This window comes from Taudactylus pleione, unplaced genomic scaffold (assembly GCF_031769625.1).
Source record: "Taudactylus pleione unplaced genomic scaffold, aTauple2 ptg000377l, whole genome shotgun sequence".
Classification (NCBI taxonomy): domain Eukaryota; kingdom Metazoa; phylum Chordata; class Amphibia; order Anura; family Myobatrachidae; genus Taudactylus; species Taudactylus pleione.
Genome location: NW_028284778.1, coordinates 2259410 through 2403588, shown reverse-complemented (window position 1 = coordinate 2403588; position 144179 = coordinate 2259410). Strand labels below are relative to the sequence as shown.

The 144179-nt window shown below is 42.8% G+C and overlaps 2 protein-coding genes and 1 long non-coding RNA gene across 5 annotated transcripts; 1 reads left to right on the top strand and 2 right to left on the bottom strand.

The window, feature by feature from the left end:
* Nucleotides 1-24934: 24934 nt before the first annotated feature.
* Nucleotides 24935-106921, top strand: LOC148508013 (uncharacterized). 3 transcript variants are annotated; one of them, XM_088445151.1, is made up of 8 exons: nt 24935-24987; nt 26992-27093; nt 35625-35738; nt 40797-40878; nt 44967-45069; nt 48955-49093; nt 55038-55206; nt 59890-67193. In XM_088445151.1, the coding sequence occupies exons 7-8, from the start codon at nt 55059-55061 to the stop codon at nt 63450-63452; spliced, it is 3711 nt and encodes a 1236-aa protein (XP_088301277.1). In that variant the 5' UTR covers nt 24935-24987; nt 26992-27093; nt 35625-35738; nt 40797-40878; nt 44967-45069; nt 48955-49093; nt 55038-55058; the 3' UTR covers nt 63453-67193. The 3 variants fall into 3 exon arrangements, 1 of the variants encoding a protein (XP_088301277.1); XR_015869626.1 differs by lacking the exons at nt 24935-24987; nt 26992-27093; nt 35625-35738; ... (2 more) ...; nt 48955-49093; nt 59890-67193 and adding exons at nt 101493-102435; nt 102516-102881; nt 102967-103263; nt 103407-103519; nt 104719-106921 and having other exon boundaries at nt 55140-55206; XR_015869627.1 differs by lacking the exons at nt 24935-24987; nt 26992-27093; nt 35625-35738; ... (2 more) ...; nt 48955-49093; nt 59890-67193 and adding exons at nt 101493-102435; nt 102516-102881; nt 102967-103263; nt 103407-103530; nt 104719-106921 and having other exon boundaries at nt 55140-55206.
* On the bottom strand, nt 103623-122424 carry LOC148508011 (uncharacterized). The gene is made up of 5 exons (XM_088445152.1): nt 122394-122424; nt 107075-107114; nt 106453-106560; nt 105678-106369; nt 103623-103787 (listed from the first exon to the last, which is right to left on the bottom strand). The coding sequence occupies exons 3-4, from the start codon at nt 106523-106525 to the stop codon at nt 106107-106109; spliced, it is 336 nt and encodes a 111-aa protein (XP_088301278.1). The 5' UTR covers nt 106526-106560; nt 107075-107114; nt 122394-122424; the 3' UTR covers nt 103623-103787; nt 105678-106106.
* Nucleotides 113668-117445, bottom strand: LOC148508012 (uncharacterized). The gene is made up of 2 exons (XR_015869628.1): nt 117219-117445; nt 113668-114631 (listed from the first exon to the last, which is right to left on the bottom strand). It is a non-coding gene; the product is annotated as an uncharacterized LOC148508012 (long non-coding RNA).
* Nucleotides 122425-144179: the final 21755 nt, after the last annotated feature.

The window sequence follows — 144179 nt, the reverse complement described above, 5'->3', positions numbered from 1 at the left end:
TGAGTTTGGGTATGCATTAAAGACCTTTGCCGAATTCTAGTGTATTGACTATATAGTTTTTGAGAAGAGGACCAACAGATTGTCCCTTAGTCTCTTCTCTCTTTTTTGTCCGCATGTACCTCTGAGACATCAAGGGAAGGAAGGACAAGGAGAAAGAAGGGGACATATATTTGAATCTATATGATTTAGTGATAAACTGGATGTCATAATATGTTAGCGTTGTGAGGACTCCCATTTTTTTCTTTTTTACTGCATGTATTTAGTGTTGGGTGGACACTAGGAGTCTTTGTGTGAATTTGGCAGCTATAAGGCTGCGCTTTTAAGTGGGTCATCTTGTATTTTGTGCATCTAACCCTAATACTTTCTGTCAGGATGTCAGTGGCTGAGGTCCTGGAGGCGGGATTCTGACCGTTGTTCGGATTCCAGCACCGGCAATCTGAGCATCTGCATCCTGAGTGTTGAGATGCCAGCTACATCCCATAGAACATAATAATCAGTAATACATTGTTTAAAATGTGCCCTACTGTGCTCTTAGCTCTTAATATATTATACTTTGTAGAACTCTATGCAATTGATAGGTTTTCTTCTGTTCTGTACCATTTGCATCAATATTGTCTACACTGTACATTTCAATATGTATGTACGATGTCTTCGCTTCAATAAAAATATATATATTTAAAAACACAATAGTAAATGTGTACAAAAAATATGTCATATAGTAAAATACCTCTAGGTGGCAGCAAAATCAAACTAGTAGTGAGAAAGACTCAGCTAATATTATAGACTAGAAAATATAAAACCAATATGAAAGTACTAGGAAATGGATCTGTATACGCCCTGGTTCAATGCTATTATAAACAACAATATAAGTAGGAATAAGCAATAAAAAACAATGCAATGTTATAACTGTCAGCATATAAGTGATAACACAGTAATTTATATTAAAATAACAGTAGGAATAGATAACATTAACAGACAATGTTGATACTGTAAACAAACAATGTAATATAGAAAAGATATTTTAATGGTTGGTGCAGGTAAATGGCTCTACCTGTGTATCTAGGGTACCAATCAGTGACGGTTCCCAACTTTACCCTCTGGGGGTGCTGCCTGGGATGAACTGCAGTCAGCAATCAGTTCAACTTGCCTCCCTATTCATTGTACATGCACTTGTTAAAGATGCTGCAATACTAATTTGCAATTGTACTCACTGTGGGGAAGAGGGGAGGGTTGGGGGCAGTGGGCATCAACAGATTTTACTGAGGGCAGCTGCATCCACTTGTGCTGATCATTAGCCCCAGGTGTAGGTTACTGGATCAGTGTACCTCCCGCTTCACTCACAGCAAAGTAACACAGGTGTTCAGCTACAGGGAGAGGAGTAGCAGACAAGCCCAGATACGGTATATACAGAATCACATGTTGGAAGTCAGGTGAAGAGGGGACCAGAGGTGGGATAGGCACAGGGAGGAGCAGTAGGGGAGCTGATGTCAGGACAGATCAGACAAGGGGGGACCTGACCTCCAACACCCTGTTTAGGGTAATAGGCCCAGGATAGGAGCCAGATGATTCCACTAAGTGTCAGTGTAACAACCCTAGGGCATGATGGTTACTCACAGTGTTATATTGTTGGAGGTGATGAACTGCGGACAAACTCTGCTCTCTTCCCTCCCAAACTTTATAGTGGGGCATTTTGTAGTGTTGTCTTACATAATTGGGGTCCAAAATTCGCCTACTGAGCTTGGTGATGTCAAAACATATTAAACTATAACATCTACTAGCACAGATATTACTACTATTAGCTATTAAGTAGGGAATCAGTATGATATACCACCGGATGTTAGCCCGGCGGATGTTATACCGACATCAGAAAGCAGAAGAGGAGGATCCCAACTGAGGTGAGTTTCTAACTATCCCTAGCCCTCTCCCCCCTAACCCTCCCTTAGGGGTGCCTAACTACTCCTCCCATAAGTGCCTAAACCTAACCCACCCTCCCTGCTGTCTAAACCTAACCCTCAGGGGGGGTGCCTAACCCTAACTTCCCCCAGGGGTGCCTAGCCCTATCCCCCCTTCCCCTAGCCTAACCTTAACCCTCCTGGGGGGTGCGTAACCCCAGGAGCCCCTAACCTTATCCTCCCCTTCACGGCTGTCCGCACCCGGCGCCCAGCTTACCTTTGTTCGGTATGCCAGGCGTTGGGCTTCCGGCATAGGGATAATGATAGGCATCGAGATTCCGATGCCTGTCTTTGGTCCCCTGCCGGGATTTGAGAGTCGGGAAGCCTTCTTGACCGCATCCAATTTAATAGATCTGGTATATAAAATATCAGCCCAAAAACTGGAGTGGCATTAAACCGATGTTGCACATTAATCTTAGCTAGAATCCTGTTTTAAAACTATTTTTTGCCTATTATAGTCAATGCCAGGGGTGTCTATTGCAGTCTATGTTTACCGGCTGGCGTTGGGCAGTTCCTTATAACAAATTTCCAGATTCTTAGCATAGTGAAAAGAAACTTATGAAAATGAAAATTCCATATGGTAATTCCATATTTACATGTATTATGAGTAGGACACTGATAGTAGAAAGAATGGAAGTATTCGGTTTTGCCCAAGGGAGAGATATACAGCACCTGATCTTCTCTGTAGGTCTCTCAAAAAGATACTGGGTGATTTTATTTGCAATCAATATGTACTGTATAACATATACTCGTAAATATGGAATTACCATGTTGTTTTTCATTTTGATAAGTGTCTATTCACCATACTGAGAATCTGGAAATTTGTTATATAAAACAATTCTGAATGTGTCAGTATTGATGTACATATCTTTTTGTGAGTTGTTAATTACCAAAGGCGGCGATATAACAGACGGTTTCACATCAATGACATAATATGTATCCATTAGTATCTATTTTCGCTGTAAATAAGCCCTAAATTTAGAAAGACTGGTATAAATATTATTAGCATGCCACTTCTCTAATATAGTGTCTTTCCTAGTAGTTTGCCAAGAACAATTTATAATAACAAGAGATCGGATTAAGAAATGTTTAAATGACACCAAAAAGATGGCTGAGGCTAAAGCTTGTGTCTCAAAGAATGACCTATTAACAACTTCCGCGTTCCAGGAGAAGGAAATTAAGTCTGGTGTTCCAGAAGTAAACTTGCAGAATAAGATGGCCGCCGATGGAGCAGACATATGCATATGAAGAACCTGGGTACGCTAGGCATCAAGCGAACACATGAACAACACCTGACTGCTAGAAGGAAGTGATGAAGAGAAGAACTAAGACCTCACCGGAAGTGGGGCATAAGGAACAGAAACGGGTGGAAGTGAAAGGATGGGGCACATCCTTCACGAGATGGCCATAACTACTGCTTTATTAAGATTACTAATCCCACAAATGAATGAATTTAGCAATTGCAATATATTAGCTATTATTTTACAAATATGTCGGTGAAATTTAGTCAAAAAAAATATAACGAGTCTCCCAGCAGAACCGGAGATGATGTTACCGGACGTGACATCATATTTGATCTCATGTGCGGGAAATCCTCCTAATCATTATGGTATAAATAAATATAGACTCATCCCCCATGCATAACCATCCCCTTGAAGAAGTCTGTCAGTGATGAAACGCATTGGAACCCTGCACCCCATTGACATAATGATACTCTACTTCGTTCTAACATGAGAAAAGCATAAAAATATTTTTAGACTATTTATGCATTTACATATACCTCATCTAGAACCACTGTTTTTACCATTGTTTTATATACGTCTCTTTTTGTTTTTTAATAAATATATTTGTGTCTCAAATAAATGTGTATTTTTTACTTATATGTGCTCTATTTAAATTTTATCGATTATGGGGCCAAGAATTGAAAGTTGCATATTTAATCACTTATGGTTATTTGCACTGTTGGCACATGGGCACTTTAATTATACTTGTGGCACTTTAGAGTGCTCTGATCTGATTTTATTGTCTATGTTTTATTCTGTTCTAAATTGCTGACCACTCCTTATAATCTCTCAGAATGAGCTGACACCCCGTTGTTGTTGGGGGTTGCCTCTTACGATTGATATGTTGTTTTATTGAAACACTACTTGCTTGGTATACTACACTCACTGGCGCTATACAAAAATTCACTAATTACATATATATATATATATTTTATATATACTTATACACTTTCCTAGGATTATAGCTTTGTGTTAAGGGAGGACTCCTGGTGCTTCCAGCAATAGCTGGAAGGGCCGGTTCAAGGTTTCTAGGCACTCTAGGCAAAGCTTCAGCCTACTCTCGCCCACCACCAATTACCCAATTGCCAGCGAGTAAGGTGAAAGTGCGGAGGGGGCATCTTATAAGTTCCCCAGCCACCTGCCTCCATTGAGTACAACAAAGATGCCTCTCTTATAGACATCCTTAATTATGTGATGGGCAACCTCAGTGGTGCCCTCCCAGATCCTGGAACCCTCGGCTGTCTAATGGTAGCCTAATGCCTAATGGTAGAGCGGCCGTGGTCTGCTGTCTTATTACTAAATTTACTGTCGGTGTTCAATCCAGGGGCTAAAACACTATACTTTTATACAGGTGCTGTCTCTGGGTATCTGTAATGCTCTGTATTTCTTTAAATAAAGAGATTCTTTCCCTAATCAGGTATGTTGGGGAAGTTATATGAGAGCCAGTTCTTGCTGGGCTACTTTTACTGTCTTTTACCTGAGATGCACAAGGTGAACAGTTGCTAGGGGGCAAGTCTGAAATCTTATAGCAGTGTTCCTTGAGATAGCCCTCACCAGTGGCGTAAGTTCATTCCAGACGCCTGGAGGCAAGTTATAATTTGGTACCCCCCGTCACAGCCACTGACAGTGTAATGAGCAATTTGCATGCAGACAGGCTATAGATGAAGGCAGCAGCTGATGGTCTGACATGGAGCTCTCCACTAGTGTATGGTGGCTTCTCTGGTGCCTGGAAGGGGTGCCATGTATTGGGTGGCCATGACAGTACACCCCAATTACATAGTTACAGTCCTAAGTGGGGTGAATATGTTGTGGACAATGGAGGAGCTGCCCCTTCAGAGCTGGAGCCCGGTGGCAGGTGCCTCCATTCTCTCCCATAGTTCTGCCCCTGGCCCTCACAGAAGGATCACTTACTGTAGACTTTAGCCTGACCTGCCTCTCCAGCTTATCCAGTTATAGTGTTGGCAACTGTAAATGGTGCACTGTACAGCTACAGATCTGATCTCAGGTGTGGGAATGGAACCTTCTATATCTTTTGGACCCTCCTTTCAGTCCATCTCGAGCTTCCCAGTGTTCCATTGCTCAAATAGTGATCTGAAGCTGGTGAGAGAATCCACCATTTCTCCTCTCCCATCACAGGACCGGACAGCAGCGCAGCTCTGCCTGGCTCAATAGGTGCCTCACACATGCCTCAGCTCTCCAGGGTCATTACCTCAGCTCTCTCCTTACCAACTACCACTAGCCTCCAACTGTCATTGACCTTACCACCTGACACTGGTCATGTTACACAGCTCCTGACCTCATGAGCAGCTGCAGAGGCTACTAGGAATTGTTGTCTGTACATTGTCAGATGTAATACTTCGCATTGCAGGGTATTAACTCAGCTGTAAAAAGGTCCAGGTCTCAGGCTCCCTCGTCACAACTGGGATGCTGAGAGCAGAGTCTCTACTCATAAGCTTTTAGATTCATGGAGCAATACAGTAGATCCAGTTAGAAATTATGGGCTTCATTCAGAGGCGGCCGTACGGTCTACGACCACACGGCCGCCTCGATGTTTGTCCAGTGCGCATGCGCACGAGGGAGCCGGCTCCTTCGTGCGCATGCGTGAGACCCGCTACGACCGACAGCGCTGGTCGTAGTGGGTCTCTTTCCAAAGGGGGCGGGCTGTCGATGTTGATTGACAGCTCGCCCCGTTTGGAAGGCGGGCCGGGGGGGTGGCAGCCCAAACGGAGGCATTCCCATGGGAATGCCTACCATTTGGGGGAGGCCCCACTGACATCACTCCACTAGTGATGTCAGTGGAGAGCTTCTGGCTCTGACAGAGCCAGAAGCTCTCCAGGGCTTACGACAAGTGAGACCCTAGCCTAGGGTCTCGTCGTAAGCCCCGATGGTCGCGATGGTCTATGACCATCGTGACCATCACCCTAGCGGTCGTTAGAGCTGTGGGTGTAAACCCACAGCCTAATGACCGAAACAGAGGCGGCCGGTCAGGATGCAAGCGGCCGCCCAGTTTCTGAGCAACCGCTTGCATCCACCGACCGCCTCTGAATGAGGGCCAATGTGTGTGCAGGTGTTGATACTGCAGAGTTATATAGGCACACACCAGCAGATGACTCAAACTATGAACAGCCCAGTTACTTGACCAGTGGTGTTGGTTTATTGAATGATAGGACTGCACACCCTGAATATATATAATGGGAGGTGCTACCTGTTGAGACTTCTTGCAGGCACAGGAACAGACAAATCAAAGTGCACAACGCCAAATTACTGATTATATATAAATACATTATGCAATAACATTTTGTAATCAATAGAGGTTTTTAGCATAATCATGGCCAAGGTTATGGGCCTACCCACCATATCCAGGTTACCTCTTTAGGGTAGGTCCCTAACATACTAGGGTTCAAATCCAGAGAACAGGACACCCCTGAATCAATGCAGCCGAGCCACCCCAGGGCTGGGTGTTAGGAGGGTGATCCGGACAGTTGACATGAGGGATATTGCGGGAAAAAGCAGAGATGGCCAAAGATTAAAGAGCAGGCTACAGAGCTGAGTTAAAACATGGCCATCTCAGTCCATCTGTAAATAATGTGTACAGTAACAAACATTTCACTATGTATCCGGCTTATTTCTAACACAATAGTATGATACTTAATATTTATCTATTATCTTTCAACATTGAGTCTCTTAGACGTTTCTTCTCCTTGGTCTAAGGCAGGGTGGGCAATAAGTGGTAAGGGTAAGATGGCATTTAGATCTTGACACCTCCTGGGCTGGAACATTGTGTAGTTTGACAGCTCCATTATTACTTTAGCTATGTCATTGCGGAGAAATAGTCAATGGTCCCATGTCATTTCTGAGAAATACATGATTGTCCTACTATATGTCATTTCTGAGAAATAGATGATTGTCCTACTATATGTCATTTCTGAGAAATAGATGATTGTCCTACTATATGTCATTGCGGAGAAATAGTCAATGGTCCCATGTCATTTCTGAGAAATAGATGATTGTCCTACTATATGTCATTGCGGAGAAATAGTTGCTCAAAAATAACAAGAAATACCGGTTTGGGCAGTTAGTACACTGAAAAATGACATTTTATTCTATTCTCGTATCCTGAAACTTAGATAGAATAAAACCAACTTCTACAAATAACTTGCAAGAAGATTCATTATGTAATAACAGACAAAGAATTCCCCCAGCACTCTGCACACTGTGCCTGACTCAGAGATGGACAGATTAGCAGAGCAGCACACAAGCGGCTGTATAATTCCATCCATCTAATATGTAACTGTAGAAGGATGTCAGACACCTCCTTGCTGCAACTGTGTTATACCAACGCTGCGACCGAGGTTGCAATTGGTGTCCCTTTGGCCAGGTTGCAGTAGCTGAAGCTCACCGCAACCTGACTGGGTCTTGGCAGTTTGTGAGGACAGGAAGTCTGTGTCCATTGATGCAAACCCTGACCTCGTCCCTCCCAGAAAATGAAGGGTGACAGGACGCCGTTTCCGGGAACGCTGCCGATGGAACGCCCCTTTTCTGCCAGGCAATCAGGCTGTGACTGGTAGGCTCTGCAAGCGAACTCACAGATGAAGGGCTGCACATGCTCAGTACACATCCTGCACATGCACTGTCCTCCCACCATCGGAGATGTGCTCTAACCATCGGGCCCATAGGCCAGTAAAGAGATTTGCATCCTATATCATAATAGTGATTGCAGAGGTCTCAGTACATATATTTACAAACATAGGGCCTGATTCAGCACGGATCACTGTTGTGATCGCAGCTCCATAATCTCACGCAGGTCTGCTGCTGTGAAAGTATGCTAATGATTGCAATTGCAATGCCGTCACACTACCGCTATCTCACATCCATTATACTTTGCAATCCTGCGTACACATCTGGAACATTGAGCATCGTCGGCCCCTCATGCACAATAACAGCTTACCGTGCTCTGCATAACCATAGAGCGATCACAGTGCTGCTGCCGCACATGTGCACTATGATGCATACGCAGAACGCAACAGTCAGTCGACTGCGTACGCTGTTGCAGTTGCGATCCGTGCTGAGTCAGGCCCATAGAATTTAGTTTAATCTTGTAATTAAAAGTACATAAATCCTTATTATTGCACAATATATTATGGATTAATGTGTATAATAAGCACATATGGTATAAGACCTGAGCACATTACGTACAATAAAAGCACAAGCATACTAAGAATAATTATCATATACAACTATGTTTAAGCATCAAACTAAAATCATTGAAAGTTTAGAAAGCTTTATTAGTAACATGACTAACACATAATGAATTTCCTTACCAGCTGCACCCTTTTAGGGGTCTTGGAACATGTGAGAAGCCCCCCAACTTTACAACATCTGTCTTTTGGCCCGGGGCTGTATTATAACATAATCCCCCATCTTCTTCGTCATTGCCTACCCCTCTCATGGGCAGATATATGGCCTTAAGAGAGACTTCCCTAGTAGCTGTCCCTGCCTTATTCAAGCTACAGTTACACAGTGTTTAATACAACACGTCATCAGTTTCATGATCAGATATATATAGAATATTCCACAAATAATGAACAGAAGAAATTTGGTGACAGAGGGTCTGGTTCAGCAGCAGATACAATGCTAATGTTTATGCAGATCGAGCGATTGTTTGCCATTGTGCCTGTGTATAAGCCGCACTGTGCACATGTCATGATTGTACTGCGAGTACATATGAATAGAGGATCCATTTGCAAAGTGAGTGACAGGCAGTCAGCGTTTGGGGGTGGTAATGGGGGAGTGGTTAGAAAAATGCAGGTGTGTCAGATTGTTTAAACACTGTTTCCTGGGCATGCCTAATTTAGTAGTTGCAGCCTCCTATGCAGCATGAGAACCCTCTGTGTGCCAGGAGAGCTACAGTTTTTGCAGTTGGTCAGACCTGCTGCAAGGGCAAGATGGCCACTCGATGTGCATCAAAGAGTCTGATATTTATGCTGTTCTGCAACATTGGATGGATATGAAAAGGCAGTAATGGGCATCTTTATGCTGGCTGTGCTTTGGCAGGTATGCCCTGTCTATAAGTTTTATGCCTTACCAAGCTGGTCCATTACCTGCGGATCCTATTGTACCTGTGCCAGGATTATTGGTGTCTTGTCTAGATATTCATCCACATGATTGTAACAAGCACAAAGACGTGCTCCACCCCAGACTACCAGTTCCAAAACCTTTGTACCTAAGGAGCTATGGTCTACTACGGTCTACATCAGCTACTGATGGTCTTGAAGAAGCTCATGACCACAAAAAATCAGCCCACCCTGGAATTAGCAAATCTTTTCAGTTGGCGGCCTAATTGCTTTGGTGGCCAGAACTCAGCCAAGGTTTTCCAGTCTGTGCACAGATGAAGTCACCATGAAAAGCACCTCTGGATCTATGTAAATTACCACCTATCCCTGAAATTCCATGGACTCATATAGCCATGGATTTCAAAGTCGATCTCATCTTGCCCAGGGTAATTAACACTATCTGGGTGGTGGTAGATAAGTTCAGTAAAGTAGCCACTTTGTCCCTCTGGAGGCACTTAATTCAGCCAAAAATAGTTTGAGCTATTTATTTTGCATGTCTTCAGACTTCATGAGACTCTGCTAAATACAGTGTCGGATAGGGGTACACAGTTCATAGCTATCTTTTTTAGAACCTTCTATAAAGCCTTAGAAACTGAGCTTTGAGTTTTATCAGTATATTACCCACAATTGAATGGCAAGACTGATTGGGTCAATCAAGTATTGGAGCAGTACCTCTGTTGCTACATCTCCCAATTTTATAAAATTGCTATATCTGACCACATTTCATGGGTAGAGTTTGCCTGCAATAACTCCCCTTATTCAGCATCCAAGATGTCCCTTCTTTTGCACTACTGACTTTCACCCTCAAGCCTTTTAATTTTCTCCAGTTTTAGCACTTAAGGCAGATGACTTAGAAGATACTATCTCCAGACTGCAGAGAGTTTCAGAAAATGTTCAGAAAGCATTATCTAACATCCAAACCAAGGCAAAAACAGCAGCAGACTGTCATCGCATGAGTTCCAATATAAAGTAAGAGACATAGGCCCTGATTTAGAGCCGTACGCTCTGAGCAGAGCGCACGCTCTGAATCAGGGCCGTCCTCCATAACTATGGAGCGTCCCCATGGACGCTCGTATAGCTGTGGGTCACCACCCACAGCCTATACGAGCGTGCAGTTTGATGGCCGCGATGGTCTTGACCATCGCGACCATCGAAACTGCGTAGAAAAGCCTGCGGTTGAGTTTCTCAACCGCAAGGCTCGGAGTGATTTTGGCTCTATCAGAGCCAAAATCACTCCCACTGACATCACTAGTGATGTCAGTGGGCCGGCTTTTGACGGGAGGCGTTCCCTTGGGAACGCCCCCGTCAGGGAGGCACGCCCCCGGCACGCCCAGCAAAGGGGGCGTGCTGTCAGTCACCATCGACAGCACGCCCCCTTTGAAGAGACACAACAAGCGAAGGGAAATCCTTCGCTCGTCGCGTCTGGCGCATGCGCACGTCGGAGCTCCCTCCGTCGTGCGCATGCTCAGTGCATAACATCGACCCACTTGCGAGCAGACAGCCGCTCGCGAGTGGGTCTGAATCAGGCCCATAGATTGGCTTGCCATTAAAAATTTTCCACTCCGACAACCGTCCAGAAAATTCAGTTTTAGAAACATTTGCCCTAATACCATAATCAAGAAGATCAATCCAGAAGCCCATAAATTGGAATTACGTCTGTTCATGCGAATCCCCAGAGTCTTTCATATCTCATTGCTGAAACCTGAATTTTGGTCCAGGACCTTTTACAGGAGACTTATTCCTAATGCCATGTATCCACTTGCTGACAATGAAGGACTGTACGATAACGATATACAGTAGTTACTGTCCAGCCTTTTATTATACTATGCAGTGCCCACACTGAATGATATGTCATTCAGTGCAGGCACCCTCCCTCATGCCTGAACATGCACAACCTGCTGATATTGGCAGGCTGGCCTGCATGTTCAGGCAATGATAGATGTCAAAAATGACCAGCGGGAGTGCACATCGCTGGTCTTTTCCAACATTTTTGTGCATGATTTATGAACAATTAATTAGCAATTGAATGATAGCGATGTTGTTATCGTTCAATCTCTCATTTTAATCATGTAGTGGATATGCGCCTTTAAGCCTACTCCTGTTAGTGTTGATGGACATACATAATTCCCGATAAAAATATTCTGTGTTCACGTCGGCTCAGGAACCAGCTCCAAAATTTGGTAAACTGGAAGGGTTACGGCCCAGAAAAAGATCTACTAGCCAAGAGGTTAAGGAAGTTGTTCTATAAAAATAACCAACTTTAGCCCTCTTGTTGAGGGTTTGGTGACCCCTCCTTAAAGAGGGTGTAATATTATGTGTTTCTGTCTCAGAATCCATCCCAGATTCAGGAGTCCCCAATGTATGTATGCTGTGGTGCTAGTATAGAATGTTGTCACAGCAATTCCTAACATCCTTTTGGTGTTATTCGCGTCCAGCTGGAAGTGACAAAAATCTGGTCTCTTGAAGTAACGCCGCGGTGGAGCGTACATAACATGCAAACACGGCTATCTCAGGGTTACTACTTTCTACAGTCTGGAAGCCCTTATTAAAATCATGCAGTGAGCACATTACATTTCAATAATGCAGAGCTCTAACCAAATCACTTGGATATTTGTTGAAACCTTTTAAAATTGATATATAAAAATCAGATCCAATTCACTTAATGGGATCTAATAAAAGTAACCTTAATGCATCCTGCATATTTTTTGTTGGATTAGAGGAATTAGATACTGTAACATGTATGGACACTAAATATAGAATATATAGACCAATTAGTACATAAACTTGACTTAAGTTGCCTAATATAGATATAAGCGACTAGCAGGTGACAACTTTCAAAATAAATTAATAATTACCAAACCAAATAAATTGGATAGGTATAGCCTCACCTAAGAAGTTGACATGGATATAATTAATAAAGTAGATAACCAAACACATAAAAAATATTGACCACATAAAATTAATACCCTAATGCTGAATCACTGAGCCCTCCAGATGGTGGCTGAGCTGTGCCCATTGGTCCTTATTGAGAGCCGCGGTGCATGCCGATATATAGGTTGGGAGAGAGGCCAGGGAGATGCGGAGACACATGTAGATGCATCTCTTCCTGAGCCCCGGAGAGGGGACCAGCTGAGATGCTGCTGCAACCTGTGGAGTGTGGAGCTCGCTAGAGCTTGTGAGAGGCGATACGAGTCTGCAGCCAACTGCAGGCAGTGAAGGGAAGCACTTTATGAGTGGAGGCTTGGAGAGAGGTGGTCGTGTATAGGCTCCCCTTACTTTGCAAGCAGCAATGTATGAGAGAAGTGTAGAGAGAGAGAGAAGGCACAGGATGGGCCATGGGTTGCTAATTTAAAAGGGGGCAAACAAAGGAGTAAACCAAATGCTGAAACAATCATATTGTGGTGGATAAAAGAGACTCTGGAATTTGCTCTGGAAAAACATTTATTAAGGTGAGAGATAGTAAAATTCTATAATTATGTCTGCAAGTCCAGCTGAACTAATTTAAAGTAATTTAGTCTAAAATGCCCCGCAATGTGCAACTCCAATACTCTGTAGCAATGGTGGTTTAACAAAAAATATGTGGCTGACTTACCATTACCTGTATTGAAGCATATTGTATAGACATCTCTAAGCAAGTTAAAATAAAATGTAAAGAAGAAAAAAAAAGATAAAAACAGGAATACAGTTGTGAAATTTAATTGGACATTTTTTGAGTCTTGAGATGGCAACAAGGAAGCCTAAAACTCCAGCACCCCTGCAGTAATTATTTTAAAACCCACTACAGTGACACCTCCAAATAAGCAGAAATATTGATTATCTATCTCTCCACAAAATTGTACTCTAAGGGGTAAATTTACTAAAGTGACAGTTTTCAAAAGTGAGTTTTAGAAGATATGTTGCCCATAGCAACCAATCAGAATCTAGCTATTATCTTCTAGAAGGTGCTAGTTAAATGTTAAGTATAATCTGATTGGTTGCTATGGGCAACATCTCTTCTAAAACTCACTTCTAAAATTCTCACTTTAGTAAATTTACCCCTAGGAGAAATTAGTGCTTCTTTCATGGTGAATTCTCCTTTTCTCCCTGTATTAGAAGAAGCTATGGATGAACCTACAGCATTGTGCAAACTGCTCCAATTAATTAGTGACTTAAAAAAAGATATTTCAAATGAAGTTATCTCTAAAACATGTGAGCTAACAAAAGAAGTTATTGCTTTTGGGGAAAGTACTGACCAATCAGAAAATAAAATGAGACAGATGGTCACCTCCAATAATAAACTTACGTTAGCAAACTTAAAAGATAGATGACATAGAAATAATTCTAAAATCCAAAGCAGTGGCGTGAATTCATCCCACATGCACGGAGGCAAGTTATAATTTGGTGCCCACCTAAAAAAAAAAGGAAAGTAAATATAGTGCCTATCTATTTATCACAAATGCACAAAAACGCTAATATAGAATAGCCTTAAGTGGGGTGAATATATTGTGGGCAGTGGAGGAGGTGCCCCTCCATTGTCTCCCATAGTTCTGCCCCTGATCTGAGGTATCCCCAAGTCTGTTCAGTTATCTGAGCTTAATGAATTTGTGAGAGATATTTTTCAGAAACTACTCCCTGACATTCCTAAGCTGCAGTTATTAATTGATCTAATTTATTGAATACCAAAAGCAAAAGAGGCCCCTGAAAAATTTCCACGAGATGCAATTAGCTTAATTATTATCATATTAAAGATCAGATCCTGAGGGTATCCAGAGAGTTGACCACTGCAGCAACAGAATTTGCCAAAATGCAGATATTTGGAGATCTATCAGTAGCAACATTTACAAAGAGGGGCTCATTTGCCAGGATCACAAATGCACTTCGAGAAGCAAATATTTCATACAGATGGAGATTTCCGTTCATATTAATTGTTGCTTATGAAGGAACTACCAAAGTTTTGACCACTGAAGAAGAACACTTACAGCCTTTGATTATTGGAAAATCCCATACCTCCCCACAACAACTGGAGAGGTACAAAAGGTTCAACAGGAGTGGTCACAAGTAGGTTTAAAATGACTTTATGGTGAATTGAATAAATACGTGTTTAGGGTGTTAAGTGAGAGGAGACTTGCTTAGTGCCAAGGTAGACACTTGGTAATAAAAGACCTAGAAAGATGACAAATCTGTTCCTATGTTATGTTTTAACATACGAAATCACAGTAAGAAATATAAATTATTTACATCTAAAATTGTATTAAAAATTAAAAATGTATCTTAAGCTAGAATTAATATATACATCTTTAAAGCTATTGGTTTTATTTATTTGTTGTGCGAACTTTTTGATCTGAGGGTTGTGTATGTAACTTGAGGGTCTTCTCAGCAAACACAGAAAGTATATTAAGAAATTTAAATTCTATACCCATATTAATGCACTTATGTAATTAAAGATTTGGTGTTTACGTAAAATATAGCTGACATATTATAGAATGTATATAAAGATAATTAGAAGGGTGTAGTCTTGTTATATTCTATACTCATATAAATGTATTATGTTAAAGATATTTAGTCTTAGTTAAAGTTAGGTAAGGAACCTCACACAAAAAACATAGAAGTAGATAGAATGTTTTAACTTTATTAGAATTAAATTATACATTTATTTAAATGAACATTTGTATCACTAGGTTAGATGTTCTTAAAGATCTGGTATTTTAGTTACTTATAGCTATAACATTGACATAAATAGAATCTAAGTTTTCTTTTCTTTTTTTTATTTGATATTGGTATGTTTCATGAATATATCTATCTATTAAAAAGTTACATATATTATTACTGGTGATGGAAAAATAGTCCACTATCCCCATATATATTAGCCTCGGGATTTGCAGGTCATTCTTGGCCTGGCTTGGCCTGCCACCTTAGCCTGCATATTAAGCATGCCATCTGAAGCATGGAGTTAGAACCGGAGTTGATATTTAATACCATCTTTCATCTCTTTTCCAGGTAAACTAATGCCATCTTCCATATCTGATGCCTTTTATTGCAAGAATAGTCTGTATTGAAAGTTTGCTTTCTAACTGTGAGGCTGCATCTTCCCCCACCATTAATTAGCTTGTTGAACAAACTGCTCAAACATTCCCTCCCACTATACCAGCTGACCTAGCTTCTCCTGCAAAAGGGTCTCATTATAAAGCCTACACACACAGGCTTGGCCTGCCACCTTAGCCTGCATTTTAAGCATGCCATCTGAAGCATTGAGTTAGAACCGGAGTTCAAACTGGATTTGGACTTTTGACTACTTTCTAACCAAAATTTAAACCATCTCACAGACACAGCAGCACAGGCATGCTGCCACTCAACCTTCATTTACACTCCCCTGAGACTGGGTTGGGCTGCTGTCTCATGCTGCAGCCAAATCGAAACCCCACAAACTGCTGGATGTGACAAGACCACACACTTGTGTGAAGGAGACGCTATTGCTTTTTGCAGAACACTCTATCATTTATTAATTTCTGTATAAGTTTAACATAGTTTTAATTTAAAATACAGTCACCATTTATTCTTTTTTATTTTTTCTCCACCTGGACGTTATACTTCCGCTACTTGCACACCCTGCCAGAGGTAACTTACGCAGTGCGCCCCAGATGGCTGCCTCGGATGGTTCTCTCTTGGGCAGGATGAACAAACACGTGGATCTATTCATTCAGTGCATTTCATATTTCAAATGTTTCAGTCACCCGGAAAGCTCACGCCCGAACTACAGCACTATTTGCTGTATTTACTATTCCCTGTTCTGTAAAATGTACTTCCAACCCACTGTATGATATACTGGTGTTCTATACATCCACTAAAGTTCATCCTGCATGGGCAGGATGTACTTTATGTGGATCTATTCACACAGGGTATAGCATACTGCCACTCATGTGTCAGTTTTCCCATATATGCCTTGGGTTCTTGTATGGCTTATCTCCTACAGTGCAACCTTCATAGTGCGCCCACCATGGCTGCCTCACCTGGTACACTCGTGGATGGGATGAAAAATACATGGACCTGACTATTATGGTGGGACCTTACTCCTAGCGTCAGGACGCTGCAACCACACCCATTTTGTGTCTTCTAGGCGTAACTATTCCACCCAGGGAAATCCTACATAGTGCGCCCAAGATTGCTGCCTCATTTGGTCCCTTTTTGGGTGGAATATTTAACCCATAGAAGTTAATTCCCAAAATGTCTGCACCAACCCTGCAATATACTTATTGTGCTCTCTAGGTTTCGGTTGATTTTAATTATCTCGGTGTGGTTTTCTACTTTTTTTGCAACACCAAATCCTTGTACAATGTACCATGTTTTCTGATGTCTGTAAAGCGATTTTGAGTTCAATGGGAGAAAAACGCTATATAAATAAAAGTATTCTTCTTCTTATTATTATTATTATAGCTCTCGTGGTAGAGCTATATATATTAGTTTGTATGTATTTTTTTTCTCTTTCTTTTTCTCTACATTTATTTTAAGATCTAAGCATGAATAGAATTCTAAGAAATAAAATAGGACCAGCTTAAAGGTTTCATAACCTATTCAATTGAGGGAGAAAGCATGTAAACCACACATTTGTTTTATTTTTCTCTGTGGTGAAATTTGTTACATTTGCCCATAAGGAAGAACAATTATTAGTAATGTCATTATATGCAGATAAAACCTTTGAAAGGCTCCATTGGGGATATATGCAATTAGTCATTGAAAAATGTGGCATTATTTGTAGATTTTCAGATGCGATATTGGCCTTATATTGGCCTTATATGCAACGATATTGGCCTTATATGAGGCCCATGTTTTCTGTAATGGCTTTATATCATCCATATTTTCTATAAGCAATGGTACTCAACAAGGATGTCCTTGTCACCACTTATTTTTGCTTTAACTATAGAGCCCCTAGCAGAGATTATACATAAATCAGATAACAGGTCCTTCGATGAATACAAAACAACATAAGATTTGTCTATTTTCAGACAATGTCCTGTTTTTTCTCACCAAACCAGAAACCTCTCTCCCCATTGCATTAGATATTTTCGATGAATATACTGTACAAAAGTTTCCTACACTAAATTAAATAAATGTAAAACTGAATTCTTCAGATTTATAAAATTTTAAAGAAAATTTAATTTGAAAACAGGGATTTTTTTAGTTGTAAAAGAAGAAAACCATATATATTATAGCTATGGACCTTTATTACAGCAATAGACCCAATTTACAAAAGATTGAATAAATTATGAAATTCCATGGCTGGGGAGAATAGCAGCAGTTAACATGTTTCTCCTTCCTAAAATACTTTATTTATTTCACTCTATACCAAGATTTCTACCTAAATATTGGCTGTATAGATGTAATGCAGTATTAACTAGATATGTTTGCGGTAATAAGAGATCTAGATTGGCAAAAAAATCTAATGTTACCTAGAACACATTGAGGATTAAAATTTCCCAATTTAGTGCTTTATCAAACTTCTTGCCTGATAAACAAAATTAGTGATTGGTTTAAAAAAGATACTGTATACCCAAACCTTGGGTAAATCTAGAAGATGACTTGATGAGTAGCTTATATAAAAAAAAATATGGATCCCATCTAAAAATAGAATATTATCAAAATATACATAAAAAGCAGCAAAAGTAGTCCTTAAGGGGTGGGATAAATTAATGAATATTCAAGGTCAGTTCTCCACACCTTTAGGTCATCTATTAAAGCATTAAATAGATTTATCCCAAATTTGAATCTGGAATTATAGATTTGTAAATGGATACATATATTAAATGGTATATACCATAATAATGTATTAATGTCTTTTAATGAGATACAAACAAAGTTCGCAATTCCATCATTTGAATTTTATAAATAACACAATGGATCCATTCTCTCTCTATATCTACAGAAAGTTTGAGATCCGTACCAAAGTATATAATAAATTGAATGACTTCACCTTCTCGGAGAGGAGGAATTTAGTTTTGGTATTCAATCTTATTAAAAGCTAATCTAGAGAATAAAACAATGGTACAAGTTCAGTGGGAAAGGGATGTAAATATATCATCAGATGAGAAGGAATGGTCTCAATTATTTAAATCAATATATATAATGTGAAGATGTATCTCGCATATAGAGAAGTATATGAAAATGCTTTATTTTATGTATTTAACTCCAGAAAGGATGCTTAAAATATCGCCTTGTCAGATTAATATATGCTGGTGCTGTTTAGTAGAAGCTGATACAATAATAATACATATTTTTTCTCAATTTGTTAAAATTTGGCCCTAAGGCATGAGGTAGAAAGATAAATCTTTCAAATTATGGGATTAAAAATAACCCTAACCCCACCGTAAGTGCCTAAATCTAACCCCCCTGTCCCTGCAGCCTAAACCTAACCCTCCTGGGGTGGGGCTTAACCCAAACCTCCCCCGGGGTACCTAACCTTAACCTCCACTTCCCCTAGGCTAGCCCTAACGCTCCCAGGGGTGGTGCCTAACCCTAAATCCACCCTGGGAGCCCCTAACCTAACCCACCCCCTGCGGCTGTCCGTGCCTGCCGCCCAGCTTAGCTCCATTGGTATGCCTGGCTTCGAGCTCCCGGCATAGGGATAATGATAGGCATCGGGATTTTGACGCCTATCATTAGTCCCCTGTCGGAATTGCACAGTCGGGAAGCTGGCAGTAGGAATTTATTAAAACTGGTGATAAATACAGCTATATAGTGTGAGGAGTGGTCCTAGACTGCACACCCAAATAACGAAAGGTGCTATCAGCTGAGATTATGAAGTACTATTCACAGAAAAGGAAATTGCTGACGCACTATGCTATCATTACTTTTCAAATTTAAATGTATTTTGTAATTAAATATAATTTCAAAGGTAGTTGGCATATTAATGGCCAATGTGACGGCCTGCCCCACCAGCGTCCAGGTCAACTCATCGAGCAGGTCCCTAACACTCTGGGGTTCACATCTGGGGTGCAGGACACCCCAAAACCAGCCCATTAAGAGGTTTATTAACTGTAACATTACATTAGTCATTTATGAGTGCACCTGTGGTTTGAAATAAGTGGATAAGACTAAGCACCCACTTAAATTCAGAATAGAAGAATATATAAGAAACCTCAAACACAAGTTAGAAAGTCATGTATTGTCGAGAAATTTTCGTACCCATCACAATTCTGGTATTGAACAAACAGATGTGTCCTTACACACCTTTCCTTTGTTGCTTCATATGACATGATATGATTAGCATGGTTAAGACGTTCCACCACGAGTAGCAAATTACCATTTTTTTTGTGCTGCAAAACTATTTGTTTCCTACAGGATGAGGAACAGTCTGATTCTGTAGATGTTGTTAATGTGATAGCATCAGGATTGGGAGATAGTATGTGAGTTGAGGACAGGTTGGGGAAGGGGGGGCAAACAAAGCAGAGTAATAGAGAAAGTAAAAGACAGGGATAGAGTACAGACAGAGAAATATATAACAGTAGCACTTTAGCGCCAAAAGTGACAATAAAAGAAACAAACTTTTCTCTCTTGTTCCCAAGTCCCTAATCAGCGCTCCTTAAAATCACACAATAACGGACATCAGCTTCACAACACTGAATGGTAACAGGCTTTGAACACAGTGCGTTCTTACCTGCGTATGGCGCCTTCCACCCTTTGTTGAGGAACCGAGATCCGTACGCTGTCGTGCAACTTCCGGTAACATGATATCAACTGTGAGCCCCCATCTATGGATACCCCTTAATCACTAAAGTGAAATAATTGCTTTCCAATCCAATTGTGGCTCCAAAGCACAAAAAGTTATACTATGCAAGAAAAAGTAAAACATACTTTGATCTAAACAATTAGCGCAAAAAGCAAATAAAATACAAGGTACAGCCAATACATATGCTAGCGCTCTGGTTCCAGTTCTCAGTCATCAATCCTGAAGCCTGTGATCATCTAAGAAGGGAAAATTACTCCCTTATGGTGTTCAGAGCAGTAGCCAATATACCTTACAGGTCACAGATAGAACAATAGAGACAAGCTGGCATATTCCATTGGTCCTTGCTCCTGGTCATTCTGGTCATTGGTTAGTTCATACGGTAGTTTCCCACTGAGGAACTGGTTAAACTGGCTACAGACACTACATACAAAATGTTAACATGCTAACCAATAACTCTCTATAGATCGTAACTAGCGGACGCATGATGCGATCTCCTTGCTGATATAGCCAGAAATCTGCAAATGAACAGGGATTTAATATACTACCAAACATGACATGTCTACTATGTTCTAAACCATAGATCTTATTTACGTACATATTTCATCATAATTACTTGTTAAAAAGACCTTTAATAACTCTCTTTATTAACTTATTGTAAATAGGAACCATTATGAGTTCGCATATGTGCATCTGTGCATTGGTGTAGGAAGTGTTCGTATGTATGTATGTGAGGATGCACGAGGGCGTCTGTGTGTATGCATGTGGATACACGTACAAGCATCTATCTGTAAGCATATAAGTCTATGTGTGTGCGTTATGTGAATCAGTGTATGTGTGTGGTGGCCTTGGATTGCACCAACGCAAAGTAGCGTCCGATTTACTCTTTATCAGACAGCAGACGACTAGATCGTCAGATAATAATTGCAATCGATCACATCCATTTATTTGACTTCGACACCCCGTATTCAATTTCAAAGACTTTTCGCCGGTGCGAAAAGTCTTTGTTAAAAAATGGGGATAACTTTTCACCATGTTTTACATGGCGAAAAAAAGTGTAGAATTGGGGTTTAGGGGTGCTTAAAAAAAATAGCCTGCACCCCTGGGAGTGTCCTTTAAAAGATATCTGTGTCCAAAAATCCTATAGATTGTAAGCTTGCGAGCAGGGCCTTCCTACCCATATATCTGTCTGTTATTACCCAGTTTTGTTCTATTAATGTTTACAATTGTAAAGCGCAACGGAATATGCTGCGCTATATAAGAAACTGTTAATAAATAAATAATAAATAAATGTTTTATAAAAATTGTCAGGACACTCCAGAAAATTTACTTTAGTTTTGGAGGTGAAAAAAAATGTTCGGGGACAAACTTCTAAACCAGCGCAATTTATTCCTGCGGGGCCCCCATGTATGTGCCAGTTGTTTTCTTCATTGCGGGTGGTAGCGGCAGGTGCATTTTTGAAGAAGATTTAAAAATCATTTAAGGAACTTAAAAATATGCTCCCATTTTCATGTACCCCAAATTTAATGGGCATAGTTATTTGGGCCAAAAAAATAAGCTAAGTGCTATTCTTCACCACCTTCTTGAAAGCCGCATTTATACACCTGCCGTAGCTATTTAAAAACCTTGACTCCCTTCAGCGGGCAAAAACGGGTACCCATAGTGATCCCCCATGTCTGGACATCTGTAGGGGTGGTGACAGGAATATTTCCCGAAAATTCCCTGGTTTAAAAGCATGGAGTATGGTAATGTATATGCACACTGTATTGGCACAATTCTAGGTAAGTCCTACAAGTTATATACTGTAGTATTGGGGCGTGGGTCCCCTTGGATTGTGTTGGTTAATCTGTCTCAGGGCACCGCATTATAACACATTTTCCTTTATAACACATTTTAACCCTTCACTGTGTGTGTTTAATATATATGTACTTCACTTTTTTATTTTCATTCTTTATATGCAGCTGCAGCTGCTCCTAACTATCTCTTTACACTGCACTTTTCTTACTATGGTGGTGCCCTGGGGCGGCTTGGCTGGGCCAGTTTTGGGGGGTCCTGCGCTCTGGATTTGAACCCTAGTATGTTAGGGACCTACCCGATGGTGGGTAGGCCCATAACCTTGGCCATGATTAAGATAAAAACCTCTATTGATTGCAAAATTTTATTGCATGTATATATATTATTAATAATTTGGAGTTGTGCACCTGAGATTTGTCTGTTTCTGTGCCTGCAATTAGTCTCATCAGGTAGCACCTCCCATCATATATATAGTCAGGTTGTGCAGTCCAGAAATCTTTCCCATATGATCTTTAGGGGTGGTGACAGGAATATTTGCCGAAAATTCCCTGCACTTTTCCATACTTACCTTTCCGCCGGGTCGCATTTTCCCCGGATCCTAATTGAATACTGGGATAAAGCGGGCACGCATCCGATACTTTATCCCAGAAAAATCAGTGATGACAGCGAAAAATCCGACCTTGGACTTTTCGCCTCAGATTGAATACCCCCCTAAGATTCTCCTTTACCAATCAAAGTGGGCAGTCACAACACACTCCTGTCCCTTTCTCTTGTTGGCTAGGGGCATCCTGGCAGTGATATGAATGGCATCGTAGCTTCTTCATTCATTCACTAATGCTGGGTATACACTAAAAAATATGTTGTTCGGTTCTACAGATCGAAGTGACACATCGGGTACATAGTCAAGTGTGTATTCATGATATGCGTGCTCAAGTGAGTCGCTAGTGGCATTGGCAGATGGGGGATGTTGCTAATGAATCCACACTGCAGAATACAGCATGATACATCCCTTCCCCCATCGGATCCAGCATCGGTAACTGTGTATATATATATGTATAATTGCTATTATTATGTAGCATTAGGGACGCTGGTACAGTGGAGCTGTCACGATCTGGCTAGGGTCTATCTCTGCCACGGAGTTAGAAGACGTGTATTCAGTTTGAGGATGGAACAGAAGGTGGGGGGCCTGGATTAGTGTCTTCTTCCACTAGTACCGGATGTTGGCAAGACCTGACCAAAGGTGCAGAGTCTAACTTACTGGGAGGTGTTCACCAGTGACCCCTCTAAGCATGATTTGGGCTTAAACTGCACCCAGTAAGCAGGTCACAGCCTTTTGGTCAAGTATCTGGCACAAGTGGGAAAAAATGGAAGAACACTACCACAGGGAAACACAGGAGATAGATATTGGGGGTTTGAATTTAAGTAATGTACTGAGTACACACTTAATGGTTTCAGACACAGAGCTGGCACTGGAGGATGATATAATGAGATGGTAATAAGTACGCATACTGCGCCTTCAGATGCAGCACTGACACAGGAGATTGGTATTACGTGATCGTACTTGAAGAATGTACTAAGTACACACACTGTGGATTCAGCCACGGAGCTAGCATAGGAGATGACTCTAAACAGATTGTACTCAGAAGACATTCTGACAACACACACCGTGGAACACATTAGGAATAGGTCACTTGAGAGAATGGAGCTAGGAACCTGGAACGCTGCAACAGCAAGCTTACACTGGAAGTAACAACGTTGTACAGGCAACTTCCTGTTGTCCAGAGCTCGGTATATATACCCTCAGGTAGCAGTCCATTGGAGGACACTGTCAGCTGACAGCAACCAATGCTACCATTGGGTTAAGGGTTAGTCAGGTGAAAATAGACTGTCATGGCTGTGTCCGTGATGGTAACCACAGAAACCACATCATGGAGCGAGCACATGGATGTCCGAGCAGACTCCAGGTATAATCCTCAGCGCGTCACTCGCCACCACACCTGGTGTCTTTAACCTTCTAGAGATCAGGGGAAGCCAGCGCTGAGGTGAGTAACGGCCGAACTTGGGCACAGCCTGACAGGAGCCTTGACGGGTCCCAGTGCTTAACCACTTATTTGCAAATATATGCAACAAGGACCTCTGGATTTCTATTAGCATGTAGTATTCAAGCCTTATTGATGGTTTTTGTGAAGTGCGCTGGATGGAAACTTTTTTATTTTTTCTGTAACCCATAAGATTTTCTATCAACCTGCCAGGCTTCAAGTATGCCCTTAATATACATTTGTTCAACAAAGCCCACCAAATCTCCACACATGCACTCTGTCATGCACTTTCATCTCTTCCTAATTTCCACCCAATCCCCTAGACTGAAAGCTCTCACGGGCATGGTCCTCCACCCATATGATTCTCACCTTGCACTCTTCATGTCTCCAAGGTGCCCCCCACTCACTCAGCAGCACTGATCCTGTCTGGCTGCCCTCAAAGGGCACTGGGTCACAGTCTGCTATTGTTGTTATCTGTAACTCAGTTGTACACAGTAGATATTTCACGGTGGTTTTCTTTCCTACAGTACGAATGTGTGCTGTCTGCTTGAAAATATTGGAGTATTTATGTGTGTATTGTAATTTCCCTATACAGCACTACAGATGATTCATAGTGCCCTTAAACAAAGCATAGTATACATTTTACATGGTTCACTATTATTATAACATCATTTATCTAGAACCTTCTACAACATAATAGCTAGAATCTAATTGATTGCTATGGGCAACAACTCCACTTCTAAACCCCTGCACTTTAGTAAATACACCCCTAAGAATGATATTGAAGAGCGAATAACAATTTAGGATATAAGAGAGTAAAGCTGTGTACACACTATGCCATATATTGCTATACGTAGCAGCTTTCTAAGTAACTTTCTCTATTTAAGATTAAAATGTAAAATCCTGTGTTTCTATTGAAAATCTCCAGTGTAATTCAGATTGTAGTTTAGAATGAAAGTAAATAGTTGAGATTTCTGGGAAACATCTACAGAGGTGGGGCAAGAGCAAAAGTGCTACAGGGTACATTGTTCTCATTCTCTCCCTCATATCAAGTAGGGATCAGTATCAGCTGTCCTGATCTGCTGCCTGCACCTCTCTATAGTCTCTCAGGTAAGACTAATCTTAGCTCTCAGTGTATAGAATATTTAAAAAAGAACAAGAGGATAAGTAGGTATAATGGGTGCAGACTGTTTCTTTAAAACATAACATATTACATTTCATTTAAAATTAGCAGTGAATAATATTAAAACAAGTAAATTAGTAGTGAGAAGGAACAAAAATATAATTAACCTGACGAAGCAACAGTGAAATGTGCATCAGCATGTACTGTAGCTGTCACTCCGTGTCAATGTGAATGCTAGTTAGGGATTAGATATTGGGGCAACCTGAGAGGAGTCAGTACATTTAATTACCCATTTGTAATTCAGTGACCCCTTCACAAGCTACCTGGCCAGGGGACGGAGCAGGTCACTAAGCCCTGATAAGTAGCTGCACTGTATTCATAGTAGCACTTGATACTAACTCTCTCAGACAGGGCCAGGGGCAGATTGGCCTTTATATTTTGCAGACAAACTCCCGGTGGGCCATTTGGTTGTGGGGCCACTTCTCAATTGTGGCCCTGCCCCCCAATTCACATCACCTGGGTGTTTGTATTTTTTTTTAGTTGCATGACAGCCCGGCTGCCTGTCACTGACATCTACCCATCGACCGCTATAGAGCCTCTCTCATGAGAAGAGAGGCTAGCTAGCCTATTAAAACCCCAATCAGAACACATGCTGCATCACATGCCACGGCAACATCGAAGAAGAGGAAGTTTGCAGTGAAGAGCACCAGCAGGCGTGGGTCTGGGGGTTGGTGGCGGCTTGCATGAGGTAATTTGCGGGGCCAGGGACCACCCAGGTAGTCAGCATGATTGTCCCTGTTCCACTCTGTCCCCTCCCCAGGCTGTGAAGTTAAAGTTTAATGTCATAGCTGGCCGGCTCTGGCGTTAATTTCACAGCCTGGGGAGGGGGCAGAGTGGAGAGGAGACAATTGGGCTGGCTGCAGTGCCTGTTAACAGTGCTAGCCCAGAATTCAGGAAGACCTGGGCTGGTTTCTTTGAAATTCATGAGATCTCCAGCCGGGGAAGGACCATGGGGCTGATGATCTGGGAAAGGTTGGCTATTCTGTACTAATTAGAGATGATCTGTCTGTGGGGGAGGGTCGGAGGGAGCTAATTTTTGCTAAGGCGAGATGATCTGTCTGAAGGAGAGTGGGGTCTGCTGTACTAGGGGGAGATGATGATCAGTCTGAGGGGAAGAGGGGTCTGCTGCACTAGGGGGAGATGAAAATCTGTCTGGTGGGGGGTTATACTGTGCTAAGGGGAGATGATCTGTCTGAGGGAGCTATTCTGTGCTAGAGGGAGATGATGATCTGTCTGAGGGGATCTGCTGTACTAGGGGGATATGAAGATCTGTCTGTGGGGAGGGGGATATTCTGTGCTAAGGGAAGATGATCTGTGTGTGGGGGATGGGGACTATTCTGTGCTAAGGGGAGATGATGATCTGTGGAGGAGGGGGGCTATTCTGTGCAAAGGGAAGATGATCTGTAAGTGGGGGAGTGGAGATATAATGTGCTAGGGCAGGAGGATGTTACTGGGGAGACACAGGATAATGCCACTCGGGAGATGCAGGATGATGGTGCTAGGGAGACTCAGGATGATGGCACTGGTAAACATAAGATTATGGAGCTAGGGAGCTGTAGGATGATGGCATTGGGGAGCCACAGAAGGATGTGCTGAAGAGAAGCAGGGGAGTGGCGCTGGAGAGACACATAGCGGGTGGATGGGCTGGAGACACACCAAGGTGATGATTCTGGAGACAAACATAGAGGACAGTAGGACCACTGGTGCTATTAGAAGAAAAAACTGGGAGACAGTTATCATCAATAAGACAACAAGTCTAATGAAACCATATAACTGATGCAAATGGAACCAAAAGAGCACATACTGTATATTTTATTAATATACATTTGTTTGATATGGGAAACTCACATTTTGTCTTGCCCAAAAACTTTTGTTGCTATCTGGTTAAATCTATGTGGCATGATGATGACATTGGCTTTATCACGACACAGACAAGCGGCTGCCAGACCATGTGATCTCCTGCATAAAGTGAATACAGACTCAAGACACTGCCTGTCCAGAGAGGGTCAATTTCTTGCAGAGAAATCATATAGGTAAGAAAATACTCATTCACATGCTTGCTGTGCTTAATAACTGGAGAGAGGGACTGTGGTCATGGCTATCAGCTCCTGGAGCGCTGGACATGCCCCCAGCATGATGAAAACAGGGGGAGTGACTTGCGGGCATTGCATTTCACATTAGGACACACCCCCTGACACACGGCCATGCTCACTTTTTCGGCCGTACATAGAGCCGCTTTCAGAGTTTGTTCCAGGGCCACTTTAAATTCCCAATCTGCCCCTGGACATGGCACTGTGAGGAACACAGCAGTCCTCTGTTTTACTGTCCCATAATTCTATTATCTCGGAGACTGTTACATGAACTGTTGGTTTGGGGAATGGAGCTGTATACTGTATTTTCAATTGATAGAAGCAGTGAATATTACAATACGGTAATGGTTTAGTGACATATGTCACAAGTGGTGGCTCTCTCACTTTAACACAATATATAATACAATTAATGTTTAACATTAGAGAAGGATACTAAAGGCCTGGTATTTATATAAATCCTTATATCCAGAGCAGCTCTCTCAGGGCCTGACTGCTATTAGTCTGACCAGAGGGATTAACTCTCTGACCACCCATATGGGGGACGGACTGACCCAAACTAATGGCCTTTTAACTTTATTATAATTAAATATACAATCCACAGCGAGAGTCCACAGCTTATACATAAATTCAGACTCAGTGTCGCACATAATAAAACGATAATTCATGTGTGAGAGATTTATTTCTCCTAACATATTGGAAGTCTGCTTCAGATTCTGATGTTAAATAAAGGAGGGGCTGGGCTGCACATCCCAATCTTAAACACAGTGGAGTAACTAGGGGGGGTTGAGCAGGGCACATGCTGTGGGTGCCATTGTAAGCACTACAGAGGGGGGTACCGCTGGCCAGGGCATTGTACCCGCACACCCCCCCACAACCATTGTGTCCTGTGTCTGCCCTTTAACAAGTGTGCCTGCTAGCCTGGTGCTGGTTGGGCTGCCTGTAGGGGGAACTGCAGTGGAAGTGCGTGTATATGCATCAGTGTGTGTATGTATATGTGTCAGGGAGTATATGTGTCAGTGTGTGTGTATGTATATGGGTCAGTGTGTGTGTGTATATGTGTCAGTGTGTGTGTATGTATATGTGTCAGTGTGTGTGTGTGTATATGCATCAATGTGTGTATATGTGTCAGTGTGTGTATGTATATGTGTCAGGGTGTATATGTGTCGGTGTGTGTGTATGTATTAGGGGTGTGCACCGGCCACTTTCGTGTTTTGTGTTTTGGTTTTGGATCTTTCTTCGTGTTTTGGATCTGGATTGGTTTTGCCAAAACCACCCTTCCGTGTTTTGGGTTCTGGGTTTTGTGTTTTGGATCTGTATTTTTTTTTAAAAAAGCATAAAAACAGCTAAAATCACAGAATTTGTTGGTTTCTCTGCTCCTATGCTATTATTAACCTCAATAACCTTAATTTCCACTCATTTCCAGTCTATTCTGAACACCTCACAATAGTGTTTTCATGTCCAAAAGGTTGCACCGAGGTAGCTGGATGACTATGCTAAGCGACACGAGTGGGCGGCACAAACACGTGACCCATCTAGGAGTGACACTGCAGTGGCAGACAGGATGGCAGTTAGAAAAACTAGGCCCCAAACTGTACATAATGCAAAGAAAAAAAAGAAGTGCAAGATGGAATTGTCCTTGGGTCCTCCCACCCACCCTTATGTTGTATAAACAGGACATGCACACTTTAACAAATCAATCATTTCAGCGCCAGGGTCTGCCACACAACTGTGGCTGAAATGATTGGTTCGTTTGGGCCCCCACAAAACAAGCTGGCAATTAATGTGTCCCTGCACAAACTGGCTCTACGGAGGCAAGATGTCATCCTCATCCTCCGATTCCTCACCCTCTTCAGTGTGTACATCCTCATCCTCACAAAGTATTAACTCGTCCCCACTTGAATCCACCACCACAGGTCCCTCTGTACCTTCTGGAGGCTGGTCTCCCTGGAAGAGCTGATAATTCATTTTGATGAACATCATCTTCTCCACATTCTGTGGAAGCAACCTCCTACGCCTTTCGCTGACAAGGTTCCCGGCTGCACTAAACACTCTTTCGGAGTACACACTGGAGGGGGGGCAACTCAGGTAAAATAGAGCCAGCTTGTACAGGGGCCTCCAAATTGCCTCTTTTTCCTGCCAGTACAGGTATGGACTGTCTGACATGCCTACTTGGATGCTGTCACCGATGTAATCCTCCACCATTCTGTCAATGGTGACAGTATCATATGCAGTGACAGTAGACATGTCAGAAATTGTTGCCAGGTCCTTCAGTCCGGACCAGATGTCCAAACTTGGTCCTGCCTGCCCTGCATCACCGCCAGCGGGTTGCTTAGGATACCTAAGTTTTTTCCTGGCAGCCCCAGTTGCGGGAGAAAATGAAGAAGGAGCCGTTGACGTGTCACGTTCCGCTTCAGCTGACAGTGTGTTCACCAGCAGGTCTTTGCACCTCTGCAGGCTTGTGTCGGCCGGAAAGAGAGACACCACATAGGCTTTAAACCTAGGATCAAGCACGGTGGCCAAAATGTAGTGGTCTGATTTCAACAGATTGACCACCCTGGAATCCTGGCAAAGCGAATGAAGGGCTTCATCCACAAGTCCCACATGCCGAGCGGAATCGCTCCGTCTTAGCTCCTCCTTCACTTTCTCCAGCTGCTTCTGCAAAAGCCTGATGAGGGGAATGACCTGACTCAAGCTGGCTGTGTCTGAACTGACTTCACGTGTGGCAAGTTCGAAGGGCTGGAGAACCTGGCACAACACGGAAATCATTCTCCACTGCGCTTGAGTCAGGTGCATACCCCCTCCTTGCCTATGTCATAGGTGGATGTATAGGCTTGTATGGCCTTTTGCTGCTCCTCCATCCTCTGAAGCATATAGAGGGTTGAGTTCCACCGCGTCACAACCTCTTGCTTCAGGTGATGGCGGGGCAGGTTCAAGAGTGTTTGCTGGCGCTCCAGTCTTCGGCACGCAGTCGCTGAATGGCGAAAGTGGCCAGAAATTTTTCGGGCCACCCAAAGCGTCTCCTGCACGCCCCTGTCGCTTTTCAGAAAATTCTGCACCACCAAGTTTATTGTGTGAGCAAAACATGGGACGTGCTGGAATTTGCCCAGATGTAATGCCCGCACAATATTGGTGGCGTTGTCAGATATCACAAATCCCCAGGAGAGTCTAAGTGGGGTAAGCCACTGGGCGATGATTTCCCTCAGTTTCTCTAAGAGGTTGTCGGCGGTGTGCCTCTTACTGAAACCGGTGATACACAGCGTAGCCTGCCTTGTAACGAGCTGGCGTTTCTGAGATGCTGCTACTGGTGACGCTGCTGCTGTTGCTGCGTAAGGTGATACATCTACCCAGTGGGCTGTCACAGTCATATAGTCCTTAGTCTGCCCTGTTCCACTTGTCCACATGTCCGTGGTTAAGTGGACATTGTGTACAACGGCATTTTTCAGGACACTGAGGACACTTTTTCTGACGTTTCTGTACAGTCTCGGTATCGCCTGCCTAGTGAAGTGGAATCTAGACGGGATTTGGAACCGGGGACACACTACCTCCATCAATTGTCTAAATCCCACTGCACTAATGGCGGATACCGGACGCACGTCTAACACCAACATAGCAGTCAAGGCCTCAGTTATACATTTTGCTTCAGGATGACTGCTGTCGTACTTCATCCTCCTCGCTAAGGACTGTTGGAGGGTCAATTGTTTAGTAAAAGTAGTGGTGTTCCTACTTCCTCTCTGGGATGATGAACGACTCCCAGCAGCAGCAACAGCAGCAGCGGCAGCAGTAGGTGTAGCAATGCAGGATCCTCCAGAGGAATCCCGGATAGGAGAGTCAGTCATGCCAGTGACATGGCCTGCAGGACTACTTCCGATCCTAAGGAGGAAATTGACGAGGAGGGAGTTTACTGTGTGGTTTGCAGGCGCTTGGATACAACAGGACAACGGGATTTAGGTGTCCCTGGACTGCTTACGGTCTTAGCCAAAGTTTCTGAACTTGACAGTAACTTTTTATGAACGCGCTGCAGGTGCCGTATAAGGGACGATGTTCCTAGGTGGTTGACGTCCCTACCCCTACTTATTTCACCTTTACATATGGTACATATGGCAAGACAGTTGTTGTCCGGATTTGGATAGAAATATTGCCAGACCAAAGAGGTGGAATGTTTGGTCTTCTGCCCAGGCATGACCGTGATGGGCTTTTTCATCCCACGGACAACAACTGTCTCCCCCGGATCCTGATTTAAACAAACCACATCACCATCAGAATCCTCCTCGCCAACTTCCTCCTCAGCGCCAGCTACACCAGTATCCTCATCCTGTTGTACTTCAACAGTGACATCTTCAATTTGCATATCAGCAAGTGGACTGTGGGTGCTCCTTTCAGCACTTGCAGGGGGCGTGCAAATGGTGGAAAGAGCCACCTCTTCCCGTCCAGTGCTGGGAAGGTCAGGCATCGCAACCACCACCACACTTGGACTCTCCTTGGGGATTTGTGATATCTTCTTAGAAAGCACAGTTCTTCGCTGTGCTTTTGCCAGCTTAACTCTTTTGATTTTTTTAGTGGGAGGAGGGCTTCCATCGTCATGTGAAGCTGAACCACTAGTCATGAACATACTAGGGATCGACCTTAGCCGTTCCTTGCCACTCCGTGTCGTAAATGGCATATTGGCAAGTTTACGTTTCTCTTCAGCTGATTTAAATGTCTTTTTCAAGGTCATTTTCCTGAACTTTGCCATTTGGGATTGTATGTGCCCTCTACTATGACATTGGGCATCGGCCTTAGCAGACGACGTTGATGGCATGTTATCGTCTATGTCATGACTAGTGGCAGCAGCTTCAGCACTAGGAGGAAGTGGTTCTTGATCTTTCTCTATTTTATTTTTATCGGAGAAAGTTTGGTCCTCCATTTATGTTATATCGATTTGATATATACGTGCGGCTAAACACAGAAAATAATTTTTTTTTTGGTTTGGACTGGAGTGTACTTTCGGGGGTTACAGCACCCTTAACGGTCAAGCCAGCCGGCCCTTTACTTATGACACAGGCGCACGCTTGGCACTACTTTGTTGATGCACGTGCGGCTACTGCGCACACAATTCACAAACACAGAAAATAATTTTTTTTTGGTTTGGACTGGAGTGTACTTTCGGGGGTTACAGCACCCTTTAATGGTCAAGCCAGCCGGCCCTTTACTTATGACACAGGCGCACGCTTGGCACTACTTTGTTGATGCACGTGCGGCTACTGCGCACACAATTCACAAACACAGAAAATAATATTTTTTTTGGTTTGGACTGGAGTGTACTTTCGGGGGTTACAGCACCCTTAACGGTCAAGCCAGCCGGCCCTTTACTTATGACACAGGCGCACGCTTGGCACTACTTTGTTGATGCACGTGCGGCTACTGCGCACACAATTCACAAACACAGAAAATAATTTTTTTTTTGGTTTGGACTGGAGTGTACTTTCGGGGGTTACAGCACCCTTTAACGGTCAAGCCAGCCGGCCCTTTACTTATGACACAGGCGCACGCTTGGCACTACTTTGTTGATGCACGTGCGGCTACTGCGCACACAATTCACAAACACAGAAAATAATTTTTTTTTGGTTTGGACTGGAGTGTACTTTCGGGGGTTACAGCACCCTTTAACGGTCAAGCCAGCCGGCCCTTTACTTATGACACAGGCGCACGCTTGGCACTACTTTGTTGATGCACGTGCGGCTACTGCGCACACAATTCACAAACACAGAAAATATTTTTTTTTTTGGTTTGGACTGGAGTGTACTTTCGGGGGTTACAGCACCCTTAACGGTCAAGCCAGCCGGCCCTTTACTTATGACACAGGCGCACGCTTGGCACTACTTTGTTGATGCACGTGCGGCTACTGCGCACACAATTCACAAACACAGAAAATAATTTTTTTTTGGTTTGGACTGGAGTGTACTTTCGGGGGTTACAGCACCCTTTAACGGTCAAGCCAGCCGGCCCTTTACTTATGACACAGGCGCACGCTTGGCACTACTTTGTTGATGCACGTGCGGCTACTGCGCACACAATTCACAAACACAGAAAATAATTTTTTTTTTGGTTTGGACTGGAGTGTACTTTCGGGGGTTACAGCACCCTTAACGGTCAAGCCAGCCGGCCCTTTACTTATGACACAGGCGCACGCTTGGCACTACTTTGTTGATGCACGTGCGGCTACTGCGCACACAATTCACAAACACAGAAAATAATTTTTTTTTTGGTTTGGACTGGAGTGTACTTTCGGGGGTTACAGCACCCTTAACGGTCAAGCCAGCCGGCCCTTTACTTATGACACAGGCGCACGCTTGGCACTACTTTGTTGATGCACGTGCGGCTACTGCGCACACAATTCACAAACACAGAAAATATATTATTTTTTTAGCACTTGGGGGGAGCACCCCTGATGGACAGAGCACCCCCTGGACAACACTGCAGCACTCCTTTAGGACTGGGACACTGCACAGGACTTTGGCGTGGACACAGCCCCTATGGAGAACTGACTGCACAACACAGTCCAGCCAGCCCCTATGGACTTTGAAGTAGTGGACACAGCCCCTATTAACAACAGCAGCACAGCACAACACAGCCAGCCCCTATGGACTTTGAAGTAGTGGACAACAGCAGCACTACACTACACTACACAGCCCTAACTCCCACCCTCCCTCTTCACTGTCCACAGCCGAGTGAGAAAATGGCGCCGACGCGGGTACCTTATATAGGATCCAAAACCCGCGAGACTCGGAAGGCGGGATGATGACGTTTTGCCTCGATTTCAGATCCGAGTCAGGCGGGAAAAGTCGAGCCTGACTCGGATCAGACTCGGATCGGGGGGGCTCGGGGGGGTTCGGATTTCAGAAATCCGAACCCGCTCACCCCTAGTATGTATATGTGTCAGTGTGTGTATATGTGTTAGTGTGTGTATGTGTCAGTTTGTGTGTATGTATATGTGTCAGGGTGTATATGTGTCAGTGTATGTATATGTGTCAGTGTGTGTGTATATGTGTTAGTGTGTGTATGTGTCAGTTTGTGTGTGTGTATATGTGTCAGTGTGTATGAATGTATGTGTGTTAATGTGTCTGTGTATGTGTCAGTGTGTGTGAATGTATATGTGTCAGTGTGTGTATGTATATGTGTCAGTGTGTATGTATGTGTCATGGTGTGTGTGTATATGTGTCATTGTGTGTGTGTATATGTGTCAGTGTGTATGTATATGTGTCAGTGTGAATGTATATGTGTCAGTGTGTATGTATGTGTCATGGTGTGTGTGTATATGTGTCATTGTATGTGTGTATATGTGTCAGTGTGTATGTATATGTGTCAGTGTGTATGTATATGTGTCAGTGTGTGTGTATGTGTCAGTGTGTGTGTGTATATGTCTGTGTGTGTCTGTGTCAGTGTGTATCTATGTCAGTGTATGTGTATCTGTGTCAGTGTGTAACTATGTCAGTGTATGTGTATCTGTGTCAGTGTGTTGAGAGACAACGTGGGGGGAAGTGATGGTGTGTTGAGAGATGATGCACAGGGAGGTTATGGTGTGGCTGAGAGATGATGTAGGGTGAGAGGTGATGGTGCACTGAGAGACGATGCAGCAGGGAGATGATGGTGTGCTGAGAGTTGACGCAGGGGTGATGGTGTGGCTGAGAGATGATGCAGGGGGGAGCAGGGCCATCTCTTCCACTGGGCTTGTTGGGCAGTTGCCCAAGGGCCCGAAGCTTGTAGGGGCTCACCAACCCGCCCCCCTGTAGCCGCGGCCAGTTGGTAATTTTGTGATATTTTTATAAGCCGGCCGCCGGTGCACTGTATTCTGATCTATCCTCCTCCACCCCATTGACTCACCTCAGTTCCAGTTTCACTTGCTTCAGACCAGTCAGACAGAGTCTCTCTGCATGTGTGGAAGGTGTGATGGGCATGCAGGAGGGTTTCATTTTATTGACCATTTAATTTTTTTTCCTGTGAATGGGTGGGTAGGGGCCCCTGTGCATTGCTTTGTCCAGGGCCCACACTGCTGTTAAGACAACCCCAGGGGGGAGATGATGGTGTACTGAAAATTTATGCAGGGGGGGCGGTGATGGTGTGCTGAGAGATGACGCGGTGGGGAGTTGATGGTATGCTGAGAGTTGATGCAGTGGGGGCGGTGATGGTGTGCTGAGAGTTGATGCAGTGGGGGCGGTGATGGTGTGCTGAGAGTTTATGCAGTGGGGGCGGTGATGGTGTGCTGATAGATGTCATGGGGGGATGCAAGGGTGTGGTTGAGAGACGCTGCAGGGGGGAGGCGATGGTGTGGCTAAGAGATGACACAGGGAGGGAGATGATGATGTGGCTAAGAGACGATGCAGTGAGATGATGGTGTGGCTGAGAGACACAGGGGGAAGGAAGTTACACAGGGGGCACGAGTATGGTTGAACAGCTATCGAAAGATGATGACCTTGTTAATATTCCTACACAAACAGGCATCTTCTGGACGATGTGATCTACATGAATATTGAATACCGACTGAAGATGCATTCGTCCCAGGGAGGATGTATTTCTTCAGAGGTTCCACATTGTGAGAAACTACCATATAGGTAAGGTGCATATGGAATGGAAAGGAATGTTCCCAGAGTGACAAGAAATGGGTGGCGTGTCATGTTGGCACACCCCATTTTTAGTAGTCATACCCCTTCCAGTATTTGACCACACCCATTTTTTATGTGGTGGGGTCGCCAATCTTAAATTTACCCTGGGCTCAGAAGATCCTAGTTTTGCTACTGCTGTAAAGAAACATTTGCATGGGATACCCCCAAATCCATGACCAGCTCTGGACCTCTGGGATGGTATGGGGAAAATAGGGAGAAAAAAACAGCATTGAGTTCCCCCTGTTTCTCTATAATCAGCACCAGGCTGAACCAACTGGGGGATGACACCATAGCAGGGAGACACATAGCATGGGGTCCCCCTGCCGTCACATTAACTGGACAGTCAGGGACAGAATCCCTCAAAATGTTGGGACCTCAAAAATGAAATGCTGTTTCCCTTCCTGATGGACAGTCACCTGCATTCCTGGTGTTGGTGGATGCAGGGTTAATGGGTATATAAGAGTTATTGTTGGATGCAGAGGAATGATATTTTTCTTCTGCACGTGTATATGTTGCACTGCGCATGATTCTAGATAGAGTTGCAATACATACAGTACTGTACACTGCCTAACCCAAAATGAGAGGTTACACCGATCACTCCATAGGAAGTAATGGGGAAGTACTGATTGTACGGGTGGTTGATATTGTCTAAATTGTGCACTTACATCTTGGATTTGTTGGATTGTGAATTGTATTATAAGAAGATAGCAGTACTCATCCAGTTCCATTGTTCTGCAATGCTGCAAGGAGTGACATTTCTAATCTGATGCAAGTATGAACTAATCTGAGCAAGTCTGAGCTCTGGGGGTGATTGGAGTTTGCATACAACTATGAATTGTGCCCTCATTCATCAACAAAAACCCCCCACAAAAGTTTAACAGCGATCATGTCCATCAGTATCTGCTGATAGATGGCCAGCGGCAGTGTACTGGGCTATGGGCTACTGATCATCTATTTAGAGCATATTGAACTCTCAAACAGACTTCTGTTTGTTACATTGGATCTGCAGTATTTTATTCTGGCTGACGAAACCTACTACAGTATGTGATCGGATAAGCTGATTTCTACTGCTCATTTATGTCCTATGGGCCTGCTTCAGTATCGTTCATAAATGCAATTACATACGCAGATTGAGTGATAGTCAGCCATTGCGCATGCATATAACCCGAACTGCGCGTGTGCTGCAATCGCACTGCACAGAGGAATACATCGCAGAGTGAGTGACAGGCTGTGAGCATTTGGTGGTGTAACGGGGGAGTGGTCGGAAAAATGCAGATGTGCCTGCCTGTTTGAACGCTGTTGCCTGGGCATGCATAAATTAGCCACTGCAGTTGCATACGCAGCATGAGAGCCCACTGTGTGTGCAGAGACTTGCTGTCCCTACAGCTGGTCAGACCTGGTGTAAATGTTGCGTGACTGGCCGATGTGCATCAATGGTACCGATGTTTACGCAGGTAAGTGACATCGTATGCATGTGAGAAGACAGCAGTGGGCGTCTTTATGCCAGCCTTGCTTTGGAAGGCATTAGCATAGTTTTGCAGCTGAGTTCTGGGCGAAATTGCAACTGCGATCACATTAGCAATCCTTGCCGAATCAGGCCCTGTATACACATTTACTACCTTTCAACAAATAAATATTTTAAAAATGTGTAAGGCTGGGTATACACTTAGAGATATAGCGCTCGTTTTATTGATGAGCGATATATCACGAGTGCACTGGTGACTGTGTACACCTAATATGTATGTGAACAAACTGCCTGATTCAGAGTTGGACCGTATTGCACAGCAGCACACAAGAGGCAGTGTAATACCATTCAGCTAAAATGATAATGTTGCAAGAGGCATCTGAAGAGAAGAGACACCTCCTCTCATCATCTACGATACCAACCCTGTCAGCATCTGCGATGGCCGGCTCCTGGCTGCTTGCAAGCCAGGAATTCTGCGTCCATGGACACAGACCCTGGCCTCAGCACTCCAACAAAATGGGGACGAGGCAGGCCTTCCTTCCTCCCACACCGCCCCAAACGCTTTTGCCTGTCAATCAGGCAGAGGCTTGTGGGAACTCTGTGCATTCTCACAGGCCCGTTATGCACGCGTGTGCAGACTATGAAACATCGGAGATGTGCACTAACCATTGGTTTAGCGTACAACTCAGGCACAAAGTCTGGCATCACAACTTAAGGCACATATCCACTGCACGATTCACTCCATGAGTGATATTGTGTAGTGTGTCCCAGGCAGTGGTGTGCTCAATGTCCTTAACAAACCATTTTCGTGTTTTTTTGTACATGTGCAGTAAGGAAATCGCTGGTAAAATGGCTGCTGCGCCATTTTCCCAATGGCCTGCGCATGCACAGTAGACTCTGGGCATAGACTAGTGGCCAGAGTTTATCCCTGCGGCGCTGCATCCAGTGCGCAGCTGGCTGCCGGAGAGAGAGTAGGGGGCCCCAGGCGGAGACTGCTCATGGACTCCCTCCTCTGTTGATACACCCCATTAAATATATGAAAACCTAAACGAGCAGACACCGGACATCCGGTTAAACAAAAACACACACATAGTATAATATAATATATAAATACAAGTATTAGACCAGCGTACAAGGAACTTTTTAATGCACATTTTTTATATTCTTTTTGCACATTTACAGTATTCTATTTATCTTTTGTGAATTTTGACATATTTCACCTTAATCTACTAGTTTACTGAACACATTAGTTTAAAGATAAAACAAATAAAGATTTATGAAGTTTCCATAATATTTTCCAGTAATAATTACAATATTGATCTTCAATCTAAAAGGTGCACCATGATCAACACTCTTATTGCTTTCTCTGCTGTTGTTTGTACAGTACATACATTATAACCATTGTCTGCCTTTGCTGTGACACTAAATGACTTGGTTACTACTAGAGATGAGCGGGTTCGGATCTCAGAGATCCAAACCCACCCGAACTTAGAAATCCGGGCGAGAACCGAACGTGCGTTCGGTTCCCCCACTGGCCGCGGATCTCAAACAGAGGCAAAACCTCAGAGACTAAATTTCGCGTCTCACAAGCTTTCGTCTCTGCTATATAAGGAGTCCCCGCAGTGGCGCCATTTCATTCCGGCTATGGAGAGTGAACAGGGAGGGTGAGTAGCGTAGGGCTCGGCTGGTGCTGTCTGCTGTGTCCATCTGGGCTGGTGCCGTCTGCTGTGTCCATCTGGGCTGGTGCTGTCTGCTGTGTCCATCTGGGCTGGTGCCGTCTGCTGTGTCCATCTGGGCTGGTGCCGTCTGCTGTGTCCATCTGGGCTGGTGCTGTCTGCTGTGTCCATCTGGGCTGGTGCCGTCTGCTGTGTTCATCTGGGCTGGTGCTATCTGCTGGTCCATCTGGGCTGGTGCTGTCTGCTGTGTCCATCTGGGCTGGTGCTGTCTGCTGTGTCCATCTGGGCTGGTGCCATTTGCTGTGTCCATCTGGGCTGGTGCTGTCTGCTGTGTCCATCTGGGCTGGTGCCGTCTGCTGTGTCCATCTGGGCTGGTGCCGTCTGCTGTGTCCATCTGGGCTGGTGCCGTCTGCTGTGTCCATCTGGGCTGGTGCCGTCTGCTGTGTCCATCTGGGCTGGTGCCGTCTGCTGTGTCCATCTGGGCTGGTGCTGTCTGCTGTGTCCATCTGGGCTGGTGCCGTCTGCTGTGTCCATCTGGGCTGGTTCCGTCTGCTGTGTCCATCTGGGCTGGTGCTGTCTGCTGTGTCCATCTGGGCTGGTGCCGTCTGCTGTGTCCATCTGGGCTGGTGCAATCTGCTGTGCCCATCTGGGCTGGTGCTATCTGCTGTGTCCATCTTGGCTGGTGCCGTGTGCTGTGTCCATCTGGGCTGGTGCCGTCTGCTGTGTCCATCTGGGCTGGTGCTGTCTGCTGTGTCCATCTGGGCTGGTGCCGTCTGCTGTGTCCATCTGGGCTGGTGCTGTCTGCTGTGTCCATCTGGGCTGGTGCTGTCTGCTGTGTCCATCTGGGCTGGTGCTGTCTGCTGTGTCCATCTGGGCTGGTCCTGTCTGCTGTGTCCATCTGGGCTGGTGCCGTCTGCTGTGTCCATCTGGGCTGGTGCTGTCTGCTTTGTCCATCTGGGCTGGTGCCGTCTGCTGTGTCCATCTGGGCTGGTGCTATCTGCTGTGTCCATCTGGGCTGCTATGCTGTGTCCATCTGGTAGCATGCTGCCTTTGTTGTCAATCGCTGCTGCCTCTGTCAGGGCTCCGGGCCCCAAGTTCTGGACAAAAAATAAAACATAAAAAGTGGTTTTTTTTTTCTGTGTGTGCGTGTGCATTAGCCACACTTATTATCAGACAGCAGCAACCTAGTGCTGCCAGTGTCATCAATCACTGCTGCCTCGGTCAGGGCTCCGGGCCCAAAGTTCTGGACAAAAAAATATATATTTTTTTTTCTGTGTATGTTTTTCTCAATATTTTGAGCTTTGAGGTGGTCAAAATTGACTGCAAATGACTGGGAATAAATGTTATTAAGGTTAATAATACTGTAGGAATAAAAAAAATGCCCAAATTATGTGGTTTTACCTGTTTTTATTATTTTTTGGAAAAAACATCCAGATCCAAAACCAAAACCAAAACACGCAAGGGTGGTTTTGCAAAACCAGATCCAGATCCAAATCCTGAAGGAGATACAGATCCAAAACCGTAAACAAAAACAAAACACGGGGGTTGGCGCACATCCCTAGTTACTACACTATATACTGTACTGTATCACACTGCTATAAATAGTCTCCTCATAGATCTCACAACCTGACCGTGGGAGTTCTGTACATAAATAGTGTCTGTAGGTGCGGTGTTTAAATAAGCAATATCACAGGAATGAGGAAATTTGCTGGGGATTTCCTTCAGGTTAGAAGGGATGGGTCATTGGTGAGACTGCGGAGTCCAGCAATCCGGGCATTACTATCAGAGTCACACTGATATTTATACATGTGAGCTCTTATATGGTCTCCCATAGCTCTTCTCTCCATTGTTATCCCCCTTTATCAGTATATGCAGCACCCACACAGAAGAACAAGGCTGTGATCGATGGTCTAATAGGAAGAAAGAAAGGAGGCAGCCACACCTGTGGGTAAGAATTTATTTTCTCACTAATCACTCACATGCATTGTGCTCTATTATGGAATACATGGACGCTGAGAAGGGGGTGGCGGGTATAAATTACTTGGGCCCGGGCTTGCTGGAGGGGCCCGGTGGGGGCCCGGGTCCGGCACTGCCCCCCCTCCCTTCTACATCACAGCAGCCCAGCACATGCTGCTGAGGGCTGGGCTGCAGTGGGAGACTGCTCACAGCTGCTTAACAGCAGCTGGAGCAGTCTCCTATGCCTATGGGGGGAGCGAACACGCTGATTGTGCCCCCCATTGGCTGTGCGCAGGGCTGAGGGGCTCACAGCGCCCCCTCCCAACGTGCAGCACCGCTTTGCAACGCTGCTAAGATTTTTTTTTTCCTAAGGGGACGTGGGTACTCCTCCCATAATTAGGCCACGCCCCCTGTCACCCTGGCCCGGCTCTTGGCGGCTCTGATGGAATATACAAGGTGCCTCTCAAATCAAAGATGGATAAAGCAGCCCTAAAACAACTAGAGATGAGAAAATCTGAACCTACCCAAACATCAGGAGTCCAGGTCTCCCCGTCTGACTCGGATTCCACTTCGAGGCAAAACGTCATCCTTGAGGCATCGGATTCTATATAAGGCGGCCATGAACGGGAATCGGCACCAATTCCTTATTAAGCACACTTCTGTATGCTGCGCTTAATATATATATATAGGGGGTGCACGCTACTGTGCTGTACTCTGCTGTATAGGCTGTGCTACTTAGTTAATATGTATACAGGGGGGTGCATGGTGCTGTGATGTACACTGCTGTAAAGGCTGTGTCCAGACTCCATACTCACAAGGGGCTGTGCTATTTAGTCAATGTGTAGGGGGTGCATACTGCTGTGCTGTACTCTGCTGTATAGGCTGTGTCCACACTCAAAAGTCACAAGTGGTTGTGCTGCTTAGTCATTGTGTATAGGGGGTGCATGCTGCTGTATGCTGTGCTGTCCGCTGATTTATTTGTTATGTGTCCAGACTCCATTAGTAAGAAATTCACATGCATATATAAGCCTGTGACTCCACGCTGTTTGAATAGAGCTGAGCTACACCTATGACATCTAAAAATGAATTAAGTAATTGTATTGTTTGTACTGTTTTGTGCACTTTGTTTTGCTCACGTGCATATATAAGCCCGGTGGCGCCAGTCCACGCAGGAATACAGCTGCGCCATCAAGTAAATGTTTTTATTGTTTGTACTGTTTGGTGCGCTTTATTTTGGTCACGTGCATATATAAGCCACGCAGTGATCTGCAAATTGAAAAATGGATAACGTCCATTTAAAGAAGACAAGCAACCATTTACTGTCGCTGCAGCTTCTGCTACCAGTAATGATGACAACGCTAGTCCTTCAACATCATCAACTAAAGCCGATGCTCAAGGGCATAAAGGGTGTAAGTCAGGGCATCTAAAATAAAAAAAACTACATACAGTGCTAAAGAAAAAAACACATCTAATAAAGGGAAAGTGTGGTGAAGAAAAAACATAAAATTGCTAACATGCTATGTTAGTGATAGATCTGTGTCCAATATCTGCCCTTAATGCAGCGGGTTTCATACTGTTAATTGAGGTCCTATGTCCCCGGTACCAAATTCCATCTTGGTTCCATTTATTCCGAAAAGCCATTCCTCGGCTGTACAAAAAAAAACAACTAATCACGGATATGTGGACAAGGGGTAGTGGGCAAACTAAAGATTACATGACTGTGACAACTCACTGGGTGGGTGATTCAACTTTAGCAGCAGCAATATCTAACAAACAACGCCAGCTCATTCAGAGGCAGTCTACTCTGTGTATCACCGGCTTCACTGATATTGGGTACACACTAGACAATATGTTATCCAATCCAGTGGATCGGATGACATATCCTCCACATATCGTCCACATCGGGCAGTGTGTGCCCACTCCCATGCATCATCAGTGGCAGGTCCTACGGGCGATATCGTCAGTGGTGGCCATGCTGCCACCAGCAGCATGGCCCCCGCCATCGTGCCATTGCTGCCGGCATAGGCAAGTGTGTATGCCGGGTTGTGCCACTGCCATACACACTAGACATGTATACCCGGAATTAGAGGCATACCACTGACAACCTCTTAGAAAAACTAATGTATGTCATAGCAAAATGGCTTACCTCCCTTGGACTCTCCTCAGGATTTGTGACTTCCTACAATGTCACCAATATTGTGAGAGCATTACATCTGGGTGAATTGCAACTTGTTCCATGTTTTGCTCACACAATCAACTTGGTGGTACAGGTTTTGTTTTTTAAGAACAGGGGCTTGCAGTAGATGCTATCTGTGGCTTGAAAAATGTTGGGACTATTTCACCATTCAGCCACAGCATGCAGGAGATTTCAGCACCTGCAAGAACAGTTGAAATTGCCCTGCCACCATCGGAAGCAAGAGGTGGTAACCAGGTGCAATTCTACCCTTTATATGCTTCAGCGGATGGATGAACAGCGAAAAGCCATCCACAGATATACAACAAGCCATTACATTGGGAGACGAGGGGGAGTGTTCCTTAGTCCAGCACAGTGGAGAATGTGCACAGTGCTGAGGGGATTGGAGCTGTGCACAGTGCTGAGCGGGGGACTGGAGCTGTGCACAGTGCTGAGGGGGCATTGGAGCTGTGCACAGTGCTGAGGGGGGATTGGAGCTGTGCACAGTGCTGAGGGGGGGATTGGAGCTGTGCACAGTGCTGAGGGGGGGATTGGAGCTGTGCACAGTGCTGAAGGGGGGATTGGAGCTGTGCACAGTGCTGAGGAGGGATTGGAGCTGTGTACAGTGCTGGGGAGATTTATGAGCTGACTTCACAGGGGGCTGGGGAAGAAGGTTGGCGCTAACTGCACAGGGCTGGGGTGATTGGAGCTGACTGCACAGGGCTGAGGGGGGAGGGGGGATTGGAGCTTCTGCACAGTGGGCTGAGAGGTATGGTGGAGCTGACTGCACAGGGCTGTGGGGGATTGGAGCTGACTGCACAGGTAGCTGGGGGGGAAGGTTGGAGCTGTCTGCAAAGGGCTAGGGGGGTTGGAGTTAACACAAATCTGGGGTGACACCGGTTGGGGAATGACGCTGACGCATACTGTGATGCACACTGGGACTGAGAGGCACACACTGGGGTTGGGGGAATGGGGCTAGTGGAATAAGGTCACAGGTGGGCCTGAGGATGGAGAGACGGAGGTTGTCCTGTGGATGGAGAGGCCCAGGGGGTCCTGGGGATGAAGAGAGACAAGGGGTCCTGGAGATGGAGAGACAGGTATACAATCGGGAAGCCGGCTGCCGGAATCCCGACAACCGGCTTCCCGACTGTATTATCCCGGCGTGGGATAAATGACCGGCGTCTAATTGTAGACGCCGGTCATTATCCCGATGCCTGGAGACCGGCGCCTGGCATCCCGATCAAAGGAACGCCGGGCGCCGCGAGCGGGCAGCCGCGGGGGGGGAGGGTTAGGTTTAGGCACCCGGGGGGAACATAGGGTTAGGCACCCCCCGGGAGGGTTAGGGTCAGGCTAGGGGGAGGGAGGGTTAGGGTTAGGCACCCCCAGGGGGGACAGGGTTAGGCACCCCCCCGGGGACTTAGGTTTAGGCAGGGGTTAGGCACTTAGAGGGGGGATTAGGGTTAGGCACTTGGGGGGGAGGTTAAGGTTAGGCACCCCTATGGAGGGTTAGGGTTAGAGGGGTTAGTTTAGTATAGAGAATACTTACCTTGGGACGATCAGGATTTCCAGCGCTGTCGGTCTTCCGCTGCCGGGAACTCTGCTTTTGTTGGGCTGCCGCTGCCGGGATTCGAACTCCCGGCCATGCGACAGCCGGTATTTCATACTGATTCTGAGAGACATGGTGGCCTGGAGATAAAGAGACACAGAGAGCCTGGAGAACCACAGAGGGGCCTGGGGATGGAGACATTGGGGGGTCTGGAGTAAGACAGGGGAGCCTGGAGTAACACAGAAGTTTGATCAGGGAAATTCACATTTTTCCTGCACAAAAGATTCTATTACTACAGTATATATTATCTGGTTATGATGATGACATTGGTTATATTTCTACGTAAACATGCATCTTCCAGAAAATGTGATCTCCTACATGAATAGTGAATACCGGCTGAAGACGCTGCCCAGTGAGGCTCAAATTCCTCAGAGATTCCCTGTTGCAGAGAAACCACCATATAGGTAAGAAAAGGCTTTCAAACAGACTGGGGTCCCAAAAACCCGGCTAGGGGTGACACCAAGGTGACAGGAGCTGGATGCTGCACTGTAGCATTAAATGCAGCACTCGGCTCCTGACAGTATGAGGGAGCCAGCACTGCACAGTGCTCACCCATACTTCTTCCACACACCAGACCACTGGGGTTCGGACTTCAAGGCCATTACCCCTTCTCAAGTGACCACACCCCCTGTCCACGAGGCCATGCCCCTTTTTTGTCAACATGCCTCCCTTGTCCGGGTGACACTATGGGGATGGACGCCACTGGTGTTTTTTTTCCAATATCAGACATAGTGCTAATACTGGGACCACCCATTACCAAATTTCTAGTTTCTTAATTATGTACACCGCTGTAATGGCGTTCAAACGCACTGGCACATCTGCGTTCGGCCGACCTCCCCCTGTCACCTCCCCCAAATGGTCACTTCCTGTCAATCAATGTGAGATGAGGCTGCGTGCTCACTGCAATCACCTCCTGATCGCAAGGGTCGGTTTGTGCACTGTAATGCATACGCTTGCGCACAATGCAAACATTGGCCAGGGGCGTGCAAATTCACGTCTGCATTCCTTGATGAATCAGGCCCAGGGTCCCTTTGACTACTGGAGATACAAAAAGGCAATTTGGAGGCCCTTGTACAAACTGGCTTTGCATTACCTAAGCTGCCTACCCTCCACTGTGTACTCAGCAAGAGTTTCCAGCACAATCGGGAACCTTATCAGCGATTAGCATAGGAGGCTACTTCCTCAAAATATGGAAAAGATGTTCATAAAAATGAACTGGAAATTCCACGAGGAAGAACTATGCCACCGATTACGGCAAACAAATACAGAGGTATCTGTAATGGTGGATTCCAGTGGGGATAAATGAACATTTTGTGAGGATGATGTACACACTGATGAGGGTGAGGAATCGGATGATGAAGGCGACAACATCTTGCCTCTGTAGAGCCAGTTTGTGCACGGAGAGATCATTGCCAGCAATGTCAGCTGCCCATTGGTAGCTTGTTTTGTGGGGGCCCAAACAAACCAATTACTTCACAATCACAAGTGGCAGTCCCTGTCAGGGCCGCCATCAGGGGGGGACCGCCGGGACTGGAGTTCCGGGCCTAGACACAGGCAGAATAGGAGAGGGCCCGCGCCTACCCAGTACTTGCAGGCCCGCACTAACAGAAAAAGTAAAAGGAAGGTATGCCCCAACCTGGGAACCTTCCCCCCATGAACCAATTCCTCTCTTCAGTTGCTGATGCTTACCACAATGAGGGCGGAGCCAACACGACAAGCCCCACTCCGTACAACCGCAAATTGCGGCATTATGGAGGGGGCGAGGCCTAACAATGCAAGGTGCCCGCTCCCATTAGCAATAGCAACCTGCTGTTGTGTTAAGTGTAAGTGATAAGTATGTGCTGTATGTGTTTTAGCATGTGTATGTATATGTTAGTGTGGATATATGTGTATGTTAGTGTGGATATATGTGTATGTTAGAATGTATATATGTGTATGTATGTGTTAGTGTGCATATATGTGTATGTTAGTGTGGATATATGTGTATGTTACTGTGGATATATTTGTATGTATGTGTTAGTGTGGATATATGTGTATGTTAGTGTGGATATATGTGTATATTACTGTGTTAAGGTGCCCACACACATATTGATATTTTACCCAATCTGGCCAAATCCGACACATTGGAAAGACAGATTATGTAAAATATGGTCCCCGCTGGTCGCACATCGCATCGCAATATCTGCCGTGCAGTAGGGCTGATCTGACAATCTAGCACAGGATGCAGTGTAAAAAGCCTGACTGCAGGAGAGATCATTTGAAGATTGGACACCAAATTGTGTGCAGACCGTGTGCAGAGCTGCCGGGGAGAGTTTCAAGGGAAATCATACACAAATCGTACACATCGGCTGATCGTGTGCAGATTGCTATGTGTGTGAGCACCTTCAGTTCAGTGTGGATATATGTGTATGTATATGTTAGTGTGGATATATGTGAATGTTAGTGTGGATATATGTGTATGTATGTGTATGTATATGTTAGTGTGGATATATGTGTATGTTAGTGTGGATATATGTGTATGTATGTGTTAGTGTGGATATATGTGTATGTTAGTGTGTATATATGTGTATGAATGTTAGTGTGGATATATGTGTATGTATGTTAGTGTGGATATATGTGTATGTAGGTTAATGGGGATATATGTGTATGTATGTGTGTGTGTGTATATATGTGTTAGTGTATGTATACTGTATCATGCTTGCCTACCCTCCCGATTTCTGCGGGAGCCTCCCGAATTAAGATGGGAGCTCCCGCTACCCCGCAATGTATATGCAATCCCCCGCTTTCCCCACTGCCCTGCAGGAAATCCTACCTGCGCATGCGCGATGGGGCCCAGGCTTGTATACAGGAAGATGCAGGGGCAGGGAGTCTGTCTGCTATGGAGCCCGGAGATGCTTCCCAGGTCCGCCCCCTGCACAGAGATGACAGTCACATGGGCGACACACTGACTTCTGGGAGAGACTGGTGCTCCCAGCATTCCCTGACCAGCCCAGGCTTCCCAGCCATAACGGAGGACAGACAGCTGGAGGAGGAGCCTACGCTGAACTGACTGAGGAGCTGTGTGACTGATCAGAGCTCACTGTAGCTCCAGCAAGAACCATGAATGTCAGTGCTGCAGGAGAGGACAGGTGAGGGGATGAGAGAGAGTGTGTGTGTGTGGGGGTCTATTAATGTGTGTGTGTGTGTCAGTGGGGGGACCATTAATGTGAGTCTGTGTGGGGGGTCCTATTACTGTGTGTGTGTGTGTGTGTGTGTGTGGGGGGGGGTCCTATTACTCTGTGTGTGTGGGGGGTCCTATTACTGTGTTTGTGAGTGTGTGTGTGGGGGGGTCCTATTACTGTGTGTGTGTGTGTGTTGGCTGGTCCTATTACTGTGTGTGTGTGGGGGGGTCCTATTACTGTATGTGTGTGTGTGTGGGGGGGTCCTATTACTGTGTGGGGGGGGGTCCTATTACTGTGTGTGTGGGGGTCCTATTACAGTGTGTGTGTGTGAGGGGACCTATTACTTTGTGTGTGTGGGGGGGTCCTATTACTGTGTGTGTGTGTGTGGGGGGGTCCTATTACTGTGTGTGTGTGTGTGTGTGGGGAGGGCCCTATTACTGTGTGTGGGGGGGGGTCCTATTACTGTGTGTGTGGGGGTCCTATTACAGTGTGTGTGTGAGGGGTCCTATTACTTTGTGTGTGTGGGGGGGTCCTATTACTGTGTGTGTGTGTGTGGGGGGGTCCTATTACTGTGTGTGTGTGTGTGTGTGTGTGGGGAGGGCCCTATTACTGTGTGTGTGTGTGTGTGTGTGAGTGTGTGTGGGGGTCCTATCACTGTGTGTGTGTGGGGTCCTATTACTGTGTGTGTGTGTGTGTGTGTGGGGGGGTCCTATTACAGTGTGTGTGTGTGTGGGGGGGTCCTATTACTGTGTGTGGGCGCGTAGTAATAGATACACCAATAGATGGATCTAGACATACCTTTTGGTCGGTGCTGGCCACGCCCTGCAACACCGCGCGTGTCGTTTGCTACTTCCGTAAATGATCTCCCTCAAACTACTTTTCAAAGGTAGGCAAGTATGTACTGTATATGTGTTAGCAAATATATATGTGTATGTATGTGTTAATGTGTTTATGTGTGTTATATATAATATATACATGTTTGCTATATACTGTATATATTATATATATATGTGTGTGTGTTTATAAACACATGTGTGTGTGTATATATATGTATATTAAAACCCCTTTCCCCCAGAAAATCCTGCATGTGCCTGTGCCCTTATTCAATATATATTTTTTCCTTTGGAGTTGGCGCACGTGACTTCATGACATCATGCCATGCTGCTGGAAAGAAGAGGTGAGAGGAACCATGGTGCGTGAGGAGCATCGCCAGCCAGACCTGGAGGAGAAGAAGCGAAAAAGAAGGAGCATTCTTAATGGCGATAAGGTAAGCCATGACTCTTGAGACTTAGTGGTAGCGGGGGGCCCAGGGGCCCTGCCTATTTTGTCAGTCCCGGGCCCCAAAATTTCTGATGGCAGCCCTGGTCCCTGTTGCTGAAGTGATTGGTTTGTTAAACTGTGTATGTCCTGTTAAATATATACAACATAAGGGTGGGTGGAAGACCCCAAGGACAATTAGATCTTGCACCTCTTTTCTTTACATTATGCGCTGTTTGGGATATTGCTGACTGACATTTTTAATTCATAGTTTAGTAAACTGCCACCCTGTCTGTTGTGTGGCAAATGTTTCAAGGTGTCCTATATATTTTTTTAAAACTGCTGTGAGTTTGTGCTACTACTCTAATGATTACTTTTCTTTTTCTTTTTTTCATAAGGTATTTATTTCAGTTAAAATCACAAATAGGTAGACTTGCAAAATACTGTTATGCCCTTTTCAACCTCAATTTGTAGATACCAACCTGGTTTCAATGGGTAACAACAGATGGCCTTGGCTTTTCTTGATCATAACAGCCATGTTGGTCAGATGCAACTCAAGCACAAATGGAGAGGCTATTTTGTGGTGGTATCTGGCGATGTTCTCCCTCCTCCCCTCCCAGCCTTCCCATACATAATCCCGGAAGCCTGATGATGACAGATGTTTAGTACCACACTTTAATAATCCCTCTGCCGCCTTCCTGTTCAGAGCTTCTGTTTTGTATGCTGCCACATTAATAGTTCTTCCACCCATTCAAGAATCAAAATGGGCAGGTCACCGGCATTACTCCCGTCGGTTGGAGGACTTAAGGACAATTCCATCTTGCAATTTTCTTTGCAGACGACAAACATTATTGTTATAGTTTATTAAACTGCCATCCTGTCTGCCACTGCAGTGCCATTCTCTTTCCTAGTTATGCCATGTTGGTAACTGAACTGCCACAGCCGCTGATTTCTTCTACTTGCAGTTGCTCAATGCCAAAAATGTTTCAGAAATTTTTATGGCCACAGACAGCATCTCCTGTATGCCCTTCATTAAAAAAAAATCTAAACTACCAAGTTTATTGGGTGGGCAAAAAATAGGACATGCTCCCCCAGTTGTAAATTTTAATTAATTTCTTCCCTGCCAGTCTAGTATGAGATTTCCTTTCAGTGGTCCTGTGTAAAATGGTGCCAGTATCACTGCAAGAGGGACTTATATAAAAGTCAGTGAATCCAATGCCAGTATGATGCTGTTTTGCCTTGTTGTTGAATCTGAGCCTGCCACGAAAACTCCAGCAAGGGCTTGGACCCATTGGATCTCCCCCATCCCTCATAAATTTGCTTTGGAATCCAAATCTTAAACTAAATTTACTATGAATTAACCATTCCTTTCCCTGCCTTCCACTACTGTACATACATACTTTACCTCCCTCGGGCTACTGATCTAGTTCTTCATTAATGAAAAGTTACTGCCAAGAACCACCAAAGAGCTCAACTGGGGCAAGGACTGATGTGAATGAGTAAATGTTCTTTATAAATGCCTCCCCTCCTCCCTCATAAATTTGCTTCAGAATCCAAAACTTAAATTAAAATTACTATGAATCAACCCTTTCTTTCCCTGCATTCCAATACATACATACTCCATCTCCCTTGGGTATTGTAGTTCAGCTGGAGAGCCACAGGCACCTCTCCTCTGATGTAAACAGCAATTCTTGGTCCCATTATCTTCAACATCCTCCCTAAGCACAAAATGTCTGTTTTAGAGTGTACTATTTAGCACCTCCACAAGCAAGGCCACTGCATTTTTTTAGATGTATAAAAAATATACAGTGTATATGGGCTGAAACAATATTCAATCAGGATGTGGTGCAAAATGGCTGCCCTTACTGTGTGTTAATGACAGGTGCTCTGCAGGTGTTACTCAGGTGATAAGGTTTTAGATGGTTGGTTTACATAGAATTGGACACAAGTGGGCTTCAGTGAGCCTACTCCCATATTTGCCCCAAGCATCTCTATGCAATAGTGCAGACATTGCATAATATCTTCTCCAGATCAAAGATGTCTTTCAGGAACTGAAGAACTTGATCCTACATTAATCCTCCCTCATAAATTTTACTCAGAATCAATGTTTTTTTTAAATAAATTTACAAACTAATCAATCCTTCATTCCTTTCCCTGCCTCAACTACTGCAAAAACATACTCCATCAAACTTGGGCCTTTGATCTAGTTCATTATTAATAAATATATTCTTGGTTCCTCCCTTCGGTTTTATAGTACATTAGACTGCCATCCTGTCTGCCACTGCAGTGCCACTATGTTAGTAATAACCTAAAACTACTGCAATTTTAAAGGAGGTTTAGCAATTTGGCAGACAGAGAGCTATCGATGGCATCAAAATATATGATATTAATTTAAATAAATGTTGTGTCAAAGTTTAAGTTATCAAATAGTTTAATACAATGGGACATCTGTTTCTTCTTAAACTGACAATGTTATACACAATATTATTATGTATTAGTACAGTGTTGGCTAACCTTGACACTCCAGCTGTTATGGAACTACATAACCCAGCATGCACTCTCTACAGTTTTGCTATTAGTGCATGCTAAAACTGTGGCAGGGCATGCTGGGATATATAGTTCCACAACAGCTGGAGTGTCAAGGTTAGCCAACACTGTATTAGTACATACTAGACTACATACTGTACATAATGGATTTTTTGAGGACCAATATAAAGTTATTTTACTCATTCACAGCCAGGAATCTCCCAAGTACACAGGGCCTGATTCAGAGATGGAGGCAATGCCAAAGTTTACACTGTTGAGCGATTATATCAGTGGTCTGCGGTTGCAGCAAAGGTTTTCCTGCAGAGTAAATGACAGTCAGTGACCATTTGTGGGAGATAATGGGGAGTGGTAGGCTGTATGCAGGTTTGTTGCAACCATTTTGGGGGTGGGTCGCATACTGTGATTGGGATTCCGTACGAAGACAATATGGCTTCGGCATTTCTCTGCAGTAATTCTGTGTGACCATAGGGTTACTCAGAAGGCCAATTATCAACTGATGTGCGAAAAATGGTTCTATACCCATACGCAAGCCACGGATCTGTCAAGCCGCTGGGCGGCATTTCAATACTATTCTAGATGGCTGAGACATTTGCATATTTTTGCACAGCTGCTGCGTAGGGATCACAGAAGTAGTGGCATTAGCATTCATCTCTCAGTCAGGCCCTCCTATCAGTATTCTCAGAGTATGTCAACTAGGAAAAAGTGACAGTCCTATTTCTTACTGAACAGGTGGGTCCAGGTGGGAGGTTGACATTGTCCCTCTTTGATAGTATGCTTTCAGCATTAGAGGTGGCATGAACTGTGACCTCAGGCTTAGTGACACACTGTCACAAGCCACCGTGCTGCCAATGCTGCGCAGGGTGAACGTCGGGCAAGCGTTCGCTGAAATCTCCTCCTTCCTCCTGTTAGGATCTGTGGTAGCAGCATTTTGTTTGCAGTTCCAGTCTTGATTGCTGCTGAGTCTCTACACTAATTACTGCCTGTCTTTTTGCAGTGTCAGGTGCAGACTGATTGATTCTGATTCTCCTGTCTGTGCACAACCCAGGTGCTCACTGGTCTTTCATTAGGGAGGCTTGCTCTGGTTGGGCCCTGTTTTTGTTAAATTCCCGCCAGCCCTTCACTCCATGCCGGTGATAGAGTTTCTCGTGCTTCCAGTTTTGTCTATCTCCTGTTGATCAGTCGAGTTCCTGTGTCCAGTTCTGCTGTGTTTACCCACTGCCGTTTGTTCCATCCAGGCGATTCAGTCTGCATACCATCTGCCAGTGCTGCTTGTGTCATCTAGGCGGCATGGCTGCATACCATCTGCCAGTGCTGCTTGTGTCATCTAGGTAGCACGGCCGCATACCATCGCCAGTGTCAACCCCACGACATTGGCTGCATCTCAGTGTCCAAAGTGCACATCCCGGCGCACCATCGCCAGTGTCAACCCGGTGACATTGGACACATCTCAGTGTCCAAAGTGCACAATCCGGCGCACCATCGCCAGTGTCAACCCAGCGACATTGGTCGCATCTCAGTGTCCTAAGTGTGCAATCCAGCACAGCATCACCAGTGTCAACACGGAGACATCGGCCACACCTCTACGCCTTTGAGCACCTTCACCAGAGACTCACCAGCCCTCAAGGCTGCTTCAACAACCCAAAGGCTGCATCACACCCCCGGCCCACAGGCCACAACTATTAAAGGCATACCAGCCCTCAAGGCTGCTTCACAACTCAAAAGCTGCATCACACTCTCAGCCCTCTGGCCACATCTAGTCATCCCTCCACGCTATCACCAGACTTCATCTCATCTGACTAAACTCTATATTCATAACAGACACTCTGTGAACTCACATACTGTACTATACCTCCAATGGAGGGGTTATAGCTGTGAGGAGAAGAGCAGGGTGATGTACTGTATCATCAATTAAGAGCAGACTGGGGGCCTGATTCAGAGCCTGACGCTCTGACAAGAGCGCTCGCTCTGAATCAGGGCCGTCCTAACTAAAATTGGAGCAGCCTCCTGGCCGCTTGCATAGCTGTGGGTGACCACCCACAGCTTATGTGAGTGGCCAAAAAGATGGTCGCGATGGTCAAGACCATTGCGACCATCTGGCTTGCGACGAGACCCTTGTGGTAGGGTCTCATTGGCCGCAAGCCCGGAGTGCTTTTGGCTCTATCAGAGCCAAAAACACTCCCACTGACATCACTAGTGATGTCAGTGAGGCTGGACCCAGACGGTAGGCGTTCCCATGGGAACGCCTCTGTCTGGGCAGCCACGCCCCCGGCACGCCCACCAAAGGGGGCGTGCTGTCAATCACCATCGACAGCACGCCCCCTTTGGTGCGAGACCCCGAGCGACAGCTTCCCCATCGCAAACCAGATCTCGCGCATGCGCACGACGGAGCAGCCTCCGTCGTGCGCATGCGGACTTGGGCAACATCGACCCGCTTGCGAGCGCTCAGCGCTTGCGAGCGGATCTGAATCAGGCCCTGAGGCTTTTAGCATTGATAATAAGTGTGTCACACAGCATTAGCTTCACCCCATCATTGGCAGTTGCCTAGAGCTGAAAAGAGTCTTCTTATCTATGTGCTCTGAGAGATGGGGGAGGAGGGATGGCCAAAACAGGGTGCATAGGAACAGATCATCACAGAGATAATCTGAGCAGTCACTTCTAATACCCAGTACCTGGGGAGGGACCATCCAACTGGAAGCAAACCAATATCAGGTCCAGCCCCTAATAGGCTATGTCCAGCCCTGATCAGCATCATGTCACCGCCTTACAAAAGAAACAGAAAAAGTTGTAACAAAAAAAAACATGTTGAAGTAGCAGCCCCATACATTACATCATACTTTTTTACATCATTTCCAGTCAGTCTCTACTTCTCACATACAAACTGCTCATTCATCACATCCATGTAGCATAATGCAAATTTAAACCCAACAAGACTAGATCATATGATAGTACCAGCAGCATGGAAACCACATTCCTGCCTCTAACACTCAGCAGGTCACTGATTGTTGGCTCTCTTATTTAGAATCCTAAACAGAACCGATCTGGGATCAGCCTCTCTCAGGTGTTACCACTAACCTCCAGCACCGATTACTCATGTGGGGAATCACTGATCAGCCAGCCACTTTAAGAACCTACTCAGTGCACTCCTTAAGTGGCTTAGCATCTATTGTGTTTTACATAGGTGCCCTAGCTCCAGAACTATACTCTGCAGTATAGTATTCTTCCAGTGTTGTTTAAACTCAGGTGTTCGGTTTCCTCAACAGCAGCACATCCATACTTTCCATTTTAGCCTAACAAGACTAGATTATATGATAGGACCATATAATGCTCTTCTCTATAACATTTAAAATATACTAGAGAATTGTTATTATGCCCATTGTGCAGCTGATGAATGAGACTTTACATTTCAGGTGTCCACTTCTTAACTAGTCATGGATCCAACACCTAATCAATCAAGGAGTTTCGGATCTGGGCAACCAGATGCAACAGTAGACACAATGACCATTGAAATGCCGGCTCTTGGACGTCCGTTTTCCCTTGGGATGCTGTATGATTGTCGTGACGATAAGCTCATCCCAGGTAGATGCATATTTTTGTTCTATACTTACCAGTCAGCTATACTGTATATAAACAAGATTTTTGTTGCTTGTGAATGAGATGAATGCATTAGAAAAATACTCATTCACATTATGAATATGTAACTTTTAAATCAGGGGTTTCTTGCCATTAACTTCCTACAAAAGTATAGAATCAAATGCGAATAGAGCTACATTCTATGAACTTAATATAATAGTTAAACAATGCAGAAGGTAGAGAAGAGAAATAAATGTTCAACCTACAGTATATTCTCCATATAAATTCTACTTAGACATTCTGGATTTTTATGTTTAAATAATCACTTTTAACACATTTAAGGTTATACTGATTGACCTTAATCTGTGATCTATTATTTTTAATATCTTTTTTATTTCTTTCTCTTATAACGAATCATATTTTGGTGGAGATGCATCAAGCCGTTGGGGTATATTTACTAAAGTGAGAGTTTTTAGAAGTGGAGAACTTGCTCATAGCAACCAGATTCTAGCTATTATCTTCTAGAAGTTGTGAGTTAAATGTTAAGTAAAATCTGATTGGTTGCTATGGGCAACATTTCTACTTCTAAAAATGCTCACTGTAGTAAATATACTCCATTGTGGGGAGAAGTTGCGAAAAGCAACAAATTAGTATTAGTACAGGCAGTCATGGACATCACTGGCCACTGATTGCTGGCCTTCCCAATTCGAATTCTTGACAGAACCCTACTGGGCTCAGCCTCAGGGTAGAAATGGCATAACACCTCTCTCAGATGTTACAACTAATCTCCAGCACTGATGACTCCTGCATTAGCCAACTACTATTAAACCTTGCTAACTGCATTTCTCAAGTGCCTAATGGATCTATTTACTAAGCCTTGGATGGAGATAAAGTTATCAGATATAATTTTTTCTTTTCTTTTTGCCTGTGCAAAATCTAACATAATAGTGGATATAAAATACCAGCCAATCAGCTACTAACTGCTATGTGACAGGTTGTGTTTGAAAAATGACAGTTAGGAGCTGAGTGGCTGGTACTTTATCTCCACTCACTTTATCCCCACCCATGGCTTAGTAAATAGACACCTAAGTATCAATTGTGCTCTACATAGGTGTTCCCAATCAAGGAATATGCTCTCTTGTATAGTTTTCTTCCAGTGTTGTTTAAACTCCATGGTTAGGTTTCCTTGACAGTAGCACATCCATACCCACATTTCCGTCCGTGGTGTTTTCAGACAGAGGGCTTGATTCAGCAGTGCATGCAAGTGCACAGCTACTTACTTGCTGAATCAGGCCCAGAGTCCTCATACCAGCTAAATATTCTGTTGCTCTCATGGTGGATCCAACTAAACTGGGATGTGACCTGGGTCCTTACTGAGTAAAGGCCATATTCTCTTGCTGGAATTCCTGGTGATATCTGGTGAGACTCTGCACCAGGGTATCTAGTTATGCCAAATAAACCTGTTTGCATTTATCATGTGTGTGTATGCATTCTGACACAGTGTACGTGTACTGTACCTTGTTGCATGCTACCACTGTACAATCATTGCCACTACATATGCATACTACAAAAATCACACTGTGCATACTTAGGTCTACCTTCTGCATTTGTGCCTACTGTGTTAAACACATCAAGGTCATTTTGTAGCTACAAACTCTCAGAGATATACTGTACCTCTTGCAGCTATACCTATGTTAGTGTAATTCCTTATAGAAGCGAAATCCCAAGGCTTCACAATCAGTTTCTGTAATTTTAAAGATTGTTGGGCCTCTTAATCAACACTAAAATAACAGTTTTAAGGACATTTTCCTTAATTACCATTTTTATTAGTATTCATTAACACACTTTACACAGGAGATATCACTGATATCTCCTGGTTAAGTCCGTCTGCCTTAATTTCCACACTCCCCATACATTAGTACATTAGTATGGGGATATGGAAATTAGGCTATTCATCAAATTCAGAAAATTATGTATTGTCAGAATTTGATGGTGTAACACTACACCACTCTCAGGTGACGTACAGCGGGTTATACTTAATTGTTTTCAGTGTGAGCAGGTCCTCCTCAACTCCCTCCGGTGCTCCCTGGTCCCTCCTCTGGCTCCAGCTGCTGCTCTGACACAGACTGGGTTCTCCAGGCAGAACACAGTAAAGTTTTTTAAAAATTTTAAAGAAAAAAGGTCGGGGTCTGCGGCTGCAGCTTGTGACAGACGGCCAGGTAGGTGGGGGAGGGGAGCGGAGGAGGGGGGTTATGGGATACAATTACCGCAGCTGAAATCAGTGCTACGCATGCACCGCTTTTGTGAATGTAACAGCACATGTGCAGCACTGATTGCAGCTGTGGTAAGTTAGAGCAGAAAGGGAAAAGTATCTATTTTCTAAAAAGCTGTCATCGCAAAAATAGCAGCTTTTCAGAATAGATACTTATGGAGAGGAGGAATGATGAATTCCTACAGCGAGTTCTAAACCTAATTACATCCATCGATTTTTTTAGTTATGATAAATAGGCCCCTGTGTTAGATAAATGACAGTTAGAAACTGATTAGTTGCTTTGGGTAAATTCTTCACTCTATGGGGTAAATTTACTAAGATCTGTATTGGTCCCGATTTGCATTTTCCAGTGATAATATCACTTTTTTGCAAAATCGGGAATTTACTATCATTAAAGTCGGGTGATTTCTTAATTTTTTCAGGTTGAAATTGGGTGGTTTAATGCCGCAAATTCAGACGTTTTGAACAATAGAAATGATATCATCATCGGCTCAATTTGGAAGTACTTTTCATTTTTTTAATACAAATCGGGAAGTTACCATTATTCGTTTAGCTAAAGTCGCCTGTACACTCAATTCAGGTACTCAATAGAAGTTTTTAATGCACCACCTCCTAAGCTGCGAGTTGCCATCGAACATACACGAAGTGTGATTTGTGTATGTTTCTGAATGGCAAGTGTGTTCTAAGGGTTAATTCAAGAAAAAAATGATGTGAGGTCCCCCCCAAAAGGCTAACCAGCCCCAGATTTCCCAGCTTGTCCTGGTACCTAAAATAACTTGGAATAAAACGTGTAGGGTTCCACCGTAAATTAGGTTCCAGCACCAGGCTGCAGGCCCAGTCCTGGTTTTAATTATAGGGGGAAAAAAATTGCGTAGGGGTTCCCCTACAATCAAAACCAGCACTGGACCCTTTCTAGCGGGGGCTGATGCCACAGCCAGGGGAGCCCTTTCACCAGGAACCCCAGCTACAGCATCAGTCCTGACTGCTAGTCAGCCCAGCCCAATAAAGGGGTCCCCCTCTCCAGGGCAACCCTGACCTAGGCTGATAGCCTGGGGCTATCCCTGCCACCTTAGGGCGGTGGGTGGCAGGTTGATAGTGCATGTAGTGTGTAAAAATTAGAATTAACAACATTGTCTTTACAGTGGAAATACAGGTCCCAGCAAGCCTCCCCCGCATGCTGGTACTTGGAGAACCACAAGTACCAGCATGCGGGGCATTAAGGGCCCGCTGGTACCTGTAGTTCACCTGTACAGAAATGTGTAAAAAGACACACAACACACACCGTGAAAATACAGTTTTATTTCATACATACACACATACTAACCTACATTACCATGAGTGGTCCCATTGTCCAAAGTAGGCATCCAAGGTCTTCAGAAAACAAGAAAAACAAAAAACCCGATCCACGCAACACATAACAACCAGGATGGTTGTTATCTCCCGAATGAAATGTTCAGACGTGGCTCTAGCCTTTATAGAGCCATATCTGGCTTAGAGAGGTGAGCCAATGAACGGCTCCTCCATTGAAGTCAATGGAGAGCCACAGGTTACTAAAGTTTATTCTGTGGTTCTCCAAGTACCAGCATGCAGGGCAGGCCTGCTGGGATCTGTAGTTCCACTGTAAAGACAATGTTGTTAATTCTAATTTTTACACACAACATACACTATCAACCCGCCACCCACCACCCTAGGGTGGCGGGGATAGCCCCATGCTATCAACCTAGGCCAGGGGTGCCCTGGAGAGGGGGACCCCTTTATTGTGCTGGGCTGACTAGCGGTCAGGACTGATGCTGCGGCTGGGAGCTTCCTGGCTGTGGCATCAGCCCCCCGCTAGAAAGGGTCTAGTTCTGGTTTTAATTATATGGGGACCCCTATGCAATTTTTTTCCTCCTATAATTAAAACCAGGACTGGCCCTGCAGCTTGGTGCTGGTAAATAATTTACGGTGGAACCCTACATGTTTTGTTCCCCATAATTTTAGGTACCAGGACAGGCTGGCAAGTCCGGGGCAGGTTGGCCTTTTGGGGGGGGGGACCTCACATCAATTTTTTTTTTAACAATTTAACCCTAAAAATAAAAAAAAGAACAAACAGTTTGCTCATATTTCACTGATATGTGTCGGCTGCTTGTTCGGGAGACATATTCAGCCGTTTAAATCAGGGCTTTAAATCGGACAGGATCGACCAAATACACCATCAATCATAGTGATCCTGTCAAAACCGGGAGCTTGGTAAAGTCACGTTTTTTTTAATGAAAAAAAATGCAGTTTTTGATCGATCCTATCCAAGTTGAAAAACAGGAAAAATCGAGACCAAATCGAACCTTAGTAAATTTACCCCTATATCTCTCCAAGGCTTAATACATCTCTAAAGTAAGGAATCTGATGCAGTTTAGATGACTGTATATTTTCTTATTCAGGTATAACGTTATGGAATAGCGAGGCACTGAAAAAGAATGTGAATTCAGAAAATCAAGAGAACACATCTTTTGATTTTATAGCTTCAGACACAGTTTCTGACAAATCATCAGCTCTAAACATCAACGCCTCTTTAAAAGTCAGTTTCCTCTGTGGTCTGATAGATGTTGGTGGATCTGCAAGTTATCTAAAAAACATAAAGACATCTAATAACCAAGTAAGAGTCACTCTAAAGTACTCAAGAATAACACAGTTTAAACAGCTCGGCATGGACCATTTAAGTATTCAGAACATGACTTACCATGATGTGTTTGACAAAGGGTTGGCCACTCATGTGGTCACTGGTATTTTGTATGGTGCTCAGGCTTTCTTTATATTTGATCGTGAGGTGTCTACTTCAGAGAACACTCGGGATATAGAAGGACATCTCCATGCCATGATTAAAAAAATACCCAACGTTTCAGTTGGAGTCGAGGGAAATCTAGTAATGAATGATAAAGAAAAGGAAGATGTTAAAAAATTTAGCTGTACGTTTCATGGAGACTTCGCCCTGGAGAGCAATCCGGTCACATATGAAGATGCCATCAAAATGTATACCAACCTCCCAAAGCTACTAGGAGAGAATGGGGAAAAGGCTGTGCCTATGAAAGTCTGGCTGTATCCACTGAGGAAACTAGACAACAGAGCTGCCCGATTAGTTAGAGAAGTTAGTGCAGATCTTGTCTTCAGGACCGAAAAGGTGACACAGCAAATGATAGACGTTACCATACAGTGTAATGACCTGATGAGACATCTGGCTGCAGAGACCTTTCTGGACATCAAGAATAACATCAGTCAGGTCAGAGAGCAATGTGACTTATTTACACTCAAATTTCAGAAGCAGTTTGCACAGACCTTACCCTCTATCCGTGGTGGGGGATCAGAGGAAGCTGCACTTGCTGACATTTTATGTAAAATAAAACAATCTCCATTTGAAAATGGCCATATTACACAGTTTTTGAATAGGAAACAACAAGAGATGAATGTTGTGATATCCTATTTGAAAGTGCTGAACAGTATCAAAGTATTACCATCTAAGACTGACATAAATACAGTCATTCATGACCCAGTCATTGAATATGTTGTGTGTTACAATTTTACATCATTAAATGAGGAGGAGTCATATATTTCTGATATGTGCAATTGGCTCCAAACACTTGGAAACAATGTCTATGAAAATAAAAATATCTTACCATGGTTCAATGACAAAGATGTTACTAAGAGGACCAGGAGATATGTGAGAGCATTTCAGGAATTTGCTGAAAAAAATGCATCCAGTGAGGAGACCCGATTTATTATCTCATCTGTCTCAGACCAGAGTAATCCTGGAGTCTCTATTTACCTGTATGAAAATGGGGAATTGGTGAGTTCAAAGTTTCAGCCCCCAACTAAACCTCATCCTCTGGTTATCAGTGGTAGGACCCATGATAGTATGGATCTCATCCTCAGTCCTGCAGACTTTGGGAAAGAGTTCATAGAGGGATACAGCATAGAGTATAGATCTGCTGAGGAGGAGAACTGGACATCTATTATGTCCAAGGATAAAGGTCAGAAGATCACAGTTAGAGGACTAAAACCTAACACTACATATCAATTCAGATACTCTGCAGTGTGTAAACCAGGACTCGGTGTAGTCAGTGATGTTACAGATGAGAGAACCCTTCCCATTAGTCCACCTGAAGCCATACACATCACTACTGGACCCTCCTATCTTATATTACATTATCAGGAACCATCAATAGTTGGAGACGGAGCCACAATAACTGAGTACAAAGTTGAATACAAGGTGGAGGATGAAGAGCAAGATGGGGGGTGGCTGGAATATAGAACAAGAATAAAAGTAGAAAATTGTATTATTGAGGGTCTAAATCCAATGACATCCTATATAATACGAGTGTCGGCCATATGTGACTCTGGGGTCAGTGCTCCCAGTGATGAGACTGTAGCTGTAACAACAATAGAAAAATCATCTAATCTAAAACATAAACTCATTCAAGAAAATATTATGCTGACAAAGGAAATTGAAAGAAGGAAACCTGTATATCAGCTAAAAATGGATCTCTGTGGATCTCGATATCGTAAGTACAACCTGGGAAAAGAAAACCTTCAGAAACCTAATAAAGTAATTCTATTGGTAGGAGCTACAGGATCAGGAAAAACAACCCTGGTCAATGGGATGGCCAACTACATCTTGGATGTGGAATGGAAAGATGACTTTAGGTTCAAACTTGTACACGAGGTTACAGGTAAATCTCAAGCTCACAGCCAAACCTCTTTAGTTACAGCCTACAAGATGAACCATGAATGTGAATATCAAATCCCTTATTCCCTCACCTTGATAGACACACCAGGGTTTGGAGGCACACGTGGAATAGAGCAGGACAAGAAGATTACAGAGGACATCCATACATTCTTTACAGCTGACAGTGATATTGATCAGATAGACGCTGTGTGCTTTGTAGTTCAGGCATCTTTGGCTCGGCTGACACACACCCAGAAATATATTTTTAATGCTGTGTTTTCTATCTTTGGGAAAGATATCAGAGACAACATACTGATCCTGATCAACTTTGCAGATTGTGAGAGACCTCCAGTACTAGAGGCCATTAAAGAAGCTGACATCTCCTGCCCTCTGGACAGTAAAGGTGACCCCGTTCACTTCAAGTTCAACAACTCAGCTCTATTTGCCAACAATGAGGCAAGCACTGTGAGCTTAAATGAAATGTACTGGGATATGAGAAAATTTTTCAGTTATTTGAGTAAAACAGAACCCAAAAGTCTGAAGTTGACCAAGGAAGTCCTTAAGGAACGGAAATTGCTTGAGATTACTGTGCAGGCCTTACAGCCAGAGATAAAGGCTGGGCTAATAAAACTAGATGAAATAAGGAAAACACAGGAAGCTCTGCAGCAGAACAAGGATCTCATGATGGCAAATAAAGACTTTGAGTATGAGGTAACCATAACTGTTCCAGTCCAGGAAGTGATAACAGGCAGCTTCATAACAAACTGCCAGCTATGTCACTTTACCTGTCACTATCCCTGTGGGATTGCTGATGACAATCAGAAGGCACGCTGTGCTGCAATGCGCAGTGGATTGTGCACACAATGTCCCGGTAAATGTGACTGGAATGTTCATTTCAATCAGAAGTATAAGTGGGACTATGTGACTAAAACAGAGAGAAGAACCTATGATCAGCTGAAAAACAAATATGATATAGCTTCAGGAGAAGTAATGACTATAGAAAAGTTGTCCAATAAACTCAGTATGGAGTATCATATTGTAAGAGAAAAAGTGTATGGTCTAATTAATAAATCATCACAGAGCCTGCAGCGCCTTCGTGAAATCGCTCTGAAACCAAATTCTCTCTCACCCACTGAATACATTGATCTGATGATGCAAAGCGAAGTACAAGAAGCCAAACCAGGATATCAGGAGAGAATCAGGTCCCTGCAGGAGGTCAGACAGCAGGCGGAGATACTAGAGAAGATCCAGAATGAAGAAGAGCTGCTGCCTAAACAACAATGAAGCTACTAGAGATGTGCGCCGATCCCCGTGTTTTGGTTTTGGATCTGTATCTCCCCTGGTTTTAGATCTGGATCTGGTTTTGGATCTTTTCCTTGGTGTTTTGTTTTTAGGTTTTGGTTTTGGATCTGTATTTTTTCCCAAAAATTATATAAACAGCTAAAACCACATAATATGGGGCATTTTTGTTTCTACAGTATTATTAACCTTAATAACAATCATTTTTCAGGCATTTCTAGGCATGTTTAACCACCTCAAAGGCCACAATATTTATTTCACTATTTTTCACCAATACAGGCCAAAGGCTGCAGCGAGTTGTCTGGCTAAAGTAAGCAACAGAGCAGCGGCACAAACGCACGGCAGTTTAAAAAAATATAGGACATCTATTAAACATTGCCACACAGCAGTGCCAGACAGGATGGCAGTTTAATAAACTATAATAATGTCAGTCGGCAATGCCCCAAATTGTGCCAAATGTAAAGGAAAGAGGTGCAAGAAGGAATTGTCCCTCCCACCCACTCTTATGTGGGATATTAAAAAGGACATGCACAGTTTAACAAACCAAGCACTTTAGCGATTAGGACTGGCACTTTCATGGCTGAACTCCTTGGTTTGTATGGGCCCCCACAAAACATTTTTTGGAAGGACTACCTTTAAGACAATTATTAAGGAGGAGGTTGATGATGAGGGTGTTGGTGGTGGAGATTGCATATGCTGGTCCAAACTGCTGGTAGCTGATACTGGACTGCTTGTTATTAATTTACAAATTACTACAATTTTGTTAAACAAATTGCATGAACTTGCTGCAAATGAAGTAACAGGGAGGAGGTACCTAGATGGTTAACGTCCCTTCCTCTGCTAACTTTGGATTAACAAATGGAACAGATGCCTTCACAACTGTTGTCAGAATTTAGATTAAAATAATTCCACACCCAAGACGTGGCTTTTCTGGCTTTCTTTTTATCAGGAGCAAATACTACTGCCACTGGTGGCTGATTTACGCAAATAACATCCTCATCAACATCCACATTAGCATCAGATAGGACACAAATATCCCCCTCATCCTCCTTTTGCACTTCCTCCACACTATCATCCTCATTTTTTATTATTTCACCATCTAATACTAGCACAGCCGTCATGGCATCAGTCATCCGCTGTGAAACAGGGTGACAGCTGTTATACTTATTTCATCTATCAAAGGACTGCTTAATAGTCAACAGTTTTTTTTAATTACTAGTAGTAGTCTTCTTGGTGCCTTTCTGGCATGAAGATCCACCCCCAGCAGCAGCAACAGATGTAGCACTCAAGGTTCCTTCTAAGGAATCACGTATAGGAGAGGAGCCAGTATTGCTTATGAAATTGGATGCAGGACTACTTCCGATCACGAATGAGGATGTTGATGATGATGCAGGTGTTGGTGGTGATTGCAGGCGCTTGGATCCAGATAGAAGAGAGCAGCTAGGTGACATTGGACTGATTGTTTGTTTTTTTGTCCCCAAAGTTTCAGAATTTGAAATACCCCTTCCAATTTGATGAATGTGCTGCATGTGATGTAACAGGGAGGAGGTTCCAAGATGGTTAAGGTCCTTACGTCTACTCACTGTTACTTGGCAATGGTTAAAAATGGCTTGGCAAAGGTTGTCTGGATTTGGGTGCAAATAACTACACACAATGGAAGTGGACTTTTTGGTCCTTTGCCCAGGCATGGCAACAATGGGATTTTTCCCACCATGGGCAACAACTGTTGCCTGATTTACAGTTTTTACACAAACATCCTCGGTATCAACATCCTCATCCTCATCAACATCCTCATCATCCTCGTGCAATTCCACAGAAGCATCCTCGATTTCTACGTCAGAAGGCACACAAATAATGGAAGGAGGATCCTCTTCAAGTACAGTATTATAAAGGTCAGGCTCACACATGGCAACCACAGACACAATTGGACTTTACTCAGGGATTTGTGATTTTTCCGAGCACACAGTTGGTTCTGGTGTCTTACTCGTCTTAACAATTTTAATTTGTTTTTGTACCTCTCCTACAAGCAGAGGGGCTTAAATTATCATTAGAACCATCAGTCATAAATACAGACCAATGCCTTATAATTTCCTTGCCACTTCGTATAGTGAATGGCATATTGCCATTTTTGAGTTTCTCTAAAGCTGACTTAGCATTAAATTTTTTTGCTTTAACAGGGTAAAAGTAGATTTTTTTTTTAGCTTGACTTTTTGGCCTGACTTAAGCCCTGGTACATCCACCTTCATAGATGATGTTGACTGCCTTGCCTCGTCATCATCATTGACTGCTGCTGGCAGCTACAAGACTGGTATGTGGATCCTGCTCTCCGGTCATGTGACTGTCCTCCATACTTACTACGCACACAACCACACCCAAAATTATTATTATTTTTTTTTTTGGAACACTATGGTGAACTCCTGAAAGAGGCAGGAGCCCCTTGACAGACAGGTGCACAGCACCTCTGCTCTCCTACGCTGATGGCAGGTGAGGCTAACATGCACACAAATTTTTTTTATGGGGGCTAGCAGCCCATTGACAGACAGCAGGACAGTACCCCTGCGCACCTACGCCGATGACAGGTGAGGCTAACGTGCACAGAAAAAATTGGTTATTTTTTTTTATTTGAACACTGGGGGTCAACCCCTGAAAAAGGCAGCAGCCCCTTGACAGACAGCAGCACAGCACCCCTGCGCACGTACGCCGATTATAGGTGAGGCTAACACGCACACACATTTTTTTTAATCTGTTCTTTTTATTTGAACACTGGGGGTGAACCCCTGAAAGAAACAACAGCCCCTTGACAGACAGCAGCACAGCACCCCTGTGCACCTACACCGATTACAGGTGTGGCTAACATGCACGCAAAAAAATTGTTTAGTTGTTTTTGTGCCAGCAGCCCCTTGACAGACAGCAGCACAGCACCCCTGTGCACCTACACCGATGATAGGTGTGGCTAACACGCACACAAAAAAAATTGTTTATTTTATTATTTTAACACTGGGGTGAACCCCTGAAAGAGGCAGCAGCCCCTTAACAGACAGCAGCAGAGCACCCCTGCACTGATGACAAGTGTGGCTAACACTAACATACAACATTTTTTTTTTTTTTCACACTGGGGGTGGGTGAAGAGCACTCGTGAAGGACAGAGGACCCCCTGGACAACACAGCACTACAGCCAGCCAGCCCCTATGGACAAGACAACAGCCAGCCCTTATGGATTGGAAAACAGCCAGCCAGTCCCTATGGACAGGACAACAGCAAGCCAGACCCTCTATAGACAACAGCCAGCCGTTATGGACAGGACAACAGCCAGCCCTTATGAAAAGAACAACAGCCAGCCCCTATATGGACAACAGTAGCCAGCCCCTATGCACAGTGTCAGCGTGCAACAACAACAGCACAGCCCAACTCCAAGCTCCCTCCCTCTTCACTCTCCACAGGTGGAATGGAAAATGGCGGCGATCGCGGGACCTTTATAGAATCCAAAACCCGCGAGAATCCGACAGCGGGATGATGATGTTTTGCCTCATTTTCAGATCCGAGTCAGGCGGGAAAACCTGAGCTGACTCGGATCTGCCTCGGAGGGAGGGTTCGGTTCTCAGGGAACAGAACCCGCTCATCCCTAGTTCTAAATCATCATGGTGTTTTGGTTTTGGTAAAACCACTCTAAAGTGTTTTGGTTTGATTTTGGATTTGGTTTTGGATTTGTTTAAAACATAATAAAACAGCTACAATTATGTGACTTGGACCTGTTTTTGTTCCTTTAGTATGTTTTTTTTATCATCAATAACATTAATTTCTAGTAATTTTCAGTCATTTCCAGTTGGTTCCAGTCAATTGTGACCACCTTGGGCACCTGAAATCACCTGGGCAGGTAAATACAATCCAAAACGCGAGATTCATTTTTTTAAATCCGAGTTCCAAATTACAAAAAGACCTGAGTTAGGACCCCAAAGTGATTCTGAACTGGGACTATATTGGACTCAGAACCCCTAAATTTCAGTGTGTTTGTATTTCAGTAAACCAAACCCGCACATCTCAAACGGACCCCCAAAAAATAACCCAGGTCAGTTGACCTGGTAATCCTGCCTGGGAATCGAGCAGGGTTGAACTTAGGTGGTCCCGGGTAATGAGGCAGTGGAATTGGTCGTGACTCAAGTTATTTGACCTTGGTAACACTGAAAGACGGTGATTGAAGCTTCTAGGGAACTGGCCAATGATGTCATCAGTCAGTGCCCCAAAAAGTGATAGCATATGCAGCCATCTCAGCAGCAGAGTGAGCATAGGGAGCCCTCACCAGCCATCGCAGCAGCCCCTTGCAGCCCGAGCCCTGCAGAGAGTACAGATGGCCCACACCACACTGCATCAGTCATCTCTGCAGCAGCCACTGGTTACCTACCTGCCTATCCCACAGCTAGAATTGCAGTCCTCACCTGAACCTCAGTTTGACCCACAGCCTGACTAGCAGCCAGAAATGCAGGCTGACCTTATGCCTGAACCTCAACTTGACCCAAAGCAGCAGCATATCTTCTCTATCCACCTGAACCGATAAGGAGATCAAATAATTATTGCATAAAAGGGGGGAGACAGAAATTAGATGGAAGATGACCTCCCCTCCCTTTTGCTTCCATTTGTGACCTCATCTTTGTCAGCCTTAAAAAAGGCCATTTTTAATTAGGTTTTAACAGGACTGACCCGGGTCCAGTGTAAACAGCGCAGAAGTGCAACACACTCTGTCTAGCAACTCGCTGATCCTCTCCTCAGAGCTTCTGAGCCCTACCCTTTAAAAATAGTATCCACCCCATTACTTCAGTACAAGAGGTGCTAGATTTGCAAAAGTTATTTTACTTGACTGTGGCCTCCCTTTATACATTTCCAATGATGTGACCTATGTTTAGTTTCAGAGCCCTGTAAAATAAAACCATGTCTAAGTGATCTATGTCCTATGTTTATTCTGATAAGGTTTCTTACAGTACCTTGATGGAGTGGCAAAAGAAAATTAATTTATGTGTCCGTTTCATCCAGTTCACATAAAGGGATTACACAGAAGGAATTATGACAGTCTTTCTTGTTGATATGTGTGTACTCTTTGTGGTGTACACAGATGGTAAATGTTGGGCACCGGCAGGAACGAGTGTTGGAGACACACCAGCCAGATAGATGTAACTCACAGTTACACAGGCAGGTAGCTGAGGGGGAGTGGAGCATACAGCGGATCAGTTGGTCTTGTATGTGTAGCTGTAATGCAGGATATTGCAGGGTCACACTGGAGCTAAGTACTAAACATCCATGTAGTACTGTGGTGCCCAAACACAGTGGCAAGATGGCACAGTACATGTGCAGAAGACCTAATGGCGGCCATCTTGGTAAAGGACAGATGCTTCAAGTAATGGAGCATCATGGAGGTAGCGCAGTAGAGCACTCCATATACCAGCATTTCTACCATATAAACTTTTGCACACTGATTGCCAGCAAATCATATTTAAGAGTGGAAATGCCTATTGCCCTGCCAGGTTTCATGCCTGTGTTCTTTCTTCTCTGTTCCATGAATTCATAAGATGACAAATATATTCTCTGATTCAATGACTACTAGTCTATGAGCTTGATTTCACAGCCACATGGTGCAGTTTTCAGGCCCAAATGTTTCTACATGTGGTTACAATCAGTGATGTATGTTCTGTCCTTATCACTTTGTAACTCTACTTGCAGTCAATGACATCCAAAACCTATATTAGGCTGGGTACACACCTGCACGATATCGGCCCGATTTGGCCTATTTAGCCAAATTGGAACAACAGATCGGCCATATCGTGCGGTGTTTATGCCTGATTTGCGCGCTCCAGCGGTAGCATGCACAGCCAATCACACGGTATCGCATGCAGCGCCATATATTTTAATGAAGGATGGAACAAGTAATTGTTCCATCATTCATTAAATCATGCAGTGTGTACCGGTAATCATGTGATGTCCAGGTGAAGGCAAATCGCCCTGAACATCGGCACGATTGCCGGTCGTTTAGGTGTGTACCCACCCTTAGAATGATCAATGATTAATATGGCAATATGTTAATATATTAAGAAATGTTATATGTCTAGATTTTAATATGAAATGTGTTGCTTGTATTTCTTTCTTCTATAGTAGAGTTGTGAACAATTTTGAAGCCAAAATGTGCATGTAAAATGCTGACCACAAAAGTGTTATCCTGAATGACACAAACTATTTAGAGGGATGTCTGGTATGACTATGGGGGAGATTTATCAAAGTTAAGGTAGAGATAAAGTACCAACCAATCAGCTCCTGAATGTCATTTTACAGGCTGTGCTAGAAAAATGTCAGGAGCTGATTGGTTGGTACTTTACCTTTCTCTGCTATAACTCTCTCCTATATACTGTATTCAACTACAGAAGTTGTGTATCACACTTGCAAAACACTTGCAAAAGAAATGGTAGTTGCTCAGATCAGCTTAATTGCATAACACAGGTGCTTGTAAAGGGCGGGGATTACACTGAACACTATGAAACACGTTAAGATAGTTGACAAACTGCTGGATTATAATGCTATGTATCACCTTTATTAATCAATGTAACAAGATTGCAGTTATAATTCATTTGACAATAGTGTTTAGTGTTATTACAGTCCACTTTTTTGATGTGACAATTTACAAAGATAATGCTGGGCTACAAGCCAGGCAGGCTTTATGGGAAAGCTACTAATGCAATTCAATGCTACAGTACATGGTCATAGTTTTAAACTCTCTTCACTTACATGGGATCTTCCATTGAAGCATTAAGAAAAGGTATCAGGGTACCTACTAATAGCTTCTGTCATTTCAAAGACTGTGCTGGATGAATGGTAGCTAGAAGCTGATTGGTTGATTTTTGCAACTTCTCCCCCTTTATCACTCTCCAAGGCTTGATTCATCTCCCCCTATAAGCTCTCAAGATTTAGGGGTAAATTCTCTCTGTTCTCATATATACTATTTCTGGAATATGCTAGCTAATTTATATATTCATATGACATATGCCGATTCTCACTGCTCTCAACTCCAGGTGTACAGTACTGCTGGTCACACTGACAAGTGCTGCCATCTGAGGGGAGATGTACTAACAGGGCCGGATTAAGGTTTGAGGGGCCCTGGGGCAACAACTTTGTGGGGGCCCCTATCAATATAATTGTATATATTTATATATACACATACACCACACAATATATTTATATACTTACACACAGATACATACAGTCACACAGAAAAACACATATATACACTACACATACATGTGTCACACATACTGTACATTACACACAAACATACATACATACACACACACACAAGTCACACACACACATTTCACACACACACACTTACCTTGCACCATCTGCACTGCATGTTTTGGATGGGGAGGGGACCTGGCAGGAAGTCACCATGTTATTAAGCTCCGCCCCCCTCATGGCTTTGGCCATGATTTGCAAGTCAATCGGAAAGGGGCGGAGCCAAATGACATAATTGTAATGGAAATGCATCATACTGGCTCCGCCTCCAGCCAATTGACCCGCGAATCGTGGCATTTTGCCGGGAAGTGGTTGGGGCTTAATAACGGTGCCTGCTCTTGTGCAGCTGCTGTGTGGGGGCCCTTTAGGTGTGAGTGCCCCGGGACAACCACCCCTATTGCCCCCCCTATAATCTGGCCCTGTGTACTAAGCATTAGAGAGTAAAAAAGTGGAGAGAGATAAAGTGCCAACCAATCAGCTCCTAGCTGCCATGTGACAGGCTGTTTAAAAAAATGACAGGAGCTGATTGGCTGGTACTTTATCTCTCTCCATGTTTAACACTCTTCAAGGCTTAGTACATCTGAACCTTATGTTCAATCCAAATCCCTAATATAATATACGCTGTACAAAGTGATATATTATTATTATTATTATTAGTTACTTTAGAAGCATATTATCCATCATTTGTAAAGCTTTTATGTAATAAAAGTTAATTCCTTGATGCATTTTTATTTTACTTTTTTCCACTTTTATTCAGTGGTTTCATCAGAAGGTTAAATACATCATGTCTGATCTCAGTATTGGAACTAATGGAGGATTAGTTATAGGTTACATCACTATTAAAAGATTGGGCACTTGCAAATAAAAACATACAGTACAGGGCCAAATGTAATAGGGTGAGAGATTAGAAAATGTGAGAGATTAGCAGTAAGCTCTCACATTGGTCGAGTTTTATCTTCAAAATGGGAAAACATCTGGATGAGAATTTAAATCGTGAGAGTTTTTTTAGTCTAAAAACGTGAGTTTGTATGTTCTCAGACTCTATTACATTGGCCGAGTTTAAAAGTGTGACAGGTTACTGCCAAACTCTCACATTTTCGAAACTCTCACCCTATTACATCTGGCCCACAATGTTTTATAAAATAAATTCTGGTTTCTGACTTTATTTAATGATAAAAACATTTATAAAACCAATATTGATGCAATCTGACATGTTAATTGTATGCACCAAGCACATTGATCTCAATAAGTAATTTCAAATTAGATAGCCCAATAAACAAAATATTACTTGCATATGTACAACAATAGTAATTATTGCACAGCGTTGTATATGATCATAGAAAATCTTTTGATCTATAAAAAAAAATCATTATTTTACAGTTATTCTAATTGTCATTTGTAAATTAAACCTAAACTGCAACTTCAACTTTGAAGAAATCGATAGTTACTAATACCCCTTTCAGACAGAAAAACTAATTACCGGGTTGAACATTTCAACCCGGTAATTTGCTGATTAACACGGGTCCTTTTTCCGTCTGAAAGGGTCAACCCGGGCTGAAATTCCCGGGAATTCGACTAAGGAGTTTACCAGGGTCGAGGACACGGGAATTTCGACCTGGGTTGGCCCTTTCAGACAGAAGAAATACCTGTGTTAAACGGCAAATTACTGGGTTGAAATGTTTGACCCAGTAATTTGCTCTTCTGTCTGAAGGGGGGTTTCAGGCTGGGACCAGCATAACGACATGGCATGCAAATGCCGGGTAAAAGCCGGTATTTTAGTTTTTTTCTGTCTGAAAGTGGTTTAAAAGACAACAGTGGATAATATTAATGTAGTGTCATATACTACTTTACCAAGTTTCACAGTTTTACAGGGGGGATTTAAGCTTTCTATTTGTAAGGTGCAATTGATAGTGACATTGTGTTTCCTTGTCTGATAAATGTTGTGCTCCGGACACATTTTTCATGTTTACATGCCTCCATCGAGATGGCTGACATTTCTACTGTGTAAGTCTAAAAACAGTGATGCAATATGATATACAGTATACTCACAGATTCTTCAATGTAATAGAGCCATGGGTAATATTGCACTGTAGCTCGCCTGGTGATTGCAGATTTCACTGGTGGCTTTCACACCTTCTGGTAAGTGTTCCACAGAAAGGGTTACAGAAAAAAACAACATGGTGTCCACTGTCACATATGGTGAATCGGCAAAATCAATCCTACAGGATCGTATTCACCCTTTACAAATGTGTTATTCGCTCTGGACATTGATTTATAATCCCGATGTCCATCGGTTTAACAGTAATGGAATAAGGTCTGGTTATCTCATTAGAGAACAGTATAATGACTAGAGATGTGCGCCGACCCTTGTGTTTTGGTGTTGGTTTTGGATCTCCCCTGGTTTTGGATCTGGATTGGTTTTGCCAAAACCTCACCTCTGTGTTTTGTTTTCCTGTTTTGGTTTTGGATCAGGATTTTTTCTTAAAAAATAAAAAAAACAGCTAAAATCACATAAAATGGGCCTTTTTTTTGTTCCTACACTATTAATAACCTCAATAACATTTATTTCCATTCGTTTCCAGTCAAGTTTGACCACCTCACAGCTCACAAGGGGACCAGGAAGTGTGCTTTCCAAAAATAAATAAACAATTGACTTAAATAATGCTTTGCAAATCTTCTATAAAGGCATTTCCCAAACTGTAGAGGGACATAAAAAAAAACATAGTTAGTTAGTGGCCTTCAAACTGCCATTGTTCCCACTGTCCACTTAACCATATGAGATATATTGTGAACAAGCGGAACATTTCAGACCTAAGGTTTAAGTATTACGTTGTGTCTGCGCCATGCCTGCTTGCTGGAAGTTGATTTTTTCATCCTAGAGGGGGACCAGGAAGCGAGCTATCCAAAAATAAATAGACAATTGACTTAAATAATCCTTTGCAAACCTTCTGTTCTGTAACGGAATTTCCCAACCTGTACAGGGACATTAAAAAAAACAGTTAGTTAGTGGCCTTCAAATTGCCATTGTTCCCACTGTCCACTTCTCTTAGATATGTGAATGAATGTAGAGGCCAAAAATTGGGTAGACCACACATGGCTGATTGATCCACCTTGGTGTCTGGATTAGTGTCATAAGGAAGAGGAGGCTGTAAACTGGGTGTCATGTTATGAGTTGGCCATATGGGGTATGTTGCTGTTAAGGGATCATGCTGGTTATTATCAGTGGACACATTATAGTTGTTGTTATTCTGGGTTGCCATCTCCTGAAGGGTGTTTACCAACAAACAGAGACTACCTACCTATCAGCTCAGACATAGACAGTTCCTGAGGAACAGAGCTCTGTTCTCTGGATGGAAGCCAAATAGGTGGGAGCCCCTGTTCCAAGTCCAACATCTGAAGCTCTTATCCCTCCACATCATCTATGATAGAAGAAAAAAAATGCCATTGGGGACATCTAGCTCCTCTCTCTGTACCCTGCTTACCCTGTTTGGACTGGAAGTCCAGGATGGATGGTTTGGAAGAAGAAGGCCTAGCAACAGATGGGGATGGTCATTATCAAGACCTGGTCCCCCCAGTAGGTGTAGTCTGGGAGGTATTGGTTGGCATGCAGGTAGCGGAATAACAAAGGCCTCCATGTTGTCTGTGCTTACAATTCCGTATTTCAGTTTGCAATTCAGGTAGGAATAAAGTCAGCTAAAGAACACAATGACAGAATCACTGGATGTCTTAGTGCATTCAGGCCAAATACGATCCATGAATTCCCAGACTGATAAGACAGATGAATCCTTTGCATGTAATAATCTATAACACCCACCTTTGCCAGGAATTACCAGACACTTTGAAGGCTGTAACTTTGAATTGCTTTATAGAAAACATGTGAATGAAACCTTTCCACACTGCAGAACATGATGGAGAAATCCCTTGAAGTTCAGCACCTAGAGCATCTTTTTTCATGTTCTCTGAGGCCTCTCCTGACTTTGAAGAAAGATTTTCCACACTGTAGTTTTCCATTGTGACTTTTTAATGGTGATTTCAATGTTGTCCACTGGCTGAGATCCATCTCATCTGAGGGTTGGGTTTTCCCCATGCAAATGAGACAATTCACATCCAGAAGGTGACTCTTATGTTTAGCCGTGGTGTCAGTCTCTCTTTTGGCAGAATTAGGCTTTAGCTTTTTACAAATATAGGCTTTAATTTTTAGAGCATATAACTTTATAAGCTGTTAGGATAACATTTGTGCTATGTTTAAGATTAAAAAAAACTTTTTGTAACCCAATAACTAAAAAAAAAAGTTTTCATTGCAATATTCATGCAGCCCCTTGACAGACAGCAGCACAGCACCCCTGAGCAGCTATGCCAATGACAGGTGTGGCTGACACACACACAAACAATGTATTTATTTATTATTTTGGACAGCAGCCCCTCGACAGACAGGAGAACAGCACCACTGCACAGCTACGCCAATGAGAGTGACAGCCAGGTGTAAAATTGATCATAAATTCATTTAAAAACAATTCATTGGGTGCAGCCCCTGGCTGTTAAATTGATCATAAATTCATTTAAAAACAATTCATTGGGTGCAGCCCCTGGCTGTTAAATTGATCATAAATTAATTTAAAAACAATTCAATGGTTCCTAAACCAACCATAACATTAATTTAAAATGTCAGGCAGCAATGCCCCAACCAGCACATAATGGAAAGGAAAAAGGTGCAAGATGGAATAGTCCTTGGGCCCTCCCACCCACCCCAATGCTGTATATGAAACAGGACAGTTTAACAAACCAATCATTTCACTGACAAGGACTGCCAATTGTGGCTGAAATGATTGTTTTGTTTGGACCCCCCCATAAAACAAGCTGATCCCATACACAAACTGGCTTTACATTACAAGTTGTCCTCATCATCCCCATCAGTGTGTACATCCTCTCCTTCACACAATATTAATTCGTCCCCGCTGGAATCCACCATAGCCTCTGTAATTTTTGGATGTAATTGTTGGTAGAGGTCTTCCTCGTGGAATTTGTAATTCATTTTAATGAACATCATCTTTTCCACATTTTGAGGAAGTAACCTCCTACGTCAATCACTGACAAGGTTGCCATCTGCACTGAAAACTCTTTCGGAGTACACACTGGAGGGTGGGCAACTTAAGTAATGCAAAGCCAGTTTGTGTATGGGACTCCAAATTGCCTCTTTTTCCTGCCAGTACTGAAACGGACTGTCTGATATGTCTATTAGGATGTTATCTCTGAAATAGTCCTCCACCATTCTGTGAATGGAAGCCGTATCACACTTAGTCACAGTAGAAGACATGTCACTAGTAGGCAGTTCTCTCAGGCCCAACCAGATGCCATTTTTTGGTGAACGATCTGCATGACCAGCAGGCATTCTGTAAGGAAAATGTAGTTTTTTCCTGGCAGCTGCAGAAACTGAAGGAGGAGATGATGTCGTTTCACATGCGGCTGCAGCTGACAATTTTTTGACCAACAGCTCTTTGCATAGTTTTAGATTTTGGTCTGTTGGAAAAAACCTCACAAGGTAGGACTTAAACCTAGGATCCAGAATGGTTGCCAAAATATATTTTTCAGTTTTCAATAGATTGTCGACTCTTGGATCCTGGTGAAGTGAATCAAAGGCTTGATCCACCAGTTCGACATACTTTGCGCAATCACCCCATTTCAGCTCCTTCTTCAATTTCTCCAGCTGTTTTTGCAAAAGTCTGATGAGGGGAATGACCTGACTCAAATTGGCATTGTCTGAACTAACTTCACATGTGGCAAGTTCAAAGGGTTTGAGAACCTTGCAAAACATGGAAATTATTCTCCACTGCACTTGAGTAAGGTGCATTCCCCCTCCACGGCCTATGTCATAGTCCGTTGTATAGGCCTGGATGGCCTTTTGCTGTTCCTCCATCCGCTGAAGCATATAGAGGGTAGAATTCTACCGAGTTACTACCTCTTGCTTCAGCTAATGGAAGGGCAAATTTAACTGTACCTGCTGGTCATGCAATCTTCGACAAGCGGTTGCCGAATGTCTAAAATGTCCGGATATTTTGCGTGCCACCGAGAGAATCTCCTACACGACTGTGTCAGTTTTTAAAAAACATTGCACCACCAAATTAATTGTGTGAGCAAAACATGGGATGTGTTGGAATTCGCCCAGATGTAATGCTCTCACAATATTCGTGGCATTGTCCGAAATCACAAATCCCGAGGAGAGTCCAAGTGGGGTAAGCCATTTAGCAATGATTTCCCTGAGTTTTTCTAAGAGGTTCTCAGCGGTATGCCTCTTAGTGAAACCAGTTATACAAAGAGTAGCCTGCCTCTGTATCAGCTGTCTTTTGGTAGATGTTGCTGCTGTTGCTGTTGTACGCAATACACCTACCCAGTGGGCTGTCACAGTCATGTAATCCTTAGTTTGCCCTGTCTCACTTGTCCACATATCAGTGGTCAAGTGGACAGTGGGTACAACAGCATTTCTAAGGACATTAATAAGGTTTGGAATTGCTCTTCTAGCGAAGTGGAATCTAGAAGAGATCTGGTAGCTAGGACACAGGACCTGAATTAACTGTTGAAAACCCACTGCAGCAATGGCGGATACTGGACGCACATCTAATACCAGCATAGCTGTTATGGCATCAGTAATCCGCTGTGCAACTGTGTGATTGCTGTCATACTTGTTTGCCCTTGCAAACGATTGTTTAACAGTTAATTGCTTTTTGGAGGATACGCTACAAGTAGTCTTCCTCCTGGTCCCCTTTTGGGATGAAGATCCACTGACAGCAGAAGCAGCAGCAACAGGCGTAGTCATCAAGGATCCTTCTGAGGAATCACGGATAGGAGTAAATCATGCTTGGAATACCAACATTGGATTCAGCAGGACTACACCCGATGACGAATGAGGATGTTGATGATGCAGGTGTTGGAGATCGAAGGCGCTTGGATCTCACAGAGAGGGAGAAGGTAGGTGACACTGGACTTGTTATGTTTTGAGTTTTGGAACTTGGCAACGTACACTTTGATATTTGATGAATGCGCTCCAAGTGACGTAACAAGGAGGAGGTTTCTAGTTGGTTTAGGTCCCTCCCTCTACTCACTCTTGCATGGCAGTGGTCACATATGGCTTGACAACTGTTGTCCGGATCGGGATGGAAATAATTCCACACGTGAGAAGTAGATTTTTTTGTCTTTTGTCCCGGCATGACAACAATGGGCTTTGGCTTTTTCAAACCATGGGCAACAGCTGTTGACTTACTTACACAAAGGACATCCTCGGCATCAACATCCTCATCACCAACATCTTCATCATCAACATCCTCATCATCCTTAGCGCCTTCATCAACCAAAATATCCTCCTCCTCCATGTGCAATTCCACAGAAGCATCCTCAATGACTACGTGTGCAAGATGTTGACTGCCCTTCCCCACATTTACAAAGGTCAAACAAATGTTGGAACTTGGAGGACCCTCCAGTACACTAGTATTTAGGTCGGGCTCACACATGGCAACCGCGGACACACTTGCACTCTCCTCGGGGATTTGTGATTTTGATTTCTCAGAGCACACAGTTGGTTTTTCCCGAGCTGTCTTAACAACTTTCACATTTTTAATTGGACCACCACCACTACTACTACAAGCAGAAGGGCTATCAGAATCAGCAGTCTTCTTCATAAATTAAGAAGACGAAGGCCTTATCCTTTCCTTTCCACTTCGTGTAGTGAATGGCATATTGCCAATTTTTTGTTTATCTAAAGTCAAATATCCTTTACATTTTTTTTTCTTAATTTCAGTAAAACTTGCTTTACCATATCGATGGCGTGACTTAAGCCCTGAGACATGGGCCTTCCTAGAGGTCGAGGAAGTTGACAGCCTTGCACTGCTGGTGGCAGCTACAACATGTGGTTCTTGGCCTTGCTTTCCTGTCATGTGACAGCCCTCCATATTTTTTCTGCAGTCTAGAAGCAGTGTCACAATCACCAATAGTGTAGCCAAGGTGCGGTTACAAAATTCACACACGCAGTCGTGCGCACACACAAAAATATTCCAAAAAAAGACAAATGATGATTTTTTATATTTTTTCTGCTCCAGAAAAACTTGGGCCCAGAGCACAGTTTGAGCACGACTGGAGTCAGGCTGGATCTTGTGCACTACTGCAGTTAAGCCGAAAACTCACCCACAAAAACAAGAAAAAAATATGACACATTGTTTTTTTTTTAAAGAATGACTGGAGTCAGGCAGCACAAGGTTGCAACTTGCGTAACTGGCTGGATCTTGTGCACTACTGCGCTTAAGCCGAAAACCCACCCACAAACAAGAAAAAATATAAGACACTTTTATTGTTTTTTTTTAAGAATGACTGGAGTCAGGCAGCACAAGGTTACAACTTGCGTTACTGGCTGGATCTTGTGCACTATTGTGGTTAAGCCGAAAACCCACCCACACAAACAAGAAAAAAATATAAAACACTTTTATTGTTTGTTTGTTTGTTTTTTAGCATGACTGTAGTCGGGCAGCACAAGGTTGCAATGTGCGTTGCTGGCTGGCTCTTGTGCGCTACTGTGGTTAAGCCTAACACGCATTCACACACAGAAAAATATAAAAAACACTTTGATATTTTTTTTTTTACTTTTTTTTTTTTGGAGTCCAGAACTTGGGTCCAGAGATGGACACAGCACAAGCCCAGGACACAGCAGACAGCCCAGATGGATCACCAGACAGCACAGTGACAGTGACAGCACCGTGACCACAGACCAGAATGGATCAGCAGACAGCACAGTGATAGTGACAGCACCGTGACCAGAGGCCAGAATGGATCAGCAGTCACCAGCCCAGGACACAGCAGATAGCACCAGCACCTCTCCCAGCCCTACACTACCCACCATCCCTGTTCACTTTCCACAGCCAGAGTGAAATGGTGTCCGTCGCGTGGTCCCTTATATACTACATTGATCATAGAGATGAAAGCTCACGAACCACGAGATTTCTGTCTCTATGGTTTTGCCTCGGTTTTGAGAACCGAGTAAGTCGGGAACCTCCGAGCCTGCTTGGATCCGACTCTGGGAACCGAACCTGCTCATCTCTAATACACATCCGTGCCAATAATGAACAACAATCCCAATTAATCCTTTCGCTGAATCTATACCTATCTACAAAAATATAAGTATCACCTTCCTAAGATACACAAAGCACTTACGTCACACCCTGAGAAACCCATAATTTATGGTATAGTACCTGTTTAGATTCATACATTAAGGCTATTACACATATATTACAAAAAACCTTAGGGATACAGTGGACAAAGGGTTGGGGTTTCCTGACAGAGGCAGTCAACCATTATTTGATGGAAGATCCAAATATCTCAGACAGCAGTCATGACTTTGTACTTTATGCAATTTTATTTATCCTTACAAGTATTTTTACTTTGATAACACTTATTATTTACAAGCACTTGAGATGGCCATGGGGACAATGTTTGCTCCTAGCTTTGTCAACCTCTGCATTGGCTGATTCCAACATCAACACATCTGGAGTAACCCATATAGAAAGAACCTGGTCCTATATGGCTGCTTCATAGATGATTTGTTTATTATTTGGGCAGGGGATCTTGATCTTGTACATGAAGTTGTTAATTATTTAAACACTAATAGTTTTGAAGTTTACTCACACTTTCAATTATGACGCTGTCAATTTTCTTGATATAATTTTCTCAATACAAGATAGTATGGTTGGTTCTTCAAACTACAGTACATGAAATCAGTTGGGGTGAACAATTATTTACACTATTCTAGTGGCCATTTAGACCATGGGTCAAAAATATCTCAAAAATCTAATTACTGAGATTAATACCGGCAACCAAAAATTTTGGACGCAAAAAACAGCGTTTTTTCCAACGATTTTCTGGTCTTTTTCTCTGATTGTTTTTTCATGCTATCCAATTAAACCCTGATTTTTAGTGCAAAATGTATTTCATTAAATTTAGCAAGGAAATATAGAAACAATGCATATATTTGAGAGCAGTGTCAGGGCCATCATCAAAAAACATACAGTAGCTCAAAATACAAATGCACTTGAAAAAATATAAATCTCTGTAATATATGTCGAAGCCGGATGATTGGCTAAGACACAATCGGAATCTGCAAGACGCCATTTTGCGACTGATCGCTCATCACCATTTTAAGCTACAATTCACGACATAAGTACAGACAGCGATGTTATTATAATCCTTCCAGGAACCATACCCTGATAATAATAATATACAACACTCTCACACTGACAAACACATCAAACATCCAAGGTTGACAAGACGGATTTTTGTGGATTTGTCTGTGACAAGTGATTAAAGAATATACAAAGATATGGTGAAGCATTTGCTCAGTACACAGAACAGTATGCCTATGAAAATTGAACCACAATACAGACATATATACTCAAACAGAGTGAATTAGGAAACCGTTGTTCTATCAAAAGCCATTGTGGACCGTTAGTAACTGAGGGGGTTTAAACTAAGTAAACCATTGTATTTGTCTGAAGCTTAATCGAAGTAACCTTGCCTTCGTGAGTTCATTAGAGACCATGTGACCATCTGTGTAAATCCCATTGTCTGTCATATTTTTAATCCAGACAAATAAAGTCATAGAGATATATATATAAATATATATTTTCATACACACAAACGCATACCTGCACAGCACTAACTAGCATCCTTTCCTCATATTCTTAATGCTCACATATCACACAATTACATGAAGATGTCCCGCATTAATAAAGGTTATTAACCAAGGTTTTACTCTTATTTACAATACTGTGAAATGTATGTTTTATGATATCTATGTTTTGGTACATGATAAGTAGACCGTGTTTGGTACCGTTCGAAACTACTGTGTCGTTGCAGGCTTCCGGTCCTGTCGGCGGGGATATCGTAACATGTGTCTATGAATTATGAACTGTTAGAGAGAATAACTACTTGAAATGTTGTATGCCATAGCCAGATTAGATTATTATGCAGTGGGAAAGTGGATACAATGAAGCTGTTAGAGGCTGGATTGTGATCTCTGCACTGACCTATGAAATGAACTAAGAAGAAGAACCAATGGGAACGTGCCAACTTGCTCTATTGTGTTGCTTATCTCAGTATGGGTATATATGTGGGTGCTCTGAATCGGGACACTCAGTCTACGGTCTTGCTGTTTTGCTGTTGACGGAGGTTTCATATTGATGCTGGTATCTGGTTCCAGAGCGCACGCATATGTATTGACTGTACCTTGTGACTGTATAATTTATTTGCGCTAATTGTCTAGATCACAGCATATAACTATCTGTACTATTACTTTGAATAATAACTTTTTGTGCGTTGGACCACAGTTCTAAAGTCTGTGAGCATTTATTATAGTGTGCGATTAATCACAGCGCTAATTAGCGCCATCTATTGTCTTAGAGGTTATAGGCAGGATTGTCTTAGAGGTTATAGGCAGGATTGTCTTAGAGGTTTAATTATGTCACAACATATATATCACCAGTGACCTCATGAAACCGCAAAAAGACCCACAAATGTAATGAATATATTACACAAAAACTAAATATTAAAATAAAAACAAAAGAAACATTGAGACTGTAGGGTAAGTAGGGGGGAGGCAGAAAGGAAGAAATGGAAATAGAGCAGAATATATACTGTATAAAACTATTCTGGTGAACCAGTCCATTACCATTGGAGGAGAGGAGGAGCACCATCTTACTGGGATAACTGCTTTAGCCGCATTGTTCAAATGACAAAACAAAGATTTCTTATATTTCGAGAGGGGTCTGGATGATAAATTAAACAACCAAAACATAGGATCTGTATGGACTGATTCATCTAAAACATTTGCAGAAAGGTTGAGAACCGGATTCCAAAAGGGTTGGAGGATAGGGCATTGCCATCAGATGTGGAATGGGTTACCCGAGGCCTTAGAACGCTAGTAAATATTTGGTACACCAATCCCCATCTTAGAGAGGGTTATCCGGACATCTGTGCCAACAGGAAAGCAACTTATATTGGATCTCTATGTCACCAACACTGGAGGAACAGGCATGGTTCAATTTAAATATTTTTCCCCACTTATCTTCACCTAGGCCATCCCCAAGCTCACGGTATAAATCAGAGACATAGTATGTATCGGGGAGGTAGAGCTAGCACATAGTTGTTCAATAGGAGTATAAGCCAAATAAAGGGCCTTAGAAGGACCGAGAGATTGCAGGAAATGATGCACCTGAAGATAGTGCCAATATTCCCTTGATGATAGGTGCCACTTCTCACGTACCTCAGCAAAAAGTATAAAGCCACTGCCACTCACCAGCTGTCCAACCTCAAAAAGTCCCATCGCATGCCAGGAATGAAAATCTTTAATATCCATAACCGGAGGGAATCATTCATTAAAAAGAAATTACATAAAAGAGGAATTAAGTGAAGATATTGAGGGGGACTTCTGTATAGTTTTCCAACAACTTAAAGTGGGTCCAATAGTAGGATCAGAGATATTAGGGAGGGTGGGAAGCTATGGAGCTATTGATATAGAGATCCCCAATGCATGGTTCTCAATTTGCACCCACTGTTTGGGAGTATCTGCCCTAGACCATGCCAAAATTCTGTGAAAGAGACAAGCATGGTAGTAATCCTTAAAATTTGTGAGGCACAACCCAGCTGTCTTTATGGCATAACATAAGGTCTAACTTCAAATGGGGTCTACCAACTCCCCAGACAAATTATCTAATTAGAGCCGGGACATCTAGAAACCATCTGGGAGGTAACTTAATTGGTAAAGAGTTCATTTTGAGAATCCCTAGCCTCCCAAACCATGAGAAGGACCTGGACTTCCACAACTGTAAACTTGAGCATAATTTGTCTAATAGGGGAGTAAAATTGGTCTCAAATAAGCAGGAAAGGTCTCTAGTAAGAATGACACCCAGATATTTTAGTTGAGAGGTGTGCCAAGTAAAGGAGAATGCTGATTTAAGGCCCACTACCATCTGAGGAGGTGCTGTAATATTCAGGGAAACCGAATTAGAGTAATTAACTTTAAAATTCCTCTAATATGTTCGGTAATGAGATGACAGGATTTGTAATCATGGCCAGTAAATTTTTTGGCAAATAGAGCCAGTTTATATTCACCACTGTGCAACCTAAAACCCGATACATCCAGATTTAACCTAATTGACCTTGCCAGAGCTTCCATACATATAATAAATATCAGGGGGGATAGAGGACAACCCTGTCTAGTCCCATTGTTAATGGAGAAGGAGTCAGAGAGGGAGCCGTTGATTCTAATGCAGGCAGAGGGAGAACTATAAAGGGCGAGGATACGCTGTAAGCAGACAGGACCCTGTCCCAGGTGTCACAGTACCCCAGACATACAGTAAAGCTCCATCTACCCTGTCGAATGCCTTCTCAGCATCAGTAGACAATAAAATAGCTGGGGTGTCCGTAGATGAAATATGGTGAATGAGAGCTATAATTTTAGAGGTATTGTCCCTAGCTTCACGGCCCGGAACAAACCCTACCTGGTCGCTATGAATAAGAGAAGGCAGGAAATGTTTAAATCTATTTGTGAGAAGCTTCGCATACAGTTTTACATCTATGTTCAAAAGGGAGATTGGGCGAGATTGGGCGATAGCTGGGACAAAGGGAGGGATCCTTGCCATCTTTGGGAATAAATGGGCTTCTAGAGATTGGTGAGAGAGGGGGTCTTATTTTAAACAGTATTGAAGGTCTATAAAAGTAAAGGAGCCAGTTTGTTCCTGAAGGCCTTATTATAATTAATAGTGAAACCATCAGGGCCAGGACTTTTCCCAGAAGGGGTAGATTTAATGGCCTCCTCCAGTTCAGGGAAACTAAAAGTCTTTTCTAAATCCTCACTGGCAAGGTCGTCAAGCTTAGGGAACCCGATTCTAGAAAGGTAGGCCTTAATAGCTTGTTGTTTCCTAATAGCGTCAAGGAAGGCCAAGAGAGCAGGTAGGTTATACAGTGATGAATAATAGGAGCAAAAAGCTTCTGCAATCTTATGGGTGTCATGGAAGACCCGACCCTTCCCATCCTTAATAGAGGGGATAAAGGAATGAGCTATTTGAGCCAGCAGAGCCATAGCCAGCATTTTTCCGGGTTTATTACCACAACGAAAATACGACTATGGCATTTCCTAAAAAAATGTTTAACCTTTTCCAGTAAGAGCTTATTTAATGCTGATCGGGCTTGGACTAGATCCACATAAACGTCACAGGAAAAAAAAAATTGTGGGTAGTCTCCAAAACCTGTATATTCTGCAGTAAACCTATCTGTCCCACACGTTGTTTCTTTAAATAGGAACCTAGTTTAATGCATTTTCCCCTAATGACGCATTTGTAAGCGTCACATATAGTGAGGCCAGATATATCCGGAGTGACGTTACAGTCTAGACAGACATCAATAGCCTCTTCCATCTGAGATTTACAATAAAAGTCGGTCAAAAGGGACTCATTAAAACGCCAGTATCTACATAGTGGGTCAGTAAACCTGAGGGATAGAACCACACTTACTGAGGCATGGTCGTACAAATTTGTTACTCCTATAGAAGTTGCCTGTAGCAGGTGGAGATGTCTATGACCAAGTAATATATAATTTATCTTTGAATATCACTGGTTGGAGCTAGAGTAGTATGATTAATCTCTCTCTGAGGGGTGAAATATACACCTTACCCTTTTCAGTGTACAGCAAGGGACTGTTGAAGAACCCGATGACCTTAAGAATGGTCGGTTGACCCTGGTTTGGGGCATAAATATTAACAAATGTGAAAAGTTGGTTAAAAATAGAGCATTTGACAAGCAGAAATATCCCCTCCTCAAAAACTATGTTTTTCAGGATTCAGACCCGGCAGATGTTTAGCAATAAAATAGCAACTCCCTTGGATTCCGATTGGGAATAGTTACAATAATATGCTGTGGGGTAAAATTGGTTACTTAACCGTGGGGCAGAAAAGGAGTGGCAAAAATGAGTTTCCTGTACTAGAATGATATCTGCCCCATCAGCATGAAAAGAGCGGTGGGCCTGAGCCCTTTTCTCAGGCACGTCAACCCCCTAGCATTAATAGACACTATATGGAGTAGAGCGGCCATAGATGAGGGGAAGAGACAAAGCTACATAGAAATATACGTCGGAACTGGAGGAGCAGTGAGAGCAGTGAAAGCAAGAAGCTGGGGGAGAAAGAGAAAAGAGGGGGGAAAGGAAAAGACAAGAGGAGAGGGGGTAGAGACAAAAAACCTTTATAAATTACATTAATACATTAGTATGTCAATGGAAATATTGGAATACAGCTACCAGACAATAAGGGGACCACCAGGGTGCCCATGTCATGGGAAAAATTAAGCAGTAGGGACAACCTTGAGGGAAGTAACCACTCCATCCTGAAAAAAATAACAATACAGCAGAAAACGCTTTAATAAAAATAGTAATAAACAGTACTATGTGACTCCTGGGTAAAAGATAAAGACAACTACAGTATCTGCATGAGCAGACTATAAGAAAAATAAAAAATAACAAATAAACAATAAAATATATGAAAAGCAGCTAGCTTTATCCATTATATTATCCATTATTTATCCATAATTTAACCTTGAACAAATGGACCAGAAACCAAATCTTGGGTGACGTTAACGAAGAAGGTCAAAAAGACCCAACCTTAGTCATCACTGTGACCAGTCGGGGGTAACTCTAAATAATGATTAAAGTCTCAACCAGAAATAGCCCCATAAAAAACTGGTCATGAATCAAGTGGGGTCAGGTGCTAGCGGAGAGTCAGCTCCCCTAGACTTCTTCTTATAGTGCTGTACTTATTGCCATTGGTCTGTCTTCGGTCGGCCAGAAGGCACAGGAAGTGGGAGTGAAAAGGTCTGCCATTCAGGGAGGGTGACAAGCTCCAAACTCAGTGCAGAGCAGAAGTCTATATTTAAGATCTCATTTGCGCAGGGAATCTGTCAAGGGGTTCAATAGCCTTTACTGCTGGAGAGTAAATCAGGAGAGGTCTTGGAAAATCTGTAGGCAAGTTCCATTGAGCTCCACTCCTTCTAAGTTGCGAACTTTATGGAGTATCACCTCTTTCTGTGAGAAATAATGAACCCGGCAAATAACGTCTCTTGGACAGTCAGTCGCCAGTCCCTTCGGATGGAGAGCTCTATGTGCGCGGTTGAATTCAATAAGGTTATTGGGGTCTAATTCCAGGATTTCTGGGTCTGGAGAGGGCCCTGGATCCATGATTCCAGGGCCTGCATGTCTTGTTTGGAGGGGAGTGACCAAACATGGGTCAGTACTCTGTAGTTTAACCAAACAATTGGGACATGTTAGCATGAAGATATCCCAGCAAGGGAAAGAGGACCATAATGGGAGAGGTTATTGGGACAGACTCAGAGACAGTCACAGGAGAGTCTGCAGAGTGTGAGACTGAGAAGTTCAGCTGAGAAGTATTGACCCTTGGCATCTGAGAATCCTACTTCTGCATATCTCTCTTGTTCTTGCTTATTAGAAACATGTGTGGAAAGGAGTCATATAGTTAGATAGCATGGTAGGTGAATGGAAATTTACTGCAGCTAATTGGATACTGGCCTATGATGTAATTTCAGTAATGACAAAGTTTTTTTTTTAAATAATGATGAGTCATTTTATAGAAGAGGTTATCCCAATAGATTTCTAGAGGAAGCACAAGAGTATACTCAATTTATTTCTACTACAATTCTATTGTTTAAAAAAAAGAAAAAATGTGCTTGCAGAGTCATGAAAAATGGAACTACAGATATTTAGGAAGATGAGAATAACTTGCAAAAACATTCTGTATCATTTATACAGATGTAATGCTAAATCTGGAGCTATTAAAATAGTTATACAAAATAATTGTAATGTTCTTAAACAGGATACAATTCTGGAAAAATGTATAGGCGATACACCACTAATTACCTTTAAGAAAAACACCAACTTAAAAAATATATTAGCCCCCAGTTACCTTAGAACAGAGAAGAAAATTCGATGTCATGTAGCTGCCTCCAAAACCTTAAGATAATTATTGTTTAACTTGTAGATATGGTACATGAATAACAAAGCATTAGCCATAACTTCACTCTCCAACTATATTATTTTTGTTATTAAACAGTTTATAAACTTGTGTTTATGTACTACAATGTCCATGCTCCCTACAGTATGTGGGGAGAACCATAAGATCTGTTAAATCTAGGTTTAAGGGTCTATTTACTAAGCTTTGTTAGGAGATAAAGGGAGGTATGGCACCAGCCAATCAGTTCCTGTAATTTTTCAAACAGTCTGTGACATGACAGTTAGGAGCTGATTGGCTGGCACCTTACCTCTGTTCAATTTATCTCCTAACAAAATTTAGTAAATAGACCCCTTAGAGAGCACAGACAAAATATTTGTGTTCCAAGTACATAGTATATCTAAACATTTTTTACATCACCACAATAGTGACCCGACTAGAGTTTCTATTCCAGCATTAAAACAGTAAAACAATTTTCTAGCTCTAAAAGAGGAGGTAAAGGATTCCGGCAACTCTTGGAGAATCTTCATGGATATTTAAATTGGATATCCTCACTTTTTAAAGACCTAGGGGTAAATTTACTAAGAAACGAGTCTGTTCTAGTTTTTCCAAATAGAAACTCGATTTGCATTGCTGAAACTCGGGTGATTTTAGGCTTCTAAAACACTCAAATTTATAAAGAAGCACGTTTAGCTGAGATTGTGTTTTCCGATGGTGTATCTTATCGATATCCAAGTTGCAAGTGTCTGACTGCAGCCAAACACTTTCGAACAAGAAGCCTCAGTCCTCTACAGTTAACGGACGCTAATTGGCTGGTGGATATGGACTCTGAAAGTTTCCACGTGGGATCTGCAGTCATTAGCCAGGTAGTGATGTATATGGTCATACATGCATCACTACTGTCAGTTCTGGTCTGGGTCTCGTTTTGTTTTTGAGAATACCCCTGGAGGCTACGGAGACCAGCGGAGGTGAGCATAGGATTTTTTTACATGTAAGCCATTGGATTTCTACTTGAAGAAGGGGACAGAACATCTGACAGCAGGTAAGTATGTGTGAATGTGGTAGGTATGGAATAAAATTTTACATACTACGATGTGTGTGTGTGTCTTGTGGATTTTTAATGTTGTTTTTACAGTGCGGTATGGGTGCCGGCCACCTGCTGGCACTTGTAGTTCCATAAGTGCCAAAGGGCAGGCACATTTTCAACACTGTTACCCCTGCACTCACAGCCCAAGGGTGCAGGGAAGAGCACCGGGATTCAGCTTAAGCCTGGGAAGTTTGGGAGAGTGGGGGCACCTTTATTGGGGGGTTCCCCGCCTACTCTGAGATCCCGGCTTGGGCTGACCGGCTTGGGGTGATAATGCTTTGGCCAGGGAGACCTGGTGAAAGGGTCCCCTGGCTGTAGCATTACACCCCAGCTAGATTTGAGTCTGGTGCTGGTTTTAAAAATAGGGGGAACCCTACGCAATTTTTTCCCGCTATTTTTAAAACCAGGACTGGCTCAGCAGCCCAGTGCTGTTTCCTAAAATACAGGGGAACCTTACAGGTTTTTTTCCCTACATTTTTAGGAACCAGGATTGGCTGGTTATGCTTTTTGGGGGGGAACCCATGTCATATTTTGTTTAAATTAACACTTTACAGTGTAAGTAGTGTTTACAGGCAGAAACATACACAAATCACACAGATCTGTGCATGTTTCTGCCAAATCCGCAGCTCATTGGGTGGTCTATTTGAAACTTTTATTTAGGTCAGAGTTTGCTACAATTACAACCGTGATTGTAATCACAATTCTTGGTAAATTTCTGAGTTGTATCTTTTTCAGTGAAATTACTTTCAAGTTAAGGTGCCCACACACTGGGCCTGATTCTGACCCGGACGCAATAATGTTTGCTCGCATGATGCATATGCAAATTTTCCGGATGACGCGACATGGCGAGCGAGCGATCGCTTTGTGTATGCAGATGCCCACCAGAGAATACGTTGATCCGCCCAAAAACCCACGTGACCGCTAGGAATTGGTTCTAAACATTGGTACGTGGACAATAGGAAGCGATCGCAGCCCATGTTGCGGTCTCTTCCTATGTTTCGATGTACCCTTTAATTGCTTATGCTGCATTAGTAATCAGTATAAAAGTGCACTTTTTTTTTGTCATTTTAATTTGGTTTTATTTTGTTAATTAACAACTTATATATGCAGTATTTATTGTTAATTTTGCAGCTCACAATATATGTCTATGTATATATGTATATCTATCTATGTATTTATATATATATATATATATATATATATATATATATATATACATATTTCATTTTTTATTTATATATATATATATATATCTCTAGAAATATATATATATATATATATATATATATATATATATGTTACATACTTGAAATGTCTATCTCTATCACTCTCTCTCTCTCTCTCTCTCTCTATATATATATATATTTATGTACCCATTATCAAAAACATACATAGGCCAACATTGAATGATCTTGGTCTACTTTATTTTGGTTTTCTTCAAATAATATTGCAGCTTTAAAAAAATAGTCCACACAAATTTTGAACGTCAAAAAAAAATGTGTTTATTCAAACAACAAAACGAAAAAAAAAATGGTCACCAGGTGATTATAGCTGCCGTTGTATTCACTGTACGGCCTCCAGGCAGCATTGCAGGACCAAGGCATCTCCCTTGCAAAATAGACCTTAGAGGGTCCTCTTGTTCCACTGCAAATTAAAGGGAAAACAAAATTATTCTTTTTTTATTGTTTTTTATTTTACAAAACCCACCCACCAGAGCCATTACTAATTTCTGTGTATCTCTTCAACCGATAGTACTGCACAGTATTTAACATTGGCTACTGAGGTTAATGCTGTGTTTACATTACATTCTTTTATTGGTCAAAAATGTTATATACATATCATAATGGCATCTGTGACATATTTACCTTGGACTCCTTGGCTAGCCACTTGTGGGGCAGAAGCAGCCCAATTTTCTAAATCAGAGTGGGTGAGGCTGGTTCTGGGGAGGGGGTTTGGGTGGGGGTTGGTGGTTCTGGGGAGTGTGAGGCTGATTGGGTAGGGGTTGCATGGTCTGGGGAGGGTGATTGGGTTTGGGTGGGGGTTGGTGGTTCTGGGGAGGGTGAGGCTGATTGGGTAGGGGTTGTATGGTCTGGGGAGGGTGTTTGGGTTTGGGTGGGGGTTGGTGGTTCTGGGGAGGGTGAGGCTGATTGGGTAGGTGTTGCATGGTCTGGGGAGGGTGATTGGGTTTGGGTGTGGGAGGAAGGTTCTGGGGAGGATGGAGAGGTTTAGGAGGGGGAGACAGGCTCGGGGGAGGGTGATTGGGTTTGGGTGGGAGAGGCAGATTCTGGGGAGGATGGAGAGGTTTGGGAGGGGGAGACTTGCTTGGGGGAGGGTGATTGGGTTTGGGTGGGGGAGGCAGGTTCTGGGGAGGATGTAGAGGTTTGGGAGGGGGAGACAGGCTTGGGGGAGGTTCTGGCTCCTGCCTGCCGCACCCTCTGTCTTCTTTGACGTAAACCTAAGAATATGGAAAAAATAAAAGAAAAAAAGATCATTATACATGGAGGAATCTTTTGTAACTTTTAAAATACCATTTAAAAAAAAAAAAACTTAATGCCCTCAAAATTCACACTCCAGGTTTGCAGAATTACACATGTTTTTTAAGGCATCATATCCAGATATCCCTGGTTTAGCTGTGGCCTTTTTTATTTTGAAAATTCAAATTTCATTACCCTTGGGAATACATACAGACACCTGCATCAGCAATGTTACAATTACCCATAGACACTGCATAAACTGTCACCACACTAAAAAATTAACATACATCTGTCATTTTTTGTGGTGAACGTATAAATCTCATACATATTACATACACACAAAAACACACACCCACACCAATACATACACACCTAATGACTGCAACAGGACTGGTAAAATAACCTTCAAATTGTGATGAATCAGATTTTTAAATCTGTTGGCAGCCATTTTAATAAAAAAGCAAAATGGATGCAGACATAATAAAAAAAATCAGGCCTTTAAAATAAAACACCCCCCTTCCCCACACACACACACACACACACTCTGAAAGACATATACAACCCAAAGCATACACAACACAATGTGCCCAAAAATAAATAATAATAAAAAAAAACGCTTAACTTACTTTGGCGGATTTCCGCCCGCAATTGTGCAAGGAGGTCCGGGGTCCACCTGCGGAGGTCAGACCACCTCCGCTCAAGTTGCACCACAGTGCGGGGGAATCCCAAGTGTCGGGGCCGCCTCCGCACCTCCGCATACGCCCGCATCTTCTGCCGGTTTGGCACATGCGGGCCAATAGGCCCCAGACGCCGGTCCATTACAGCACAACATCATGTGTATTAATAAAACGGTATGGCTGAAGGTACTTATTTGGGAACTAGTGTTTGTGATACAATCTTACAGAATTAAACTTGTTTGGGGATCTTTTAGAAATCATTAAATACACGTAACCTAATAAAAAATGATATGTGAGTGCATTAATAAACTGTGTAATAACAGAAGGAATGTAGGGGTACAATAAAACATACAGTCATCATATCGCAGAATGGAACAAGCAAGAAGAAAGCGTGGATGAAAAGGGTGCTCGTTGTAATGTCCTTTATAATGCTTTTTCTAACACATTGTCTAATAAACCATGACACTACCACAGGGGTTATATTATATGTGTGGGCATAGGGCTTATAAATGGTTACCGGTGAATTCTTTTGAAATGGGTCTCATAAGAACATTGCTACCTGATGCAAAGGTAACACAACAGAAAAATCTAAAAGAAACATATGAAATAATTACTGTGTAAGAACGGTAAATAAAAATACAAATGGCATATGGAAAAGTACAAGCACCTCTTTACACTGTCCCAAAGTTATAAGGTTGGTTTAGGATTTGGTAACATAACAACATTTGGTACATAGGGAATTAATAAACAATATCGCAGACATTGTGATAAGAGAGTTTCAAGCAATAAAACACTGAATTAAAATGCAGCACACACTACCTTACAGCTGCAACTTTGGATTTTGTGTCACATTACAAACAGTGGGCCTAATTCAGACCCGGACACAATTAGCGGCCGCTCGCATTCAAAAATGGGCCGGATATTTAAAGTTAGCACTCGCTCTTTGCGGTGTGAGGACGCCTCTATGTCTGAGCGAGTGGCCACTAATTGCGCTTGCTATTTTTTAAAGACGCCCCTTTGCCGTTCACAACACACGTCATCTCCGGTATTTATTAGATTAATCGAGAACATCGAGAGGCATCTGAACTGCTCGCAACACTTGAGGTAAGCCTTACTTCCCGCAATCACTGCGAGCAGTTCAGGCTAAAAGACAACCAAGCGACGTGGTCGATGACGCTCCTTTGCTAATTATGCACTCCGTTTTGACCGTTAGGCACGCCTGCGTTCGCACATCCACTCCCCCGTTCTCAAGCACCTTCCCCTGTTACCACCCACAAACACCACATTCTGTCACTCAAAATAACGGCCCCTCTGTGCATTACGAGCGCACGATTTCCGAACGCAATGACTGGTTTGCGCACGCGCATTGCGAACCATATGCATGCGCAGTTGTGCGAACATCGCTCAGAGCGAACGAGCGGCCGCTTATGAGCGGGTCTGAATCAGGCCCAGTATACAGGTTAAAGTGTTGTACATACATCACAAATTCTTCTGATGCAGAAGAAATAAAATAAAGGTTAAATGAAAATTACTCAGGTTAAAAATGAATTTGCTGAATAAATAAACATGAGGGTGTAGTTCCCGACAGCTGGTTCACCTGGGTGAACCCCAGTACCTAGTTCGCATGGGCTGGAAATTGGTTAAGCAATATTATGTACATATTGGGAAGATTAATATTTTTTGTTATGATAATGTTGTTGATTTTCTATATATTAGTGAAGTGTTTCAAGAAGATTTTCCAATGGATTAAGAAGAAATCAGATGATGCAATCTATGAGAGATATGAACTTTCTTCTGAGTGGTGTTCAGAATGTTCAGAGGATGGACTGATAACAGGAATATGTGGTCGTACATATTCTTCAGCAATTCACAAATATATGCATGCTTATGTCTTTCATTATTATTTTCATTGCAATTAAGAGTACATACAGTAAAAATTATTCAGGATATATATTAGTTGTAAATTGCAGAGGACGTCACATGTGTCGAATGGCCTCAGGCCTAGAGATGAGGTCTACCCTCTCTCTAACGTAGGCAGGTGTGTGTCTGAAGCAACAGTTATTATTGTTTAATCTAAAAGGTATAAGTGTTATTACAGAAATATATATATAAATTAGAACTGATGAAAACTATTTCTTCTCTAGCAAGATAGAATAATGGGTTAGTTCAACAGACTAGGAGACAGTAGGTCTCAGATCTGGCTAAAACAAGAAGAGAGCTAATCGGGATAGCCTTGGCCTATAAGCGGTCACTAGAATTTTGAGAACATAGAAAGGAGATTATAGGTTTTGTTATGATTAAAATATATTATCAGTGAAATGTTTAGTGCACATGAATATTGACTTAATTAACTAATATTCGCCATTTTAGAATATGTCAGTAGCAGAGAGGGAAAAAGTATAAAAGATTGATCAAAGAGGGGAGGGGTCGGTCAGTCGGGTTGAGCAGGAGAGAACGTGGGTCGAGAGAGTCCCGGGGCGCTGAGGTGTAAGTATAAACAGGGCTGGCTGTCACCTTGTGAGTCTATGCTAGGCATTACAGATAATCATTTTATCACTGCTGCTGAACTAATGATTTTTATGTTATAAGTCTGCTTTGTTGAGTTGGTATTGGTGTGAATTATTTCATTTCTTATAATAAGTAAGGTTAATAAATAATATCCAAAACACATCGCTCTATCACTACTATGGTACAACAAATCCGGCCCTGGCCTGTCACAGTATTGCTAATAAGGCATGTATCTACTCTGGGATGGCATGCTGGGATGTGCAGTTCCAAAACAAAAAAAAATTTCACTTTAAGAACAATAAAACCAAAACAAACATGTATTTGTGAACTTTAACAATATAAGGACTATTGTTTGTGAAGTAAAAGTTTTGGGATTGGTATCTTTCTTAATATCCAAATTACAAACAATGAGTCAAACAAAGGAAAAAAAAAAGCTAATTTACGCACCCACATTGCTATTATACAATGCACATGAGTAACACCTGCTACTCTTAATTGACTGCATACATCGGCAGAGGAAGAAACCATCGGCTGCACACGCAGTGCATGTGGTAGACCCTGGGCTACCACAAGCACTGCGAGTAGTTCTATCGTAATAGCTGAGAATTGACGTGTACAGTGACGTGGACATTAAATTATGCACGCCCATAAAACTCAGTTTTGACAGTCAGACACGCCTGCGTTCGCACATCCACTCCCCCGTTCACAAGCACCTTCCCGTTACCACCCACAAACGGCACTATCTGTCACTCAAAGTAGCGACCTGATAGTGGCTTACGAGCAACCAAAATCAGATCGCAAAGACTGGCTTGCGCACGTGCACGGTGAATTATACGCATGCGCAGATGGGTAAAATCGCTCATAGCCAGCGATCACGCCTTAGCGAGTGGGTCTGAATCAGGTCCTAAGTCCTCACCTTTCTAAACACAATTACCTAACTGGAAGAAGTGAACCTAGTTTTAAATTATGGAAAGAATATTCGTCTGGTGCAGAGAGATGTCTAGAGAACTTTGATGATACAACTGCATTCTATGATGTCACATTGGAGTATATTTGCAATAGTTTGATTTTGGCCGATTTGGGATTTTGGGTGATTTTGCATTATATTTGCATTTGATTGTGATCATTAGAGATTTACTAAAGTCAAAATTGAATGTGAAAATGAATGTAAAACAGAAGCCTCTTCAAAATCGAATATTGTCAAAATATTGGTACTTTATCATAGACTGGGGCACCAAGAGGGGGGGAGCGGGTACTATTTACTTGCTACAGTGGCCTGATGGGGGCTCGGGTCCCACATCACCACCCCTCCCTCCTCCCTCCCTCACAGCAGCCCAGCACACAGCAGCCACGAGCAGTCTCCTATGCCTGTGAGAGGGAGCGATCACACTGATCATGTCCCCCCTGGCTTTGAGCTGGGCAGAGGGGATCACAGCGCCCCCCTCCCCAGAGCAGCACTGCAAAAGTAGTTTTTTTCTTTAGCTCAGGGGCATGGCTATGCCTTCCTCGATTAGGCCATGCCCCCCAGCCCCATCTGGGCTCTCTACACCCCTGATCATAGACGAACATTGGAGACCTCAGGGGCATACCTAGACTATAGCAAAATGTTCATGAGCCCCCTTGGTCCTGGGAGAACCCCCCTCTGGCTCTCCTCATTGACTGATACTGGGAGGGGGTGGCCACGCTTCACTAGGTCCCCCTGCCAAAACATTCAGCACCCCACACTAGTCAGCCAAGGTTGGAGATTCTTGGAGAATCCTGGAGAAGTGAGGTACCACCCTCCAGGTAATCCCAGGCTGAGGCTTAAGCCCAGGGCCGCCATCAGGGGGGGACTGCCGGATCTTTAGTCCCGGGCCCGGACACTTGGGGGGCCCGCCCGACTGCCTATCACTCGGCTGCCGGCGTCCAGTGCTATCCCCCCACCGCACAATAAAAAGTGACTAGTAAGTCACTTATTACTTAGCCGCATGGCCGAATACAGGAGAAACTCTGGGGGGCAAGTACCTCCGCGCGCTCCCCCCCCCTCTGAGAGGGCCCCCGCCAGCCAGCGCACCAACTAACTTACAGTAGCAGCCACACTGACCTGACTGCCGTCATCACGGCGCCGCAGAGCACTGCTGGGATGCTGGCGGCCGTCCAATAGAAAGCGAGGTAGCAGCCTGAGGCTTTGCAGGCTTTCAGTGATTGGCCGCCCAGCGCAAAGGCTGCAGGGAAGAGGAGGCACACAGAGGATGATCTGCAAAGGAGAAACGTACTGTGCAGTGCAGCTCCTCTGTGATCAAAAGGGATCATCTTAACAGATGAATAAGGTAAGACACACAGTAGTGCACCTATTTTGTTATCAATAAAAATCTACTAAATTAAAGGCACCAGGGTCTATTACTTTGAATGTGTGTATGTATGTATATATATATATGTATATATATATATATATATATATAGTGTGTTTATATATATATTATGTATATATGTTTATATATATATATAATGTGTATACTATACGTATGTGTGTGCATGTATATGTGTATTTATATTTATACACACACACAGCAGGGAATGTTTGGGGCGGCACTCATGGCATATATAAAAAACAACCTATCTAGTGCAACATTTCACTTCCTAACATAACTCGATAAAGACTAAAACGAACTAGATAGGTTGTTTTTTATATATACGCCATGAGTGCTGCCAACCATTCCCTGCTATGTATTGCTTAATAGTATAGATGTCACCTGGGCTATATTTATCCCAGGTGCCATCCATAATGTTATATCTTACATTATATATATATTGCAGAAGAAGATACCAGTACTCCAAATATATTATACTAATGACTGATGACACTATGAGGTGGGTTGAGGGGGTAGGGAGCTTGTGGATGGGAGGGCGGGAGAAGGGGGGTTGAGGGATATTGAGGGGGGGGCCCTGCCCATTTTGTCAGTCCTGGGCCCCACAATTTCTGATGGCAGCCCTGCTTAAGCCCGGGGCTATGCCTCACACCCCTGTACAGTGGATCCGTGGTTGATAGTAGTTTGGTAAAAGTTAGATTTACAGTAATATTATCCTTTACAGGAGGACTATAGGTCCCAGCAAGACTCCCCCACATGCCGGTACTTGGAGAACCACAAGTAGAGTAGCATACGTGATTTGTGGAATGGGACTGAGGCCCTCATTCAGAGCTGCTCGTTCGTTATGAGCGATGTTCGCTCATCTGCACATGCGTACGGATTGTAATACGCATACCCGAACCAGTCAGTGCGGACGAAAATCGTTTGTTCGCTAAATAGCGAATGCCTGCTATTTTGAGTGACAGGAGGAGGCGTATGTGGGTGGTAACGGGAAGGTGCTTGAAAACGGGGAGTGGGGATCAGAACGCAGGCATGCTTAAAGGTCAAAACGGGCGTTTTAAGGGAGTGCATAATTAATACAGCAGCGTCATTGACCACGTCACTTGGTTTTTTGTTAATCAGAACTGCTCGCAAAATAGCGGTAGGAAAAACCAGCCACAAGAATAGCGAGCAGTTCATACGCTGTTCGATGTACTCGATTAATCTAATAAATAGCGGACATGACGCGGGGTGCGAGCGGCCAGGGGGCGTCTTTTTCAATACTACAACCGCATGTTTTGTTCGCTCGTTCAGACTTAGAGGCGTGAACAGACCGCAATGAGCGAACGGTTCATTTGAATAACCACCCCTTTTTTTGGAACCAATGGCCGCAAATAGCGTCCGGCTCTGAATCAGGGCCTGATATCATACGAGTAAACATTTCATAGATACCACCAGCAGCAATTTACTTGTTCAGCTGTGATGCAATATACAGTATGTAGTAATTTACTAATGTCTCCAAGATGTAAAACTGGGGCATATCTGCTGAGAATTAAATGCATCTAATATAATAATGGATCACTTCCCATTATGGTCAGTTGGCTCCTGTGCCTATAATGTGTACATTTCGTGTTTTCTATCCAGTGCTTCCCTGCACTCAGATAATGAATTATAACATGGTACTTGCGTTAATATTATTAGTACTATGAAATTAAAACAAATATTGTTTAGCTAAAAAATATATGTATGACAACTGTTTTATCGTATTTATAACATGTTCATCTACAAATGCATCATTAAATGGTTATTATGCTGATGAATACCGGGGCGGTACCTTAAAAAATAAACTAAATGCATTTTAGAATTCTCTGTTTCAAGTAAATATTTATAAGGGAAGAATTAAAAATGTAGAATCAATTTTATAAGAAAATATAATAAACCATTTTCAAGAACATCTCATTAAAGCTCATGTTACTGGCCTGATTGTTGGCAAACAGAGCTGAGTTGTTGAACTTAAAGTGAACGGGGTCACCAATACTGGCCAGAGGGCAGGGGATGTCAGCAGCTTTTATGGCCTCTTGTCCTGGAGGTTTTCCGCCATCTTAGAAGTTGATCAGGATCAGTATGTTGTCACTGATATCTTTCCCAAAGATAGACAAATAACCTTACAGTTTTACATGTCCCATTAAGTCTTCTTAGACATGATCTGACATTTCACAAAACCTACTGAATTTGTGACACTCAAACTTAGTAAAGAAATTAATTTCTGATCATTAAGGCTTAATCCTTAATGGATGTGTTCCTTGCATAATACAGATATGGTATGCATCACACCCTGTGGTTTACTGCAGATTCAGCACTCTCACAAAGTGAGATTGCTGTCACTCACAAAATGGTGGAGCTGCTAATTCACAAAATTGTGATGTTCATTGGAATAAACACATGCAGTCTATGCAACTGAGGTCTGTGCAGAAAGGCATGGAGAGGGCGAAGATTAAGCAGTAGAGATGGGGGGGAAACCAAAATGATTCAGATGGGTAGAAAACAGTGGTGCGGATATGGGGGGGAAGTGATGTAGATGGGTGGAAAACAGTTGTGCAGATTGGGAAGACAGCAGCATGGATGGGGGGGAGACCAAGTGGTACAGCTTGGGGGGGCAGAGTGACATGTATGGAGTGCTACAGAGTGGCATGGACCCGGGAAGACAGAGCAGCGCAGATGGGTAAAGACAGATTGGGAAGCTGAATGTGTAATCTAAATGAGATAGATGTATGGAGTGAGAAGGATGTTGAAACCCAGTGGGATTGTTGTAGTGACCAAATGGGAAGATTGTGGGCACTGAGTGGGATGTGTGTGCCACATAACTGCTCAGTCCTTAGTTGCATAGACTGCATGTGTGTATTCCAATAAGTACACAATTGTGTGAATTAGCAGCTCCACCATTTTGGGAGTGACAGCAATCTCACTCTGTAGTTAACCACGGGGTGTGATGGCATACCATATCTGTATTGCACAAGGAACACGTCCATTAAGGCTTCAGCCTTAAGTATTCACAGCCTTTGCTCAATACTTTGTTGATGCAACTTTGGCAGCAATTACAGCCTCAAGTCTTTTTGATTATGATGCCACAAGCTTGGAACACCTACAGTATCTTTGGGCAGTTTCACCCATTCCTCTTTGCAGCACCTCAAGATCCATCAGGTTGGATGGGAAGCATCGGTGCACAGCCATTTTCAGATCTCTAGAGAGATGTTCTATTGGATTCAAGTCTGGGCTCTGGCTGGGCCACTCAAGGACATTCACAGAGTTATCCTGAAGCCACTCCTTTGATATCTTGGCTGTGTGCTTAGGGTCGTTGTCCTGCTAAAAGATGAACTGTCGCTCCAGGTCAAGAGCGCTCTGGAGCAGGATTTCATCCAGGATGTCTCTGTAAATTGCTGCATTCATCTTTCCCTCTATCCTGACTAGTCTCCCAGTTCCTGCCACTGAAAAACATCCCCACAACATGATGCTGCCACCACCATGCTTCACTGTAATGATGGTATTGGCCTGGTGATGAGCGTTGCCTGGTTGCCTCCAAACATAATGCCTGGCATTCACACCAAAGCGTTCAATCTTTGTCTCATCAGACCAGAGAATTTTGTTTCTTATGGTCTGAATGTCCTTCAGGTGCATTTTTTCAAACTCCAGGCAGGCTGCCATGTGCTTTTTACTAAGTGGCTTACCCACTATACCATACAGGCCTGATTGGTGGATTGCTGCAGAGATGGTTGTCCTTCTGGAAGGTTCTCCTCTCTCCATAGAGGAATGCTGTAGCTCTGACAGCAGAGTGACCATCGGGTTCTTGGTCACCTCCCTGACTAGGGCCCTTCACCCCCGATCGCTCAGTTTAGATGGTTGGCCAACTCTAGGAAGAGTCTTGGTGGTTCCGAACTTCTCCTATTTACGGATGATGGAGGCCACTGTGCTCATTGGGACCTTCAAATCAGCAGATATTTTTTCTGTACCCTTCCCCGGATTTGTGCCTTGAGACAATCCTGTCTTGAAGGTCTACAGACAATTTCTTGGACTTCATGCTTGGTTTGTGCTCTGACATACACTGTCAAGTGTCAAGAAAGGGTGTATGCCTTTCAAAATCATGTCCAATCAACTGAAGTTACCACAGGTGGACTCCAATTAAGCTGTAGAAACAGCTCAAGGATGATCAGTGAAAACAGGATGCACCTGAGCTCAATTTTGAGCTTCATGGCAAAGGCTGTTTGCACCCAAGGCATTAACCCTGGCTGCTAGTCAGCCCAGCCCATTGATCTCTGGGGAGCTGAGGACCCCCCAATAAGGGGTCCCCCTCTCCAGCATACCCCAGGCCTGGGCTGACAGCCCGGGGCTATCCCTGGCACCCAACTGTCCGCACCATTGGGGGTGAGAGCTTTAATTCAAATGGTTTAAAATTACATATTTTTCAGGTAAAATAAGTGTGTTACAGCAAATATTCTTTCCCAAGCATTATTTGTTTTAAATGGTATTGATTATATATTTTTTAAATGATCTATTGGCTTGTTACAATAATGGTTCAGTCCATTACAGTTGGTTCATTCCAAAGTTAGAAATATACCAGTTTCTATTTTTTAATCACTCTTTCCAGCAGCATCATCAGCAGCAGCAGGCGGAGGAGCAGGAGAGAGAATATTACCTGTCAAGGAATTACGCACCTGAATCTGGAGAAGGAAGAAGACACCTGACACAGATAATAGTATCCTAATAATTTGATTGTTTATTATCATATAGAAATTTCTGTTTTTTTAAATGGAGCTCTTTCCGGCTCAAGTGTGGGAATTCATGTTTGCAGCATGTGTTCAAGCGAGTAGGCTGCAGTTTAGGGCGCAGATGAGTATTGCAGCCACTCCTGATGAATCAGCTGTGAATGTGGGTATTTCTGCAGGTGCACCTGAAAGTAATCCATCTTCCTCGGATGTTGCGAGAATCCCAAGGCCATGTCTATATAGGCAAAGACGGTTGTTGGATGGGATTCGTGAGGATGAAGTGATAAAATGTTATCGCCTCTCCTCTGCTGCCATTTACCAGCTGTATGAACTGCTGGAGATGGATCTTGAACCGCGTGTTCCTACGAACAGAGCAGTCCCAGGCTTGGCAAAACTGCTAGCCACACTCCATTTTTTGGCGTCGGGAACATTCCAACCGACCCTGGCGATAATTTCTGGCTTTTCACAAGCCACTTTTTCTCGCTGTTTGTCACAGGTCCTCTGGCAATGCGGAAACATGTTTCTGAGTTTGTAAATTTTCCTCAGACAGAACATGAATGGAATGCCGTGGGATGAATCCCCAATGTTTTGGGTGCAATAGGTTGCACCCATATTGCTCTCATGGCCCCCCACCAAATGGAAGAGATTTTTCGGAATCAAAAATCTTTCCATTCTCTAAATGTATAAATGATTTGTGATTCAAAAATGTGTTTCATGCGGTGTTTGCTAGCATGCCAGGGGCTTCTCATGAATCTTTTATTTTGCAGCAATCTAGCCTCTTTGAGATGTTTCAACAACAACAGATGCCTCATGGATGGCTGATTGGTAAGTAAATAATTTAAATATCTTTTAATATTTTAAAATTTTCTTTTCAATGTTTAAAATATATATTTTTTTTAATTTAGGCGATCAAGGATATGGAAGTTTTCCCTGGCTGCTAACTCCACTGGCTAATCCTGACACCCCTGCAGAACACAGGTTTCAGGCAGCTCACATTAGGACTATTGGAGTGATAGAACGCTCCTTTGGTCTGCTTAAAACCCACTTTCGTTGTCTTGACAGGTCAGGGGGTATGTTGCTGTATTCGCCAACAAAGGTTTGCAATATAATTATTGCTTGTACAATTTTACATAACATTTGTATTGCAAACCGTTTGGAGGCCGAGATTGATCCATTGATCAGTCTCGATTCTGACCTGTCTCCTGCAGTGGTTGATGATGCTGGCCTTGGGCAAAGCACTCGCCGTGATCTGATAGCATCATTTTTTCAATGTAAGTTTGTAGAACATTTATTAATCAATGTTAAACCCACTTCCCAGATTTGTTTTTCATGTTTTTTTTATTTTCCTTTCAATAGAACATCAACATTGAATCACCAATCATTGAAGTTTTGGCCTCTACTGGAACAGTTTAAGTATTCATAAAGTTTAAACACCATTTTAGATAAGTGTTACATGTGTTGCAAGTGTTTTGGTCAAGTTGGATCACTTTTTCATTGTTATATGTTTGTTTTTTATAGTATTAGTTGTCTAGTTTTTATTTTTCAGTGTAAACATTAGTAGTTGTTCTTGCATAATCAAGTCCCTTAACCTCCTGGATCTCCAATGGACAGCTGAGCAGTGGGGCGATGTGCTAGCCATCCCCAAAAAACCATGTAAGTATCAGCAAACCTCATTGCTGGTGTCATGTAACCTGTCTCTTTCCCTCCCCTCCTGATTCTAAACTTTTCCCTGGAGCAGAGCTGATAGCTTGAAAACCTGCACATGCTAATCACCTTTCTTCTTTTCTCCCTCATAGGGCAATTGACCGGACCTTTTTTGGACATCCAGGATGCAGATTAGCCCCATCCTCGTGGATCTCCAATGGACAGCTGAGCAGCGGGGCGATGTGCTAGCCATCCCAAAAACCATGTAAGTTAATTGTAAGTAATTAATTTTGAAATGATTTAAAATAAAACCAATGTAAGAACATTATTTTTTTTTTCAAAAATCTGTTTTAAACAGAAATGTTTCATACTGGGAATGTTTTTTTAACAATAACTTCTTGGCCATTTATATATTAATTGTTTTTTAGTTTAATTTTTTATCTTTAAACATGTCAAACTTTTTATGGTGATTTTTTTTCTTGCATTCAAATAAACAACTTTGCCATCTTCTTTTTAACTGGAACATTTGAAACCTATAAGACAAGGAAAAATTAAAAAATTTAAAACAAATAATTTTTCAAACCGCATAAACCCTAATTTAACTCCTATTAAGATTATTTCTCTGTTGAAGTAGTAAATGTTTATAATTAACTTGCATATTAAATTTAAAGAAAATATCATATATACATGGGTGCCAATCAGCTGAACGAATGTAGCGGGGTGGGGTCCTTACCAATTACGCGTGCGCCAAGAACCAATCCAGCCTCACAGATCTCAGGCTGCTCCCCCACTGGCTCTCATGTCAAAAATGCCCATTATGCAGTGCCCCCTGTATTTGTGCCTTTTATATAGTGCCCCCTGGCTGAAGTAGTGCCCCTATGTAGCGCCCCCAGACTGGCCCCTTATGCAGTGCCCCCAAACTTAAATAGTGCCCCTTAGGCAGTGCCCCCAGACTGGTCCTGGCCCCAGCCCAACACTTACCTTTACTTGCTCGATGCTCATGCTCCCACTGCCACTGCCTCGCTCTGACTGGATCTAACTAGGTCCAGCAGGCGTGCAGGGCAAGCTCCTGATGTCACGGGTGTCGTCTCCTGTGTAGTGCATCACTGGGAATGCTTGCCTCTGAAACGATAAGAGGCTTCTTTAGCCTCTGGTCACTTCAGAGGCCAAGCTTCTACAGTGGTGGATGGCGGGGGAAAGCAGCAGGTGGTAGGCTGTTTCTGCCGAGCGAGGCATCCGCAGAAAACAACCCGAGGAGAACACTGCCTTGCCAGGATTAGATGGTCGGGAAGGCGGCGTTTGGAATTCCCTCTGTTGGCTACCCTACTGCATCCCCATATGTTCTATGTCCCATATGTCCAATAATTAAGATAATCAGTTACTAAATAAATATACATGCAAACAGTAATTTCTTATTTAAACATGGATTTTTACCCGTTTAATTAACGCTAATAAACTGATTAGGCAAAAGGCATCGTAGCGGGGATTACTTCGGATTCAACAATCAATTCATTTTCCGAGAGAAGACGTCTCCGTGTTATGGAAGTTTTCAACAATGAACCTGACTGAATTTGATTTGGTAGATTGGTTAGGCTTTGAATTGGATTTAGAATATTTGGTGGACCAACAACATGGTCTAATTTGTTGGATGGAAATAATTCAGAATGAGTTTGTGAAAAATAATCTTGCCTCATGACTGGTGTTCTCAATAATGAGCTTGAAAAATCAGGAACATAACTACTTATTGGTGTGTTTCGACGGACAATCTGATCCTCCATTAAGAACTTTATTCCAGATGACATAGTAAAGCAGAAGACAGAACCTCTTGTTGTTCCAAAATTTTCTCAAAGGTCTTCGACATTTTTAAAAGTTCACTATTCATTGCACTTGCTACTTTTAGGGATTCTCTATGATGCTGATCTATTTGTATACATGTAGTTTGGATTTCTTCATGATGTACTCGACTAATACTTTTCAAAGCATTTTTAACCTGGATTAATGCTTCAGTTATAACTTGTAAATCACCCTCAACTCGGAGATGATAATCTTCTTGTTGATCATTCATAGACTTCGCAAAATCTGTGATTGCATCAAATGGAGTATTAACCTGTTTGTTCACCCAGTGCTTGTGGTCTATTTGCAGGGGTAGACCTTACCATTAGATTTCTAAAATCTTTTGCCAGAATTTTAAAAGCAAGAATAGATCCTAGAAAAAGTAAACTACATTAAATGAAAATTTCTCTAAATTTTCCAAATTTACCTAACATACATAAATAACTAACTACCTGGAGTAACAGAAGCTGGTGAAAAAGTCAAGGATCCCACTTCAATTTCCGAATCTTTATAGAAATATAAATTAAAATTTTTATTGTAAAACGCATTTATTAGCATAGTGCATTTTTCAATATTCAACCTTCACATACCAGGTGAAATATCTCCAACATCTCCAACATCAGGAATAAGTGGAGTTATAGGTCTTTGTTCATCCATTTGCATAATAATATTTTTTTGAAACTGTTGAAATAAAAAAGGTTTAACATTAGCAACATTTAAATGAAATAAAATGTAAAAAAAAAAAGTAGTTAAAATAAACATACTTTCTGATGCTCTAGGATTGGCCTCGAATATCTCAGAACCACTATTCTCCAGATCTATAATGTTTTAAACTTTTTAGAAAAAAGTTTAAAATTGTAGCAAATATATATATATATATATATAAAAAATAAATAATTAATACACTTACATGGTGACGATATTGAAAAATGCTCAAAAAGATTTTCCGGGGAGTCAACTTCAATTTGCAATTCCTGACCTATGAAGATTAATTGATTTTGTTCAAAATAAAGTATACCTTACTTAAGCATACCCATTACAATTTTATACATATGTTGTCTTTTTGAATTATTTGGTTCAGTGGAGGAATTTATATTTTCTCCAGTTTGTATGACTTCAAGCATTGAAATCGGTAAAGATGAAATAGCCGTTTGGGGCAAAGATTCATTTGTTAGTGTCACTACAGGATTATCATTTAAAACGCTTTTCAATCCTTTGTTAGATGAAGTTTTTCCAGCTGGAGTTGTTTCTTTTCGGGAGGCTTGAGAAGTTGTTTTCTTACCTTTTTTAAAATTAAAAAAATAATTATAATCTGTTCATGGTCAATACCGTACATATTTTATTTATACTGTCCAATAAACATACCTGCTATTACTCTTTTAGGACCTCCAGAAACAATCCCTGTAGATGTGGTGGCTCGTTGTGAATCATCTTGCATCTGGATCTGTGTTTGTTTATGCAATGTTTGGACAACTGCCCCACAAAAAAAAATAAAAGTACATTTACATACATATCTTCAAAAAATAAGCTGATATAAATATATATACACAAGCTTCAAAACCTTCCAATGGAATGGTTGATTGGTTTGTAGTATCAATACTTCCAAGTACTCCCTCAACCAGGACTGGAGAAAGATGTTTCCTTAATTTCTCTTCCCAAACATTAAAGATTATATTTAATGGTGGCCCACCACCAGTTCCACGTTGGCGATTTGAAATTTTGGCAATTTTTTTCTTTGCACTACGTTTGCAGTCATGAAATCACTTTTTACAATGCTTTATCATGCGTGGTTGCACAGCGATAGAACTAATTTGGTCTGCTATATTTTGCCATATTGCAGTTTTACGCCTTCCTGGGGTACTTTGTGCTCTTTTACCAAAGAGACTGTGGTATGATTCTAGTACCATCGTAACCAGTAAATCACTCTCTTTAAAACTGAACTGGATATTCCTAGGAAGAGACCCATCTTCTCCATCTGAACAATCACCATCATCATATCTGTCTTCTTGTTTTCTTTTGTCTGGAACCTTTCAAAAATTTTTTTAAAAAAATTGACATTAATACATTTGTATTTATTTATTTATATATATCAATACATATCAATATACACATATATATATATATCAATATATCTAAATCTATATTTATCTATCTATCTATATATATATATATATATATATATACATATATATATATATATGATACAGATACTGATCACAGCGCTGCACACAACAGATATATAGTCCCAGAGTATCGTCTCTATGTTGCAACTCCACTTTATGACACTACTCCCAATTCAAAAGGCGACTGCTCGATGTTCTTGTTGGAGTGTCCATGCCATCTTAAATATATAGGGAAGACAAAAAGGAATGTCCAACTCAGGATACAAGAGCATGTTAGGGCCATTAAGAACAAAGGGGTTAACCATTCTGTACCAAAACATTTTTTAAAGTGTCACAATGGGGACCCAATAGGTCTGAAATATAAAGCAATTGAGTATGTACAATTGAATGAATGAGGGGGTGACAGAGATAAAAAAAAATGTCACAATGCGAGATGTTTTGGATATTTACTTTAAATACAATGGCTCCCTGTGGTCTAAATGAAAGCTATGAGTTGACACCCTTTTTATGATTTTTATGAATTTTTTATAAAAAAATGTTATGCTATCATGTGATTTAATATATGTATTTTTAAGCTAAAGTAATCCTTTTTTAAAAAAATATATATTTTATCATATATTATATATATATATTATATATATTTTTTTATATATTAGCTTGTATCTAATGGCACTTTATGATAATAATTATATTGGGTCTTGGAAAATGCAATGTTAAGGTATACAGTTAATTTATTTATAATATGTAATGCTGCCTGATAGAAATATGAAACCTCCATTTATTATACCCAGGAATCGCAATATTGAATGTAGAATTAAACTACAACAAAATGGCGTCCGCCATACAAACATGATGTACTCCAAAAAAATGGCCACCGGCTGCTATGTAATAGTAGATAGTGACTGAGTGTCACTAGAGCACGCACCGCTGAGATGGGCAGTGCACGAGAGGAAGGAGAAGTAGAGAGAGGTCAGATGGGAACCTCCGCGATATTAGGCTATCCCGCGCATGCGCGGTTGGGTCTAAGATGGCGGCGCCCATCGGAAATCCATTCTGACCATGTATGGTCTTTAGGTAATTAAAGATATGGGTATAAAAATGGGGATAAGGTTCTCTCATGTTATCCTCCTGACGAAGTCTGGCTATTTGAGCACAGTGGATGAAACGCATTGAGGAAAGGGCTACCTACGCTTATTGACTTTGGCCAGTCACCAGATAAGCTTTCTGATTTTTTTTTTAAATGTAAATGTTTCTATATATGTGTGCTCACATGTGTGTAATAAAAATTTGTGTTTATTGTTACACTATGAGAGTATTCTTTCTCTCTCCCTATACACACTGGGTTCAGTGAGACACTGTGGATTGACGTATATTGATCCATTTTTGGTGGACCAGAAGCGACATCCCGATAAAGACCATACAATATAGGCCTATATTTAAGGGCAATACGGTACGCACAATATATATGTGTGCTGCGTGGAACCAACTTCCATAAAAACGTTATTACACTATGAGGCGCTTGTTTCCATCTTTTTTATATTTTTAAGAATCATTGAGGACTGTACAACAAAGGCCACAATGGGGGAACCTCGAGCCACCTTTTGAATTGGGAGTAGTGTCATAAAGTAGAGTTGCAACACAGAGACGATACTCTGGGACTATATATCTGTTGGGTGCAGCGCTGTGATCAGTATCTGTATGATATTATTTTGTGATTTTGTTGTTTGACTGATTGGCTGCTCACTATACTAATGTTTATTTCATCTGAAAAATATGTTTAGTGGAAGTGTTCGAGGTGACAATAGAACAGGTATATGTAAGAGAATTTTTAATGAGAATCAGGATATAGATCTTCCAAACCCAGATCAGAGCCTGGATGACCTGTTCTGGGATGTGGAAAGATCATTAAATAAAGAAATACGAGTGTGTTGGGATATAGCCATTTTGGAGCCATACGTCACAGTGGGGCGTATACCAAGGGGTCTGAGAATAGTAAAAAGACCAACATTTGGCTTAGATAATGAAATGTTTCAAAAAGAATGGGATAAGATATTACACGAAAGTTCCCTTAAACTTATGAAACTTATAGTAAAAGAGAAAAAAACAAGTTTAGAGGCAATTGAGAGAGAAATTAAAAGTAAAGAGATCTTATTGGAACCAAAAAAAAATGATGAGAATTTTAAATCTAATCTATTGGTTCTTAATAAGAAATTGGCCAAAGTAGAAGTAGAGGTTATACAGACTAAAGAGAGAAAATTTCTTAGAGATAAGGCAGACTATACTAATAACAGAATTCAGGATTGGAGCAAAAATAGACAACTTTTGCCCACTAGATATGTTCAAGACCACTCCAACATTAATCAAAATAATAAAAAATTATATGTCCCTACTAATAGGAATGAATGGGTACATAGACCGCAGAAATCTAAACGCTATAAACCTACTAGCAATATCACAAAGAGACCTATGTATCTTCCACAAAGTAATAGATACTCGACGCTTAATAGAATTGATTCAGAGGAAGAAAGCGATTGTCAGACACCACCCCTAACTACACACCCTCGGGAGAGATACACCAAGTACCTATTCAAAGAGTAATCTGTGAAGGCGTCGCCATTAAAAAGAAGATATCGAGGAGAAGAGGAACAAGAGGAGGAAGAAAGAAACCAAAAAAGAAGGAACCTGATATAATCAGTAATGAGACCCTCCGGAAACAAGGCATTTTCAACCTTTCTAAACAATTATCGAAAACAGAAGTTTCACTTTTGAAAAAAGGCTTCTCTTTTGCTCCAACGTCCAAAATGAACAAGTTTCAGATATTTGTCGATTTGAATAAATTTACGAGGAATTTGACTTTAAAACGGCATTTTATGAAAAAAGAATCAAGCGTTATAAAGAACTATGAGGAAATATCTAAATGAGGATTGAAACCCCCGTCTAAATATTATCCTCTGGAATCTAGGAGTACTCAGATAGAGACTTTCTATGAGTTAGTTAAAAAATAATTTAATGAATTAGAGGATAATAATTTGAAGAAATTCAATATGACTAACTTTGAAAAGGAAGCTCTAAAAAAACTTAAAAGTAATGAACAACTTATATTTAAATCAGCGGATAAAGGAGGAGGATTGGTAATATTAAATAGGTAGGATTATATTAAAGAAACAAATAGATTATTAGGTGATGTGGTTTCATACAGAAAATTGGAACAAGACCCCACCTTGACATTTGTGGAGGAACTTCGCTGCATTTTGGTAGAAGCTATGCGCAAAGGCATCATCATTAAAAATGAGTATCAATTTATTATTAAAAACAATCCGGTAATCCCTATCTTTTACCAATTGCCAAAAATACATAAGGATATGCATAATCCACCGGGGCGCCCAATAGTGGCTGGCATTGATTCTCTGACGTCCGGATGTTTGGAATATGTAGAGAAATTTTTGAACAAATATGTACAGGCATTAAAGTCCTTTGTAAAAGACACAACTGCCATCTTACAGATTTTGGAGAAAATGCAATGGCAGCCTATATATAAATGGGCTACAATCGATGTACAATCGCTATATACATCTATTCCACACGAGAAGGGGGTACAAAGCTGTCGGGAATTTCTGGATAAAGATGAGAATCTTGAATTGGAGCATAAAGATTTTATATGTCTTTTAATCAAATTCATTTTAACTCATAATTATTTTACATTTTTGGAGAATTTTTTTATTCAAATAGAAGGAACAGTGATGGGGATAGTATTTGCTACCAGCTTCACCAATTTGCATATGGGGAGCTGGGAGGAGAAGTACATCTATGGAGATCACAGGTTTAAGATTCAATTGGTGGTGTATGCAAGGTATATAGATGACTTCTTAGCAGTATGGAACGATACAGAAGGGGAATTCAATGAATTTATGGAGTATTTGAGAATGAACGAATATAATTTGTCATTCACATCTAAGTTCAGTCATGATGAAATAGAATATTTGGATCTAGTGTTAAGTAGCAAGGGCCAAGAAATTACAAGCCGTAACTTTATCAAGCATGTAGACTTGAATAGCTATGTGCATTATAGGAGTGGCCATGCAAATCACTGGAAAACGAATATACCATATTCTCAGTTTTGCCGCATACGAAGAAACTGTATGGATGATCACACTTGTCAACAACAAATAGAAATTTTCTCGGATAGATTTAGGGAAAAGCAATATCCGGAAGATACTATACAGAGAGCGAAAAATAAGTTAGGGGAGTGAAAAGAGAAACTCTATTACAATATAAAAAGAAAGAGAACAGTGGAAGAAATGTGGTTTTTGTTACACAGTACAATAACAAGGAGAAAGAAATAAAAAATATTTTAAATAAACACTGGGAAATTTTAAAAAGTGACCCCATCCTAAATCAAGTGTTACCAGTTAAACCCATGGTAGCATTTAGAAAGGCAAGAAATCTAAAGAATCATCTAGCACCAAGCACTTTAAGGCCCTTAGGGAAAAGCACTATGCACTTTCTTAAAAATAATGGCTTTTTTAAGTGCACAAGTTGTAACGTGCAAATTTGTTGATAATAATCATATTTCTTTTTTTAATTATGATGATACAATATCTTATAATATAAAAAGTAAAATGAATTGCCTTTCTTCTTGGGTTATATATATGTTGGAGTGTCCATGCCATCTTAAATATATAGGGAAGACAAAAAGGAATGTCAAACTCAGGATACAAGAGCATGTTAGTGCCATTAAGAACAAAGGGGTTAACCATTCTGTACCAAAACATTTTTTAAAGTGTCACAATGGGGACCCAATAGGTCTGAAATATAAAGCAATTGAGTATGTACAATTGAATGAACGAGGGGGTGACAGAGATAAAAAAATGTCACAACGTGAGATGTTTTGGATATTTTCTTTAAATACAATGGCTCCCTGTGGTCTAAATGAAAGCTATGAGTTGACACCCTTTTTATGATTTTTATAAATTTTTTATAAAAATTTTTTATGCTATCATGTGATTTAATATATGTATTTTTAAGCTAAAGTAACCTTTTTAACAATTATTTATATTTTATCATATATTATAGATATATATTTTTTATATTAGCTTGTATCTAATGGCATTTTATGATAATAACTATATTGGGTCTTGGAAAATGCAATGTTAAGGTATACAGTTAATTTATTTATAATATGTAATGCTGCCTGATAGAAATATGAAACCTCCATTTATTATACCCAGGAATCGCAATATTGAATGTAGAATTAAACTACAACAAAATGGCGTCCGCCATACAAACATGATGTACTCCAAAAAAATGGCCACCGGCTGCTATGTAATAGCAGGTAGTGACTGAGTGTCACTAGAGCATGCACCGCTGAGAAGGGCAGTGCACGAGAGGAAGGAGAAGTAGAGAGAGGTCAGATGGGAACCTCCGCGATATTAGGCTATCCCGCGCATGCGCGGTTGGATCTAAGATGGCGGTGCCCATCGGAAATCCGTTCTGACCATGTATGGTCTTTAGGTAATTAAAGATATCAGTATAAAAATGGGGATAAGGTTCTCTCATGTTATCCTACTGATGAAGTCCGGCTATTTGAGCACGGTGGATGAAACGCATTGAGGAAAGGACTACCTACGCTTACTGACTTTGGCCAGTCACCAGATAAGCTTTCTGAATTTTTTTTAAATGTAATTGTTTCTATATATGTGTGCTCACGTGTGTGTAATAAAAATTTGTGTTTATTGCTACACTATGAGAGTATTCTTTCTCTCTTCCTATACACACTGGGTTCAGTGAGACACTTTGGATTGACGTATATTGATCCATTTTTGGGGGACCAGAAGCGACATCCCGATAAAGACCATACAATATAGGCCTATATTTAAGGGCAATACGGTACGCGCAATATATATGTGTGCTGCGTGGAACCAACTTCCATAAAAACGTTATTACACTATGAGGCGCTTGTTTCCATCTTTTATATATATATATATATATATATATATATATATATAGTGTAGGGAATGTAGAGGTGCACTGATTTGTAAAATAACACTCCAAGCAATTAAATGCGGCATATAAATAGAAAGATTAATTCTTTATCCACATGTGACACACCTTAAATAATAATTAAGTGGCTGCTCCCAATTAGTGGTAGGGATTGGTACCCAAAGTGAATATAAAGAAATGAAAAAAGAAAGTGCCTACTAGTGTCTAAAAAATATATAAATGAACCACAGGTGAGACCAAAAAATGAGGATTAATTCACTACTTATCTGGTAAAGAATTCTTCGGTCATATGACCATTGGGAGAAATATATGGAAAAAACAAAAAAAGAACCAACATAGTGTGTATTGTACCGCACTGTATGTTATTATATAGAACACAAGGAAAACTTAAATTAGACCCTTTTTTATGGGAAACAATCTTTTCCCAAATATAGCTCAATCAAGAGGTCATAATAGGTTTTTCAATATTAAAAGTTTTTAATAACACAGTGATATGAAATGGTAAAAAAACACACGTACAAGAAAAATAAATATTATATGCTTATCTGTCCATTCAAGGAGGATCAAGGTACAGAAAAACCCAAGGTACAGCAAACCCAACGCGTTTCGTCTCTAGGACTTCATCAAGGGGATATAGACTATATGATGAGAAGCTGTATTTATACCTTAGTAGAATTAGAAATGAGAATCACATGTGTAAAACAATTGTGATGTCACTTCCTGTGACTAAATCTCATCAAGACTGAATAAAGTTAAAAATAGGATATTATATATAACTATGAGACCATCTAGAGTAACTGATACATACACAAATACAAATAAAATAAAAATAGAGCAGAATAAATCAGAATAAATGAAGATTAACCACTAAACATTCCACTTCCGGTATCGGACTGCCGGTGGAACGCAGGTGGCACGCAAACACGTCATTTCCGGCATCAAAAAATCTCCAGAGGGATGTTAATTACGTCCAGAGTCTATCACATATCCACACAAGGACACTGGAGCATACACCGTACGAGGTGTGGAACGCAAGCCCACATGTGTCCACGTCATATCCAGTGACAGGTCACTATAAAGGCGGATCCATAACCATTCCTCATCCTTTCCGGCATCAGGTGTTTTGGTGGAACGCAAATATTATCTAGAGTGAGTCGCTGGTGGAACGCACCGCCATCTTTGACAGACATCATCATTGCCTGTACCTGATCTCGTCCTTTCCGGCATCGAATCTCATAGTGGCACAATATACTTATTCCAATCTTTTATATCAGAGTCAATTGAAGAACTCCACCATAATACATAAGGCAATAAAGTATTCCTTTAAATACATGGCAGTCTCTTTTTTTTTATGCGGACTGTGAATTCACTTAAAGGCATAGGACCTCTGTATTTCATTTTTATAAAAGGGCAAAGATCACCTAAAAACAAACAATGCATTAGAATATAATACAAAAATATATATAAAAACCATGAATACATCAATTAAAACAAATAATGGGACATAAATATTAAAATATATGAGGAATCAAGATGGCAAACCTTAAAACCAGAGAAATAGAAGGGCAGCAGTAAAAGATAAAAAAAGATATCATAAAAAAGGTGCTATCTCAAAATATTCATTAAAACCAAGTGGAGAGAGTGTCCGTAGCTCATATATTCAGAACATCTCTCTTTTAGATAATTTATTCAAAATATTGCCTCCTCTTTCTCCAGGTTTTACTAGTTCAATAGCTTTAAAAGTCAAAAATTCTGGGTCAGAGCGATGTTTAGATACTGCATGACTGATGTCTTTATTTTTTATATTTCGCACATGTTCTTGGATGCGCAATTTCAAATTTCTCTTATATAGTCCCAAAAAGTAACTGGATGGCACTCACACAATCTCAGAAAGTGGTATGTTCAAATATGCCACAGGGCAATGTTTCGAGGTGCAACCCTCTTTTTCAAGCTTCCAGCATAGCCACAAAGACAGATCTGTCATTGTGGCAATGCTGGAGGCTTGAAAAAGAGGGTTGAACTGTACATAGCACAGCAGTGTGTCTGAATTTAACAAAAATGGCCAACAGGGGAAACTCCCCCAATCCTTTGGGGAGACCGGAGCCATCAGCCATCACTGATGGCTCCGCCACCAGCCCCTTTGCAGGCCACGTGATGTCACACCAGTCTGGCAGCTGCATATGTATATGCATAACACAGCTTCTACTCTGGCTGCTTTATGTGTGCATCTGTAAACACCAGGATTGAAAATGGTTGCAAGAACAATATTTTCATTTTTTTTAGATTATTCTGACACTACTTAATTTGATGACTCCTCGTTCAATTATATTGATGACAATCATGGGCATATTAATATATATCCATATAAAAACAAAAAAAAATATATATATATACAAACAAAAAATGTAATATTTTTAATACACATTTTAAAAACATAAAGCAAAACTATTTTTGGAAAATTTTTTTTTTTAAACATGCCATAGACAAAATCAATCATGTACCTACGGTTTTTGTTAACATGCAAGGGGAATAATATATATTTACCCAGCCCCAAAGCCACCTCTACCTCGTGCAAAAGGCTGATGCTTATCAGTGGGCGTAGCAGCCAATGATAGTCTGGATGCTGAAACTGAAACAACGCCATTGCACCATCAATGATGTGTGTGTTAAAAGAACTGTCGCCTCTAGGCACTGCCTATCATAGGCCCGCCTCACACCCTTTGCTTAGGGGCTATGGGGACAGCGCTCAGGTTGAAGGAAGGGGCATGGCTTGGCAGCAAAAGATGGTACTGGTGCAGGGAAGCCAACTGTATTGCTGACCATATAACTGGCATAGCATACTAATCAGTGTTCTCCCCAGGTTGTTTTTTCTGTCAGTGCATCTCCCAGCAGACACAGACTACCTACTATCACTTGCACGTCATGACGTCACCCGCAATGTGAGGAACCTGCCCTGCGCACCTGCTGGATCTAGTTAGATCCAGTCAGAGCAAGGCAGCAGCAGTGGGAGTGGGAGTGCTGAGCAGCATATTAAGGTAAGTTCTGGCCTGGGGCTGGGCTGGGACCCATCTGGGGACATTGCATAATGGGGCAAGTCTGGGTGCACTGCATAAGGGGCCAGCCTTTAGGTACTGCATAATGGGGCCAGTCTAGGGACACTGCATAAGGGGCCAGCCTTTAGGTACTGCATAATGGGGCCAGTCTAGGGACACTGCATAATGGGGCCAGTCTGGGCACACTGCATAATGGGGCCAGTCTGGGGGCACTGCATAATGGGGCCAGTCTGGGGGCACTGCATAAGGGGCCAGTCTGGGGGCACTGCATAAGGGGCCAGCCTTTAGGTACTGCATAATGGGGCCAGTCTAGGGACACTGCATAATGGGGCCAGTCTGGGCACACTGCATAATGGGGCCAGTCTAGGGACACTGCATAATGTGGCCAGTCTGGGGGCACTGCATAAGGGGCAAAACAAAACTACAGGAGGCAATGCATAAGGGCACTTCTAAGGTCGGGGTTTAAAACATTTTTTTTATTGCGAAGGCCCCACCTGGCTACTTCTTGATACCACACGGCTGGCAAAATTTTCTGGGGAGAACACTGCTAATGAAGCACTAGGATCAACCATCTGACCATATGTGGCGTTTCCCACGAGGCTGTTTCTGCCTGCTGCCATGCCCTGCCCTCTTTTGAAAGGGCAGGAAGAACATTCCCATCCAGTGTGGCACCCCGCTCGTTCATCCACAATGTCATACACACCATACAGCACGAGGATCAGCCCTAGTTACACCACTGAATATATCTATCTAGCTGACTAACACACATCACACATGTGGCTCCCAGCAAAACAGACAAAATAACCTAAAACAAAATAAAAATACACTTTTGGATTCCCATTGCAAAAATAAACAAACAACATAAAGCAGGATGAACACAACTTAAACCTGCTAGACACACAAGTAAATCATATAACATTAGACCAGCAATTAAAATCAGTTACAGTCCACTCACCTGTACCTAGAAACCGCTGTTTCTTCCTCTTCTCTTGGTCAGGAGGAGGAGGATGGTAAACCTCATCTTCATCTGATGCCGGAGAGGTGGATTGCTGCTGAGTTGCCATAGCCATCTCCTACTGCAGAGACTGACGCACCTCGAATTTGCTTAAATACTGGCAAAGAGAGCGCCAAATTCTCCCTGTGGAGAGAAATTATACAATTCCCGCCCTCGCCAAACGTTGTTGATTTCGCATTCGACATAGGCGAATTTATGGGAAATTGAATAAGGCGAATAAAAAAAAAATCGCATTTTTAGGAGGCGAACATGGCACAATACAGTACAATAATTTGTCAAAGCAAATGCAGTACATTAATTGTAATTATATGACCCAGAGTGGGTGCTATTATTTTGTAGCAATAATTATTTTGGGTTGAGCGTTTGGGTGTGGGGCGTCCAGAGTGGCTCTGGCTGGGCCTTTTTCAGGGCATCACCACTTAATTCACATAGATATTTTTTCATCACCTTTATATTTGTTTGTCTATTATTTATGTAATTTTAATTCTTTCCTATTATATTAACACTTATTGTTTATCTTGACACATCTATACTTTACACTTCACTATCACCTTTCTTCCATTTTCCGTGTGATGCCCTGGGAGTAGTCCTTGGCTGGATTCTTTTGGGCTGCCCTGCACCTCGGATGTGAACCCCTTAATGTTAGGGATGCCGGTATAGAGGAGCCTTGACGCTGGCCCGGCGCTTAATCATATATTTACAAATGTATGCAACCAATACCTCTGAATTTCTATTATCATGTACGATTCAATTATTTTTGCTAATATTGCTGCAGTGTGCTGGACGGAATCCTTATTTTCTATGGTGCTCCAACCAATCAGCTACTAAGTGTCGTGTGTTTGAAAAATGACAGTTAGGAGTACATTAATTGTAATTATATGACCCAGAATGGGTGCTACTATTTTTATTTTTATTTTTGCTATCCTGTAGAATCACAAGGAAAGTTCACTTTTGCAATTAATGCTGGGCATATACTGACAGATAAAATGCCTTTCAGACCGATAGCTTGTATCCCAGCAGATATTGTGGTCATACACTGGGGTCTATTCACTAAGCCTTGGAGAGAGATAAAGTGGAAAGATAAAGTACCAACCAATCAGCTGCTGTCATTTTTCAAACACAATCTGCAATGTGACAGTTAGAAGGTGATTTCACCAGCTAATCAGGATTTTCAGTTTTGTCGCTCACATACATAGTACAATTATCTGGGCAATCAGCTGTTATGAAATAGATCACCCAGATAATTGTATAGTGTATGACCAGCATTACCTTTTTTAACTAAGTATAGTTGAAGAAAATATAAGCCTTGGTATAATGTAAGAAATACCACTAACAAACTAATCATTCAAATTTGAGTGAAGAAAGGTACAGTACTGCAATTATACTTTTTATAAAGTGCTTGTAAGTTATGGTGGGTGGTAATAAAGATAATGAAGACCTATAAGGCCTGGGAAAATCTAGTTCAGTATGGCGCACAGCAGGACTCCCCTCACTGAGTCACAGAGCTCACAATCACTATGACTGGGCACCTCACTCACTGTTGGAGGAATAAGACTGAAAAGCAGATTTAGCAAGGTTGTAAAATTTCAATAAATCACCAGATTTTTCTTTTTGACCTGAAGGGTGAAAACCCAAAGTGCTGATGAGGTGTGATGGTTTGCAAATCCCTAAATTACATGTGGATACAGTGCCATCTACAGTATTGTCCCTGCAGCTTAGTCAGCAGGGCTGTAACTAGGGTAGTGCAACCAGTGCAGGGCAGGGGGCGCTGTTTGCGTCTGTCAATTTTCTTGTTTATTTTATCATTCTCACTTGTAGCTTCCTCTTCTTTTATACCCAGCATCTCCTTCCCTCTCCTATCTCTTTCCTGGCTCTTCCCCATGAGGCCATGGCCCTTTTTCAGGTGCACTATCTTATGTCTCTATTTAAAAAAGTGAAGGGGGGGGGCAATGCTCTCTCTGGCACAGGGCACCAAAAAGTCTATTTATGACTCTGCAGTCAAGTAATACTTATTTAGACTCTAATGCCACTTTTCAGCAGCTGAGCCTTAGTCCTCTAAACCCATTTTTCCTAATATTAAGGTCAATGGGGATTGGTGCACACTGATTGTCTTTCACAAAAGACAGAGATCAAACATGGAAACCTTTGCTCAACCTTTGCTCAAAACTTCTAGAGAAGATTGTCTACGTTCACCTTACTACATACCTAGCTTTTCATTATCTTCTCATCCCATCCCTACTCCACTGCCCTCATCATGGTAACCACTGACCTTCTCATGGCCAAATCTAAGGCTCACTTCTCTCTCCTCATCCTCCTTGATCTGTTTCCTGCCTTTAAGACTGTAAAACACCCTTTCTTCCTTTATATTCTCCATTATTTTGGCCTCCGTGAATCTGTCCTCTCTTGGTTCTCAAACAAATAATTTTCAATCTTTACCTTTAACTCTGCCTCCCCCTGATTTCCTCTATGTGTATGTATCCCCCATGGATCTGTTCTTGTCTCCATTCTCTTCAGACTCTACACCTCCTTCCTTGGAAATCTCATCAGCTCCTTTGGCCTCCAATACCACCTTTATGACCATGACACTTAAATGTATCTCTCCTCCCGTGACTTTTCCCTCTTTGTTCTCTCTCACATCTATAACTGTCTTCTACCACCTCCTCTTGGATGTCCCAACACTTCCTTAAACTTAACATTTTCCAGACTTAACTCTGCATTTTCCCCATCCCGGTGTCTGCCTCTTTCCTACTCCATTGGTAACATTCAGGCCATCTCTGACATGCCTGAACAATGCCCCCTGCTCTGCGGTGCTTTGTGCCATGGAACAGGTCGCACTAATCTAGTTACGGCCCTGTTACAATGTCTCTGAACATACACCACTGGAGGCAGCAGTGACGCAGGACTACTGACCATTTGGACATAAGGGTAAGTTGTCAGACCAGAGGGTACGGGATCCAACTCCTACAGAGCAAAACAACTCAAAGACTATAAACAGTGGCGGGCTGGGCCGGGGGGGCAGGGTGCCATGTGCCCCCGGGCCACAGCACCATGCGGGCCGCGGGCCGCGGGCAGTCTATGTCTCTGTGACAAAGCTGCCTGCACCACACGTGTAGTGCTGACCGGATGGAGTTCGATCAGCACTACACAGTGACTGATAAACACACAGCCGCCGGTGCTGGCAGCTGTGTTTGTTTTGAGTAGCAGCCAATGAGAGTCTGTCAGACTCTCACTGACTGCTGCTGGTCCCACTGCCGGAGCCGCTCCATCTTCCGGGTCCTGCAGTGGGTAATGGGAGAGACGTCAGGACGTCATGACGCCTCTCCCATAATGCAGAGCGGGCCGGCCTGGGAGGATAGATGGAGGAGCAGATGGTGGTGGTGGGAGCGGGAGCGGGGATTCAGGTAAGTGTTTTTTGTTTTTTTTATTACCTGTGTCTACTGGGGCGGGACACTAGTGGGGCACTACAAGGGGGAGACCACTACTGGGGGCCCTACAAGAGGGGAGACCACTACTGGGGACACTACAAGGTGGGGGACTACTACTGGGGGCACTACAAGGGGGAGAATACTACTGGGGGCACTACAAGGGTGGGGGACTACTACTGGGGGCACTACAAGGGGGCCTACTACTACTAGGGGCACTACAAGAGGGGAGACCACTACTGGGGACACTACAAGATGGGGGACTACTACTGGGGGCACTACAAGGGGGAGATCACTACTGGGGGCACTACAAGGGTGGGGGACTACTACTGGGGGCACTACAAGGGGGGACTACCTCTACTGGGGGCACTACAAGTGGGGACTACTACTAGGGGCACTACAAGGGAGGAGACCTCTACTAGGGGCCCTACAAGAGGGGAGATCACTACTGGGGGCACTACAAGGGTGGGGGACTACTACTGGGGGCACTACAAGGGGGAGATCACTACTGTGGGCACTACAAGGGGGGACTACTACTGGGGGCACTACAAGCTGGGGACTACTACTACTGGGGGCACTGCAAGGGGGGACTGCTACTAGGGTCACTACAAGGGGGGAACTACTACTAGGGGCACTACAAGGGGAGGGGACTACTACAAGGGGCACTGCATAGGGGGGAGGGGACTACTACTAGGGGCACTGCATAGGGGGAGGGGACTACCACTGGGGCATTGCATAGGAGGGAGGGGACTACCACTAGGGGCACTGCATCGGGGGGACCACTGCTGGGGGCTCTATAGAAAGGGCAATACTGGGGGTACTGCATAGGGGGGAGACTACAACTGGGGCCACTATTTAAGGGGCACTGCATAAGGGTTACCACTATTGGGAGCACTGCATGGGGGGTGGACTGCTACTGGGGGTACTATATAAGGGGTACTGCATAAGGGGTACCACTACTGGGGGCACTGCACAGGGGGGACCACTACTGGGGGCACTATATAAGGGGCTTACTATTGGGGGCACAAGGGGCACTGCACAGGGGGGTCCACTACTGGGGGGACTGTATAAGGGACACTGCATAGAGGGGATCACTACTGGGGGCACTACTGGAGGCCTGCATAAGGGGGTCCTCTCCTGGGGCACAGGGGGGCACTGCATATGGGCACCACTACAGAGGGCTGCCCCTAATCTTTATTTTTACTTTACATTAAACCCATATGGACCTGCCTCCTCCCTGGAACACTTGAGGGGGTGCGCGCCATAGCACACATGTGCTCCGGGCACCCTGGCTACACGCTACTTCTCTGCCAGGGCTGCCTGCATGTATTTGCCCCCCAGGCTAAAAGTTGCCAGCCAGCCCCTGACTATTAATATATATTTGCATCATGTTAAAGATTAATACTTTATATTGACATAGGCCTGTAAGGTTTTTATTTCAATTTTATAATAAAGGATCATTGTGACTACCCTTATATCCTAGTTATCCTCAATAAAAACATCAATTTGTTTTTTCCACTCTATATGCATAATCATTTACGAATACTGTGACCATTTACATATTTTATCAGGGGTATCATTGATTCCCATTTTTACTGAAGCACAGGCATCTATATATAATCTAAGCATGTAGAATGTAAGCTCTCAGGCAGGGCTCTGTTCCCTCTCGTTCTTCAACATGCACTAATCTTACCTCCAGGGCTTCTTGTCTTTTGTCGCCTTCATTGACTCTGAGTGCTCACCCATATGATGGTAACAGGATTACTGAGAGATGTTGTGCCTCCCCTGTCACTCATCACTGTCAGCTGACTGTAGGTATTGTGTGTTGCCCTCCCCTCCCACTGTACATTGCTATGAAAAATATGTTGTAATTTTTTTTTAGCATCAAGAAGGATTTCAGTTTCAATGGCAATTTAAAAAATTACTCAGTGAGTTGCAGGAATGTCCTTACAACCTCACCATTATTAGATTAACATACCTTGGTCAAATCCTGAGTAACGAGTTGGTATATGAACACAGAGGAGAAAAAAAATTATTCCTTAACCAAACAAGCTTTCTGTAAACATGTTTAACTCTTTTTTGACTCTCTTTATGATTTAAATGCGTACTGTTATTGTCAGGTTGTGGCCCCGAATTGGCCACCTCTCACCTATGTACCAGTGTCTTCGATCTCTTCGGTGATCAGATGCCAGGTGCGTGGGTGATTAGTGGACTGAGTATTCTTCCCAGGGTCTGCTAGGTCTTCCATACTGTGTCTCCATGTCACCATCGCGTTCATGGGCGCAGCCATGTTGGTCTGTGTCATCTGATTAGGCCCCTCCAATGGTAGTCTTGCAGTCACTCAGCTGATCTCTGCATCCAATGACCAGCTACCTAAGGATATTTAAGTCCGGCTTTGTGAACAGGAAATTGCCTGTGCAACTTTGCTTCTCTAGTGACTATTTGCTGAGACTGCATCCTAGTCTCCACACTATTCTTTAGTGTTATCTATCAGAAACCATTTATTGTGTTACCCATCGCTTTTTAGCATCTTTATACCCAGTTACCTATCCTTAGCACTTCAGCGTCAGGATCACCGGGGCTGTTACCCATCACCATTTAGTGTCTGGATACAGTACCTATTTACCTATCCTTTGCTATACAGCGTCAGGATCACTGGAGCTGTTACCCATCACTATTCAGCATCTGGATACATAGTTACCTATCCTTTGCTATATAGCATCAGGATCACCGGAGCTGTTACCCATCGCTATTCAGCATCAAGATTCCCAGTGTCTGATTCATCATAGCAGATACTCCTCCAGTACATTTCTAGTTCTGTACCTTGTCTTCTTGCAGATACAGTGCCTACTCTAGGGGCCGTGACGTCTTCACTTGTGCAGCGAAACACAAAACACGCTTGGAGGGGTCACTGGTGAATACCAAGTGGATTAGACTCCGCGTCTCAGAGTAGGTCTCATCAACATCTGAGAGTAGCCTATGAGGAAGACTTACATATTGCCCCCTTATTACCATCAACTCACCCAAGCCCACTGGCCACTGCACCCACAACTGAGGTCAATTTACACCAGGGCCTGACAGTTTGCACAGGCCAAATGTAGGCCACTGTGTCTCAGGGTGATGGAGTTCTACATAATCTGATTTCTCATATGGAATCCCAAGAAGCCATTTAAGAACTCATGGAGCAACATCTTCTGGTACTCACTGGGCAGTTAAGTTCTATTCATTTAGTTCTTTCAGCAATGGCTCCAGCACCACCACAAGTTCCTCCTGTACCTCCTTTGGGAGCTTATGTTCCATATCAGTCTAGTTTCCAGTTAGTTCATCCAAGCTATTTTGACAGCAACCCTAAAAACTGCAGAGGGTTTATTAATCTCTGTGAAATTCAGTTTGAGTGCCTTCCTAATAATTTCTCTTCCCAAAGATCCAAGGTTGCATATATTATTTCTCTGCTCACTGGGTCGGCCCTAGACTGGGTATAACCCTTGTGGGAGCAGGCAGGCCCTCTGATGTCTAATTATGAGGAATTCATTAAAACTTTTAAAGAGATATTCTATAAACCAGGCAGGTCTACTTCAGCGTCTTCTGACCTTTTGCAACTCCGTCAACATTCCCGTTCCATGGGTTAGTACATTGTACAATTTCAGACCACTGCTTCCGAGGTCCAATGGAACAATGCAGTCCTCAGAGCTGCCTTCTTACATGGTCTGTCAGATAAAATCAAAGACGAATTGGCTTCTAGAGATTTGCCAGAGACTTTAGCCGATCTTATTTCCCTGTGTATTAGAATTGACTTACGGCATACGGAAAGACAAGTTAGCCGGTGGCGTGAAGACTGCCCACGGACTCGTCCACCTACTCGTCCTGTCAGCAGCCCTTTGTCTTCATCTCAAGAGGAGCCCTTGAGGTTAATAGGTCTCCAGATATATAAAAGGGGAGAGGGGTCTGGGAAAACTTCTGCACTAGTTCATAAATTGTTTTTATGTCAGATAAACCCCAAATTTATAGTTACTTAAATGTCATTATTTATATGGTAGATTGGGTTGCTGCCGAGGACAATGTTGAAACACTATCACAACAAAAAAAGAAAAAGAAATGTCTTCTTGGTTGGTGTACTAAAGATAAGTATAAAATATAACCTTTATTTGATGAATTTAAAATCAAATTCCTGAAGTAAAATATAAAAGTGATAACATGTTATGAAAATAAAAATCTATTAAATAAATGTTGGTGTCATGTGATCTCAATTTATATGCTAAATTTGATTGATTGGCCGTTCCTAAATCCACAGAATTAATGTATGTCTGCTTTAAACTCTGGTGGTACTGATATAGTGGGCAACTATTTGAGAAACTGTAAGAATGTATTGCAGGAAGACTGTTTATATTTATTATGATACACTAGCATCTATCTGGTAACAGTGTCCTAATTATAAACAGTATTGCAAAATTGGTAACAAGATCGTGTGTCTGTATGGACTTGCTCAATACCACTAGGTGTCACTGCTGTATTGGTGATCCTTAACTTTCAGTTGCACTCATAAATATATCTAGGGAGTGAATCTGTATTATTATGGACCCTGATAAACTGAGTGTCATCTGGGATTGGCCACAGCCAAACACTTTATAGGGGATCCAATGATTCCTGGGGTTTTCTAACTATTATCAGAGATTTATTTACAGGTTATCAACCATTGTTGCTCCCATTACTGCTCTCACTAAGATAGAAGCTTATCCTTCACATTGGCCATCTTAAGCTCTGGGTGCCTTTCAAACCCTTAAATCAGCTTTCTCATCTGTTTAAACACAATCTGTAATGTGACAGTTAGAACCTGATTGGTTGGTACCAACCAATCAGGATTTTCAGTTTTGTCGCTCACATACATAGTACAATTATCTGGGCAATCAGCTGTTATGAAATAGATCACCCAGATAATTGTATAGTGTATGACCAGCATTACCTTTATTAACTAAGTATAGTTGAAGAAAATATAAGCCTTGGTATAATGTAAGAATAACCGCTAACAAACTAATCATTCAAATTTGAGTGAAGAAAGGTACAGTACTGCAATTATACTTTTTATAAAGTGCTTGTAAGTTATGGTGGGTGGTAATAAAGATAATGAAGACCTATAAGGCCTGGGAAAATCTAGTTCAGTATGGCGCACAGCAGGACTCCCCTCACTGAGTCACAGAGCTCACAATCACTATGACTGGGCACCTCACTCACTGTTGGAGGAATAAGACTGAAAAGCAGATTTAGCAAGGTTGTAAAATTTCAATAAATCACCAGATTTTTCTTTTTGACCTGAAGGGTGAAAACCCAAAGTGCTGATGAGGTGTGATGGTTTGCAAATCCCTAAATTACATGTGGATACAGTGCCATCTACAGTATTGTCCCTGCAGCTTAGTCAGCAGGGCTGTAACTAGGGTAGTGCAACCAGTGCCATGGCACAGGGCACCGCAGGGCAGGGGGCGCTGTTTGCGTCTGTCAATTTTCTTGTTTATTATCATTCTCACTTGTAGCTTCCTCTTCTTTTATCCCCAGCATCTCCTTCCCTCTCCTATCTCTTTCCTGGCTCTTCCCCATGAGGCCATGGCCCTTTTTCAGGTGCACTATCTTATGTCTCTATTTAAAAAAGTGAAGGGGGGGGCAATGCTCTCTCTGGCACAGGGCACCAAAAAGTCTATTTACGACTCTGCAGTCAAGTAATACTTATTTAGACTCTAATGCCACTTTTCAGCAGCTGAGCCTTAGTCCTCTAAACCCATTTTTCCTAATATTAAGGTCAATGGGGATTTTGCACACTGATTGTCTTCCACAAAAGACAGAGATCAAACATGGAAACCTTTGCTCAACCTTTGCTCAAAACTTCTAGAGAAGATTGTCTACGTTCACCTTACTATATACCTAGCTTTTCATTATCTTCTCATCCCATCCCTACTCCACTGCCCTCATCATGGTAACCACTGACCTTCTCATGGCCAAATCTAAGGCTCACTTCTCTCTCCTCATCCTCCTTGATCTGTTTCCTGCCTTTAAGACTGTAAAACACCCTTTCTTCCTTTATATTCTTCATTATTTTGGCCTCCGTGAATCTGTCCTCTCTTGGATCTCAAACAATTAATTTTCAATCTTTACCTTTAACTCTGCCTCCCCCTGATTTCCACTATATGTATGTATCCCCAATGGATCTGTTCTTGTCTCCATTCTCTTCAGACTCTACACCTCCTTCCTTGGAAATCTCATCAACTCCTTTGGCCTCCAATACCACCTTTATGACCATGACACTCAAATGTATCTCTCCTCCTGTGACCTTTCCCTCCTTGTCCTCTCTCACATCTACAACTGTCTTCTGCCACCTCCTCTTGGATGTCCCAACACTTCCTTAAACTTAACATTTTCCAGACTGAACTCTGTATTTTCCCCATCCAGGTGTCTGCCTCTTTCTCTCTACATTGGTAACATTCAGGCCATCTCTGACATGCCTGAATAGTGCCCCCTTCTCTGCGGTGCCTTGTGCCATGGAACAGGTCGCACTACTCTAGTTACGGCCCCGTCACAATGTCTCTGAAAATACACCACTGGAGGCAGCAGTGACGCTGGGACTACTGACCGTTTGGACATAAGAGTAAGTTGTCAGGCCAGAGGGCACGGGATGCCGCCCCTCCAGAGTGAAACAACTGAAAGACTATAAATAGTGGCGGGCTGGGCCAGGGGGCAGGGTGCCATGTGCCCCCAGGCCGCAGCGCAATGCGGGCCGCGGGCCATGGGCAGTCTATGCCTCTGTGACACAGCTGCCTGCTCCGCGCATGTAGCGCTGACCGGACAGAGTTCGGTCAGCACTAAACAGTGACTGACAAACACACAGCTGCCGGCACAGGCAGCTGTGTGTTTGTTTTAAGTAGCAGCCAATGAGGGTCTGTCAGACTCTCACTGACTGCTGCTGCGCCCACTGCAAGAGCCGCTCCATCTTCCGGCTCCTGCAGTGGGTATTGGGAGAGATGTCATGACATCTCTGCCATAATGCAGAGTGGGCCAGCCTGGGAGGACAGACGGAGGAGTGGATGGAGGCGGCGGGAGCGAGAGCGGGGATTCAGGTAAGTATTTATTTATTTTTTATTACCTGTGTCTACTGGGGGGGAGGACACTACTGGGGGCACTACAAGGGGGGAGACCACTACTGGGTGCCCTACAAGAGGGGAGGCCACTACTGGGGGCACTACAAGGGGGGAGACCACTACTGGGTGCCCTACAAGAGGGGAGGCCACTACTGGGGGCACTACAAGGTGGGGGACTACTATGGGGGCACTACAAGGGGGAGATCACGACTGGGGGCACTACAAGGGTGGGGGACTACTACTACTGCATGGGGGGTGGACTGCTACTGGGGGCACTATATAAGGGGCACTGCACAGGGGGGACCACTACTGGAGGGCACTGCATAGAGGGGATCACTACTGGGGGCACAACTGCTCCGTATTACATTAAATACTTGCCATTTCTGCATCATCCTGTAGTAGTTGGGTGGCAGGATGTGGTCTTCTCAGTGCAGCTGGTAACTAATTTGATTGTGCTTAGCCTGCACATGTGTAAAACGGATTTCCTCTTCAAAAACATACCGTAGTGGGCGGTGTTGTCGCACCTTATCAGCTGAAGCATAGTTAGTTGCAGTAGCATCCTCTGCGACAACATCAGTTAAGCGGTTAATGTTTTTTTTTTTGGAAAACATTAGTCTTTGGAATGGAACAGATTTTGTATGTATATGTCTAATTGTAGAATGAAATGTGCATTATATTTCAAGTGAGCTATTCTGGGTCACACATGAATGCCCACATGACTGGCAGCACTACAGATTTTTTTTCCTAGGTGTTAAAGCACTTTTGCAGCAGACTTCAGATAATAATTGCTGATTACCTAAATATATAATTCAAATTAAGCAGCACATCAGGAGTAATGTTCTGCACCAGACTTCAGATAATAATTGCTGATTACCTGTTGGAGACAGAGATAGGAGGGGTCAATTCAATCAATATCAGCTGAGGATATAACCAGTAACGCCGGTCTAATGCTGAAATGTTCCCTGAAATCTATTTTGCACTTGTGATTCTGCACTTAGGAGTCTGCTACTACAGCCAAGGCTAACACAGCCTAGTGAAAACTTAGGGCCTGATTCAGAGCTAAACGCTCTGAGCAGAGCGCTCGCTCTGAATCAGGGCCCTCCTCCATGAAAATGGAGCGGCCTCCTGGCCGCTCGTATAGCTGTGGGTCACCACCCACAGCATATGCGAGCGGCCAAAAAGATGGTCGTGATGGTCTTGACCATCATGACCATCGGACTTGCGACGGAGACCCTGCGGTAGGGTCTCCCTGCCGCAAGCCCTGGAGTGATTTTGGCTCAGAGCCAAAATCACTCCCACTGACATCACTAGTGATGTCAGTGGGGCCGGCTTCAGACAGCAGGCGTTCCCATGGGAACGCCTCCGTCTGGCAGGCACGCCCACCAAAGGGGGCATGCTGTCAATCAACATCGACAGCACGCCCCCTTTGGTGCGAGACCCGGAGCGATGGAAAGCCCGTCTCTCGTCGGGTCTCGCGCATGCACACGACGGAGCTCCCTCTGTCGTGCGCATGCGTAGTGGGGAACATCGACCTGCTTGCGAGCTTACTGCCGCTCGCGAGCGGGTCTGAATGACCCCCTTAGTCCATTGATTCTGGACTTACACATACCAGATCGATTAAAAGATACCTTCTATCAAGGTTACATACTACTTGGCTACATTGTCACCATGAGACTATCCAATACTTACTTTTGCTTATTATGATGTTTTACCTGCGTCTACATCCTACTGACCCATAATATTCATTTGTATTTATGTTTGCATATGTCTTTATGTCTGTTTTATGATCTCTGCTCCACTGAGATTTATAAAATTTTTAAATACAGTTTTTAAAGTTTAATTTAATCTATCTGTACAGTCCTGCTAGTAGCACTGCACTCCCACCTTTGTCTCTTTCTCGTTTACATGAGGTTCAGCTCCTCATTGGAAGCAGCGGTTCTAAAGGTTCTCTTGTAATCTGATTGTAACCATTCTTGGACATCATTTCTGTCTGGCGCCCTCACTATCTTCTGTTTTATTACTTCCACTCACTTGGTCACTCACTTGGTCTGTGACACAAGCCACATCACTACCAAATATCCTGAAGACAACTCCTGAGCAGTAAGAAGATGGTGATGAGCAGAGCCGGCACTAGGATTAGGCAAACTAAGCAATGCCTAGGGTGTTTGGAATGCCTAGGGACATCGAAGCCCACCTAGGACCAGCAGAGTTTTGGTGCAGGCACGGCCCGAGGCACCTGCTGCTGGGTGAGCAGAGACTCTGGCAGCATTTATTGCCACTGTGCAGCGTCCAGCTGACAGCACTGATCGGGCCTGGCAGCAGCAAACAGTGAGCAGGAAGCTGCGGCTTGCCGGGGCGGGGCACCTGGACTGTGGCTAGTGGTTCCAATGGTTAGTGCTGGGGAGACATGCACTGGGACACAGCCTGCCAGCCTGAGCTGGGAAAAGCGGGAACCTTGAATTGGGCGGCTCCGCAGGCTGTGCTCAAGTAAAATACTCACTGCTGGGAGAAGGGTGCTCTGCTAGGATAGGAATGCTATGTGAGGATGGGTGCTGACACCATGCTTTGCTGGGAGAGGGGGGTGTTGTGCTTGGTGAGGGTTGTTGTGTTGGGTGAGGGGTGTTGTGCTTGGTAATGGGGGGTGCTTCACTGGCATAGGGGTAATGGGTCAGGTGAAGGTGCTGACACCGTGCTGTACTGGGAGAGGGGTGTTGTTCTGGGTGAGGGCCAGGGTGATGGGTACTGTGCTGGGAGAGGAGTGATGGGTGCTGTTATCTGTGTTGGGCTGGTAGAGGGGTGCTGGGCTGGGATAGGGATGATGGGTGGTGTGCTGTGTTGGGTGATGAGTGCTGTGATCTGTGCTGTTCTGGGAGAGGGGTGCTGTGATCTGTGCTGGGAGAGGGGTGTTGTGTTGAGAGAGGGTAGAAGGGTGCTGTGCTGGGAGTGCGGTGATGGGTGCTGAAACCAGTGCTGTGCTGGGTGAGGAGTGTTGTGCTGGGATGTGTGCTGAAAGCACATTGGGTGAAGGGGCCACAGCACAGTGAGACCATGCTCCTTCTGTGAGGCCACACACCTTTTCAGGAGCCCACAAGGAGGTAGGGGGGAGGCACCACCCAATATCTTGCCTAGGACACTAATTTGACTAGGACCGGCTCTGTCAATGAGGCAATCCACAATGCACACAGTGCATTTCAAGTTGGGGCCATCTCTACCACAAGGCGACGTGGATGATAGCCATAATGATAAACTCAATTAACCTCTGTGACTCTATGCAGATGTCTTGGTGTCTGTCCACAAAAAAATGGTTTTGAACCTGCACTGGAAATTTCTGGATAAACTTTGGTTTGTGTATCCTAGGTGTCAGTTTCCCTGGATTTTGGGTAATTGTAGGCCCTCTATGTCACGTCAAAGCCAACTTGAGAAGGATAATGACGCTATCATATTGCGTACTGAAAATTACCGAGTTGGTGGTGCACCCATGAGTCAGATTAGAGCAGTCATATATAACAGAGAAAAGCGAGAAGACTCTTGGTTTGGGGCACTCTTTAAGAAATAATGAATTATTTTAAACGTTGGGAGGAGCAGGTGCACACTATAAGCACTAAGAAATCTAATGGTCCTTTTTTGCTATAGAACTACAGGTCTCAGCATGGCAGCATCTATTATCATGTTTAATATTATGATGTGCAGCCCAGCCCCTCCTTATTTAAAATGTTACTTTTAATGAGATGTATCTAAAATAATATGAGTCTAAATAGTAAAAAATTGGTCCTGTATTGATTTATTTATCCTCTACTGAGTTGTCCTCATACTTTACACGCATCAAAAGTTGTTGCCCTAATGGTTCTGGGTCAGGACCTTTATATATGAGTATATATAATTTAATCTCACCATTCACTCCTATTCTGTTTTTTAAAGGGAATTGTAAAAAGTATGGCAAATTATTTTCCTAATGCTAGTCCCCTACTTGTGATGTATCCATGATAATCGTTTAGATCATTTTTCTAGGTCCCCCTCAGGTATTAGCCTAGTTTGGATGAGCCAGTTTCACATCGCAAGGAGATGGTGCTCTCATGTATTTGTTTTATCTTGATTGCACAATAAGATCAACATAATTAATATTGATATACTGTATAGTGCTGTTATATGTGCTTGCAAGCTTATACTGCACAGGCATAAGTTGCTGATGGTCTAAATTCAATTCACGGCTGACATATAAACAATATTTATCATGGGTCTCCACTTAGAATCCACAATATGATATTTGAATATCAGATACAGCTGCAGTCACAGTATATGCAGCATGCATATGTTCTATGTGTGACTGCAGCTGTATAGGAAATGCTATGTTACAGTGTATGCGGCATGTGTGTGTTCTATGTGTGTGACTGCAGCTGTATAGCAAATGTTATGTTACAGTGTATGCGGCATGTGTGTGTTCTGTGTGACTGCAGCTGTATAGGAAATGCTATGTTACAGTGTATGCGGCATGTGTGTGTTCTATGTGTGTGACTGCAGCTGTATAGGAAATGCTATGTTACAGTGTATGCGGCATATGTGTGCTCTATGTGTGACTGCAGCTGTATAGGAAATGCTATGTTACAGTGTATGCGGCATGTGTGTGTTCTATGTGTGACTGCAGCTGTATAGGAAATGCTATGTTACAGTGTATGCGGCATGTGTGTGCTCTATGTGTGACTGCAGCTGTATAGGAAATGCTATGTTACAATGTATGCGGCATGTGTGTGTTCTATGTGTGACTGCAGCTGTATAGGAAATGCTATGTTACAGTGTATGCGGCATGTGTGTGTTCTGTGTGTGACTTCAGCTGTATAGGAAATGCTATGTTACAGTGTATGCGGCATGTGTGTGTTCTGTGTGTGACTGCAGCTGTATAGGAAATGCTATGTTACAGTGTATGCGGCATGTGTGTGTTCTGTGTGTGACTGCAGCTGTATAGGAAATGCTATGTTACAGTGTATGCGGCATGTGTGTGTTCTGTGTGTGACTTCAGCTGTATAGGAAATGCTATGTTACAGTGTATGCGGCATGTGTGTGTTCTGTGTGTGACTGCAGCTGTATAGGAAATGCTATGTTACAGTGTATGCGGCATGTGTGTGTTCTGTGTGTGACTGCAGCTGTATAGGAAATGCTATGTTACAGTGTATGCGGCATGTGTGTGCTCTATGTGTGACTGCAGCTGTAGCTGTATAGGAAATGATACGTTACAGTGTATGCGGCATATGTGTGGTCTGTGTGTGACTGCAGCTGTATAGGAAATGCTATGTTACAGTGTATGCGGCATGTGTGTGCTCTGTGTGTGACTGCAGCTGTATAGGAAATGCTATGTTACAGTGTATGCGGCATGTGTGTGCTCTGTGTGTGACTGCAGCTGTATAGGAAATGCTATGTTACAGTGTATGCGGCATGTGTGTGTTCTGTGTGTGACTGCAGCTGTATAGGAAATGCTATGTTACAGTGTATGCGGCATGTGTGTGCTCTATGTGTGACTGCAGCTGTATAGGAAATGCTATATTACAGTGTATGCGGCATGTATGTGTTCTGTGTGTGACTTCAGCTGTATAGGAAATGCTATGTTACAGTGTATGTGGCATGTGTGTGCTCTGTGTGTGACTGCAGCTGTATAGGAAATGCTATGTTACAGTGTATGCGGCATGTGTGTGCTCTGTGTGTGACTGCAGCTGTATAGGAAATGCTATGTTACAGTGTATGCGGCATGTGTGTGTTCTGTGTGTGACTGCAGCTGTATAGGAAATGCTATGTTACAGTGTATGCGGCATGTGTGTGTTCTGTGTGTGACTGCAGCTGTATAGGAAATGCTATGTTACAGTGTATGCGGCATGTGTGTGCTCTATGTGTGACTGCAGCTGTAGCTGTATAGGAAATGATACGTTACAGTGTATGCGGCATATGTGTGGTCTGTGTGTGACTGCAGCTGTATAGGAAATGCTATGTTACAGTGTATGCGGTATGTGTGTGCTCTGTGTGTGACTGCAGCTGTATAGGAAATGCTATGTTACAGTGTATGCGGCATGTGTGTGCTCTGTGTGTGACTGCAGCTGTATAGGAAATGCTATGTTACAGTGTATGCGGCATGTGTGTGTTCTGTGTGTGACTGCAGCTGTATAGGAAATGCTATGTTACAGTGTATGCGGCATGTGTGTGCTCTATGTGTGACTGCAGCTGTATAGGAAATGCTATGTTACAGTGTATGCGGCATGTATGTGTTCTGTGTGTGACTTCAGCTGTATAGGAAATGCTATCTTACAGTGTATGTGGCATGTGTGTGCTCTGTGTGTGACTGCAGCTGTATAGGAAATGCTATGTTACAGTGTATGCGGCATGTGTTTGCTCTGTGTGTGACTGCAGCTGTATAGGAAATGCTATGTTACAGTGTATGCGGCATGTGTGTGTTCTGTGTGTGACTGCAGCTGTATAGGAAATGCTATGTTACAGTGTATGCGGCATGTGTGTGTTCTGTGTGTGACCGCAGCTGTACCCAGGGGTGGATTGGGATGGAAAACCAGCCCGGGAAATTTCTGGATGCAGCCCTAATGGAGGAGGGGTCTGTTGAGGGGGCGGGGTTTGTCAAGAGGGAGGTGGTGGAGGGAGGGAGGGACATTTTCTGAATTGGATGCAGTGGTGGCTTTCCTTGCGTCTTTTGCTGTAGGCGATTTAATGCTAATACAGCTACAGAGCCCTTCCCTGGTGTAAATCCGTGTGTCTGAATGTGCAAGACTGAGACAACCACTTTTAATGTCTACAGATGCTGCAATCATGCTTTGTGCATTTTTAAACCCCCCCATCAGTTGCACTGTTGATGTAAGTTACAGCGTCATTCATGTCTCTGTACACAACCACTATCAACAACATGCCTGTGTCACTCTAATAACACCCTCATTCTATGTTACATCTGCATCTGATTAGCCAACCCCCTGTAACCACCAAGGTACAGTATACCAAACACATATTTAATATACTTCTTCATACATGCATCAGAATCTGTACTGTGACTCTGTACGAACATTATCAGGATGCATGATGCAAAAAACAAACAAACATATTGGCTACCACATGAGAAAAAAGCACATTAGCCCCTCAAGGGAAAAAAAAAATAGATTGACCCTCACATGAAAAAAAATAAAACACATTTGCTGCCTACAGGAAAAAATAAAACACATTAATACATTTACCCCCAGAATGAGAGAGGAGGAGACAAACATGAGTGTGATGTAATAGAAACATAGAATTTGACGGCAGATAAGAACCACTTGGCCCATCTAGTTTGCCCTAAGCACATGCACACGTACACACTAGGATTAATTTATTTCTATCAGAAGCAAGTTAACCAACGGGTATATTTTTGGATTGTGAGAGGAAATCGGAGTACCCAGAGGAAACCCAAGCAAGCACAGGGAGAATATACCACACCGTTTAGGGCCATGGTGGGAATTGTACCCATGACCTCAGTGCTCCACACATTCCTGGCAGTGCCCATCTCCTACACTCGCAAAACATTCCTGGTTGTGCTCAACTCCTACACTCCCCCCACTACACTCCTTCTAATGCCCATCTCCTGTATTCCCCTCAAACTCCTGGTAATGCACATCTCTTACTGTATGTGCACCTCACACTCCTGATAGTGTCCATTCCTGTAACCCTCACTTCACCCACATAACTGGTAGTGCCCATGTACTGCATCCCCACATGCACACTCCTGGTGATGCCTATCTTCTACACACACTCCTGGTGGTGTCCATTTTTTGCATACCACTCCCCCTCCCCCACACATGCTCCTAGTAGTGCCCATATTCTACACAACCCCGCTACACACACTCCTAGTGGTGACCATCTCCTTCATAACCCCTCACCAACACCACACACTCTCCTCATGGTGGCCATCTTCTGTATGCACCCCCTCCCCCCCGAACTTGGTAGTGCCTACATTCTGCATATCTCCCCCCCTACACACACACACACACACACACACACACACACACACACACACACACACACACACACACACACACACACACTCTCTCTCCCCTGGTGGTGGCCATCTTCTGCATTTCTGCATACATCCCCCACACACCTGGTAGAGCCCATATCCCCATGCCCCCTACACAGATACACCTGGTACTGCCTATACCCTCCATACACACACCTGTTACTGTCCATCCCCCCCTACACACACACACACATGGTACTGCCCATACCTCCCAACACACACACTCTATCTCCCCTGGTGGTGGCAATCTTCTGCATACACCCCCCACACACACCTGGTAGTGGCCATAACCCCCCCTACAGACACACACACACTCTCTCTCACCTGGTGGTAACCATCTTCTGCATATACCTCCACCCACACAGTGGCATACACACATACCTGGTAGTGCACATATTCTAAATCCCCCTCCCCCCACCCACCAAACTACCTGGTGGTGACCATCTTCTCCTGGATTGGAATGTATTGAAATAATCTTCATAATTCAGCCCACCCTGCCTACAATACTTGTGGCCATGCCCCTTCCCATGCTGACTGTACTGGCTTCGTGCACAGGGTCTGATGTCCTTATGTGTAACTGAAGCCAGGTGTTTGTCAGAGAGAGCAGATGGCAGCTGACAGTACATACAGTAATCATGTGCTTCATAGTATTGTTATGGTATGAAGCTCATGGTTGTATACCCATGGCTGCCCTCTGCTCTCTCTGTCTGACAAATCCCTAGCTTCTGTTACACATAATGACATCTTGATCTTGGTGCAGCAAAGTGAACAATGTGGTGCTTACCAATGTTAGTTACCAACAAATGCTCTTCAATCCCACAAAACTCTTCAATCTACTGTATCATAAACTTATTAATGAGGCTTTTAAAAGGGGTACCATCACGAAAACTGAACAAATGTTCCTATTGGTGGATGAACCTAAAACACCTACCTTCTACATGTTACCCAAAGTCCACAAAGACTTAAACAACCCTCCCGGACGACCAATTGTGTCCAGGATAGGAGGATTGTCGGAACATGCTAGTATTTTTCTTGATCAGCAACTACGACATCATGTAGAGACCTTGCCATCTTTTGTCCAAGATACACGGGAAGTCTTAAGAAAAATACATGAAGTACAACTGGAAGATCATCTTTGGTAACATTGGATGTTGAGTGTCTGTACACGAGTATCAAACATGAGATAGGTATCTCAGCAATTAGGTATTTCTTGCAAATAGAAGGTATGGATGACTTCAAAGAATTTCTGTTGAAGTTATTGGAGTTCATTTTACAAAGGAATTTCTTCACCTTTATGATAAATTTTTCCTACAGGTCTGAGGAACAGCGATGGGCACGGCCTGTGCACCCACATACGCGAATCTGTTCCTTGGATGGTGGGAAAGGGAGATAGTCTTCAACAAGAGTAATGACCACCTTACGATACATCGATGATATCTTTTTGATATGGCATGGGAACTACAACGATCTACTGGTCTTTATCAATGAATTGAACAACAATTCAATTAATTTGAAATTAACCTACACAATCAGTAAAGATGAAGCTACCTTTTTAGATCTACATAGTGGTAGTGCTCATTTTCCACCCACTATCAAGAACTTACCTAAGGGTGAATTCCTTAGATTGAGAAGGAATTGTACAATAGAAGAGGTTTTTTTGGCAAAAAGTGAAGATCTTACCACATGCCTACTTCATAGAGGTTATAGCAAGAAATTATCAAAACTGCGAAATATCATGCTCTAAAAACTGATAGACAAACCCTGATCTTCTCTAATAGTATCAAACCTAAAGAGAATATGGATCAGGTACGATTTATCACTATTTTCTGCAATGAATGGAAAGATCTCCAACAGATTGTCACACGACATTGGCACATCCTATTGATGGATAATGACTTACGGAAATCTCTAGAAGTAAAACCTACCTTCAGTTGGCGGAGATCCCATAATGTCAGGGATAAATTAGTTACAAGTCATTATGTAGGCAACTCTAGTAGACAGACAAAATTAAGAGGCACTTTCCCCTGTGGCAAATGCAAGGCTTGTAGTTACATTATAAAGAGAGACAATGTAACAGACAGATACGGTCAGAAGATTGAATTGAAACAATTCATCAATTGCGATTCCATGGGGGTTACATACTGCCTGGAGTGTAGCTGTAACCTCAGATACATAGGCATGACGACTCGCATTCTTAAACAGAGAATTTTGGAGCATGCAGGGAATATCAAAAGTGACAAAAGTGATCTAACGAAAATGAAGAAATTAACTTCAGTTGCTCGACATTTTCTGAGATACCACAACGGGACCACCCAAGATCTTCTGGCATTTGGTTTGGAACATGTCAGATTAGGGGTCAGAGGTGGCAATCTCATGAGAGTGTTACTTCAGCAAGAGAGCCAGTGGACCTTCAGGCTCAATATGGTCAGCCCTTATGGACTGAATGAAATTATTAATTATACTTCCTTTCTATAAAAATTCAAATCTTGTATGAAATTGTGTCTACATCCATCAAAAAAATTGTTTTAATTTTTCACAAAAAATGCTTTCATCATTATTTATAATACTATTTTCCAGTTTTTTATCTGGGCCAGCTACGGTGTAATTTGACATAGAATTTATGGATTTCTATATACTTATCATCAAATATTCATTCTTCACGATATTTTTTAATTTTATTCCCATAGCCATAATTAAGGATATGTATGCATATGAATATGCACATATATATGTCCTTACATTATTTTCTATATAATTGCCTTTACATTATTTTCTATATAATTTATTATTTAGTATTTAGAACCTATATGAATATAATCTAATAATTTTTTTAAATATTTTTTAAATATTTTTCACCCTTTTATCTATTCTTCATACTATCACTTGCCCTTCGATCTGCTTTCACAACTCTCATTCCCATATGCATCATCACAATTCCCTTCTACTGTCCCATATTTTCACATACTGTTCATGTCATAATTTAATCCTATATGGAATGTTAGGGTTATCCCATCACTTTTTTCACCATTCGTTTTTTATCTTGAAGTGCGACCAGCACCCTATTTATTCAACACTATTTTTAATCGGCACACTTTCATCACATACTCTATTATTATTATTATTATTATTATTATAATTTTTAAGACTTATCGTGTATGGCTATAATTATTTTATTTATTATTTTATTATTTTTATTTTCATACTTCTATTCAATTTACACTCATATTCATTTTTATTTAATTAATTTATTCTATTTACAATCTGTCTTATTTACATTGTTTATCTATATATTGTCCCAGAGATATATCTATCTATTTATTCTAATTATTCATTTAATTTACTCTGTGATTGTTTTATGTGGTTAAATTCCCGATTAGTGAGACACTAAACTCAGTGACCAATCCTCTCCCCATTTTTCCTGATTTGGCCAATTGGGAGACTGTTTACGATGACTAATCACTGGGCGTCTTCCTAATACACAGGAGACACCAGCCCTTTGATTGGTCTAAACACAAGTTAAAGATCAGCTGTGTTTTACTATCGGAATCTGACTGAGGAAGCAGCCGTGAAACGCGCGTCACAGACCCGTGTATTCCCGCTGTGTATAGACGGGACAGCATACAGCAGTACACGCTTGGACTCCCCACAAGGCAGATTTTGTTTACCTCATGCCGGCTCTATCTGGAGCATTCAGGTACCTCTCTATTCCTTTTCTAGGTGCATATAGTGACCGGGTTACCTGTAAGCAGCCCTGCAACACCCAATTGGTAGACAGAGCACTGCTCACCCTGTAAGTGTCACGTTGCAGCCCTAACTATCTTCCTTCTTAACACTGTATATGAACCTGTGCTTCTCACTACTCACCACTACCCCGCTAGCATGTGATTAGCAGCAGCTTCAGTTTCGAGTTCATACTGTGCTATTTACCTTACATTTATTTTATTTCTTCAATCTACTTTATTTATTTCCATATGAGAAATTATTTATTTCTCATCAGAGTTTGGTCGGAATAGGCTCCTGCACTATTTATACCAGGTCCCTTTTTCCTGACCAGGACTGACAGCAGATGCTCAATATACTCATTCTCGCCCTTGGGTGAGCCTAACAACACGCTCACAGGTTATTCACTGTTTTTTTATAATGACATGCAGCAGCTGCTGTTTTGATACCTGACAAAGGGAGTTGACTGTTTCTTTCTTTCTCTCTTTCTATTCCACTATTTTCAGGGGTACCTGCAAGTTTTGTATATACACGGCATTTGAAGGTTTTTTCACATGTGTTCATTTCAGTTCATTTATCAGCACATTTTTTTACTATACGAGTGTAAATGTATTTTTCTTACAATTTTTAATTAGAAGATTTGAACACTGGGAGTTCCAAATATATATCTATATGGTATATTTTTATTACCCATAGAATAATTTCTATATATAATTTTTCTGTGTCTGCTGATGCGGTATCCGGTCATTAGTGATTGTTTTATGACAACTGTACTATTGATGTTATAAGGATTGGATTTATCTACCCATTTATGTGTTTGTGCATATACTGAGGAATCATTGTACCTTTATTGTATGCATTTCTACATTTGGTTTAAGGACGTACCAGTTTCAAGATAGCGCATATCACATCATTGTGTTTTGACACTAAGGAAGGTGTACTCAGAGATTCAATTTGATGATCTCATCAGTAGTTTCACTCTCTGATGTCACCAGGCAATATTTCACCATGCTTTCTATATCAGGATTATATTCATTTTTATCTTTGATTGTTTTGCTTTGTCCTGTTTTACGTGATATTTTTCTGTCAAGATTCATATATGGCAGATTTGATCTTTTAATGTATATCCAATAAATGTTACTTATTAATTACCATTGATTAACTAACATAATAGAGTGACCCCAACCTGAGAGTTCTTTTTTCTTTTCTCTTTGCTACTATAATCCCATACTCTCCAGGGGAGCACCTTCACGTCGTTATTTCACTATACCCAAACCAGGGTCATATTTAGATACCTGTGGATTGAATTATATTATATATCCAACACATTTCTTCATCCAGTGCGTAATTAATTTTCCCAACTTCCCCTTCCTTGGTTAATTTTAGGAAAGCATCTGTCCGCCCCCAATGCCCCTCCTCCCGGCTAAGCTACTGACCTGTCGTGCCTCTGTCACTCATACGTTTGTCTGGTCCCTTTCTTCTCCCTGCTGCTCCTGCTCTTGCTGTAATGCTGCTAGCTTGCAACCATGAGCCACAGCTGCAGTGAAATTCAAAGTCCATCCACCCGCCTAGCTCCGCCACCCGCACCAGAGGAGGGGGGATGGGACCGGCCCAGAGAGAACTTTCCCGCTGTCCCGGTGGCCCACTCCACCCCTGGCTCTATCTGTATAGTAAATGCTACGTTACAGTGTATGCGGCATGTATGTGACTGCAGATGTATCTGTATAAGAAATGCTACGTTACAGTGTATGTGGCACGTGTAAGACTGCAGATGTATCTGTATAAGAAATGCTACGTTACAGTATATGCTGCATATGTGTGCTCTGTGTGTGACTGCAGTTGTATCTTTATAGGAAATGCTACGTTACAGTGTATGCAGCATGTGTGTGCTCTGTGTGTGACTGCAGCTGTATCTGTATAGGAAATGCTACGTTACAGTGTATGTGGCATGTGTGTGCTCTGTGTGTGACTGCAGCTGTATCTGTATAGGAAATGCTATGTTACAGTGTATGCGGCATGTGTGTGCTCTGTGTGTGACTGCATCTGTATCTGTATAGGAAATGGTTCATTACAGTGTATGCAGCATGTGTGTGCTCTGTGTGTGACTGTAGCTGTATAGGAAAAGTTATCTTACAGTGTATGCGGCATGTGTGTGCTCTGTATGTGACTGCAGTTGTATCTGTATAGGAAATGCTACGTTACAGTGTAAGCGGCATGTGTGTGCTCTGTGTGTGACTGCAGTTGTATCTTTATAGGAAATGCTACGTTACAGTGTATGCAGCATATGTGTGCTCTGTGTGTGACTGCAGCTGTATCTGTATAGGAAATGCTACGTTACAGTGTATGCGGCATGTGTGTGCTCTGTGTGTGACTGCAGCTGTATCTGTATAGGAAATGCTACGTTACAGTGTATGCAGCATGTATGTGCTCTGTGTGTGACTGCAGCTGTATCTGTATAGGAAATGCTACGTTACAGTGTATGCAGCATGTGTGTGCTCTGTGTGTGACTGCAGCTGTATCTGTATAGGAAATGCTGCGTTACAGTGTAAGCGGCATGTGTGTGCTCTGTATGTGACTGCAGCTGTATCTGTATAGGAAATGCTATGTTACAGTGTATGCAGCATATGTGTGCTGTGTGTGTGACTGCAGCTGTATCTGTATAGTAAATGCTACGTTACAGTGTATGCGACATGTGTGTGCTCTGTGTGTCACTGCAGCTGTATCTCCATAGGAAATGCTACATTACAGTGTATGCGGCATGTGTGTGCTCTGTGTGTGACTGTAGCTGTATCAGTATAAGAAATGCTACGTTACAGTGTATGCGGCATGTGTGTGCTCTGTGTGACTGCAGCTGTATCTGTAGAGGAAATGCTATGTTATAGTGTATGCGGCATGTGTGTGCTCTGTGTGACTGCAGCTGTATCTGTACAGTAAATGCTACGTTACAGTGTATGCAGCAGGTGTGTGCTCTGTGTGACTGCAGCTGTATCTGTACAGTAAATGCTACGTTACAGTGTATGCAGCAGGTGTGTGCTCTGTGTGACTGCAGCTGTATCTGTACAGTAAATGCTACGTTACAGTGTATGCAGCATGTGTGTGCTCTGTGTGACTGCAGCTGTATCTGTATAGGAAATGCTATGCTACAGTGTATGCAGCTTGTGTGTGCTCTGTGTGTGACTGCAGCTGTATATGTATAGTAAATGCTATGTTACAGTGTATGCGGCATGTGTGTGCTCTGTGTGTCACTGCAGCTGTATCTCCATAAGAAATGCCACGTTACACTGTATGCGGCATGTGTGCTCTGTGTGTGACTGCAGCTGTATCTGTATAGTAAATGCTATGTTACAGTGTATGCGGCATGTGTGTGCTCTGTGTGTGACTGCAGCTGTATATGTATAGTAAATGCTACGTTACAGTGTATGCGGCATGTGTGTGCTGTGTGTCACTGCAGCTGTATCTCCATAGGAAATGCCACGTTACACTGTATGCGGCATGTGTGCTCTGTGTGTGACTGCAGCTGTATCTGTATAGGAAATGCTACGTTACACTGTATGCGGCATGTGTGCTCTGTGTGTGACTGCAGCTGTATCTGTATAGTAAATGCTATGTTACAATGTATGTGGCATGTGTGTGCTCTGTGTGTCACTGCAGCTGTATAGGAAATGCTATGGTACAGTTTATGCAGCATGTGTGTGCTCTGTGTGTGACTGCAGCTGTATCTGTATAGGAAATGCTATGTTACAGTGTATGCAGGATGTGTGTGCTCTGTGTGTGACTGCAGCTGTATCTGTATAGGAAATGCTATGGTACAGTTTATGCAGCATGTGTGTGCTCTGTGTGTGACTGCAGCTGTATCTGCATAGGAAATGCTACGTTACCAGTGTCAAACGCAGGATTTCTAGAGGGGGGCTTACAAATGCCTGATTTTAGAGTGAGTGTGGCCAGTCCATGGAGAGGGCATAATTAGCACTTAACCAGCTTTAATATGCATCATACAAAGTATATTTTGTGCCATAATCCCAGCATATACAGGACCAGCGATCACAGTAAGCCATTAGATGCAGCAGTAGGGCCATCCTGCCTGAGCTGAATGTTTTTATTTTATATGTGGGCACCATTCCAGAGCATTGCAGCAATTTTGGGAGTCTGTGGGAGCAGTAGAAGAACCTAGCACTGTCCAGGACATATATGTACATATTGGTCTTGTTATGCACTGGATAGTGTATTATTAGATAGTAAATTAATAATCAGCCCTATTGATGGTCTATAGTATTGCACCCTTAACAGTGCATGTTTTCCAGATCTCCTAGTTGGTGCATAGGTGTATTTATTACTGGCTGACTCATGTTAAAAGATCCACGGGTGGTGCTAATTATTTTATTTGTGATACTGAGAAGAACATGCAGCACTAGTTAAATTTTATTATATTACTATTTCTATTGTGGTCATGGTGTGGGCTTGGAAGGGGTTTTTTCAGGCAACCGGAACCCCCCCTGCATTTGCCTATGGTTGCAGTGTATGCGACTGTTTCCCACCATGTTCCGTTGTGATAATGATACAGACTCGGTCGCACACAGGGCCTGATTCAGAGCGCTCACTCTGAATCAGT

Coding starts and splice junctions, on each gene's coding strand:
- LOC148508013 (XM_088445151.1), top strand. CDS start 55,059: ATGGATCCAACACCTAATCAATCAAGGAGTTTCGGATCTGGGCAACCA. Junction 55,207..59,889: donor TGACGATAAGCTCATCCCAG/GTAGATGCATAT, acceptor TTTCTTATTCAG/GTATAACGTTATGGAATAGC.
- LOC148508011 (XM_088445152.1), bottom strand. CDS start 106,525: ATGCAAGATGATTCACAACGAGCCACCACATCTACAGGGATTGTTTCT. Junction 106,370..106,452: donor TCCTAAAAGAGTAATAGCAG/GTATGTTTATTG, acceptor ATTTTAAAAAAG/GTAAGAAAACAACTTCTCAA.